The sequence below is a fragment of the Zootoca vivipara genome, chromosome 1 (assembly GCF_963506605.1).
Source record: "Zootoca vivipara chromosome 1, rZooViv1.1, whole genome shotgun sequence".
Lineage (NCBI taxonomy): Eukaryota > Metazoa > Chordata > Lepidosauria > Squamata > Lacertidae > Zootoca > Zootoca vivipara.
Window position 1 is genome coordinate 55,854,676 of NC_083276.1, and position 144,179 is coordinate 55,998,854.

Consider the following 144,179-nt stretch of genomic DNA (forward strand, 5'->3'; position numbering starts at 1 on the left):
ACCCCTGAGAACCTCCAAGCAAGAATGCATTTTGAAAACCTTTGATCTAATCCACTGAGTTATGGTCCTCCATACTCAGTATTCTAAGAGATTGGTCCATATCATCGAAAGAATAATATGTGCCAACAAATACCAGAGTTCACTGTTCTGTGCTTCTAAAATAGACTCTGTTTCAGGTATTTAGTGCCTTACTAGTTCCTGAGGGCTAACCCTTGCCTGTGCTTGTACCTGGGCATCTTATGTTCATTGCTGGGTCGACATTTCGTCTTCCAGTCATAGAAACTGCTCATTAACATTATTTTGCACTGGTTCTCAGGAGACCCAAGCAGGTTACCCATTACAGTGATGCCTCGCTATACGAATGCCCTGCTAGACGATCTTTTTGCTAGACGAATGGGTTTTGTGATTGGAGGTTGCTTTGCAAGACGACGAGGTTTTCTATGGCCGCCGCTTCATCTTGTGAAGCGTGGCCATAAAAAGACCAAGTGGCGGCGAGTCAACCTCCGATCACAAAATCTATTCCTCTAGCGAAAGGGGAACCAGCTGTTGCCGCCTGTCTGCCTGCCTTCCCCGAGCCAAGGGAGCAAGCGCCGCCAACGCCACCAGTCCCCCAGAGCCCATAGAACCGCATTAACTTTTAATGCAGTCCTATGGGAAACGGTGCCTCGCTAGATGAATTTTTCGTAGGATGAATTGACCCTCGGAACGAATTAAATTCGTCTAGCGAGGTACCACTGTACTATAAGACTACGCAATCCTGGTCAATAAAAAACAAAAATGTGCTTGGAAATCCTATTTTTAAAGTTCTTATCTGAACATGGTCTGAAACTTACACTTGTGAAAGGAAATTAGTAACAGAAGTATCGGAAGACATTAGTTTCAGTGCAGCATATAATTCTTTTTCAGTAAATCAAACACACAAATAGATAGATAAATAGCATTCTCTTCCATTTCCATAGACAAAAGCATTTTCAGAATCATGACCATTTTTAGCTTTTAATTACTTAATTTCCTCTCATCAATTAGATTTTGTTCCTATTTCAATTTACTGCACTTCCAAACAGAAAATTACTCCTGAAAAATGTTCTTATTGACAATTTAAAAAGAACATATATGCTAGGAATTAACTGCTAGTAAACATCAGAAGTTCTCTTTTTTAGTTAGATATTACATTTACATGATTTTTAAAGACACTTGAAATACATCAAAATGTGTCTGTGAGTCCTTAGTGGCACAGAAGTGAAGAGCAGCTTGAGAAAGGAAGTTAATTGTTTACTATGGCATGCCTTTGCTTATCCAGGAGTATATGGGGTTGCAGAGCTAGGAAGGATATCTCCCTGAGTCCTTGAATTATGGCAGCTTTCCTGGGGAGATGGACTACTGGATTAGACGATTCGCTGTTCATTGTAGATGAATTAGTTACCTAACTTAAGGCTCCTTTTGTGAGTTTCCCATCTCTCATCTTGTTCAATGGAAACTCAGGTACATGGGCATTTCACCAGATGTTGGGCTATCGTCTCATCATGCTTGACCATTGGCCATGCTGTTGGGAGTCAGAGTCCAGCAACAATAACTAGAGGGTCACAGATTAGCCAACCCTGAAAAAAGAGAATAGGATTTAATTATCTTCAAGAATTGCAGTGTAAGGGGAATTATCTTAGATCAACTCCTTCCTCTGCCATGTAGCTGTTAGAAGTACAGGGGCTGTGTCAAATGCACCTGATTAATTTAGTGTTGGATCAGAGTGTATTTCGACACAGGGTTCAAATTAAACCCAAAGCAAGGGAAAAGCCAGTTTGTATTACAATAACCGTGATAGAAGTCTAGATCCTCTTAAGAGAAGTGCTGAGACTGATAACGGAGTTTGACAAGGGAAAAAGAATTGTGCCATTTGAACAAAGTGTAGAGAGAGCTGCTTCATACCCTTTGCTGATCTGCACAATTTGATTTGATTCTTGAGAGTCTTTTGCTGGCTCATAGAACAAAATCTTTCAATGAAAGCAGGCTTTGATGTAGAAACTAATATTCCGCAGAGAGTGCATTTGAAGTGTCTAAAAGGCATGCTAAGGTTATTCCTGCTGCAAATCTAGCATCTCGCTATTCATTTTTGTATATATATCTTATATTTAACCGTACCTTTTAAGATAGGATTTGGGGCCTTACTACCAGATAACTCTACAATTCTATGATTGTTATACAAATATGCATGAAACAGAATCTAAGTTGTCATTATAAAAAAATGGGAGGTTTCAGGAGGAGCATGGGTTGGAGTAGAGAAATAAGATGCTTCATCTCTTCCCTATGTACAGCTGCCCGACTCTAAATTATTTCCCAAATTGTGTTCCCATCAATAAATTTCCAAAAGCCCCCTTGTCCATTCCAAATTGTGTCTGCCCCCCCAAGTTCCTGCTCATTTTTTTAAAAAAAGAAAGCTTTTCAGGGTTTACTTAAGTTGTTTTGCTTTTATACAGCCTCTGCCAGAGGAAGGGTGAGGAGGGTTGGCTGAGTGGAAAAGGGGACATGACTCCTGTATCTTTAATAGTTGGGTAGAAGACAGAATTTCAGCTTGCCACGCAAGCTATACAACAAGGTTCTAAAAAAAGCTGAAAGGTCCCATCTTGCATATATTCAAGGTTATACTAAAAGGGGGGGGGAACCCTGTAATATTTAAGAACATTTGCTTTAGAATGGGACATGGGACAGTATTGAGATACATAGACCAACAGTCTGACTCAGAATAAGCCAGCTTCATATGTTCCCAGGCACAATTGTTTATAGTTATAGTCACTCTGAATAGAATCTGTGAACTGGTAATTCTCGCCAGTCATAACAGCAGAAGTCATAACAAAGTGATGCTTCTGAGCAAGAACAGAGTGCCATTTCTTTATCACTGAATGAATGCACCGCTCCCAAACATCTAAAACTAACTCTTGGGTCTCTCTATTATTTGATCTTGTTTCACACTTCCTTTTTTGGAGATCGATGAGCTGCAGCACTTCCTAATGAAAATATTAAGAATGCCAACCTTATGACCCCTTAACCTTGGTATAGGTGAGCACCATACCGGTCGATCTTTTGAGAAGACATGTATAGAATAGCACATGTAAATGAGAGATAAAACTGATATTTTAGTGTAAGTGCACTGATGACTGGTTAGGTTTTGTGGCCAGTACTGTGACCAAGGCTAAGCATTTTTATTTATTTTTAATTATAAGACATACCATTTCCATCTACACAGATTTGGTCACGTCCACAGAATAGAAGATGGCAGGATCCCCAAGGACATGCCCAACAGGGAGCTAGCTTCAGGTACTCAGCATTATAAAGTTGTCTGCAAACATGATATGAAGGTTGGCAACATCAACCCTGCCATGTGATCATTCCTTGCAGACAATCATAATGCCTGGAGACAGTCAGGTTGTGTATCCATAGCAGTGACCAGAGGAGGGATGACCGCTGGGAGGAGCTCGGAGAGAAGAAATGTCTTGGAGCATCTGCAGCAGCACAACCGGACGCCTTCATCTGACCCAGCTACAACAGGAAATTTATATATTGCCAACAACCAATTTATATATTCTGACCACACTCTAGGACTATATTGATCATTAGTACTAGAACATAACATTTATATTGCATCTTGGGAGCTAAACATTGTACAGAAGGGATGAAGGGCCTTTGGAGAGTTTAAAACCTAAAGGTCAGGTCACACCTCCATATACTGGCTCATTTATATGGTCACCCTTGAATCACTGCTACCCTTCCCAATAATAAAATATCTCAGAAATGTGGAGGTCTAGAGATACAACTATCTCTTCTCTGCAGTAATTTCTATAACCATAGCACACATTTCCAAAGTAACTTGCCCATGAGAACGGATGTGAAATGTTCTCCATATGATTGCATCCTTGGAAGATACTGAAGGGACACTCCACTGAGTGCATGATCCACCCATCCTTTTACCTGATCTCTCATCATTTGATTCCTTGGGATTGGAATTCTGGGAACTGAACATGTGGACTAGCTCAAGTGAAGTATTTTTTGTTGTTTGTGTTAGCGTTATTTTGCTGCTCCTGTTTTTGAATACTGCATGCACACACATATGTAATAGGCTGGGCAGAAATAAAATTGCTTGACATCCTGTACCTTTAAGAGTTGGTAAGAAGGAGAAATCTTTTTGCCTGTGTGCCTTTTTTCATTAGAAAACATTAAGAAACCACAGCTAGTGGAATTTTCCTGTCTAGAAGGTGCAGGAGTCCTCTCACGATTAGAAGCTTACAACTAAGGGAAAAGATTAAGGGGAAAGGTTCTGTTTGATAAGGAATCAGATGAAACAAGCAAAAATATTTAGAGTCAGGAAGTGGCTTAGGAATGATAAAAGACGAAGGAACTAGCTGGAGGCATCTCTCATCAGCACCAACCAGCAAAGCCAAGAGTCCAGCAACATCTGCAGGGCCCCAAAATTCCCACCTCTGTTTTAGAGTTGTGAAATGTGGAGAGGACAGAAAAACAGGAAGGAAAGCCAAGAAGGAGATCACTGCAGTAATGTTGGTTAGAGTTGACCTGGGCCCCCACAGCATAGGGTGTTTATGGTGTTTGCATATTCCTAGGCTATGTACTATTTGTCAAATAACCCAGTTTGCAAAGATGAAGTCGCTAGAGATAAAGGAGGCATTTTACTAGCAAGCAACAGAGCAGGTCAATATTGCCAAACTGCTGCTTTGCTTCTTCACCCCTTCCCTGAAATAAAGCACAGCCATCTCTTTTCATCTTGCAAGGAAAGCTACCGTAATGTACAACCCCAACTTGACTAGAACAATGATTCCAAGTACTCCAGCAGCCAGTGTTCCACTTCAGAAAAATACCAGTTTATACTCTCCTTTACCGTCTTCTAAGGAAGTTAAAATCTACTGACTACTAAGAATGCCATTTAAGAAATTGTTTTGAGGAAGAGAAAAGAATGCTCACAAAATGCTTCCAATTTCCCAGGAAAGCCCTCTTTCCCAGCTCTTTCCCCTGCCTGTTTTAACCAGCTTTGATTTACCACATCTCCAACAGAGGTCAGCAGAGCCTTGGAGGACTGACTCTTTATCAGTCATTGAAGTTTATAGATGCAAAGAAGTTGCTCAAATTAATGAGCTAAAAAACGATGCTAACACATGGTATAACTTCATAGCTGGTTTCTGGGAGTAAATGAGACTCACGGAAGTTTAGTTGCCAAGGGTGCAGGTGGGGGGATTTATGAGGTGGTGGGAATTCATCCTATCTAGTGTGCCTGCCTTCATTTGTTCATCTTCCGTTACTCAAAAGATTGCATACATATAAATTGGACATTAGACCCAATAAGAGGTGTCAAGTTCACTGCTATCGCATCCCTTAAATACAAAATACAGAAGAATTATACTCCTGCCTTTCCTTTTCTCTAGGAAAAACTGCATGGAGATGGGAAATAGAGTTGGTCTGTTCTCCTTGCTTGCTTAAAGATTGAGGGCACAAGGACAACGGGACGACAGAGGACGAGATGGTTGGACAGTGTTCTGGAAGCCACTAACATGAATTTGACCGAACTGCAGGAGGCAGTGGAAGACAGGAGTGCCTGGCGTGCTCTGGTCCATGGGGTCATGAAGAGTCGAACACAACTAAACGACTAAACAACAACAACAACCTTCCTTGCTTACATCAACACTTTCAAAGAACTGCCTGCAGGAATATGCACAACACATATAACTGCTCAGAAGTAACAGGTAGGTAGCCGTGTTGGTCTGAGTCGAAGCAAAATAAAAAAATTCCTTCAGTAGCACCTTAAAGGTAGCACTTTAAGGTGCTACTGAAGGAATTTTTTTATTTTGCTCAGAAGTAAGTTCCATTGAGTCCAATTAAGACTCTCTCCCAGGTAAGGAGGTATTGAGCTGCAGGCCAAGGATGCCTCCTGCAAGTCCCCTTGGGACTTTCAAACAGGTATGTACGGGACAGAGGAAATAAAGGCTTAGCTGCTGAAGAAAGCAGGCAAGCTTATATTACCCAACATCCATTCCACACAAGTCATCTCTAGAGAAGGATTTCTTTTTAAAGAAATGATAGGATTGCATCAGTGTCCCATAGTTTCTCTCCGTTCGGAGTTTCCAGAAACCTCCCTGGTTCTTTGGAAATCTCCCCCAATGCTACCGGTAGTGCAGCCCTCAACGATAGGGAATCGTATCAAGCCATATTAATTCTATAAGGCAACTTAGAGAAAGAGAGCGGTCTGACTGGCTGAGAAGCTTATTTGGCTTCCTGTCCTCTGTCTGCGCAGCATTCAGTAAAGCCCCCATTTGTCTCGTGTCACGAGTATTAATTCATTAGTGTACAGTAGCGCCGCCCCCTCCCGCCCGAGTTCCAATCGGATATCCAGGCAGGTTTTAAAGGACAATAAATGAGACATCATTGGAGTGCGGATGGGGGGGGGGTTAACCCCTTGTCTCCAGCCCAAAGGATGCGCTCTGTGTGTGTACTCATGGGTGTAGGCAGGGGGGGGCAGGAGGGGGCAGCTGCCCCCCCCAGAAGCAAAAAATTATTGTATTTTACAGACCATAACCAGCACTTTTCCCCTCCAAAAACTGAAGTGGAAAGGGCTTTGCTTTAGCGAGAGCAGCTCTCCACTTGCTGGGGGGGGGGGAACACAGCTGTAACAAAAACACATCAAATAAATAAAGCAAAGTGGCTACCAGTACTTAAGCAGTTAAGACAATGGAGCAGAAAATCCCTTCAGGCAAGGTTTGATAGCTGACCAATTCACCCTATTGTTCTTCAGTGGTAGTTGTTAATGAGCATTCAGGGATCGCATTAAGAGTTCTATTGGCGATTTAATGAGGGTGCATTGACTAAGGTGGCTCTGCAAGGCTAAAAGGAAATGAATAAGAAAGGGGGGGCTGTAGCTTTTGATAGACACAGTGATGTTTATAAAAAGCAGAGGTGTTCCAGTCTGCCCCTCCTCCTGCATCTGTATACTGTACATCAGGGGTGGCCACCTCCCAAGAGACTCTGATCTACTCACAGAGTTAAAAACTGGGAGTGATCTACCCCCTTTTGGGGGGTTCAGGTCAAAGCTGTTGAGTTTTTTTAAGGAAGGGAAGCCCTGTTTTTTTGAGTTTAGGTCAAACTTGTTGAGCTTCTTTTAGGAGGAAGGGAGGCCCATTTTTGTTTAGGGCTTCAGGTCATAGTTCAGCTTTTTTTAGGGAGGAGGAAAATTTTGGGTGAGCTTTTTTTAGGAGTGCCAGTGATCTAGCAGTGATCTACCACAGACATCCAGTGATCTGGATGTACCAGTATCTTCCTCTTGCTGCAGAGTTCCAGCATCACAGCGTCACATCACCCAGAGGCACCCACAAATGTGAGTTATCCCTCTCTCTATTTCTTCCTTCCTTCCCTCCCTCTTCCGTCCTTAATACTGGGGGGGGGGGGCAGATAAGCCCCACATAGAAAGCCCATCAACATGGGGGGATGACTCTTTTAAATACAGTATTTACCAGTAATTGGGGGGGGGGCACCTAGGCCTCTAGGAGTTGGCTGCTATGCCTAGGAGTAGGACAATTCAAGAAAGCAGAATGATGCATATGCTATGGCTGTATATCAATAGAATCATAGAATTGTAGTCGGAAGGGACCACAAGGGTCATCTAGTCCAACCCCCTGCAATGCAGGAATTTTTTCCTAAGGTGGGGCTTGAACCCACATGGTTGAAATATTATGCTGATATGCAGCAACGCCTTGGAGCCATCGTGTCTGCGGCCGTGCCTTGCCTCGCCCTCGCCCGCCCTGTCACCCCCTCTCGCCTGCCCGACCCTCCCGTCCTCTCCAGCCAAGCAGGGTAGCCGCCGATGCTGCCAGCCCCAGAAGCACAAGGTGGCCGCTGCTGCCGCCGCCACGATGTCATCAGGCCAGCTGGCCCTGTAGCCCCGCCCACGTTCCCACTTCAGGGCCCCACCCCTGAATGACCATGGCTTGCCCCCCCCCTAGTTTTGATCCTGGCTACGCCCCTGTGTGTACTGTGTGTGTGTGTGTGTGTGTGCGCGCGCGCGTGTGTGTGTATGTGTATGTATACCCTCTTTCTACACATATGATCACAAGCGTCACTTGCCGACAGAATTCTAGCAATGCGAGCGTTTGCACTACTAATTAGTCCGACTTCCCAATTAGCTCTTCCAGGCCGCCGGGAGGCTCCGAAGCTGATAGCGAGTGAAAGGTCGGGTGGGGAGGGGCGCGCGCGCCATGTGGCCCCGCACCTTCACGATAAACGACGGGAAGGGTGTGGGAGGAGGGAGCGGAGAAAGCCGCGCGCGCATTGCAAGCCCGGCGCGGAGCTGATAATAGGGACGAGGGGGCAATATATTCCCTCGTTAGCAGGGTGGTGGGGGAACTGACAGACGCTTGCTGCTGCTGCTACTGGGAACAGACAACGAGCAAAAAAGGAATCGATCGTCTGTGCAGGCTGGTGAGACAGTTGAGACGCCTCCCTCCCTGTCAGCTAGTCCAAGCCATCGAGGAAAAGCGTCGAAATAATAATAGCAATGCAAACGAGCGAGCGTGTGGAGGGAGAGAGGGAGGGAGGGGGCATAGAGTTGTGCCCGGGCTCGGAGTTCCCCAGCTGCCGATCTCAGCCCGGGATCGCCTTCATTCCTATAGATCCGCGCGTTTTCCCTCCCGGGAGGGCTGCCCCCCTCCCTTTATAAAGAGACGCGGGGAGGGGGATTTGTAACCACACCGGGTGATGTCAGCTCTCGCCTAAAATAGAGGGATAGACTGCAAATCCACCGTTAAAGCCTTCCAATCCAGCCTCAGCCAACAACACCATGGCAATGTGAAGTCACCCACCGCCTCTTCCACATACACACAACCCCCTTCGCCTCCCTCCCTCGCTCACACACACACAAACACACACTGCACTCCCTCGCCAGGCAGCCCTCCGAATGAGCGCAGAAAGCGAAGGATCGTAGCGCAGGTGCCCACCAGCACACAGCCTCGGAGCCCTTGCCTGTCATTTGCCATTGAACATCTTCTCTCTTCTCTCCTCCCTCCCCTATTTCATCTCCTCTCTTTCTTTCTCTCTCTTTCCACTACTACCCTTCTCTCCTGAAGACATTCAAGCCTCTGGAAGGAGGCGTTGAGAAACCTCCCTCCTAGTAGCAGGAGCAAGAGGAGGTGGCAGCGTCGGGGCTTAGATCTCGAGACCAGCCAAGCTTCTTGGATGATCGCCTTTCGGAGCCGGGAGGATTATACAGGGCAGGAACTAAAGGGGTTCTGCGACACCCGAAGATAAAAGGAGAAGAAGAAGTTTTCCCACCCGGAGAGCGGCCACGCGTGGTTTAAACCCTTGGATTTCTTGGGAAGGCAAGACACAGGGGAGCTTCCGCGGGACCATGGCATCGACAGAAGGGTGAGGAGGAACCGGCTTTTCTTTTCTTTTTTCCCTTTCCTTGGTTTGCCGGCAGGGGTAGGGTGAGAAGATCGGGCTGGGTCTTGAGTGGGTTGCTTTGCTCGCGTGTGGCTTTTCCGTTCCGTTGTTGCGTGTGGGCTTATTAGGCAGCGGGATTCTCCGCGTCCTTCCTGCCGACCCTACAGGATGAAAGAAGCATCCAGCTGCAGCTCAAGGCTGGAGAATGGCATTTCAAATATGAGTCTCCCTTGGGAGAAGGAAAGAGCTTTTCCTCTTCCCTACCGGCTTTAACCCTTGCAAGGGCTGACCGCTAGCAAACCGCTTAAATACAGTAATAAAATAATAATAATAATAATAATAATAATAATAATAATATAAACAAGCCTGCAGTAGTGTGCACCATAAGCCTCATTAAAAACCAGCTTAGTTCAGAGTGGGCGTATCATAGGATCGGTCTGCAATCCTATATCCGCTTGCCCCATTGCACTTAATGGGACTTACTCCTGAGCAGGCATTGCAAGGCTGCTCTCCTAGGTGCACTTGAGACTTACTTCTGAATAGACACGAACCCGCCTGTAATCCTAAACATATTCAAGGTGCAAGCCCCGCTGAACCGAGTGACTTCCTGCCGACCCAACATTTGTAAAATAGCAGCAAGAGCCCGCTTCTGCTTCCAAATTCTTAAGGGGTTTTGCAAGAGACAGACTTGTGTCAAATGCCGTTTGCAATGCCCACAAGGGAAAACAACCCGGAATATTACGCTGGAGGGGGTTTTGCGGGTTACTCAAGAGTTATGCATTGTGGAGCGAGCAAGCAAGCAAACACAAGTTTTTGGGAATCTTGTTGGAAGCGCGCCTCTTGCAAAACGTTTCCCCGGGGCCCAAGTCAGGCGGCGGGCGGCGCTGGCGATTGGCCGCCTCGCTCTCGTTTGTTTGCAACTTAACGTCTGGGGCTCCCGCGGGTTTGTCTCGCGTTCTCCGGCGTCTGGGGAGGGCGATCTCCTCTTGATCCGCGCGGGGCTGCTTGTCAGCTTGGATCAGCGTGATCTGCTCTGGACGGGACCTTGTGAGGACAGGGTGTAAAAAAGAAGCAGCTCTGTTTATGTCGGTTGCAGGTGTGGGCGTGCGCGCGCTTCCAACGCGAAAAGGAGATTTAAATCCACCTGCTGCAGCTTCAGCTGCACATTGCTGGAAAGCGCGCGCTCACCCAATTGTTCGCACTCCTGGAGGGGAGGGAAATAATATGCGCAGTACCTGAACCAAGACAGGTTACCCGGCAGGAGGTTGTTTAAAAACTGCAAGCTCCCTGCACCTGCAAGCTCTCTGCTTTCCTGGGTGCAGGGACCTTGGTCCATAGGAAATCTCTGCAGACCATGAAATCCGCCCCCACACCGCTCAGTATTAATAAGGTGAAGCCCTTCTAGCGCCATCCTATGTGTGTCTACTCACAAGTAAGCCCCACTGAATTGCACACTTGGAGATGTGTTGTAACTCCAGGGAATGCGAATTTCAGGTTGGCAGAGCTCTGTGTTAGCACTGCTGGCATTTCCCTCTTTGCAGCCATCCTGCTCAAAGGTAAATGAAGAGAGATTAAACGAAAGGTAGTGGTTGGCGGATGCAAGTGGACAATAACCTAGATCTCATTGGAAGGGGAACTACCCATTTGGTAGTATCCTCTGTGCAGCCTTTCAGTATAGATACTTGTTGCTTTAGGATGGCTACAGCATTAAATGCTATAAAGTCCCCATTGACTGCAATTAGATATTTAAGCTTCTGCTGAACTCTTTCCTTTTGAAGTCAATGGAGCCTGACCATGGGTCTGTATCATTTAACCGTGAGATTAATTATACAAACAGCAGGTGGCAAGTGTCATATTAAAAGAGCAAAACCCATCTATACATGAGAAGAGGAAGGTGAGGGGTGATGCCTCTCCTAAGATTATGTCCACTGTGAAGCATGTACGCATCATCTCTCAACAATGTATATTTCCTTCAGCACTAAATAATAATAATAATAAAATAATAATAATAATAAATTTATTATTTATACCCCGCCCATCTGGCTGGGCTTCCCCTGCCACTCTGGGCGGCTTCCAACACACATTAAGATACATTACAATATCACAGATTAAAAGCTTCCCTAAACAGGGCTGCCTTTAGGTATTTTCTAAATGTCAGGTAGTTGTTTATCTCTCTGACCTCTGATGGGAGGGTGTTCCACAGGGCGTGCCACCACCGAGAAGGCCCTCTGCCTGTTTCCCTGTAGCTTTGCTTCTCGCAGTGAGGGAACCGCCAGAAGGCCCTCAGTGCTGGACCTCAGTGTCCGGGCAGAACGATGGGGGTGGAGACGCTCCTTCAGGTATACTGGACCGAGGCCGTTTAGGGCTTTAAAGGTCACTTTGAATTGTGCTCGGAAACATACTGGGAGCCAATGTAGGTCTTTCAAGACCGGTGTTATGTGGTCTCGGTGGCCGCTCCCAGTCACCAGTCTAGCTGCCGCATTCTGGATTAGTTGTAGTTTCCAGGTCACCTTCAAAGGTAGCCCCACATAGAGCGCATTGCAGTAATCCAAGTGGGAGATAACCAGAGCATGCACCACTCTGGCGAGGCAGTCCGCAGGCAGGTAGGGTCTCAGCCTGCGTACCAGATGGAGCTGATAGACAGCTGCCCTGGACACAGAATTGACCTGCGCCTCCATGGACAGCTGTGAGTCCAAAATGACTCCCAGGCTGCACACCTGGTCTTTCAGGGGCACAGTTACCCCGTTTAGGACTAGGGAGTCCTCCACTATTGATTTTGTATGCAGATTTAATGAATTGATTAACCAATGAATATACTAAACTTCCATTTCTTGAACTGGGTTACATGCTCGTTCAGAGTGCCTGATGTTGGCTCGATTGTTTGCATTGTGAAATGCTTCTCCAAAGGTTTGCATTTCTTCTAGTGATTGGTTAATAATAATAGCTACATGTTGTTGTTTTACTACAATTTGCCTAGCATTTCATCTCTGTATCTCAGTAGTTCTTACAACAGTTCTGCAATGGTACAGCAATATCATCATCCACATATATGATGGATGGAGAACATGAATATAAGTGCCTTCGTTGCTCACCTGACATTTGAAGTAAGGATATTTAGCTCCTGGCTCATAAACACTGTTCAGGGATGGTGAACCTATAGCCCAGTGTTTCTCAACCTTTTTTGGGCCATGGCACACTTGTTCCGTGAAAAAAATCACGAGGCACACCACCATTAAAAAAGTTAAAAAATTTAACTCTGTGCCGCCCTATATTATAATTATGACTGTAAGAAACACTTGCCAAATATTGCTTTCCGGCGGGTCAGTGTTGTGTATTGGTGGCCGCCAGGCTCGTTTGCACTGAGCTTTGGGAAAGAGGAGGAGAAATATTGCTTTCTGGCGGGTCAGTGTTGAATATTGGCGGCCGCCAGGCACATGACAATGCAAATTGCCCTTCTCGTCGCGGCACGTCACGGCACACCAGCCAGCGTCTCGCGGCACACTAGTGTGCCATGGAACAGTGGTTGAGAAACGCTGCTATAGCCCTCCAAATGTTGGGTCAGCTACAGTTCCCATCATCCCTGGTCATTGGCTATTCTGATTAGACGTTCCTCAGCTCATACCATTAACATACACCAGTTTTTAAAACCCTAAACTGCTGGAGTTTATATATATTATATATAATATATTATATATAATATATTATATATATTATATATATTATTATATATATTATATATTATATATATATATATTAACATGCCTTTTGCCTGAGACCCTTTGCAATACAACCATTGGAATTTTAAAGAAGAGTAATCAACTCATATTTGCATATAGATAGTTACAGGTAGGTAGCCGTGTTGGTTTGACGTAGTCGAAACAAAACAAAACAAAACAAAAGCTCATGCACATACAAAACAAAAGCTCATGCACATGAGCTTTCATGTGCATGCATACCTATGACAAACTTAGTTGGTCTCTAAGGTGCTACTGGAAGGATTTTTTTAATTTTTTTTGCATATAGATTGTATGTAGTACTCATTTCTGTGTGTCCCCCCATCTATATTTCTCAGTTTCTTCATAGAAGTGCATATGTTCATTTTGTTTTAATAGTAAAAGTAATGTAGACATAAACATTAATGAACACTCCTGGAGTTCTCAATAGCTGATGACTTGGTTGAACATGTAAACTGAAAAGCGTTCTGTTTGAAGTGGTATGAGGCTAACATGCAACTTCTACCTGTTGTGTTTAGATCTGTAATGGCTCTTCGCATCTTCAAGTCATCATTTGATGCTGCAGTCATCAAATGGTGTGATTCAAAAGTGTAAACTAGCTCACTTATTCAAGGGAATTCAAAGTCTGTGACTTTGAAATACAGACTAACATAGCTACTGCTCTGGAAATATTAGTATTACTTTAAAGTCACTGATGAAGAAATATTAATATTTCTGTGCCATAAGCTGTAATCTATACTTTCTGAGCAATTTCCAGAGTGGTAGCCATGTTAGTCTATTGCTGCAAAAAGCCCACATTGTCATCCTGTGTATGCTTACCCAGAAGTAAGTATTATTGTGTCTAATGGGTTGGACAGCCTAATACATATGTTTAGGTTGGCCGCCAAAGAGTTTTGTGGCAGCTCAAAGAGTAACATTGATTTGACAAAAGTGTTGATGGGCTAGAGTTGACTTCATTAGAAGCAGGGAATGATATACCTGGTGTGTGTGTGTGTGTGTGTGAGCGCGGGTGGCACTGTGGTCTAAACTACTGAGCCTCTTGGGCTTGCCGTTTGGAAGGTCGGCAGTTTGAATCTGCTGATGGGGTGAGCTCCTGTTGTTCTGTCGCAGCTTCTGCCAATCTAGCAGTTCAAAAGCATACCAGTGCAAGTAGATAAATAGGTACCGCTGCTGCGGGAAGGTAAACGGCGTTTCCATGTGCTCTGGTTTCCGTCACGGTGTTCTGTTGCACCAGAACTGGTTTAGTCATGCTGGCCAGATGAGCCGGAAAGCTGCCTGTGGACAAACACCGGCTCCTTCAACCTAAAAAGCGAGATGAGTGCCACAACCCCATAGTCGCCTTTGACTGGACTTAACCATCTAGGGGTCCTTTACCTTTTTACCAAGAGAGAGAATGTTAGCAAGTGAAGTAAGAGAGAAATACAGTGCAAGAAATACTGACTGTGCTAACTTTAAAGCTTTAAGTATGTAAAATAATTACAGTGACCCCCTTCACAAAGCAGTGTTGATGAAAACAGAACAATCCATGATTTTGGATTTGTTCTTCTGGCATGAGCAAGGGAAAGGACTGTATCTCAGTGGCTGAGCACATGCTCTATATGTGAAAGGTAGCTTTCTATATTCCAAAGTTTAACTCATGATAGCAAATCTATGGTCCATGGGGTCACGAAGAGTTGGACACGACTAAACGACTAAACAACAACAAGCAAATCTGATCTAGGAAGCGGGAGTCTGAACCTCTATAAACTGACTTCTAAAATTGGCAACATCCAAATGATTTGGATATTATTACCGAGACAAGAGTGAGAATATCCCCAGGAGATCTTGAGCAATGTTGTGATACATGGAGAAGCGTGTTCAGTTTGTTAGAAATGGGACCTTGAGCACAAAAGCAAAAGAGGGAGGGTGCATGGCTTAATGACTATGCCATATAGTGGGATTGATGTCCTCAAGGCAGCTGGTATATCTGCAGAGGTGATAGAATAGCCCTGCTTCCCTTTGATTTGCACTGTGATGGAACAGGTTCCTCCAAGCAATTGGGAGCTCCAACCACACAACGCTTCAAAGCATGCTGAGCCTGTGGACATTCAGCTAAAAGCATCTTAAGTTTCCCCTTCACACTTTGCACTCAACATGTGAAGGTCTGGCAGTGGAGTTCTGAGATGTTCACATCTGGGGTGAAACAGCCCTGCACCTCCCTCCACACATCCTCTGAAGAAGAGGGATATTGTCTACCGAGTAGGTGTCATTACACACCCATTGCAGTGTCATGTCTGTATCCCATTTCTAGCTTCTTAGTAAGCCTCTAAACTGACTGTGTTTACAGGGATCAACGTTCATAGCTGCCAAGTTATCCCTTTTTTACAGGGATTTTCCCTTATGCTGAATAGGCTTCCTCGCGAGAAAAGGGAAAACTTGGCAGCTATGATCAAAGTTCATGGGTTCATGAAAGTAGCAGGTTGCTGTCACAGGGCGGTGGTACTGACCTTTGGCAACAACAGGGCATCTTTGCAAATGCCATCTTACATATGTGGATTGTGTCTAAGTCATACTCGGAACAGATCCATTGAAATCCATCAACACGACCAGCTCAAGTCTATCAATTTCAATGCCTCTATGCTGACTTATTTATTTTACTTCAGTATTTAAAAATAAACAAATAAATACAGTGGAACCTCGGTTTATGTACACCTCGGTTTACGAATTTTCGGTTTACGAACACCGCGGACCCATCTGGAACAGATTAATTCACTTTCCATTTCTTTCAATGGGAAAGTTCGCTTCAGTTTATGAACACTTCAGTTTATGAACAGATTTCTGGAACCAATTACACCCATGCTTCAGGTTAAGTACGCTTCAGTTTAAGTACTCCGCAGACCGTCTGGAACAGATTAATCTGCTTTCCATTACTTTCAATGGGAAAGTTCACTTCAGTTTATGAACGCTTCAGTTTATGAACAGACTTCTGGAACCAATTGTGTTCATAAACTGAGGTACCACTGTACACTGACTTGGTTGGATACAACCTTTTGTTGGGGAACCTGAGACTCTCCAGCTGATGTTGAATTCCAAGTCTCATCAGCCCCAGCAAGCATGACTAATAGTCAGGGATGATAGAAGTTCCACATCCTTATACTACACAATGAATGCCTCCAAAGTCTTAAGCATATCTACCCAAACTGCTTCACTACCCAGTTTCATTGATTTATTCCCTCTGGATATACATGCTCTTTATACCGGCCAAACTTTTTTGTACTAAATTTAGGATTTAAGTCCAGGATCTGTAAAGTATAAAAGTGGCCACAAGGGGAAAGGGAAGAACAGCAGTATGCAGCTCCTCAGTCATTTACATTGGAATACTATAAAATTGCCATAGGGATAAAGAAGTTTCAAGATGTGTGTGCATTCCACTATGATTTCTTTCTTCCCACACCCTTCTAATCTTTGTTCTTGAGCTGTTCAATGTAATGGAGCCCATGACATCAATAAACAGTGGACCAGTAAACTCTCTCTGTTTGTACACTGTGGCTATCTGCAAAACCTGCCATGTAATGTTTAGAGTATAGTACCACACCAGTAATGGTTCACATGGCAGTTTGCTGGTGGCCTACCAGCTTCCATTGCTCAGCATTCCTGCAAGAGAAAGTGGGACCTAATGCCCTTATAATGACGGATGCTGTCAGGAGAATGTTGCAGGCAGAGGAGCGACTACTTCAGCACCATGCATATGGCAGAATCCAAATAACTTGTTCCATCAATGCAAGGATTTCCACTTGCCTAGCAAAACCTTCCCGCTCCCATGTTCCCCTAAATCTCATTTGTGCAAGCAGAAAGTTTGTTGGATACTGCCCATAGTCGCTGGGTGAATAATAGAGCTTGATGTTGGCTGGTGACCTTGTTCCTAATGCTTCCTACATAGTGCAGAAGTAGCAGCATCTGAGCCTCTGCTAGGCTTCCATTAAGGATGGGTTCTCCTCTGTCATAGAGCACCATAAGTTCAAACCAATGGCCCATAGGAACATGTCCTCATACTGATCCAGACCATTGGTTTATCTGACTTAATGGCACCGACACTGACACCAGTAGCAGTTCTCCAGGGTTTCAGACAAAACAAAGCTGGTAGCACCCCCTCCCCCAAGCCACTATATGAGCTACCATTGTGTTAATCCATATTTTGCATGTACTGTACTGTATTCATTTCTGCACTATCATTCCAGCTTCTATTTGTAGGAGTTCCGAAATCACTTTTATGATTTGCGATACTGCAGTTGGTATCCCAAATTGCTTTTCATTATGTTTCTGGGCTTAGTTAATTGGCCATACCTTGGCTAGCCAAAGGTTTACTAAGCGACAAGAACAAATACCCTTGACATCTGCAGAATAATAAAATATGGCACCAGAAGAATTCAGGACCTGTCATATTAGCCCATATTCTTTCTTAGCTTTTTCTGATTCCCCCTCTAGAAATACATACCAGCTGGGGATAGTAATTTATCCATCTGATGAAGTGGTCTCTAGTCCACCACGACATTTGTATTTAAATGTATTTAAGTCTATCCACAAAACTTTATGTTATATTTTCTGCAACAGCAGACTAACACGGTACCTCCTCTGGAAACAGTAAATCTATAATAGTGATACTATAGCTTGTATCATATTTTATATGGATTGCAAACCTTAACATCTACACCCACGCCCAAAAAAGTTTAGTTCATAATGCAAGCAATCTAAATTTGTTGGGCAAGAATCACCTAATGAGTCCCTTAAGAGTCTTCCCCTTTCCTCCCTTGCACCCCCCCTATGTTCCCCATAACCTGGGGCAAGACCAACAGGCACTCATCACCTAGTAAGACTTGAAGGATGAGCCTTGGAAAGCAGAACAAAAAGTTACGGAACGCTACAGTTGCTAGAGGTTGGAACCTGCTTTTGCCCACCGTGGCTCGAAACATTGCGGCAAAAGCAGAACTGTATAAACAGTTACTCCAAATTGTGTTTTGTTCCAGATAGAGACATCTCCGATTCAATTTCAGTCATGGACAAATGCAGGGAGAGTGAACTATCTAGGATCAGAGACAGTTGCTGGGAACAACAGTGAGGGCGGGCTGTTGCCTTCATGTCTTGCCAGTGGGCTTCCTGTTGGCACCTGGTTGGGCATTGTGAGAAACAGGATGCTGCCTCTACAAGACAGGCCTTTGGTCTGATCTAGCAGGGCTTTTCTAATGCCTATGGGGGTATGCATATAGGGAAGGGGCAGGTGCCACTATATGAACATACCCTATTCTTATATACCTTTTATGTGCACAGCCTTTGTACACATAATCATTATACTGAGTCAGACAATTGGCCTACCTAGCTTAGTATTGTTTACACTCACCAGCAACAGCTGTCCTGGGTTTGGGGCCAGGGCCGTCTCAAGCCGGTCGGGCGCCCTGGCACTGTGGCACGGAGATCGCTCCGGCGCCCCAGCCCTGGTGGGCGGGCGCAGCGCGCAACATGGCTTCCCGCGTGGCTTTGCCACGCAGCGCCCTCCTACCGGCCTGGCGCCCCGCGCCACCAAGACTACCCCTAGAGCCGGGCCTGTTTGGGGCAGCCCATCTGGAGGTACAGAGGAATTGATCTAGGGACCTTCTGCATGTAAGGCAAATGATCTACAACTGAGCCACGGCTCTTTCCCTGACTCTACATCCCTGCCTTCCTCCCTCTCAAATAGCGTCTCTCAAAAAGCACTGCTTAATTGCATACACCCATACATCCCAGTCCAGCAATTATTGCCAGGTGTGGGGACTCTTATACAAGTATGGCATGTCTGTTCCTACAGCTGCTTTCTCGTTCATTTCAACAGAGGAGCAGATCCATCCATGCATTCCTGTGTGTGTCCAAACCAGCACCTTCTACTGAAATAACTGGGGGCACCATTGCATGTATGTGCATCAGAACTCTGCATCAGGATTGTGGAACTCTGCAAATTATGCACATATTTATTGGTTTTCAAGATGTTCTCTGGGGAATCACCTGCCTATATTTTTAGGAAGCGCTAGAAATTTTTTTTTGTTTCATCAGGCATGAAATAAGCTGCACAACAGGAGAATTAGCTGCATCTTTTTTACCCACCTGACCTCTTCACCTCCACTTTGCTCACTAATCTTTCAACAGGGACTGCTCCTAAGGCTGCAAATCTCTGAGCAGCTTTCAACCTGCTGCTCTTTTTATGTGGCTGCAGGGTGGGGTGGGGTGGAGGTAGTCATACTATGACAGTTTTGAAGTTCACATGGTGAGAGGAATCTTGAGATCTAGGATGTAATATCATTGAATCCTGCCATAGTTTTAAATCCTGCAGTCTCACAATAGGATTTCTAACCTGAATCCAGAAATTATTCTGATTCAGCGACAAAATGGCAATCCTTTGTATAGGTTAGCTGACAGGCTGGTCCTACCAAAAGTTTATCCGTTTCTAGGTACCCTATCACATTTTTCATAGTGTTGTAGTAAAAAATAAATAAAACAATCTACAGTTTCTTCAAAAATAATGTCATGTTTTAAGAAACAGATATTCAGTTCCTTAATGTTCTATATTTCTTTTAGATTTGGCATGTTGTACATTTTCTTATGTAATGCATCAAATGTAATATGTAGTATACATTCTTATGCAATGGCCCACTCCTCTGACGTTCTTGCTGCCAGATGGTGCCAACTTTCTTACCGAATAACAACTTGTGTGACTAGTTACAGGTAGGTAGCCGTGTTGGTCTGAGTCGAAGCAAAATAAAAAAATTCCTTCAGTAGCACCTTAAAGACCAACTAAGTTTTTATTTTGGTATGAGCTTTTGTGTGCATGCACACTTCGTCAGATACACTGAAACAGAATCAACCAGACCCTTATTTATATTCAGGGGGTGGGGGGTGGGAATGGGTGATGGGCTGATAGGAGAGGTGAACCTGTTGATGGCTGTTTCAGTGTATCTGATGAAGTGTGCATGCACACGAAAGCTCATACCAAAATAAAAACTTAGTTGGTCTTTAAGGTGCTACTGAAGGAATTTTTTTATTTAACTTGTGTGACTATTAGTTTAAACATTCCTTCCTCCTCCCCCACCAAAAAAGTTGCCTGGAGAAGAGCATGGCTTTTGGAAACATGGAAGTTGAAAATCCCTGGTTTAGATGAATATTTTAAAATGTTAGGTGTAACGTACACCGTTATTAGCTCAGTTAATGTATCTTCCAGTTAGGAGGCATTCATTTAGAGAAAATAATTCCTATCATGCTGAGAGTCTGGTTTAAAAAAAGCCATTCATCTCCTCACCTCCCACATATATTTGTACTCAGAGCGTGCATGTGGGTGCATCTATTTTTACCAGCAGGTGCATATTCATACAGCATCAATTTAAAACTACTTGCCACTTTAAAAAAAAAAGGTGTTTCCCCTCAAAAAAAATATATGGTAGAAGCAAAACAGAGGTTGGGGTAGTTTTGTGCAAAGTTTTTAAGGGGATACAGTGGTGGCTTCATGAAAAAAGAAAGCACCCCCAAGGAACTGGCAATTCATTACCATCATTGCAAACCAAACTATGTTGACAAATCTTGTTATTCTCAGGTGTATGTGTAACGCTGTGTCAGAAAACAACTAAACCAGATTATGTGCCATTACAAGGGCTTTGCCAAATGTATGATGTGAGAAAGGGGCTGGGAGCTTCTCATTCTCCAAGTATAGAGCCTAAACAGCAGTAAAGGTAAAGGTAAAGGGACCCCTGGCCATTAGGTCCAGTCGTGACCGACTCTGGGGTTGCGGTGTTCATCTCGCATTATTGGCCGAGGGAGCCGGCGTACAGCTTCCGGGTCATGTGGCCAGCATGACAAAGCCGCTTCTGGTGAACCAGAGCAGCACATGGAAATGCCGTTTAGCTTCCCGCTCCTAGCGGTACCTATTTATCTACTTGCACTTTGACGTGCTTTCGAACTGCTAGGTTGGCAGGAGCTGGGACCAAGCAACGGGAGCTCACCCCGTCACAGGGATTTGAACCGCCAACCTTCTGATCAGCAAGCCCTAGGCTCTGTGGTTTAACCCACAGCGCCACCTGCATCCCATGCCCAATAGGGAAGTATCTGCATGCTTGGGGGGACCTCAAGATTTCAAATAGTACAAAAAACCCCTAACAGTGGGGAATTCAAAACTGCTGCTGCTTGTAGCCCGCATAAGCTGCAGCTTTGGTTCCATTTTTTCTTGTTGTAAAGAGACCGTGATCATAATAACAATGATGCCTCACATTACCAAGAACAACAAAACATGGGGCTGAAGTTCCAGCTGATCAGGGCTGTCTTGTCTATGAAGACCAGGAGCAGCTTGCTAGATGAGTGGAAGCTGCTATGCTAGCTTCCAGGCAGGTGGGTCACTTTTGGTCCCCTGGGAAGGAAAGGGAAAGGGGCAGCAGGGTGATGCAAACACAGTAAGCAACAGCAACCCAGTGTAGTAGCGTCGCCACACTCGGCAAACCGTTTTGGTGAAGTCCTGCCTATAGTGTACAGTATATGAAATGCTGGGGTGGTGATATGGAAGGCCTTGGTGCTGGTGCTGCAGCTGCACACACACTTCCCCCACCTTTTGGGGCTTGCCTTTTACAAAGCATCATTACACAGGATATGTGGGTGAAGCAGAACGGAGAGAGTGTTCACAAAGTCTTTGCACATAACAAGGTCCTGTGTCTCATTTGTACTACATGGATAAAAACCCTTCTGCAACAGCACATATTGCTTATCTATTGAGCTTACTGGCTAATTTACATTTATATGCCACTGAATAATGGCTAACCATATACATAAAATAGCTACCAAGAAAGATACACCATGAAACAGCACCAGGGGATAAAAACCGAGGCAACAACACTAATAGGAATGAAAAATTCGTAGATCTTAAAAGTCCAAAACTATCAGAAGTTCTATTGATCACTGGAAGATTTTAAGATGTAAATGCCAAGGAAAGTGAAAATGGGTCTTTATCTGCTACTGAAAAGGCCAACAAGTTTGGAACAGCATCACTGAGAAGCCACATCTCTCCCTGGTGGTCACTTGCTGCATGTAATTTGGTGGGTGCCCCTGGAGAAGGGCATCTCAGAAAGATCATATGGGCTTGGCTAGGTTTCTGTGAAAGAAATGAATTGGTAACAAGCCATATTAGGGCTTTCAAGCAGGCCCGGGGAACTGTTGCACCTCCAGGTGTTGATGGACTTAAAACCCCAGCATTCCTGATCATTGACCACAGTGGCTGGGGCTAAAGAGAGTTGAAGTCCAATAACACCTTGAAGCCCAAATAAGTTGAGGGTTAAGTTAAGACCAGCACTTTGAACAGAACAGAAACAAGCTCAAGTGAATGAAAAACTGGCATCTTATGATCATACTGTCACAAAAGTTGGGTACTACCCCTACTCTCTGCCAAGTGGTAGCAAGATTCTGGGCACTTACCCAGGGTCTGTGTTCTTTTTCTTCTCCCTTCTTCTTCCCAGCACACCTTGCTTAAGACACTCTTTCCTTGACACTTCCCACCCTGTTACCTTGGCAACCTTCTGTCTGCCCAGGCCCATGATTTCTTTTAGAAGGGCCATCAACACCTTTTGTCATGTTAATGCCTGTATCCCTGGCTTGGAAAGGAAGCTTAGCTTGTATTTCTCCACTAGCCTGCAATCTTCCCTTCAAAATAATAAAAATCCAGGGTTTGGGAGGGTGCCCTCTCAAAATCTGCTCATAAATACTTTCCTTCCCCCACCCTGATAATTGGGTGAGGTAATTATACCCACTTCCGCACCCTCCACCCCACAGCAAATGCAATGTGTCAGTTCCTTACCTTAGAATATTACTTAGGGGAAGGTATTATATATATTATAAATATTTCTGTTGCATAGTTAGGACCGGGAGAAATTTCATATAATTCCCGACAGGTGGCAGTACATGTCAAGGGTTTTCTTCCCCCATACTAAGTGGCCAAGCTGCAGCTATCTATCTTCTGAAATGAGATTTCTCTATATTTTTAGTTTTTTTAAAAGATCCTGAATGATAGTGGAACACAGAAAGATCACCCTCCTCCCCTTTTCACCCCATGCTAGCCCCAGAGAACGAATGTCATGAAAATGTAGCTATGTATTTCAAAATAACTGTAAAAGATGGCTTTGCATCCATAATTTGTAATTTTACTAAATGGCTGTTACGGTGCAACTGATCATAAAATATCACTAAGGGCTATTTTATTTATTAATTCAAAATGAAGTTTTTTCAGCCTCCTGTCTTCTTTTTTGTGTTTTATATTGATTATCATTGGTTTTACTGTTGACTTTTTCAATTGAACTTTATAGGTGAGGGTTGTAAAAAAAATTATGTTTGTTTTATGTAAACCACTTGGAGGTCATGCCTGATGAAAAGTGGGATGCAAGAACTCCAAAACAAGGAAGACAGGAAATATTTATAGGTCTGCCATTCTGTCACTAGGAAAGCCCACGCAGCAAACAAAGCTATTAAAAAACAAACCATGCAATATATAGGATTATACACACAGAAGGTTTGCAGGTAGATAGAGACACATAGATGTGCACATGTGTGCTGTGTGCAGAAAGAGAAACAGTATGGCTGGGTTTAAATTGGGTCTTAGCTGTAATACAAGCTCTGTCCCAGTAGATTCCCCTCACTCACTCATACCACAAAAAAGCACCCAGTGGACTCCCCCCCCCCAAAAAATCTGTCCAATCACTCCATAGCTGCCAAGTTTTCCCTTTTCTCGCGAGGAAGCCTATTCAGCATAAGGGAAAATCCCTGTAAAAAAGGGATAACTTGGCAGCTATGAATCACTCCCAGAATCAAAAAGCTAACTTGGGAGTAATCTCCACTGAAATTAATCTGACTTCTGAGAAAAATGGCATTTTCCTCAAATGGTTTATTGGGAACAATAACTAACGAAATGCAAATTTGGCTCCTAGTCACAATAATGTTAAAGATATGACCTAGTAATATGTTGGGAACATAAATCATCCTGTCAGAAAGAAAGAAAGAGGATGGGTGTGGTGATCTGTGTTTCAACATGCATATTATCTTGCAGTAATTCCTAATACAATATGAAGTCTTGTCTAGCAGGGCAGTAAAGCAGGAAACAAAGGCCCTTCAAGCCGTTTCATGGAAGAGGCATACTTTATCATCAATCCGTAAACTAGGAGCTGCCCAGGTCATGTTGAAAAACATAAATAATTTCTTTATATATTTCACAAAATTTATATGCAGCTTCATTGTAAACACACACACACACACACACACACACACACACACACACACAATTTATTGATATTTTCATTTTCATTTGAGTTCCTCTGCTTTAAGGGTTCGGCATTGGTTACAGTATAGCTTTCTCATTTTTTGTGTGGACAAGAAGCCTGTGAGCAAATTGGACTGAGAGAGTGATTTGCCCAGTGACCTCTGCTAACCACACTGCTTATTCTCATGGTGCAAGCATGTACTATGAGAAAATAATAGTGCATGGTCGATGGATTCCATGGCAGTAATGGAGTAGAAGCCGTCGGTGCTGACCTCTAGCCGCATTAGTTCATGGTGACCAGCCTGTGCACTCTGCAGGATTTGGATTTGGCACGCTGCTGCTGCTGCTGCTGCTGAACTCACCATACCTCAACCCAAAAGTAGGGTACATGCCAAAAGCCAAATCCAGGGTGAATCCTGTGCATGCCAACACCAGTTTCCTGAACCTGCCTGGCTACAGTTTGACCCGGGAGGAGTCAGCATAGGTTGTCTTTTCCTCTAAGCCTGCTATAGGTCAAGCTGCTTGTGAGAACAGGCCTTTAGGAGCAGGAAGAAACTGGCACAGAAAAATGTGTGTCATGAGGAGTAAGATATAGGCACAGTGAGCTTCCAAATTTCAGTGTTGGTTTGTCAGAGATGCATTCTGTGTAATTAGCTTGACTAGTTCATTATAATTGGAGAGGCAGGAAAGGTTTCCTAAAAAAAACTAGAAATGCCTCAGCTTTCTGAGCCTGGGCATAACAATTAACTCTGCAACTCAGCTTCCGTCATGCTTTCTTAGTTGTATATAGCTACCAGGAAGACAATGCATGAGAAATGTTACTTTTATTTACAGTTTGAACCCTTGACCAAATCCCCAGCTAGGATGTTTAGGCTAGCAGGATATGAGAAGGAAGCTGTTTTTCGTAAGCAAGAGAATTTTGAAGTGCAAGCAGAGGGAATAAATGGGAAATTGGGAGACTGGGGAAAGGGGGGAGGCAGGAATTGGATATCTGAGGGCAGCAGTAAAAAGTGGAATGGTGGCACATTGGAAGTGGATGGTAAGAGCTAACTTTAGAAACTATTAGTGGTATAACTATTGGTTCTATAACTATTCACCCCATCAATATCAATGTATAAAGAGTTGGTCATGATTTGAGGGTATAACCCCAGGAATGTGGGGAAGCAGGAAGGAGCTAGGTGAGAAGTTAGAGATTGGCAGCCCTGAAGAGAAGAGAATTATCTCATATTTTCTGGGTTTCACCATCATATTTCCTTCTGCAAAAATTAAAATAAATACATATATCTTTATAAACTCAGCAGAATTGCAACGTATGGAAGTGGTGGAGATAAGGAACACATTTAGAAGAGGAACTGAGAAACTGAACCCAGCCAAAAAGGCCTTAGCTGAATAAAGCTGTGAGGAGATCGCTCACAGATGGCATGCAGACATTTCATTTGAAAATTAAGATAATGATATTCAGCTAAAGGAACCTGGTTGTTTCAACATCAATTAGGAATGCTTATAAATAGGCTACTATTAGATTTCCCATACCCCACAAATAAAAGCCCAAATTAATGGTACAGGGTTTTCTAAAATATCACTGCTTGCTCTTTAAGACAACAACATCCTGGCTGAGAACGTCTTTGACGCTTTCCTTTTCTGAGTAAATGGCTCCCTCCATATATGTAACTATCACATTGAAAGTAGCTTATCTCATCTTGTTAAAAGTAGATGTGGAAACGGAAGATCTTGATGTATGAGTTAGACTTTATGTACGAGTTAGACACAGAAAGTTCACTTTCTGTACAGCAGATCTGGGCTATGATGGGCTTCTCCATTATGTCTTTAACAAAGGCAATTACCACATAAGCCTGGAATGGGAGACCTGTGGCACTTCACATGTCGATGGAATTCATTTCCCATCAACCATAGCCAGCAGGGGGGGGGGATTTTGGGACTTAGTCCAACAACATTTGGAGAACCATGGGTGCCCCATTTCTCTGTTACGCTGTTAGGTAGGAAGGACACTGGGACAGATTTTTTCCAAGTGCCTATTTGGTTAAGGAAAATGACATGACTCAGACATGACTCAGAAAGAGTCGCTTGAATCATAACTGGATCACCAGTCGCAACCTTCACACGCAAATGCTAAAAAAGGATGGGTCACATTTTTTGCACATGGTGCTTTGGTATTATAGTTTAGGCCAGGCAGGAAAGGCTGTGCATTGACTAGTAGACAAGGCTGCCTTTCCTCCCATCTGTGTTAGTGGCTGCCAATGTGCAATGGTTACCCGTGAGGGCTTCCCCCCAATGCCCACAAAGTATCCAATGCCCCACTGTCCCCTTGATCATGAGGTGGAGTGTAGTTACCTTTTTCTCCATGGAAAAGTACACAGAGCTGAAGGAGGAAGGTGGAAGAGGCACACGCTTTCCCAGTTCCTCTTTCAGCTCTATGCACATCTGATGGCTCAGACTAATTCTAATGGATCCGACTGCTACCCAGATCCCATACAAAAGTGAACTTTGCCTTTCTTTCTGTCTGTGGCAGGAGTCTGATATGGGGGCAAGGTGGGGAGAAAAATGACCAGAGGGGAGTGGTACCCATGACAGTTAATAAAAAAATCCAAGCATGTCCATAAGCCTTAAAAACAAAATGGGAATCGCTGATCTACAACAGGGATGATAATACCTTATGCCATAATTTGTTGCAAACACATACTCCATATTTGCAAACATGGAATGCTGCATAGAGGAGAAGATGGCGGTGTCATCTATGACACACTGTGAGGCAGGGAAGCTCAGGCCAGGTTCAGCTCCAAGAAGAAAACTATGCTATATCTGTTGAACTATTCACTGCAAGTGAACAAAGGTCACAGTGGTGATCCAATTACAGTGGTACCTCTGGTTAAGAACTTAATTCGTTCCGGAGGTCCGTTCTTAACCTGAAACCGTTCTTAACCTGAGGTACCACTTTAGCTAATGGGGCCTCCCACTGCCGCCGCCACACAATTTCTGTTCTCATCCTGAGGTAAAGTTCTTAACCCGAGGTACTACGGTACTTCTGGGTTAGTGGAGTCTGTAACCCGAAGTGTTTGTAACCTGAGGTGTTTGAAACCCGAGGTACCACTGTATTGTTAAATTCTCCAGACCACCACATTTGCATTTCCCCATTATTTTTCCTACCCAATTTGTTGTGGCATTGGGGTTTATGAGTGGTTTTGAGGGTCCGTTCTTCATGAGGCAATGTGTTCTCCTTCACCTTCTCAGAGGCTTTTGTTTTCCCAACAACCAGCCGCTCTTGATTTGCTTTTGTGAAGGTCACGTTTATGGGATTCATGCCCTGCCCTTGGGGCATATGTGAGGAGCCAGGGTGTTATTTTGCAAATTACATACCTGTTTCCAAAATGCCACTAAGTTTCAGCCACAAACACACACGCACCAACCGGCCGCGCCAGCACAGCAGCTGCCTTCTTGGGCACCTGGTCTGGGAAATGCAGACTGCGTTTGTAATAGTCACAGTTTAAATTGTGACCGGAAGAGCGTTTGCAGAGAGTTCACCTCAAAATATATTTGTATACTGTACAATAAGATGAGTAGATTTCACATTGCATGCCGTATATCAAACGCATACCATTCAGAAATCCGTCTGCCATGAGGCAGCCCTGAAACTGGATTGCCCCACATGGAGAGGTTTATTGCTGGATTTTAGTTCTTTCTCACGGGCAGCACCCTGCTCCACCCTGTTTGGCAGGATTAGAGTAATACTTGTAAAAGACAAAATGTTAATATTAGATACAACAAATTGGGGGGCAGGGAGGTTAAGTTGAATAAAAAGGAATGGACAATGGAAACCAGAGAAGGGTGGGGGGAAGTCAAGGGATTATGAGAATCCTAAATGTAAAGGTGATTGATATGTTTAAATTGAAATTTGTTGTGTAAAATTTAATAATAATAATAATAATAATAATAATAATAATAATAATAAATATTTAAGTTACTGTTTGGAGGCAAATATTTGCAGGTGGTGTAACTAAATTATGGTCCAGAACTCCACATTTGTACAAACATCACTTTAAAACATGCATGCACATACACACTGACATTTGTCTTTTAATGTGCAAAATGTGAAACTTCACCCAAAGCCTTCTTCTTTTCTGTGGACATCCCACTACTTTAATAGTTTTGCCCTGGGTCCAAAGAACTACCCAACTAGTTCATGTGCCCAAGGGAGTTTTAAACTTGCGTTGCACAAACTACGTTCCCCTATGCTGTATAACAAACATCCTCCTCAGCTTTGGGGTTCCAGCCATAACATGTAATGAAACTAATAAGGACAGCCTCGCTTCTCTTTGTTCTTCACCTACCAAAAGAACCTGTGTATTTTGCCAAAGGTGGAGGCAGAACTGAGTTAACAGCTGGTTTTGTATTTGCAGAGATGGGGGATCAGCCATTATGTGTTTTCCCATCCCCAGGAGGCCTGGGTGCAACCTGAAACCTGTAAAGCACCTGAACAGGCCTCATTTGAATGTCTGCTACCTTCTCCCACACTCCATTTTAAAACTCTTACAAAACACAGACACTTGTCCTCTGACCAAGAGGCCCTTCCCGCTTCTCCTGCCTCATCTGGCTTGGGTTTTGTTTTTTGTTTTTTGCCATCTAGCTTGCTGAAGAGTTGTTGATGAAGAGAAATCTAGCACATTATTTTTTGTGACTTTTTTTGGAAGCTTTGCTTGAATATTTATTTTTGGAATTTGTCTCTTATTATCTGCATGTGCTATCTGTTGAAAATCCACAGCAAGCAGATTTCAAAGGTTTCTTGACTTAAATATTTTAGCTAATATAATGTAAAACTTTTACTGCTTTGTCTGAAAGCAAACTGGACTGTGTTTTTAAGTAGAATTTAAGGAGCAATGCATTTTTGCATTTTAGTAGAGCAGTGAAATTTTATTAAGGATGTCATAACCACCATCAGTGACAGTGGTAGGATTCTTTTCCTCTTAGCAGTGTTGTTTCCACTCTTGCCCACCCAACAATTACAATATATCCAAATTGCATATAATGAGTTACTAATGATTGCATGTGCGCGCACACATACAGCACAGTGCAACGTACTGGCAGAAGAACACTAACATGCATTGCATTCCTGCCAACATATCACTTCCTGTGTTCTTTGTTGTTGTTGTTGTTTAGTCGTTTAGTCATGTCCGACTCTTTGTGACCCCATGGACCATAGCACGCCAGGCACTCCTGTCTTCCACTGCCTCCCGCAGTTTGGTCAGACTCATGTTGGTAGCTTTGAGAACACTGTCCAACCATCTCGTCCTCTGTTGTCCCCTTCTCCTTGTGCCCTCAATCTTTCCCAACATCAGGGTCTTTTCCAGGGAGTCTTCTCTTCTCATGAGGTGGCCAAAGTATTGGAGCCTCAGCTTCAGGATCTTTCCTTCCAGTGTCCTTTAGTTATGCAAAATAATGTAAGGCTGGCAATGTCCAAAGAACACTAAAATGTGGCATTGTGTTTGTGCCAGAAACAACACCCAGACTGAGTGCTGCCCAGTGACAGAAATGGGTGAGGCTTTTCGGTCCTGCCCTCTCCCCCCCCCAGCCTCCTAGTTGGGCACAATGGGGGCACTCAAATGCTGTAGAGGAAGGAGGAGAGGGAAGAACCCCATCTGGCTTTTTGCTTAGGATTCTGATGGCTGTCAGCCTTATACATAATCATATGTTATTTTGAACAATTTCCCCCCCAGTAAGAATTGTCTGAGAGTTTTAGAACAAAACTCTTACAACGCTTTGTGGATTGTTGCACTATGGAATGCAAGTCAGCTTCCAGGCATGCAGTAGGGCAAATGTTGGAGGAGGGCTGATTTCATCTGGAACTACTGTTTGTTGCCTCCCTCTGATCCTCCCATGGTTGGGGCACACCAAGAAGGCCTCAGATGATTATCACAGGTCCCAGGTTGGTTCATGTGCAGCAAGGTGGTCTTTGAGGTACTGGGGTCCTGAGCTGCATAACCAGGAAGAACATTCTGATGGTATGAGTTGTTCGACAGTGGAACAGACTCCCTTGAAAGGTGCTGGAGTTTCCTTCATTTGTGGTTTTTAAGCAGAGGTTGGGTGGCCACCTGTCATGGATGCTTTAGTTGAGATTCCTGCATTGCAAGGGGTTGCATTCGATAACCCTCAAGGTCCCTTTTAACCCTTCAACTCTATGGTTCTATAAGGCTTTATAGGCCAAAGCCAGCACTTTGAAATGAGCCAATGCACTCATGCCAGAATTGGTATTGTACATTCAGTCCATCCTGCCTCAGTCAACAATCTGCCTGCCTAATTCCATACCACCTGCGGTTTCCAAACCACATTCATAGGCAGCCCAATGTAAAATGCACTGCAATAGTCAAGCATAGAGGACAGATAGGAGCACAGCTGGGCCATAGGTCAGAGCTGAAGGAAGGCACCCCCAAGGCCACTAGGGCCTCAAGTGAAAGTAATGGATTCAGAAATACCCACAAGCTTCATATGTGCTCCATCAAAAAGAGTGTAACCCCCATCCAGAAGGGACACCCACCAACAGTGCCTCAGTCCTGTCTGGATTAAGCCTCAGTGCTGTCTGGATTAAGCTTCACTTTCTTGGCTCTCATTGAATCGATTCTCAAGGCAGTAGATCAAACCAGCACTGCCACACCTGCAGATGCGAAGGAGAAGTACAGTATAGTTGTGTGTCATCAGCATGTTGCTGAGAATGTATTTCAAAACACCTGATGACCCCACTCACTAGTTTCATGTAGATGTTGAAGAAAGAACCCTCAAGGCTCCACAGGGCTGAACAAAACTTCCCAAGTACCACCCTCTGAAAACAACCATCCCATCAAGATTGGAACCATAGCAACACAGTGCCGTCACCCGCAACTCACAGCCGCCCTTGAAGAATACCTTGGATGGTTCTTGGTATCAAAAGCCTCTGAGAGATTGAGGAAAGTTCACAGGAACACACTCCCCATGCCCTTCTCTCAACTGAGGTCAACAGGGAAAACCAGGCAGTTCCCAGACCAAAACCAGGCCTAAACCCTGATCGAAGTGGATCTAGGAAATGGGTTTCATCCAAGAAAGCCCGGATATGTGTAACACACATTTGATGTTGCCTTGCATGCCTGCTGTGTTGAGGTTTGAGTACATTTTTCTCTGTGCTCTTCTGCCTCAATTCTATTCAAGACCCAAAGGGAATGAGAAGGTTGGCTGGCTCACAAAGACTAGAGGCTTTTAATATAACAATATCCAGTTGCTGAATCGGAAACAATCAGGTCTCTTAGCTGATGTGATTAATACTTCTTTTTGTACGCATTGACTGGTTTATGAATGAGGTTAAAAATACTGTTTGGCTTCAAGCATACATCAATAGTGTGTGGCTGCAAGCATACTGTGGTTTCTTTTTAAAAAAACAAACCCAAAGCATTTCCCGTTCATCACTGTTGCTAATTACCTACCTTCTGCTAAGAACTTCAGCCAGTGTCCATTATGCTTTTTGCACAAGTTGAAAAGAGCATATACATTCAATACGCTCATTTCTCCTTCAGAGGTAGTCCAGGGAACTGAGAGAGATACAGGCCTGGAATGTGTGCCCATAACAGGAGAAAAGAGCGTGACCACCTCATTTATAGTAATGGAGTGTTTGCATATGTTTATGAGACACTGTGCTTGCTCTGGAATTCAATGGCCATCGCGTGCTTAGCAGCACATGCCTGAAATGTTAGCAAATGCATTTTTCATTGTTGCTCTGTTCTTGCGTTAGCTCACGCATCCCCAAACTTCGGCCCTCCAGATGTTTTGGACTACAAATCCTATCTTCCCTGACCACTGGTCCTGTTAGCTAGGGATCATGGGAGTTGTGGGCGAAAACATCTGGAGGGCCGCAGTTTGGAGATGCCTGCTTAGCTTCTTCATTTGGAATATGATTTGGATTGATAAAGGAGTTAGCAACAGGAAAAGAAAAAGTAGAGATGGATTCTGTATTAACATCTCCCATATAATGGAAAACAAAATGTTATGCTGTTACACTATTATTTTAAATGGCACTGAATGTACCTCTCATTAAAGTGCCTCCCAGGGCACTTTCAAATGAACTGTTTGTTGAAAATTCATCTTGATGTGTTGCAGGGAGATTAGGTAGCCTTGGCTATTTAATGAGCATTCTCTCTGATTTGTGTCACTGTAAGTGTTACCCCATGTTTTCCACTGCATTTTCCTTATTGGGGGAAAAACTGGGGAGGGGACAAGTGGGTTTGTTGTGCAAGAGCTCCAAATTAGCTTTAATTGCGCAACCTGAACATGCCAGTATGTGATGGAATCCCACCTGAAAATAGCAACAGTCTGGAAGTGTAATTAAAAGAGCACAGAAACTCTCTGCTCCCTGTACAATCTAAGAAAAAAAAGACTCTAATATTGGAAGACCCTATCCCCAGCTCTTCCACCTTCTCCTTTCTATTTTATTCAGCCACATTAGGAAAGAATGTGAATTTTGCGTGTATAAAAAAAAGCATCAAGTTAAATAATTTTAGCAGTGTGAATTGGTTTCTCCACCACAATTCTAAAAATATCTCATGAAGAAAATGAAAGCCATCAGATAAAAGGCAGGTGCGTGTCTGAGCATGCCTGTTATCTGGGAGATTCTGGGAAATCACAAATGGTAGGTGCGCCACTCCAGTCTTTCAGCTGGCCTTTTTTGGGGGGGGGATAATGCTTTTGGTTTTGCAAGAGGGCCTATGAAGGAGGATTAATCGAAAAGGCATTCGGTGTCTTCTTGCAGCTCACCACAAATCTGCACTAAGATTTATCAAGAGATCAGCCTTGTCCGTGGACCAGCAAAGATTAGCTGGGCTTTAAAATAAAACTCTTTGAAAAAGTTCACTAAAAATAAACTACTGCACATTTATCCACACAGAGAGGCACAGAGAGTACGCAGGGAGGTTACTGAATAGATTACGTGATGCAGTGGTTGAAAAAAGCAGAGATCTACATTGGAGAGGAGAAAAATAAAAGCAAAAGTTCAACATGGTTGTGGCTCTGCTCTGCTCTTCGCTTTACATTATACTGCCTTAGCGGTGTGCATGTGCAGTCTTGCTGAATGAGGCTTCCAGTGAATATATAGGTCAGGTTTTCCAAGCTGTGTGTGAAGTCAGGAATAACCAACTTTTGTATTTGTGTGTGGGGGGGGGTGTCACTCTTGTTATCCAGCTACCAGTTTGGGTGTTGGAATACTCCATCCTTTCATGGTTGTTCAGGTTCTAGAATAGAATTGTCATTTCCTGGCCATAGGGAATCCACGAATGTGGAGCACAAGTGTTCAGATGCTATGTTGGCATCATTTGCAGGGGTGAAAAATGGAAGGGTTTCCTGAAAACAGTGGCAAATTGGGCACAGGGCTAACCCTACCATTGGGCACAAAGAGGCCCCAGGTGGCAGGTGCTGTGGGTCATGGAGTGCTGGTGAGACGTTGGTCGAGAAGGCTGTGTGTACCCTGTGCAACTCCTCAAAGAGACTGTGGAGAATGTTGTAATTGATATTTGATTGCCAGTCCAGTCAGCTTTTATACACATAATACAGGGGAAGCCATTTTGTTCTTCACCTCAGGCCGCACAATGTCTTGGGCCAGCCCTCACTGGCCACATTTTTTGCCTTTCCCAAATGCACATGAGATGACAACACAAAAACTCAAAGGAAACACAGCCTCTTTCCTTAATTGAAAGTGGTTTGTTAGGAAATTTAGAGGGCTCCTTAACAAATGGAATAGTGGCAGAAGAAAGCAGTGAGAGGCCTGAAGACTACAAAGGTTTAAATTTGACTTACTTAGCAGTGTCAACACCTTTTGCTATCTTCAAATTAGGTTGCCACATCTTCCTTGGAGGCGGGTGATTAACAAGATTAAAGGCAATCGAAGCTCATGGGTGTTTGTTTTGCTCTTCATTATAGACTTTACATGGTATTAGAATAGGTAATATTAATGGAGCAAAGGTGAAACCCATAACCATTAACAGTGGGGATTTTCCAATCCTGAAACTGGTTTTGCAGAACCTACACAATGCCTAGATGTCCAATCATCCCTTTGATCATGCCATATGGATAATGTTAACTGCTTTGTTTCTGGTGGCACTTGAATTTAATTTTTTATTTTATTTCTAGGTAGAAATAAATTCTCTGTCCTGCATACACTATTTTGCCATCCATGAGAAGGACTAAAGTATCTTCTCTTGCATTCGCCTTATAACTTGATTAAACATGTTTCACATGTTTGGCGTGTATAGCAGGGATGGGGAACCTTTTTGAATCCATCATCAGGATTGGCCTTGTGGGCCGAATTAGAGTAGGGGGTGCCCCCTCCACCTCAGCGAACCACATTGTATCATTATGACACTGTATGATTGGCAGGTGGCTGGGGCCTCACAACCCGTCAAAACCTCTTGTGTGGGGCTCCCAAGTGCCCAACAGCCAGCTAGGCACAAGTAGCATTGCCCCATGCTGCTCATGAGAGGTCTAGAGGGTGGCAACACAAGGAAAGGCCTTTTTTTGCAGTGGCTCCCCATCTGTAGAATGCTCTCCCCAGGGAGATCATCTTGATTATACACCTTTAGGTGCCAGGCAAAAATGTTCCTCTTTAACCAGGCCTTTGGTTGATTTGATTGACACCCCATGCCCTTTTTAAATGGTTTTTTTTGGGGGGGGTTATTGGGTTGTTGTTTTTATTTTATATTCTGATTTTATCCTGTGAACCTCCCTGAGACCTTCAATAAATCATCATAATCATAGGGATAGTGTTCTCGAAACTACGAACATGAGCTTGACCAAACTGCGGGAGGCAGTGCAAGACAGGAGTGCCTGGTGTGCTCTGGTCCATGGGGTCACGAAGAGTCGGACACGACTAAACGACTAAACAACAACAACAATCATAGGGTTGGCAAAGGGCTTTTGACAGGCTTCCTTTGGCTACATGTTCCCTGAACTGGTATTAAATCCTGCTTCATTGGCTGCAGGTGTCTGTTCCAAGGCAGGTTTGACCCCACCCTTCTGCCAATCAGCTGGCATCACATATGATACCAGCTGATTGATAGCTGGGCATAATCGGGGGGGGGCACAGGCAAAATTGCACCCTCAGGCAGGCCAAGTTTGATATATAGTATGCATTGTTAACAGTGGTTGAAGAGTAAGCAAAGGTGTTTTTGCAAATACAGCACACATACAGTACTGTATCATATTGTAGCTGCTCTGCACTGCAGCTGGTCCACCCTTTGCAAGCTCATGAATACCAAGTGAAGGCATTATTCATCCCCTCTGTCTGCTACTGATGTTAACCTGTTATAACATCAGTTGTGGTTTCATTTTAGCAATGTGGCATTCTAGTTCTGTAAGGTTTATATTGACTTAGCTAGGGGGTAGGACCCAAATGAATGAGTTCGAATTAAAATAAAGGGGATTTCAACCGATCTTTAGGAAGAACGTGGACGCTGTTAGGCCCTTCCTTCTTTCCTTATTGATTTTATGCACAGAAACATACAAATATATACCTGTATGAGGCATATATAGAATGCTGAACTTGAAAGATATAGTAGAGACACTAGATAAAAATCCTTTCTGGAGACTAACAAGCACAGCAAAAATGGCAGAGGATTTACTGTCTACAAAGCACAGTATAAAGATAGAATCAGAATCGTAGAGTTGGAAGGTACACCCGAAGGTCATCTAGTCCAACCCCGTGCAAGCAGGAATTTCAACTAAAGCATCAATGACAGATAGGCATCCAACTTCTGGTTAAAAAAATTCCAATGGAGGAGAGTCCACAATCTCCAAAGGAGTTCGTTCCACTGCTGAACAGTTCTTACTGTCAGAAAGTTCTACCTGATGTTTAGTTGGAAACCCCTTTCTTGTAACTTGAATCCAAGATAAGAAGTGTTACCGGCGTATAAGACGACTGGGCGTATAAGACGACCCCCAACTTTTCCAGTTAAAATATAGAGTTTGGGATATACTCACCATATAAGAAATACAACCCGTCGTATAAGACGACCCCCGACTTTTGAGAAGATTTTCCTGGGTTAAAAAGTAGTCTTATGCACAGGAATATACAGTACTTTTATTCTTACTGTGACTTCAGCATAAATAAACTGCTCTGTGCTTCACAAGGTAGCATACTGCAATGACAGCATTGCTTGTCTTTCTTAAGACATTTTTAATCCAACGCTGATAAACACCCCGCCCCTCAATTATGGGTTTCTTGAATAGGCAGGACATGGGACGAGATGATCTTTGGGGTACCCCCAGCTCTGATTCTGTGACCCAGATGCTTTCAATTATTTGTTCAGCTCTATCTTGTTTCAAAAGCATCAGTTCAGCACAATGAGAGTAATTTTAAGTTGTGCCAAGTATCTCTGGAAAATTAAGTGGAACGTTGTTTTTCAAATATCCCACATTAGCATTTCAGAGATTGTAATTAACGTGCTAGGAAATATTGGATTCCAGTTCGCATTCTCTTTCTAAGGAGCTCACTTGGGAAGCATTAGTGCAGCAAAATATTGCTTCATATATCATCTGCGTGCAAACACCTCAGTATTTTGGAGCAAATTTGTCACAGGGCTGGCAGTAATGGCGCAAACAGTTATTGAGCCTTAAACGCTGGAAAGGAATCACTGTCAAATTACCTCTGATTTCTAAAAAAACAGGGTAGATGGCAAAGATCTGGCTGATGTTTGGTGCTGGTCCAGTGAGGTCAGTAGAGCTAAAATGTAAATTAGCTTTAAAATTTGAATGAAACAGCCAAGAAATAGAATTAAGACGTGTCTGCCTTTGTTTACATGAGTGCCCTGCAGAATAAACTGTGGTCCAGATTAGGCTTAGCTGTAGTTTAATTGCCTAAAAACTTGCAGTTTTAAAAACTCTAATAGTGCAGAATATATGCCTCTTGATCTGACCCACTTATAGGAGTCCAATAGTCATATTTCTATTTATGGGAGTGTCCTGTTCGTCATGAAGAGTGGAAGTGCCACATTTTGTGGAACATGGCAGATTCTATGTGTATTGTTTGCTGTCTGGGAAACCTTACTTGTCTTTGGACTGCATCACCTGATCTCTAATTCTATGACAGCCTGTGGCCATTCTTTTAACCAATGATTTGGCAAGCTAGAGTTGAACTTAGTTGTAAAGGGAAAACCACCACTGGTTCTTGGCTAACTTTCTTCCACAAAAGTTAACACCAACAAGGGAACAGAATTGTTCTAATGGGTGGAGATCACGAGTCAATCAAGAAAAACAAGAGAGACCTTTTATAGACCAACGATGGATGTGATAGGTAAAAGTGGCCCATCTCGATTCATAATGGTTTCACTCCTCTTGGAAAGCTGTAGGGAAAAGATCAGGCTTTCTCAACGGCTTCTTCAAAGCTGAGAAAGCTCTGGGCAGGGAGAATTCCTCTGATGCTATCACATATCCCTGCTTCCATTTTCCCTCCTTTCCCTTTCCACACTTTCCTAAATATTCTAGCTTGTGAGAGCTCTTCCTAAGTTATCATGGTATTCTGAGCATGCCAAGCATCTCCACTGCTTCCAGAAAATGGGACTACATGGGACCTTCTGCTGTATGTATCTCACCTCATGTCTCTTCCTCCCTATTAAGACCAAAGGTACCCTCAGGAAGATAGGTTAATGACCAAAGTACTAGATCCTGGGGATGGGGGCAATTTCCCACTCAAGTCTCCCCCCAGCGATGGCAGAAAACTAGTTTGGGCACCCAAAATAGCATGGGAATATATTTCTTTTGTTACATTTATATTCCACCTTTATTCTGTTATGGAACCCAAAGCAGTGCCTGCCTGTGTAGTTCCCAGGTGGTCACTAATCCAGGGACTCATCAGACCCAAACATGCTTGGCATCGGCAAGGTGGTAGCCTAGTGAACCTTCAGACCATACCCTGGTTTTCCCTGCATGCGGGAAAGCTATTGAACAAGAATGTTCAGCAAAACAACAGCAGCAGACGGGGCAGAAAGGTCAAAGAGCCCCTGCTCCAGTTGCTAATGGCCCTCTGGTTAAGAGACGAGTTTTCTGATGCTTTTAACATAAAACATGGAGGGAAAGATGCATGCAAGTGTATATCATGCGTATTTGAAGAAAGGATCCCATTTACACAAATCTTTTGCATTGAAACAACGCATGAGAGGAGAGAACAAATACAAGTATGCTTCCACGATCTGGCCCCCTTGCTGCCCTGTAACCCCCCAAGGGTTGGAAAGTCAGGACATTACATTGTGTGGGGAGCCTACATGAATGGGCAAACACCCATTTACCAATGTGTGGATGATGGTGCTGGGGCCTGCAGTGGGGTGCAAAGGTTGTGCACTTGTCTCTGCTTTCCCTCTTTGCATGTGGATTAAAGCGTGGGAGTGGGGACCTGAAATAAGGCTAAAGTGAGAAGAAGCAGGGGGCATTTTACAAGCCTTTCATATGACATCAAATGAGTGGGATTAGTTTCCACTTTGTATTGGAAAGTAGGCGGGGGGGGGGAATGTGTCTTTGTATGTTGGATAAATATTACTGATGGAAAATGAATTCATACAGACCATCACTTAGATCCACAGGCTCACATAAACACTCCAGTGTAATGGAGAAATGAGATCTCAAACGAGAGAGAGAGAGAGAGAGAGAGAGAGAGAGAGAGATTGATTCTCTGCAGCATGATGCCAAAGGAATAGGGTTCTGGATATTTTTCACACTGTTCCTTCCCTACTTCCCCTGTCATAGTAAAAGATAAATGAACTTAGCTGACACTGTTATTGTTTCCTATAATTGCAGCTATGTGCCTATACTAAGGAAGATGAAATGGAGTCTTTGCTTCCCTAGAGACCTCTGGGAGACAAGGGAGGGAAAGTGCAACAGAATACAGTAACGTGTGCATCATTAAGGAAGGCACCGAGACTGCCTTGAATCAACTTATGCAATTTTCAGCAACACAACATATGAATTCTGTCATCTTGAACAAGCGATCAGGGTGGCAAGGAACAGACAAGCAGGGTTCCATTGAGGCCACTTTGGGTGAGATTTTCTCTTAACTAGCCTGTAGTTGAAAAAAGGAACAGAAAGCTCTAGGGCTAATCAGCGATGAGCAGAAATGGCATACCAGACCATGTTAAAGGAATAAAGAAGATGTCACAGGAATCCTAAGGCTCCCCCCACAACTCATTTCCCTTCCTGTAATGCAACTATTGCTTGTAAGAGTCCTATATTTGGGGCATTCTATGAATAGCAGATGACAGTGAGCCTGTAGGCTGTACAGTGAGAGATGCGTTGTTTGTGCATATGTAGTTTGTAAAGACAGCTTGGATAATCGTGCTTATGGGTGTCCCCCTGAGTACAGTACAATGTGCTTGATTTACTTTCTATGCCAGTCCTTTCAAAAAAAGATGCTATGTTTAGATCTAATAAAATAATATTTCTTTGGTGACCTTCAGAATGTTATGGAATTAAAAATAGAAGCTACACATACTGTTAATGAAAGACTAGGCTGCTTCACTGATGTGGCAACCAAAATATGAATGGGTCAGTGACTGGCCTAAATAAAGAGAATTAAAAGTAGGGGAAATAAAATGAGAAACATAGAGGGCCAAGGGGTGCAGTGGTTTCACATAACGAACACTGCAAATTCTATGAAGTTCGCAGAGCGGTTCACAAAGTAAATATACAAAATGAGTCCACAAAATACATAACGAAAAACACCCGAACCAAACCAATAACTCCCCCTCCCACAAATATATTTTAAAGGCTGTAGGTTGTTTAATAAGACCTGGTTATAGAGAAATGTTTTTACCTGGCCCCTAAAGAAGCATGGCTGAAACCAAAGAGTAGGAGGGTATATGGCTGCAGACCCAGACACACACACTGCCACTCCCCAGCCTAACGCCACTTCAGGCCATCACACAAAGCAAAACAAACCCAAAAAACCTGCTGTTGAAGACAAATGAGAGGAAACAACATAAGCGATTGCTAATTTGCAGTCTGCCAGGTTTTATTCTGGGCACAGACAGAATATCTGCTAAATTTGTACCCTGTTTCTCATATTTTAAGACATACCCATAAAATAAGCCATAGCAGGATTTTTAAGCATTCAAGGAATATAAGCCATACCCCGAAAATAAGACATAGTGATAGGCGCAGCAGCAATGCCGGCCGCGGCAGGAGGAGGAGGGAAAAAATAAGACATCCCTTGAAAATAAGCCATAGTGTGGTTTTTTGAGGAAAAAATAAATATAAGACATGTCTTATAATATGAGAAACACGGTAATGGGACATGTTTCAACTTTCAAACCTAAAAATGTTCCACACAACTAGCAAAGCTCCTCTTTATTTAGCTTTGGTATGTGTGCTTTACAAAAATCCACGCTTCACGTTTCAGCTGTCTCTCTCTATAAAGGTCTGTAGGTCTGTGCTTATTTAGAGACCTAGATTTATCCCATTAAGGCTTGGCATCTTCTCTTTGTGTGAATCACATCCATCAGAAATCAAACTGAAGTTACAGTGAATTCTCTTCAGGGGCTTGTGCATTACAGCAGCGTGTCTCCATTGAGAATTTTAACTTTAACTTTTCTGGCTACATAAGGGCTCTTTTGCGATTGTGCAGCAACAAAATCTTGCAGGTTTTTGCCCTTCTGCCCTCCTTTGTTTTGCTGCTTTGAATTACCAAATGATCATTCTGAAGAAGAATTCGGCTGTGAATTGGTGCTGCTCTTACAAGATGATGTTACAGGAAGTGGTGGGGGAATCAGCAGCAAAAAAGATGCTTAGAAAGAAGAAAACAGGGTCCAGGCTGGCCTGCACATATTGTACAGTTCTTCTCACTCACTCGGCAAACACAAATATTTGACATTCTGTCAGTTGTAAATTTAAGAAATCCAGTTTTCTAGTCCTCATGTCACTCAAAACCTGTGAATCCACAGGCACTATCTGAGGATGTTTCAGAAAATAGGTGGAGAATGAACCTGGGTTTCCTCAAGTATCCCATCTATTTCATAATTTTCAGACCCAGTTTATTGTTCTGTCTGCCAGTTCTAAAACAAGGTGAAGATAGCTAATGTTTTATCCAATAGAGCACATGTAGAACTCTTGTGAACGAAGGTGCAGTCAGGTTGTTTGACCGGCTAGGGATGTGAGAGCAGGGGATTTGGCTTCCAACCCTACTATCAAACATCTGAAAAGTTTCACCCTATTTCATTTGCAGGGCTATATGTGTATGCAACCATAGCTGCTTGTCTGGTCTGGGAAAACTTGCTTTTTGCACTCGTAATTTCTTACCCATCTAGGAATACATGCGTAGAACTTGCTTCTCATATGTATGGCCTTTAAGTGGATTGCATAATACTGTATACTTCTCTGTCTGCTAAGAAAAATGCTAGAAAGGGAAAGGGGATCGGTCATAGGAAAGCTGCAAATATGGTTAACATTATCTGTACCGCTGACCAATACTGTGGGAGGCAGTGGAAGACAGGAGTGCCTGGCGTGCTCTGGTCCATGGGGTCACGAAGAGTCGGACATGACTGAATGACTAAACAACAACAACAACCACTGAAATGAGCATATAAAACCTGTGTTATATGTGGACAACATAACTGTTCCATGAAATAAAGCTAAGTAAGAGCTTAGTGAAGTCCATAATATGTATTGAATCTCATCCCTTAAAAAGACAATCAAGCTTAATGTGAGGTGGAGGGTGTCCAGAAATTTTTAAAGAGGTTCAAGCACAGGCATTGTAAAAATAAATTGCATAAACCTGTTTCATATTTGTATAAGTAATTAATATGTGACTTTATTGCAATTGAAACAAAAGAAGCATAATATAAATTAAATGGTTAATTTTCCTTGTGACTGCTTTTCTTTCCTGCATCATTCAATTTTGAGATGGAATTACAGTTGTTCTATTTCCAGCACAGATGGCACATAAAACAGGCAGTGCATACACTTATTTTTTTAATAGGTCATTTTAAATGTTTCCCTTCCACCGCTTAAAACTGTGTGGTTCTCAAATTCAGGCAAAAAGTGCCTGCTGCTGAAAACAATGTGGCCATTTTTCACACCTATTTAAAAATAAGGTGAAATGTATTGCTTATGTTCTGTTAATCTATGATATCATAGGTTAATGCAAAGGAGGGTTAGAGCAATCGTTTGCAACTTAGTGTGATGGTTTTCACTTTTTCTCAGGCTCTTGTGAGAGGAACTTCTAATGGGGAAAGGGCAATACCACAAAGAACAACTGCACTGCTTTGAAGTTCACGTTGTACTTCACACTTGAAAAACTGGTTGTGACCTACAAGCTGAACACAGCAGACCACCATATATGGTTTAAGGGACTCTACAAGGCACTGAATGAAAGTTCTCTTGCGGTCTGGCTTCCTAGAACAGACGAAAATGTAACCTAAAGGCCACAAAACGATGCTGCAGATCACAAGTTGTGCAGTACCTATTTTACATTGTGTCATCGCTTCTGGTTTGCATTAGGCTTACCAGCCTTCCCTGAACTGGTGCCCTCCAGATGTTTGGGACTACAACCCCCACCATCCCCAAGCAATTGGCCATGGCTAAGGAGAGTTATTGACCAAAACATCTGTAGAACCAATGGTGTAGCATGGGGGGGGCAGTGGGCCCATTGCCCCAATCACACAATTGTGGAGGGGGGGAGAGAGACTAACCTACAGAGATCTCCATTGCGCATCCTCTGTGCCCCGTCCCTGCCCGGCATGCAAGCACCCACCTGGCGGCAACAAGGGCTGGGGAGTGGAGGGTGAAGAGCCCTCTCTGTACATCATCCCTGACTGCCATGCGAGTGCTCGCCCTGCAGCAGGGGCCAGGCAAGCGGAGAGGGTGCTATTCACCCTCCACTCCCTAGCCCTCTCTGCCGACAGGGAGGGGGCGCCAGAGAAGTGAGGATAAGCAGCTGTGCCAGTGTCTTCCAAGTTCTGGGGAGATCATGCGAGAGGCCCATGAGATCTCGCTGGAATCTGGAAACCGCTTCCACAGCTGCATGACCCAGCAAGTGAGGCTTTGGCAGGGACGCAGGCTGGCACCTTGCCACTCAAAGAAAATAAGGAGATAGGGTACTGCTTGGACAGTCTGAACTGGATTGTAGGGATAGCTATATGAGCTCTGGCTTCCTCCAGACTACCTTTGTTCATAGTCTGTGTAATGCTGCCGTACCTTCTTTTTTTTTGGTTAATTTCATTGTACACAGGTTGCAAAATGACAATAAAGGTATTATTATTATTATTATTATTATTATTATTATTATTATTATTATTATTATGAACCTTTCCCCAGTAATCCCATCTGTGTTGCCCACGACTATGGAGCAGAACCCCTCTAATTATATCTAATTGTGTTCATGGATTTCCTCCCTTTTATTTGAAGCACACCTAAAAGCTTCGATCCAGCAACTTAAAGAGGACATAGGTAAGCATCAGGATGGTAACGAGGAGATACATTTATAGTTAAATGGGCGACACATCTGGAAAATTGCTGCTGTGTGCTGACATCCTTCACTGCATTGAGGCAAATACAATTGCAGCCACCGTAGACACAATATCTACTAGAGTATTTCATTCCTGTTTGCATGTTACAAAACATTTGAAGATGACTGTGGTTGTCTACAAATGCCTTTAGAAATGGGTGTGAATTACTCTGACTTTGACACTAAACGGCCGTGGCTTTGATATAGCATCAGCAGCTTGATAACTGTACAAACATAATAGGGAGGCTTCTCTGTGGCAGCACAAATGACTCCCATGGTGCAGTGATGCTCTTTTTAAAAGTCCATAGATTGTTTAATTAGCCAAAGGCCTGGGAGAAGAGGAATATTTTTGACTGGAACCTAAAGATATGTAACAAAGGCACCAAGTGAGCTTCTCTGGGGAGAGAGAGCCCTGTTGAAATGGCCCATTCTTGTGCCAGTACCCTCTAGGCCTCTCATGTAGGGGGCACACAAAGAAGGACATCAGATGATAATCAAAGGGTCCAGGTTGGTTCATATGGGAAGAGGTGGTCTTTGAGGTATTGTGGTCCTGAGCTGTTTAAGGCTTCATTGCTCAAAACCAGCACTCTGAATTGGGCTGGAAACTAAATTGGCAGCCAATGTAGTTGATCTAGGTGTTATATGCTCAATCTGTCTTGCCCCAGTGAGCAACCTGACCCCCAGATTTTCCACCTGCTGAAGTTTCCGAACCACCATCAGATGCAGGCCCACGTATACCACATTGCAGTAATCTAACCTAGAGGTTACCAGAGCATAAATGACAGTCCACCACATCCACTGCCACAGCTGCAGATGTAAAGGAGTAGTTGAGTTAATTGTCGTGAAAAGAGGAATATATGGAGTTTCTTTTAACTTTTCTAAACTATGGGTTGAGGAACCTCAAAACATGTTGGTACAAAAAATAAATGTGTGCACTATGGGGAATAACAGCACTACAGAGCATTTTCCGAGTGCCTGATAATCGTGTGTGTGTGTGTGTGTGTGTGTGTTTAGTGGAGTTCAGCTCCAGGTATTGAATAAGTTGAGAGGCCTCTTGCAGCCTACCGTATTTATCTCATAGGCTTACATAATTGGCAGGGGAGAATGACCCTCATCACTTAGGTCTAGCATCAGACACCAACTGATGTAAGAGAAAAGTCCGGATCTAATCACACCCAGTCTTCATGCCAGAAGGAAGGATCGGCGCAATATGGTCTTCTAAAGGACAATGGAGGATTAAGAGGAATACTGAGGTGAGAGACCCTAGGGAGTCTCTTCTGCCTTACACTTACTGTAATTAACACACTAGCTAATTTGATCCTGCCTTTTAATTTGCACACAGTCTCACACTGGTGTTCTAAGCTAATGGAAACTGACGGGACAGAACTGTAGACTGATAATAAGATATCAGCGGGAAGTTTTGGAGGTCCTTTGCAGTGTGCTGAATGATCTAATAGAAACAACTGCAGGTGAAGCATGCTTCAAATAAAAGGCAGGAAGTCCATGAATACAATTAAATATAATTAGATGGGCTATGTCCCATAGTATGTGATATCACAAAGCTGACAGAGGCGGACTTTTTTATGCATTGTGAAGAAGACACCTAGCTGGTTCTCTCTTAGTTAAAAGGGCACATACAAGAAATCTAGTGCAGGACTCCTGGTCCCATGAAGGATTCCTCCTTATACCATATTGCTTGAGGCAGTGGGCAACACAGATGGCCACTCAAAGAAAATAGGGTAGGGTAATAGGATTTCTGCTTGGGCAGGCTGCACTGGATTGTAGGGATAGCCATATGAGCTCTGGATTCCTCCAAATTACCTTTGCTCATAGGCTGCCCTACCTTTTTTTTAAACCTTTCCCCAGTAATCCCATTTTTATGCACTCATGTTTCCAGTTTATTTATTTTGTTATAGCTGTGGCAACTTGGAACTTGTTCATTATTAATTAAGAAACCAGGAAAGGAAATAAAGGAGGATGGGCCGTAGCCCAGTGGCTACGAAGATGGGTCTGCCATGGAAAGTGTCCTGTACCAATCTTGGGCCTTGACTTAGTCATGGTTTCCCCTAGTAGGTTTAGGTATCCTACTCTCCCTCACCCGGGACACGGGTGGCGCTGTGGGTTAAACCACTGAGCCTAGGGCTTGCTGATCAGAAGGTCGGCAGTTTGAATCCCCGCGACGGGGTGAGCTCCCGTTGCTTGGTCCCAGCTCCTGCCAACCTAGCAGTTCAAAAGCACGTCAAAGTGCAAGTAGATAAATAGGTACCGTTACAGCGGGAAGGTAAACGGTGTTTCCATGTGCTGCACTGGTTTGCCAGAAGTGGCTTTGTCATGCTGGCCACATGACCTGGAAGCTGTACGCCGGCTTCCCAGCCAATAACGCGAGATGAGCGCCGCAACCCCAGAGTCGTCTGCGACTGGACCTAATGGTCAGGGGTCCCTTTACCTTTTATTCTCCCTCAGCCTTTTCCACTCCCATCTCTAATGTGCCACGACCATAAGACTGAGTAAGGATTACTGAGGTGGTGTGTGTTCTTTCAGCATTTAATGGAAGCAGAAGAGTCTTAACTTGGGCATGCCGCCTCACATTAGTAAGAATCACGTAATGGGTACAGCAGGGCCACTCTGTCCCCCAGCCCCACCCCGGAGGAACCTGTTGTATGTATTCTGGCTCCCTTCATGATGCAGACTTCTGCACATCATGTATAGAACAAGCTCTCATTTAGAGAAGTCCTCCTCTCTCCAAAAAGTGAATGGAGGAGGATGAGGCCAGTAGGACTTGTGGGAGTGGAACTAGCAGTCCTGCTCTCTCACTTCATGTGATTGTTGTGAGCAGGAAACCAAAATATGTCTTATATCATTATGAAGTTTTATTTTAAACTATTTATTTCTATTTATTTTGTGCCATTATAAGTCCATCCATCCATCCATCCGTCTGTCTGTCTTTCTATCCCATCTATCTGTCTATGTTGTTAGAAGTTTTAAACATTAGGGACATCATGCCAAGAAGAATGTCTGTATAACTGAAAGTAACTTACCTCACCTATGGAAATGACAGAAGGCAGCAGCTGAGCTATGTGATACTCCAAATCTCTGAATCAACTAACACAAATGGTATGTCTTATGTCTGAGAAATAAAAACATAAGGAGATTAAAGGGGCATATTGAGTGAGAGACAGAGGAACACAGATTGACCTCAGTTAATTTTGGAAAGCTTCTTTAGAAAAAGAAAAGTATATTGTACGGTTACACGTCCAACCTGGTAAGATGGGCTCCCTTTCTAGTGATGCTTATCAGAAACGCGAGGTTTTGGTGTAGCAAATGATCTTATGAAGAAACAGGTGTTTTAAACAGTCTGGATTACCCCCATTAATCTGCTTATCCTGAGTTAACTGAAGAGATTGGCTGCCATGCAGCGTCTAGATTGATTCCCAATCCAATCTTTTATTTATGCATGAGGATAAAAATGAAGGGAAATGTGCATTTGTGGTGCTGCAGTGTATACAGATGCCTGACTTGAAGTCGGGTCAGTTGTATTTGGGGGTATGTGCAGAGGAGGCAATGCTGCCATCGTTCCCATACATGCTGGGTTTATTCAGCACCTTCGGGGAAAAGTAATGCATGAGCGAACCCTTGCTTTATTGTCATCAGTGAGTAGCTATTATTCGGACATGCAGTTGCAAACCATAAGAGCAAGGGGAAAGCAGCTGTGCCAAATGGAAAGTTTTGGTGACCGTTATGAATTCCTTTCACACCACCCATTTCTGAAAGAAATTACAGGCTCATAATTTAAGCACAACAACTATAGCTATAGTGTGATAACACAAACCGGAACAGGCACACTATTAATTTGACCTGCAAAAGCCTCTAGTTGCTAGTCTGGCTGTCAGGTTCCTTTCTCAGCCAAACCTATGTGAATGAAAAAGCTTTGCTGGAATATAAACCTACGGAGCCAAAGAGGGGAAATGCGGGTAGGATTCCACCCAGTTGTTCCGTAGGAAGTAAATCTTGTCCCCACTTTCATTGAAAGGATAATGAATTTACAAAAAGGCCATGGGATGACAGATCTGGCATTTATTTTTTAAAAAAGATTTGGATTCTTGAATGACAAGTTTTAAAATATTTGGATATACCCTAAGCTGTTCCCTGTTCTCTGTTGCTGCAAATGGGCAGAGCCTCTGACTTATGTCTCAATGAATGTAAGTCCAAAAATAGCAAAGTCTTCTAGCATCTTAGAAACAAACAAATTTATTATGCCATAAGCTGTTGTGGACCACAGCTCACTATAAGGCGTGTATATAACATCTCCATCTGCTTAGGGTGGCTATATGTCCTACCCTACAGAGGACAACCCTCTAGTTAAAGGGCTGTCCTCTATTTGATGGAGTCCTCTTTTTAAAATCCTCTCTGGTCCAAGTCTAGTTTAAAGATAAAGAACCATACAAAGGGAGTTACCCATAAACATCTGGACATCACACTGAATAGCCACACAGGTTACCAAGTCAGAGTCTTCCCTACTATGGTGGTGTATGTTGTATGTCTATTTAAATTGTAATGATAGTTTCTAAACTTGCACGACTACATATAAATACATATATTTGTAGGTACATATTCATATGTACAAATTTCATGCAAATCTTTGCTTTTTTTGTTCTCTTCTTGGTGATGCACACATAATTCAAGCGCTGACAGAAGTTTAAGCATCTGAAAGACCCGCTAGGCTATTTCTTGTTTCTGGCATGAATTTCAGGAATCTTTACACAATTGTGATGGCTGGAACTTTGGTGTAGTTTTTTTTTTCTTTTAAGGAAGCTCCAGTCTCAGAGTCCCAAAACATCTACATGATTTTTTGTTCCCTGTGTGATGCCAAACAAAATTCTAAACCCTACCTGAAGCTTTTGTGAAACTGAGAGGCAGAAATCTCTCTCCCACGATAACATTGAGAAAACATGGTTAAACCTAGCACTGTTTCTTCCATGACTATGTAGGGAAAAGACATGATTTAACAACGTCAAGGCCTTAGTCATAAAACACAATTGCTGGAGTGTTTAAAATATTCATAGAGCAGTAAGCATTAACAACACCAGACTTCATCTTATAAAATTCTGTAATGCAAATTGAAATGAAGTGCTCCTTCCCAGATCCTTTTAAAGGTTAAGTGGCTGTGGCAAGAAGTGTTAAAATTGTGCATAAAGTGACATTCTCTAAAAATAAATATTTAGAGCTTGGACATTTTTCTTATTAAGACCTAAATCTGCCTTTTATGGCAGAAAAGCAGGGTTCTGTGAACCCCAGGATCTGGGCACCATCCCATTCAAAAGCTTCTAGTATTGAAAGTCACCATAACAGGAAAAGCAGGGCACAATCCACCCATGGTTATTGTACAGGCCTGCTCAAAAGTATGCCCCATTTAGTTCAATTGGACTTATTCCCAAGTATAACACAATGGGCTTTAGCACTTTGCAGTGCCATTGATATCAATGGGAGTTAAAAAATGTGATATAAATCACCCCAGCTGAAATATTTGGCACTTCAAAGCACAGAATTTCAATGAGACGATGCCCAAACACTATGGCATAAATGCAGAATTCCCAGTGTGGAACTGAATATTTTTTGCTCACAGCATGGTTATTAATGTAACCTAATTATCACATTTTTAATCTGTCTATCACTACCTTAGTCATGAATCACAGTTTTGAATAGGATACATTTTGCTCCTTAAACTTTTGTAATGAAGTTACTATGAATGAATTTGATAGACTACATCTGACACATGGCTGGCTTTGAAAAGAATGCACCTTTTGTTAAGTACTAATGATAAGCAAATTATTATTTGAAACATGTGCAAACCCCCTTTCAATAAAACTTTTTTAAATTGCAGCTCATAATGATGATTTCAGACTTTTGCTTGCAATTTTGTAATAGTGTAACAAAATAAATAGGTAGCAAAAGGGCTTTCTAAATGCCCTTTCAAAATCATGATGATGATGAGATGTTTTAGAGCACATTACTCACACGCTCTGAGATGAAGACCCAGCACTGTTATGGGACTAACAAATGGCCACAACTTTAACTTAAAGTGATCTGCAATGAGATAAATATCTCTGCAGTAGCCTTAATTCGACCCAAAAAGTGTGGGCTCCTACCTCTTAAAGGGAGAACTGGGATGACACACTTCGTGTCTACCTTACATGAGAAACTCCATCCTGGCTCCAAGAACAATATGGACTTTTGGCCTGATCCAGGAGGGATCTTCTTATATGTAATGATAACTTCAAGACTAGATTACTGCCCAATACTCTTTGTGTGGCTTCCCTTACAGCTGGTCCAAAATGGCAGCCTTCCATGTCATCTCTCACACTCCAACCCTTGGGAGCAGACTGTAAGGGGGACAGGGAATCAGCAAAAAGGGCTCTGCTCGCCTTTCTATTCATGAAAGCCTCCATTCTGATGGATTAAATGATTACTTGTGAATGGAAGGGGAGCATTGAATACAACTTCAAGTTGTTCAAGGGGTGGTGGTTCAGCTTCAAGAATGCTTGAAAGAAATTGATTGATCCATTCCAGTCTGGCTCTGGGGCCAGTTTGGCACTGAAACCACCTTTGTCACCTTGGTAAATGACATTTGTTGGGGGAGAGAACATTTCTTAGGAGAGAGATGTAGGGTCTACAACCTTGCTCATTCTCCTTGAATGAGTGGTTTCCAGTACCATTGACTTTCTCCTTGAGTGGCTTTCAATACCACTCAATACTTGTGGAATGTGACAGGGAGGTGAGGGTCAGGGGCATTGTACTTCAGTTTTTCCGTAACTACCTCAATAACTACCGTATTATAATATTATAATAGTTTCCAGAGAGTAGTTATTAGGAGGGTGCACTGCTGAGCACCAAGGGAGCTGTCATCAGGAAATATGGAGTGAACTGTCATCGATACACAGATGACACCCAGCTCTACTGCTCTACTCCATCTGAGTCATGAGAGGCAGTAGTTATTTTTTGTTGTTGTTGTTTAGTCATTTAGTCGTGTCCAACTCTTCGTGACCCCATGGACCATAGCATGCCAGGCACTCCTGTCTTCCACTGCCTCCCGCAGTTTGGTCAAACTCATGTTCGTAGCTTCGAGAACACTGTCCAACCATCTCGTCCTCTGTCGTTCCCTTCTCCTAGTGCCCTCCATCTTTCCCAACATCAAGGTCTTTTCCAAGGATTCTTCTCTTCTCATGAGGTGGCCAAAGTATTGGAGCCTCAGCTTCACGATCTGTCCTTCCAGTGAGCACTCAGGGCTGATTTCCTTAAGAATGAATAGGTTTGATCTTCTTGCAGTCCATGGGACTCTCAAGAGTCTCCTCCAGCACCATAATTCAAAAGCATCAATTCTTCGGCGATCAGTCTTCTTTATGGTCCAGCTCTCACTTCCATACATCACTACTGGGAAAACCATAGCTTTAACTATATGGACCTTTGTCGGCAAGGTGATGTCTCTGCTTTTTAAGATGCTGTCTAGGTTTGTCATTGCTTTTCTCCCAAGAAGCAGGCGTCTTTTAATTTCGTGACTGCTGTCACCATCTGCAGTGATCAAGGAGCCCAAGAAAGTAAAATCTCTCACTGCCTCCATTTCTTCCCCTTCTATTTGCCAGGAGGTGATGGGACCAGTGGCCATGATCTTGTTTTTTTTGATGTTGAGCTTCAGACCATATTTTGCGCTCTCCTCTTTCACCCTCATTAAAAGGTTCTTTAATTCCTCCTCGCTTTCTGCCATCAAGGTTGTGTCATCTGCATATCTGACCAACGAAACAGATAACAAACTCCACATACCGTAGATACATTAAAACTAAGAGGAAAGTGAAATGAATACATTGAAATATATTACAGCTGAGGTGCTTGGAGACAGTGATGGACTAGATGTAGGCCAATAAACTGAGGTGAAATCTTGAAAAGGGAGAGATGTTATGTGTTCCAAGTTCTCAAGTCCGGGAGGTGGGCAGATATCCTGTTCATGATCCAAAGGCAAGGTCAGGCAGAAGTCCCTGAGCAATGCCTTATGGTGAAGGATGGGTAATAAATCCAATAAATAATAATAACAATTGTAGATGGGTGCCTGTGAAAAATCAGCATTGGAATTAAAGCCTAATGTGTAAACACATGAGCACCGAGTTCAGTAAGTTCTTTAATCACCCTATGCTGCCTTTTAGCCCTTGCCTTTAAGTTCTGCCTTGTGACTCTCCGTTTCATCCTAGATTATGTTTATATAATGCACTTTAGAATCTGCAAGAGAAAACATGCAGTCACAGAGAACATTTCTGAAGTTGAGAATATTATGCAATTTGTCATTTTTGAGATGACTGAGGATAATTCCAGCTAAAAATCGGGGCAAAGAATTTACTCTTCCATCTACAACAACACTGTTAAGCGCGGTTCGGTGTAAACACAAGACTTCTAAATTTTTAAACATACTTGGCTGGGCGTGGGAATCAGGGAGAACAAATGAATGTTGACTGGAACAGGGCCTTGAACTCTTCTGTGTTCATTTCTCTTTGGTTATATCGAAATAATCTCCCATTGGGGCGAAACTGTTTGCAGCAACTAGAGGTAGGGGACAATTAATGTCTCCAGAAATGCCTCTCTCCACATTCCAGTCCTGATATAGATTCTGTAAGAGTTAGACAAAAACATATCCCCAGCCATAACATCTTTACTATGACAGAAGAGAGGAAGGGCAGCATAGGCCATCACTCCTTAGCAAATGCCTTTTGTTTGAATGTGACCAACCTGCTTGCTTCATTTGGTACTCAGATTGACTATAGATGGGCTATAGGTTTGTGTGCTTCGTCACTGCCTCCCAGGTGATATCCAAATGAAATTTCGGACTCTGTACTTGAAAGGGGGAACCCATTGTTGAAATAACAGCTGGAACCTCCCAGGTTGTTACCTTCTATGTCCAATGGACCAGAGAATGGGAACGTGCGATTTCCTTGCCCAGGGCTTCTATTGAAAAGCACTCAATAGTTGAATCCCACTCATTGGTCTTCAAAAGGCATTTAAAGACCATTACTGTCTCCACCTCATGAATTATGGGAGGGAAAGCATTACAGAGAGGGGATACTATCACTTTTGTGTTGCCACCAAGTGACAACATGACAAATATATACTTGTTGTAGATGTTCTCTCTCTGTGTGTGTCTGTGTGTACTTCTGATTTCAGACACATCTGAGGAAGGCTGAGTATAAAAATAGCATACCTGGGTAACCTATTTAGTTTGCCGCTCGGTTCATTTCACATACACACCAGGGGGCCTTAAGGCTTCCTTTCAATCTTTTTTATAGCAGTGCATTCAGTTATCAGTGTGTGAAGGATAGGATTCTATTGGGTTGAGAGTGAGGGCAAGGAAGAGGGGTAAAGAGAAACCCTGAAAAAGAAGGTTGCTGTTAAACTACTGAAGGAACCAGGAAAAATGCTCTACCCTAGATGAGAAGAATTGGATCTTTTTTTAAAAGCTTCCCTCTGCAAAAAAAGCCTTTTTGGTTCCACCAGATGGCATGCACTCATCAAATCAGGCTGCACTGTGATCATATATACTTGCTCCAAGAAACAGCTGTCAAAAAGGATAAAGCCGTACATACTAAGCTTTAGGACCTAAAATAATTTGTCACAAGAGATTCTATTATGCTACACTTGATTTCTGTAATCCTTTTAACATCTCACAGAAAGGTAGCACATCCTCAAAAATGAAGGGATTTAGGGTGGGGGTTGTTTTGCTTTCATCGTCTAGTATCCAAATGGCTCTTAATGGGATTGCTCCTTCTAACTAATGAAAGCAGGCTACGCCTAATGACTCTGTAAGGGAGATACTGCCTGGTAAGAAATCACAGTGATGATAACAACCCCAATTAGAGTTGTTGGGGTTTTTTTTGAGGGGAAGGTATTAAATATGAAGGCAGCCCAAAAAGAGAGAGAAAAGAATTTAGGTAATAAGAAGCGTTAATGACATGGAGCTGTAGGATCAGGCAGGATAAGTGTGCTTAAGCCTGGAACTCAGTATTGTACTATTGCAATCATTCCATTAGTGCAAGCATTTCTGCTTACTAGATGGGATGATCTCCTCTCACCTCCTCTGGCATGCTGTTCTGGGGGTTCTCCTGGACACACACCTCCAAGCCAATTTGGGGTGGGGGTGCACAGGGGGGAAAGAGAAAGAAAAGTGCTGTTGCACTAGCAAGGCTCATTGCAATAGCTCTCACTAGCACTAGTACAACAGTTTCTTTGAATCTGAGCCTAAGGCAGCAGTCTTGGACCCCAGCCTTAACCAAGCAACCACTTCTCTAGGGATTGCTGCAGTTACCTCTTGAGCTCACCTCACCTCTGTGCCTTAATTATAATATTGAACTGAGATAAACACACAGTCAGTTCCATTAGGAATCATTTATCCTTATCCGCAGCTGCCTTGGAATGCAGCCTCACCTGTGGCCAGTTGATCTGTCCTGAGTTCTCTGCTTCTAGCCTAGTTAGGAACCCTTACAAGGAAGCAGGAAGATACTGCTGACAGACTGGTCTGCTAGGGCAGGTAGGACAAAGTTATATTCTGTTACTCTTTGTCCCTCCCTGAAACTCATCTGCCTGGTTGGTTGGCCTGTTTGGTCTTTTGCACAATTTCTCTAGGCCCAGCACAAACTTGTAACATGAGAGTGGGTGGGCCTGAAAGTTCAACACACATATGACTTAGAGTGCTTCTGAATTGTTAGGAGGAATTCATGCGCAAACCAAAAATTTTGGTTTACCCAGTTAAAGTGGATGAAAGCAATCAGTCAGCCAAGCACAACAAATCCAGTAGTTGTTTTTAAGGTGCACACATGGCAGCTAGGACCATAATGAGGAGATGCACTGAAAAGTGTGGGGTGAATGAATGTTTAATAGTAAGGTGTATAAGCACCCCACAAGCAAATCAGGATGAATGGTTGGTCATTGTATAACTGCTGTGTAAACCAATCAGAAGATGTTCAATAAAGACTGGACATAGTCTAACTGCCACATAAGCTTTGTGCAAGCAAATCAGGATGAATGCTCAATGAACAGGTTTTCTCAAGGAACCCTCAAATGTGCATGCTAACTCATGGGACAACAGTGATGGGGCTGGGAAAAAATGGATGCCATCATGGTGGGGGTGGAGACATATTCTGGAAGTCCCTGGCAACATGCTTTGCCCCTCTTCATGCAAATGATGCACAAAGGGGGCATGTGTTTGTCCTTATGAAACCTGAAGCAGTGATTTCACTGAAATGGCCCCATTGTGTAAAAATGCAACATTGTATTTTTACAATGTGAAAAACACAACTATTGCACAGATGTTCAAGATTGCTATCAAGGATCAGACTACAGTAGTAGACTATTGTGAGTTGGAGAAACCCAAATTAGAAATTGTATCAGCGCCAATCCATTCAAATTAACCTTGATAAACAAATATTGCCTAGCACAAACCAGTGATGCTATGAGGGACGTAGGAGTCAAAATTAGGCCACAGGCTTATAATGTTAGTCTAATATACACAGCTGGAAGTAATGTATATGAAAGGTGTTATGTATTATGTATTTAATTTGACTGCAGTACTCATTCTGGCCACCGTGGCTGCAGTTCTCACTCAGGTCCACAACATGCAAATGAAGGATTAAGACTGCTGTTCACGGATTGGGTAACTAGGGGAAGTTTGTTACTGTTGCAAGTTACTGAGTACTATATAAGCCAGCCGGCTAAGCTATTGTGCAGTCCAGGACTCAGAGCTGAAATAAAGAACTGGTTTTTTTTAAAAGAGCTGTGTCTTCATCCATCTTTCCCACGACTCAACAAAAAGGGATGATGTTCAATAAAGGGCTTTAGTAATTGCGAAAAAGGGTTTTGGAAAAACCATTGAAAGCAGAGCAAGGTTTCTCTTCTGTCTTTTTATTTATTTTGGTGGGAGAGGCATTTTTGTAAATAATAATAATAATTGGACAGAGACATATGGTACAAACCAGACCACTGGGTTTCAGTGGTGTATAATCCCTAGTTTGATTTTAACTGGCTGACACAGCAAAGGCAATCCAGATTTCCTTGGATTCACAATCATCCCGACTAGCAATTCAGCACCACAGCAACCTTGCTGGCCATCATTTTAACTTCTCCGTCATGTCTGGACTGCACAGCTTGGCATTTCATACAGGGACAGCCCCAGGGATGAAAAGGCTATAGGCAAAGTGGCATCTAGATTCTCCTCAGTCGGTCGGCCCTCTCAGGCCTGCTTGGTAGCTGCAGCACTCTGGTCAATACTGGAAGCGGGATCAAGTGCCTGAGTCTTTCTGCATTTTAACTTCCCACAATGCTCCAGAGTGATACTGCATCAGGGAGATTGTACGAAATGAATAGGTCAGTGAAATCCAACCATCCAGCACTGCAAAGAGCAGGCATAGGCAAACTCGGCCCTCCAGATGTTTTGGGACTACAACTCCCATCATCCCTAGCAAACAGGACTAGTGGTCAGGGATGATGGGAATTGTAGTCCCAAAACATCTGGAGGGCTGAGTTTGCCTATGCCTGGCAAAGAGCATCAAGTCATTTATATCTATATATATATCTCTCTCTGGATATCTATCATCTATCTATCTATCTATCTATCTATCTATCTATCTATCTATCTATCTATCTATGGGGCTCAGGGCAAGTGGTAGCAGTAGGCCCTGCTGGAGCACTGGGGCCCTAGCAGTTTCCCAGTGCTGGGTACCCAGCCAGTCTTGAGACCCACCCTGAATTCATAGGCCCTGGCTCTCTCCCCACTCACCATTTGAACGAGCACTTGCTATATATCTATGTATTATAAGATCTCTATCCAATCAATCAATCGATCATTAGATAGAAAGTCAATAATATATACCTTGTGTGCAGATCCCTCTAAAGTCCAGTAATTTGACCTCTGCATGTTTCACCAGGCATAAATGTCATTTGAAACACAGAAGCTCTCACGGAGTAAGCGAATGGGCCAAACAAATAATCTCAGTATTTATGTTGGCTTTAGTTTAGCTAGCAGAGGGGGTAGCATTTTGGATAGGTTTCTATTCTGCAGCTAAGAATCTCTTGGCAGCATCTATGAGAAGCACAGACAACAGCAGCCAAGGAAAGAACAGTGGAAACATACTTAAATCCCATGTAATAAAATGCAGATGTATGAGAAGAATCTTGAGCAGTCGTTACTTCATAGTTCATATTTATTCCAAGTCACTGCTAGGAATGGCTACCCCTGGAAATGATGCCTTCCTCTTATGTTTTGCTGTCCTTATTAATGGATCTGAACTGTTCACACATGGATCTAAGATTCACCAAAATGCTGGAGTGCTAGAAGTCAAGGTTTCACATTTGGGCAAATAAAGTAATACAGATTTTGTTTGAGGTGGTTGTGGAAGAACCTAATCAAGACTTGAACTTGATCAGCATTTTCTTAAATTTAACTTTCACATATTCCACATTGGATCACATTCTCGTTCCCAAATTGTTTAAAATAGCCACATTGTTTTTGATAAACTGATGATAAAAGGATAGAAAAACAATTGTGCTTTTCACATTGTACACTTAGTTTTAATTCATCTGTTCATGATGGTCAGTCTTGGGAATGAAAAACCACCTCTCATTAGTTTATTCATCTTCTCCAAGACATATGCTCAAAGTCCACTATTTTACCCAAAGTATCAGATTCCTAGTGAAACCTTACCATTTCACTGGAGACAATTTACAGCTGACAAGTTTCTTCTAACTAAGATATAAACATATCTGTATCTGTATACTGTAAGAGATGTGGTGAAATGAAGAAGGAACAGGCTTAGATCCAGTGTGGTTAAGAGCGGTAGACTCGTAATCTGGTAAACTGGGTTCACGTCTCCGCTCCTCCACATGCAGCTGCTGGGTGACCTTGGGCCAGTCACACTTCTCTGACGTCTCTCAACCCCACTCACCTAACAGAGTGTTTGTTGTGGGAGAGGAAGGGAAAGGAGAATGTTAGCTGCTTTGAGACTCCTTATTTATTCTTTTTTTTCAATGAGTACACTCATAGAAGTTACGATTTTTATCTTTATTTCCTTCCATGTTGATTTATATTAAAATCAATATAGTGGAGCACAACCTTGCTTTTGTTTCTTGATCTCTGTGGCTTCTGTTACCATTGACTATGATATCCTCCTGGCACCTTGGAATGGAAATTGTGGCCCTTGTGTTACAGGAGTTCTGTTCCTACCTAAGGGACCAAGTCCAGAGAGTAGCACTAGAAGAGTGCTTTTTGAGCCCCAAGCAGTTAGTACCCCCAATTCTGTTTAGTATCTGCATGAAGGTGCTGAGAATTGTCATCAGGAGTTTGCGCCAAGGTGCCATCAGCATGCTGTTGACACTCCGCTCTATTTCACCACAACGTCTGGATCAGCAGAGGCAGGGTGCAATGTTGGGATGGATGAGGGGAAATTGGCAGGGCTTGAATCCTGGCAAGATGGGTGGGTGAGGGCGTCCCATGTTCGAGAAATTGGTCAGTTGTGTGCCCTGAACGCAGTTGCAATTGCCCTGAAGGAGCAGGTAAGCAGTTTAGTAGTGGTTTGGGATTCTTCTCTGTCACTGGAGGCCCAGGTAGCCTCAGTGGCTAGAAATGCCTTTTAGCAGCCAGCCACTGAACTGCAATCCACCGCATGTAACAAAAATGTCCAAAATGTTCATAAGCATGCCTGTTGCAGCTGAACTAGACTGAGCTCAATGCTTCATCAGATTCTGGATAAATATAGACAACCATTTAGCAACCAATTGGTGTCCCTGAGAAGCAACCGCCTAGAAAGGTTATTAAGAAATAGTCTTCTTTGAAAGAAAAGGATTCCAGAATTTATTGCCCCTGACAAAGTTATTAAACCAAATATTGTTTTAATTATGAACACTTCACTGCTGCTATTCTACCTTGGGTCCCCCCCCAAAGTATATTGTGCATACTTACTTGAAAGAGGGGGTTTTTTTTAGCCCCTGGGGGCACATTAGTCCAGCTGAAATGCCCAGAAAAGCAGCCACAGTGTTTCTGTATCTTTTCTGCAGTTCATTGACTTAATACAGATTCTTTGGAGAGTTGGACATTGAACACCTAATAATAATAAAAGGTCACAGTGCAGTTGCAACTAATACAAGATTCTGAACGAAAGAATTTTGACAACTCCCATGGTTCTAAAATCAAAGAATCCTCTTTCAAAATGCAGGCTCATTAAAACAAGACAAATGCCCAGAAAACAATGGTGTGTGAATTGTGCAACAGTACATACAAAATGAAAATGGTGCTGACAGGAAATGAATCCACATTTTACAAGGCATACTGTGGGGGAGAAGAGCTTGCTTAGGCTAAATGTTGTCACATATGCATTTGGAAATTGTGAAGAGTGTGCTGTGTGACTTTATTTCCATGATGATAAACTTCCCAAGCCACATTGCTGGACACTCATGGAGAAGTGATTCAGTGCCCCTTGAATTAAAACAGAGATCTGAATATGGATTTTCTGATTCTCAATAAACTTCTGCAGAAAGGGTCAAGTTCCTTGGCTTTAGGGAGTTGAACATAATGGAAAAATGTCACAAGATAGTCTTCACATTTTCCAAATGCAAACTTGTGTGTGTGTGTGTGTGTGTGTGTGTGTGTGTGTGTGTGTGTGAAAGCATGTTTTTCTTCACGTCCCAGCCGTTTCATGGGGACAGACATAATCATCCTCTCTTCTGCTCAAATCCTGGTGATTCTTATATCATGAGTTGCACAATGGAAAATAACAACTTTGACATGAATATACAAACAAAAACTGATTTGATGTCCCCTTATGCTTCATCTCCTTCCTTTTATGCAGATGTTTCTTGTATTCAGGGTGTTTTGTTTTCTTATGTATGGTGTGGAGAAAGTGGCTAGAGAAAAGTTGTTCTCTCTCTTTCATAGTTCTAGATCTGGAAGCTGAATGCTGGAAAAGTCAGGAACCACAATCATCCTTGTGGGTAGCATGAAGCAGTCTCTTTTCCATCCATGTACACTCTTGGGTATTGGTATTTAGGCAACATGTTTTCTGTTGAACCTCAGTTAATGTGAAGCAGCTCTGACGTAGCAATGTTAAGATGCGTTGGCCGTAAAGAGATACAGAGATGGAATCTATAAAAAGTTGAGCCTGAGCTGTAAATAACTCGTGAAATACTTAAGTTATCACATAAAGTAGAATTGTTGGGAGCACAAGCCTTATGCTTGATTTTGAGGCTCATTAAAAGTTTTGGTCTCATTAAAGTACATATTTCAATCTCATTAAAAAGTTAACATTTGGGGCTGGCAGCTGTGATGAGGCAGATGGCACCATAAAAAAAGAAAAGAAAAGGGAAGGCTATACCTCAGATTCTGAAGAACGTGGTTAAAGAGCTACTTTGAATCACGCCAAGCTGGCTCCACATCACTCAAGCAGGAAGTCTTTAGCTTCAATGCAATGGCTGAATTGAAAGGCTTAGGAATTGGGAGAACTCCGGAAGAGAAGCATTGCTCTCGCCCAACTATCTATGCATTCTTCTGATTTTTTCTGGCTTTCTGAACAGTCTGAACAGTAGTTCCTTTTTCTTTTCTTCAGTGAACATTTTCTCTTGTTGTTTGCTATGTCCCAAATGCTTTGCTGTGGAGATCCGTTTGGTTAGTCCCTCCTAACGTTTCCATTTGCTTTTCCAAACTGATTTCTGTCAATGCTTATATAGGCATGTTCATTCCCCCCCTCCAGTTTCTCTCATTTTAAGAAATGAGAGATTTCTTGCATTTGATTTTTTTTTTTTTTAGATCAGTGGCAAGTGGTGTCCGCCCCTCCAGATGTCAGTGTCCTCTAAGTCCCTCCAGCCAGAATGGCCAATGATGAGAGTTGTAATCTAAGAACATCTTCTGGGCCAGAGGTTCAACACTCCTATTTAGATTCTAAACACACAGAGAAAAAGTTAGTTTTAAATTTCTGTGCAGAATCTAGTTGTGTTAGGCATTTAATAAGTAATAATATTTTAGCTCCTGTATTTAACATTTTAGCTTCCAATGAAGGAAACCTACAAATAATTTTGTAACACTAAGAAGTCAGGGTGAACAACATGGTAGTAAACTGGTTGCTTTCACCTTTGTGACAACATAAAGTCTTGCATACTCCAACCTTACAGTGTCTTGATTTCCCCTGCTTCTTTTATTTAGTGCCAACAACATGCCAAAGCAGGTAGAAGTGCGAATGCATGAAAGCCACCTGAGTCCAGTGGAGGTTCGGAAGAAGAACCTATGTGTGCGGTTCTGCCTTTCGCTCAGAAAAAATCTGCTCCTTTCACTTACTGTATTCGGTAAGTAAAATTCTCTGGTTCATGAATGTAATTCTTTTTTACAGCTGGATTGTTCCCTCTTATAATCTTATGCAGTGGTACCTCGGGTTACAGATGCTTTGGGTTACAAACGCTTCAGGTTACAGACTCCGCTAACCCGGAAGTAGTACCTTGGCTTAAGAGCTTTACCTCAGATGAGAACAGAAATTGCGCTGCCGCCGCCACGCAGCAACAGCGGGAGGCCCCATTAGCTAAAGTGGTACCTCAGGTTCGGACCTGTGGAACAAATTAAGTTCATAACCAGAGGTACCACTGTACTTCCCTTTCTGTTATCATTACAGTGGCGCAGCCAGCGGCGGAGCAAGTCGGTTGAGCACCTGTGGTGGCGCGTGTGCCCTGCGCCCAGGGGTGGGGTCTCTGGGTCTCTGGAGTCTGCCTGCCTCTTCCCACTCAGCTGCCCTACGGTTGAGGGGGAGGCAGCCGGCGGACTTTTGGGCAGCGTTGGAGCCTGCACACGCCCAAGCTACCGCGTCGCTCCCAGGAGAGACATGTAGCTTGGGCGCGCTGCAGGCCCCGTGGTGAGTGCCGCCACGGGAGGGAGGCATTTTGTCACCTCCCTCAGTGGTGACACGTGGGGCAGCCCGCCCCCACCACACACCCCTTCCTCCGCCCCTGGGTGCAGCTAGTTAATTTTGAACCCTAGATGTTATGGTCTTGCAGAGTGGGGGCTTTAGATGTCCATGTGTATTACTTCAGTTGTGAAGCACACCATTAGCTTTTCTCTTCTCCTTTCTGCTCCCACACCTCTGGTCCATGCTTGTAACAGATGTAGAAGCAGGGGGGGGAGTTGGCAAGCCCAGTAAATAAAAATAAAAATGAAATACTGTGAGCATGTGCAATTTCAGTTTTTTAATTCACATAAATCTTAGCACCATCGTGGCTAATGAAATAAAACGAGGTTTACTTCTGATGCATTTATTTGGGAATAAACATCATTTTGTGGTAGAAAATCAGGACTATCCCAGTCATAAGGCAGAATAAGACAATGTTCTCCAGTGGTGGGTTTCCCTGGGATGCTTACTTCCCTCATTATTACCCGCAATACAAGACAAGACTCTCCTCCACCACTGTCAATTCCATATTCTCCTTCCTGCCACACATCACTTTGCGAAAGGACAGAGAAAAGGTCCTTCTTCAGAACTGAGGCATTCTGGGTGAGATGGCCAGGAGAATGTTTGCATTGCTGCCACAGTTTGGTAAATTTTCTTGAAAATATTTTTTAAAAAAACCACAAATTCAAAGGCTACAATGCTACCTGCTGCAGCAACTAGGATGGCTTTTGCCCAGAAGGCCAGACTCTAAAGAAGGATCCCCCAGTGAAAGTCCTGTTATGGTAGCAGGACCTGTTGAGTTGCTAGCTCAACAATTTAGTTGAATCCAGGCCATGGTTTCTAAGTGTCTCATGGACAGGAATGGAAAGGATTTTTGGTGGAGAGAGAATGAACACTATCAAAACTGTGAGTGTATATGGGGTATGAAGGAAGGATGCCAATCTTTACCTTCATTGGTAAGCGGTTTGGTTACCATCTAATGCATTCAAGTTAATTATGGTGAACCTCTGGGGAATGCTTTTTTTTAAATGGCAATCTCCCCTCCACCCCATTTTATTCCTGTGTTAGGTATTATTCTCTCTGCTGTTCAGTTTTAAGCTGTTAAATTAGGGTAGTTTATTTTTATTGTTTATGCAAAGACTGATTTATTTATTTATTTATTTATTACAATTGCATATTCTTAGTTCCCAAATCATTGTTTTCTAATTATTTCTGTTTTAAAAAAATTGTTATATTTGTTCAGCTGACATCTTGTGAGCCACATGGGGAACAATTTTGTGGGAAAGTGGCATACAATAAGACCAATGATGATGATGATTTAAGTGTCCCAGTGCCATGACAGGAGTGGAGATCAGCTGGTTTCTCACTCTCATAGGCCACCAGCTTATCATCACAGCCTAGATGAGCAGCCCTGGAAATACTGGGTGGAATTCAGCATTGCACTAAGGAGATCAACACAAGCATTTTTACTTGTCCAGTGGAGTGATCTGCCTTCTCCTCCCTCTGCATGTTGATCAAAGGGTTCTCCTAACCCTCCTAAGCAGATTTGGGGTGGGCACAGGGGGACTCGTGGTGCTGGCTTTTGCTAGCCCAACAACTTAGTTGAATTTGGCTCATAGATTAGAAATGTAAATCCCTGTCCTTGTTTCAGAGGAATCCTATAGTGGAACAGGCCATGCTGCACATCAAAATTCAAATAATTTTTCTGTTCTCTAGGAAATTCAATTTAGTTCATTTCACCAGGACTGAAGATGGAGGTGAGGGAGAGATCTCTCTCCTGTCAGGAGAAAGAAGGATGGAGGAAGAAAATAAATTTATCCCTGATCTTTCCTCCCCTTACAAGCTGCTGATACTTTTTAGCTCGCTCTTTTGCTGTGCACCAGGGACTAGGCCAGTGATACAGTGATCTAGTTTTCTCAGTTGCCTGCTGGGTATCGCAGCTTCCAAATATGGAGCAGTTTGACATTTTAGTGTGGTTCACTGGCCTCATGCCCAGGCTTACTAGATTGTTTTCTTCTTTTTTCTTTTAATGTTACAGTACAGTGAGCCTAACAGCCAAATGCATGGCCTTCACAGAGCCTGCCTTTATTCACTTCAGCTTGAACGGACAGCTGTGCTATTAGAAGAGAAGCTTGTGTAGATAGCCTGAACTAAATATATTCCTGTCCTGAAAGATTTTGAAATGGTGCATTTATTTTGACATCTGCTTTTGGCTCAGATTGATTGTTGTGAGGTATCTGTGAGCCTTTCTCTGCAGGATCCCACAACAATTATTTTCGGTTAGATTAAAACTGCACCCTGGGAAATCTACACATCACTCTAATGATGGATAGTCCTGTTGTGGAGGCTGCTGCATTTTAAGCCTGTGAAGGATGAGTATAGACATCACAGGCACAAAATTCAGTTTTTCAGAAATTGAGGGTGCATGAGTTTGCTACCTTATTGAGGCTAAGGGTGCTGCCAGATGGAGTTGTGACTGTATATGTGAGATCGGTGCTCCTCGTACATGCATGAGTTACTGATATCACAATGACAGCCCATATTTTTCCTCATTTCAGTCAGATTTAACCATCTTCTCTATACAAAATCCAATAATATTCTAGGGAGCTTGCCTCATACCAAGTCCGACAATTGATCCACATAGCTCAGTACTGTCTACTCTGGCTGACAGCTGTTCTCCACCATTCCCAGCCCTACCTGGATATGGTAGGGATTGAACTTGGGACAATGATCTTCCATTGAGGTACAATTCTTCCTCCAACTCAATGTCCTGGTCACTGCTAGACTCTGGGGCCATGGCACCCCCACCCATCTCCTCTTCATTTCAGTGTCCTCTAAGCAATAACACAGGAGGCTGTGAATGAGCCAGGCCATTGATCCATCTAGTTCAATATTGTTTACACTGACAGGCAGCAGCTCTTCAAGATGTCAGGTGGAGTCTCTCCCAGTTCAAGACAGCAGGGACTTAAACTGAGACCTTTTGAATGCAAAGATACCCTGCCACTGAGCTAAGGCTCTTCCCATCTGGTATTTTCTCACCCCTATTGGAACCATGGCCTAGGAATGGGTATTGCATACTCTTTTTTAATGACCGTCATTTTTCCTACTTCTGTGTAAAATCCCTAGAAAATGTAAATTTTCTGTAAATCTTCTGGGTCACTGCTGATTTCTGGAGGAGGAAGCAGGGTGAGCCAAAGTTGTGTGCCTTCCAGATGTTGTGGACTACAAAACATCAGCCTCAACCAAAATGGCCATTGGGTAGGGATAGTGAGAGTCCACAACATTCAGGGTTTATTGTTGGCAAGTGGACCTGAGGTGAAGTCTGCCTCCCTCATGTCCGCTCGCCCAGCCATGCCCCCTTGAGGCCACTGCGGATTGGCTCATTTGAATCAGTGGGTTTGACGGGAACCTGTGAGCCTCTGCAGCGGTTGCAGGGGAACGTGCTGCACACAAAATGGTGCGTCGCGTCCAGGCAGTGAGGGAGGGAATGCCACTTTGGGCTGCAACCGCCGCTCACTGAGGAGGATCAGTAAGCGGCCATCATTGGCACAGCTAGCTCTGGTCCAAAACTGTGTTTTGTCAGGATTATTCTATTATGTGATGAATTGAGACTCAATTACTCAAATCCTTTCTTCGGTGCCTTCCCTTTTATTTTACCTTTCTTATCCAGGTGTCATCATGGGCGCAGTATGTGGGGCACTTCTTCGCATGGCAACACCTATTAATCCTGATGTCGTCATGTTGATAGCCTTTCCAGGAGACATCCTGATGCGGATGCTAAAAATGTTGATTCTTCCTTTAATTATCTCAAGCTTAATCACAGGTGAGATCTGTTCTAAACAATTAGAAGGTTAATCTTTTGTGAGAGATTAAGACCTATAGAGTCATGCTCACAGCTTTATACACTCTAATAACAATGTGTGTGTTCTTCATATTTAATGTACCGACATTATCCTTGAAAATTGTCTCCAAAACACCGCTAAGTAACTCCTTGTGCAACTGGAACAACTTCCGCTTGTCCAGCAGGACTTTCCCCCTCTCCTCACTCCTGCACTCGCTAAATCTGTTCTCAAGTTTCTCCCAACTCTCCAGAGTTGGAAAAAAAAACTGAAGTCTGCAATTGTGTACTACCTTTATTAAGATCAATTGAAAGGATTGCAAAATTGTGGCAAGCTTTTGAGTTCGCCAGAACAATTCATTAGGCAAGATGTTACACAAATATGTTACATCTAGACATCAGGGTTATAAGTCGGGGTTTATTTTCTCAAGAAGAGTGAAAGCAGCCATTGATTCTTTATCCCAGAATCCTCAGTGTGTACGGTAACCTTATGGGTGTAGTACCTGTGCGGGACTTACTCAGCCTGTGATCTCCATCTTAGAACTGTGTGCAAGCTGACCTCATGGTTTTAATAGCCGGACTAATTACTCTACTTTGTCGTTGTTTTCCTCTTCCCATCACTCCCTGCCTGATGTTTTCATATGTGTCCAAACTGCAGAACAACATCTTTAACTCACCTCAATGCATTTTTATACAGGTCTGTCTGGCTTGGATGCTAAGGCTAGCGGTCGATTAGGTACAAGAGCTATGGTTTACTATATGTCCACGACAATCATTGCTGCTATATTGGGAGTTATTCTGGTCTTAGCCATTCACCCAGGCAATCCAAAGCTCAAGAAACAGCTGGGAGAAGGAAAGAAGAATGACGAAGTGTCCAGCCTTGATGCTTTCTTGGATCTTATCCGAAACTTGTTCCCCGAAAACCTCGTACAAGCATGCTTTCAACAGGTGAATAACAAACCTTTGCCTCCCACTAATATCCTGTGTGTGAAAACCATAACAATAAAAAAGAACTGAAGAAACTAAAACAAGATTTGCAGCTGTAAATTTAGCTTGATTTATACTTATCAGTACAAAATAACAAACAGCAGTGCTTCTACTGCGTTCCTCATTCTTTGCACTGTTCAGTTTGCATTGTAGTTTACTTTATTTTAGTGCTTCATTCTTGATGAAAACATTCTTCAGTTTTTTCCTTTCCTACTCCATATACCTTCAGAATTTATTTTTGTTTCCCTGGAGCTTTAAAAGCCCGTCTTTTGTGGAGAAGGAGAGTTGTGATCAAGTCTAGGAATTTGGAGGAGAAGCACAGAAATACTTTTGATTTGCATGCCATTTGCCGAGCTTTTCGATTACAGTAAATATTTTCTGTCAATGGACATGCGCTCTGAACTAATTTTCCTGGTTTTAATTAAAGTCAGTTAAGCTTAATGTGCTTAGCTTTGATTGGATCCAGACCTGCCTATCAATAGGCAGAGTGAGGCAGCCAATTCTGAGCATTGTGGAAGCGCAGCATATTGCTAGTGATCTAATTTATTATTATTGTGTTTGTATTGCCAGAATGGAGTGCTTGTGAGGTTTTTTTTTTATCATACCTGCCAAGTTCCTCTCTGAAAAATAAGGGACCGGACCAAAAGTAGCATACTGGAAGTAGCGCGACGGCCATTTTGGAACTGGGCGAAGCATGCTCAGAAGTGACTTTTGATGCTGCTGTGCCCAGTTCCAAAATGGCCACCGCACCAGAAGTCGCGCTGCAGCCATTTTGGAACTGGGCAGAGCAGCATCAAAAGTCGCTTCTGAGCATGCTCCGCCCAGTTCCAAAATGGCCGCCGCACCAGAATAAACTGGGAAAAACCAAATAATCCGTTTTTTCAGCTGGGGACAGCTGGAAAAACGGGAGACTTGGCAGCTATGTTTTTTATGCCTTAGGTAACTAAATAATTTCACAGGTCTGGGGTTCTTGGAGGGCAAGCCCAGTTGCTTCCCAGACAGCAAAATGTCTTGGGCCATATCTGACCGGATCATGCTTTATATCTTACTCCACATAGACATTTATTTTTCATGTATTTCAGTTAACAGGGCTGGGAATATATTATATTTTATTAAAATAATTTCATTTATAAAGAAATAAAGTGATAAGAGAAAAAGAAAAGAATGGTATGGAAAAGAAAAGTGCAGAAAGTACAGTGTAATACAATTAGTAAAATCAATTACATTTCCACATATTAGTATATAGATATAAATGATATTATTATCTTAATACATATGCGGTTATTGATAGCCTACTGCATTCTGTATAAACTCGAAACAAATGTCAGTATATTTATCCAGACAAAGCCTACATCTATAAGCAATCCATTCATAAGTTGCGAGTGTTGTCAGGTTGTCCATCCATTGATTAAAGGGGATCATATCTTTATTCTTCCAGTTCATCACTATCAGTCTCTTAGCCAGCGTTAGGGCACATAGAATCCATTTTTGTTGTCCCATTCTCTGCGTCCATGCAATAGGAATATAATTCAAAAGAATGTTCTCTGAATTTTTTAAACCCTTTCCATACAGTCATATTTATATAGTCTAGCACTTTCTCCCAGAACTTATTAAATACAGAACACTGTAAAGACATATGTTTCAATGAGGCTTTATCCTTATTTCATCTCCAGCAAAGAACTACTTTAGGGCTGGGGATATATTATAATTATTCGTACAGAAATATCTGTAAAATCTGATGCATCGAAGGCTGTTTCTATTCTTCAGCACATTACTCAGAGAATACAATGCCACCATGGCCACTGTTGCATGGGGAAAAACAATTTTTTCCCTAGATCAAGGGAAGTAATAGTACCACTGTATTCTGCTCTGGTCAGACCTCACCTGGAATACTGTGTCCAGTTCTGGGCATCACAGTTCAAGAAGGATACTGACAAGCTGGAACGTGTCCAGAAGAGGGCAACCAAAATGGTCAAAGGCCTGGAAACGATGCCCAATGAGGAACAGCTTAGGGAGCTGGGTATGTTTAGCCTGGAGAAGAGAAGGTTAAGGGGTGATATGATAGCCATGTTCAAATATATAAAAGGATGTCATATAGAGGAGGGAGAAAGGTTGTTTTCTGCTGCTCCAGAGAAGCGGACACGGAGCAATGGATTCAAACTACAAGAAAGAAGATTCCACCTAAACATTAGGAAGAACTTCCTGACAGTAGGAGCTGTTCGGCAGTGGAATTTGCTACCAAGGAGTGTGGTGGAGTCTCTTTCTTTGGAGGTCTTTAAGCAGAGGCTTGGCAGGCATATGTCAAGAATGCTTTGATGGTGTTTCCTGCTTGGCAGGGGGTTGAACTGGATGGCCCTTGTGGTCTCTTCCAACTCTGATTCTATGATTCAATTTGATGTCTGGAAGAAAAGTGCCCATGCAGTCAAGAGTTCTTGGCACTGAGCAAACCTATGGTGGGTGTATTCACCTACTTAGGGGTGAGGCATGTCATTGGATGATTAATGGGGACGGAAGGAAGTTTTTCATGCAGTTGCCTATTCTACTCTTACTAAGTAGATAAACATTTCAGGCTGTAGTCATATTTCATCAGAAAAGTATATTAACATGATTTTTTTAAAGGGTGGTATGAATGTTAGCCATGTTGTTCATGCTTTCTGCTCTACACACATGTATGAGCCGCCTTTTCCCTGAAGCTAAGTTATTTGACAGTTATACAGACTAATTTTTTTTTTTAACGATCCAAGCAAGATCCACTGCCAAACCTTTCCTAAGTATGCCTGAATGGCACCATTTAAAGGATTTTAAGTGCTGTGTTATCTGATGTCGTAGCTCTAGGCTGTACCGTGTGGGTGGGGAGCAGAGGAAGGACAGGACCACATAGGGAGACAGATGCAAACTGCTGCAGAACTAAGCTAGCTGCATTTTCCCTCTCTCTTACCTTGCACCCAAGAGCACCTAAAAGCCCGGTCCTAAACTCTGTTTACCAAGACGTAAGGATAACAGATTATAGTGGGGGTGCCTTCCATGTAAGCATGCTTAGAATTGTAATCAAATCTGAGTGGCTTTAAAGGGCATGTTTATTCGAAATACCATCAGAAGAAGAGTCAAATATGTAGAGGCAGTACATTCCCAAAATTAGAACAGCATGTATTATATGCTGAAATGAACTCTTCCTTTCCAGCTAATTGTATTTTACTGAAAGTGACAACTGGGGCCCTTGATGGGTAGAAAGCTGAGGAGTGGGATAGTGAGCTGAAAGGAGAGCAAGTAGCTAACTTAAATTAGCCCCATCAGTCCTTTTATCAGTCTCCCGGTGCTTATAATATTGAAAGACATGTTTATTCACGGTATCATCAAAAGGAGAGTCACATGGGTAGACAGTGTGTTCCAAAAAGTGGAACAATGTGTGTTCTGTTGTGCTGGTCTCTCCCTTTCCAGTTAATTGTGCTTAACAGGATGCGGGAATCGCCCCCTTGACTGGTAGAAAGCTGAAAGACTGGGTAAATGGGCTGACTGGGAAGCAAGCTACTAACTTATTATATTGGCACTCTCACTCCTTTTATAAATCTCTGGGTGATTGTAATGTTAATGTCTTCTGGCAAGCAACTCCTTTCAATTACTTCACTATTTTTTTTAAGCTTTCTTTGTTCATCAACAGCTACTTTGGTCAAGTATTTGTTAAGGTAAAGCTGGATAGCTCAGCTGGTTAACCACGACACTCTTAGTCTCAAGGTTGTGGGCGTGAGCCCCACATGGGACAAAAGACCAAAGTCATGGACCCAACTTGGACATGTTTATTAATGTCAGTGGGTCTACTCCGAGTAAAAGCTAGCAGAATACTACTCCCTGCCCGCACTGTGTGTCAGCCACGATCTACAGAAGTGGGGAAGGACTGGCTTGGCCTTTGATCCATGTTCTGTCATGTGGTGGCATTGGTTGTGATGGCTGCAGCAGCCAGGGGTGTTCCAAGGCGGGGGCGGGGGCCAGCACACCCCAGGTGCCATTCCGGGGGGACGAGACAAAATGCCGACCCCTGGTTGGCAGTACCTCCCGGGGCATGCACCGCTCGCCACGCACCCTCTGGGGTGTGCGCCACACCCCCTGGGACGAGCGCCGCTCCAGGTACCAGAGCAGGTTGCTCTGCCTCTGGCAGCAGCTGTAGGCTGGCATAACTATCTTTCCCCAGCTCCAGCTCCAGACTGCATGCTTGGCTGGGCTATGGGTATGATGGTTGTCACAACCCCTTCTATTGGGTTCTGTCTGCGGTAAGGGTTAGAGTTGAACCGTTAGCTTTCATTGGCGTTTACTCACAGGTCAGCGTGTTTGCAGCCCTAAGCAAGTGGCAGCCCAACAAATAAAAGTTGCATTTCAACCCCTTTTTAACTCCAGAATTTTACTGGTTAAAATAAAGGAATCCCTTGCCATATGTACCATCTTATGAACCTTCTTAAGATAGACATTAGGCCAAATGGCTAAACTTCTTTGTTCTGGGCCTATGAATTTGGCAATCTGTACAACCATGTTTCCTGTTTTATCTGATCATGTATACAATTTTTCCTGTACATAAGGAAAAGGCTTCTTGGATCCTTTCTAGCAAAGATGTTAGATTCAGCTTGGTGGCCAACAGACGCCCTTAGACATCATGTGCACTCTTACTGCCAGTCTACACAATAGCTTTCATTTCTTACATTAGTTTTCCTACTGGTGGCTGCAGAATCCTGGAGTGTTGTCTGGGGTCCCTCAACAAGAAAAACAACTTCCTTGCCTTATCAGTTCACCTGAAGGGACAGTGATGTACAACAGGCTTCTTCAGCATTCTGTATGAACTGAGTGTCACCCTTTACCTCTTTCAATAATCCTCTGCAATCCTTACCTGTCAACACGAAACCCTCCTTGAAGCTCAGAAAGTTGAGAATTGTGGTTTTAGAAAAATACAAGAATAACAGTACCGGTACTTGCCTCCTACAGGTAGACATACCTGTCAACAGTGGCAGTCAGTGAGGTTTGCTAGGGGGGGGGGAATACTATTGTTGGTGGTTGCAAAACAGTAGAAGGAGAAAGGGAATTTCCACTTTTACCTTTTGGCACCAGGAACTGGAGGTTGGGATTGGTCTGGGCCCTAAACATTTTGTTGCCTGAGGGAACTTGAAATGCTACAGCAAGCTGGGTTACATAATATCCATGATTAAGATATTTTGACATGTAAGACTGAATATTCTACAAGCATCTCTCCCTTTCTGACTGCAGAAATACAATAAAAAATGGAGTAGCAAACCACTTGTTGCCATTTCCTGAGAGACAGCCGTTTACTCTGTGTAATGTTAGGGCCAGATGGTGCAATTGCTGAATGGATAATTCCTCGGATGTGAGTGCAGGCTGCTGACGTCAGCAGAGGTAACTCTGTAACTCTACACTTGCATATGGCTAACAGTGGGACTTCCCACCTCCTCCGGTGCCTAGCGGTAAGGCACTAGCACAACTTTTACTATTATACTGTGCAAGAGTTAAACTTTGCACAGACCTTCTCTTGCATCCCCCACATTGTGGTAGTAGTACAGTGGAACCTCTACCTACGGACGTAATCCATTCCAGAGGTCCGTCCGCTGGTCGAAACAGGATGCTAGAAGAGGCGTTTTGTGTGCATTCAGCGGTAGTGCGCTTCTGCGCATGTGCAGACGGCAGCAGCCACTTCTGTGCATGTGTAGATGGCAACAGCTGCTTCTGCACATGTGCAAATCGTGGCAAACCCGGTGTTTACTTCCGGGTTTGTTGCGGACGCAACTTGGAACGTCCGCGAGATGAGGCATGCGTACGTCAAGGTTCCACTGTAGTAGTAGTAGTAGTAGTAGTAACAACAACAACAACAACAACAACAACAACAACAACAACAACAACATACAGCCTTCTATTTCAAAAATAAATGTTTTCCAATAGGCTTACAGGGAACTCAATAGAAGCCACTGTCTCAATGATTTTCATCACCTGCCTAACATAGATACTGGGTAAACAGTCAAATGGCAATGCACCTCTAGGGGAAGGGCTGTAGCTGAGTGGTAGAACTTCTGCTTAGCCTGCAGAGGGTCCCAAGTTCAAAGGCAGGAATTCACCTTTTCCTCTGTTCCCACATTATTCCTGCTAGCAGTTTTACCTAGCAAGCCACTTTATCAGCTGCTTCTGCCTATCAGCTTTCAAAAATTCAACAGGGTGAGTTTAACTCATTCCTAAGGACTTGGTGTCTGTGGCCCTTTGCCCCAGGATAATTGAAGAAAGGACAAGCAGGTATGGTTTTGTAATCTTTGCCTTTATTCAAGTCAAGATAGTTAAGAAACTGTGATACTTGAAGGGTGAGCAATGAATCTCAACTTACTACCCTGTTTAATTCTAAACTATGCGTCTCCCGCTTGATTGACAAGCAAAGGGAATAATTAAGTAATTAGCAGTTAACTGCTTGAAAATTAAAGTCCTGCTAGACCTTCCTACAAGACCTTGAAGCTGAACTGTTTAGCAGCTCCAGTATAGGAAATATCTTCATCCACAAACAAACAAACCTGCACAGCTTGCAAGAGTTTTCAGAGTACCTTAATTTGTTTTGAACTAGCACTTTCTTCCATTTCCTGTGACTTTAACAGGTGCAGGATAATTAGAAATTCGGGAGATACAATTCATGCCCCCAGCCCCTGACATGCAGCAGGAGAAATTTGAGGCTGAGCTTTTTTATTCCGGCATGATCAAAACATAGCTGCCAAGTTATCCCTTTTTTAAAGGGATTTTCTTTTATGCTGAATAGGCTTCCTCGCGAGAAAAGGGAAAACTTGGCAGCTATGGATCAAAATACCTCCCTGTCCTCCTTGCGGGCTTCCTATAGGCATCTGATTGGCTGATGTGTGGACAGGATATGGGACACGGGACTCTGTTTTGATCCAGCAGGGCTCTTCGTATGCTACTGAGTCCAATAAGAAAGTTAACATTTTGTCTACTTTTGCCCAGAGTATCAAATGGAAGGGACTGGTTGACGAGAAGACGAACTAGAGCGCCCTGTATCTAATACGAATTAACGGAATTTCAAGCTGCGTATCAAAGCCTCGGTGTTGTTAAGACAAGTTTAAGACAAGGGCCTGTATGGTAGTTACAGGAGGGGGAAAGCCTAACTTGTGTTGATGCCCAGATGTTTTTGCACATTCTGGGACATTGGTATGCACTTGTAGCCACTGACTTTTTGTTATGGTTCCTGTCGGTGGTGTTGTTGTTGTTGTTGTTTAGTCGTTTAGTCGTGTCCGACTCTTCGTGACCCCATGGACCATAGCACGCCAGGCACTCCTGTCTTGCACTGCCTCCCGTAGTTTGGTCAAACTCATGCTCGTAGCCTCGAGAACACTGTCCAACCATCTTGTCCTCTGTCGTCCCCTTCTCCTAGTGCCCTCAATCTTTCCCAACATCAGGGTCTTTTCCAAGGATTCTTCTCTTCTCATGAGGTGGCCAAAGTATTGGAGCCTCAGCTTCACGATCTGTCCTTCCAGGGAGCACTCAGGGCTGATTTCCTTAAGAATTGATAGGTTTGATCTTCTAGCAGTCTATGGGACTCTCAAGAGTCTCCTCCAGCACCATAATTCAAAAGCATCAATTCTTCGGCGATCAGCCTTCTTTATGGTCCAGCTCTCACTTCCATACATCACTACTGGGAAAACCATAGCTTTAACTATACGGACCTTTGTCGGCAAGGTGATGTCTCTGCTTTTTAAGATGCTGTCTAGGTTTGTCATTGCTTTTCTCCCAAGAAGCATGCGTCTTTTAATTTCGTGACTGCTGTCACCATCTGCAGTGATCAAGGAGCCCAAGAAAGTAAAATCTCTCACTGCCTCCATTTCTTCCCCTTCTATTTGCCAGGAGGTGATGGGACCAGTGGCCATGATCTTGGTTTTTTTGATGTTGAGCTTCAGACCATATTTTGCGCTCTCCTCTTTCACCCTCATTAAAAGGTTCTTTAATTCCTCCTCACTTTCTGCCATCAAGGTTGTGTCATCTGCATATCTGAGGTTGTTGATATTTCTTCCGGCAATCTTAATTCCTGCTTGGGATTCATCTAGTCCAGCCTTTCGCATGATGAATTCTGCATATAAGTTAAATAAGCAGGGAGACAATATACAACCTTGTCGTACTCCTTTCCCAATTTTGAACCAATCAGTTGTTCCATATCCAGTTCTAACTGTAGCTTCCTGTCCCACATAGAGATTTCTCAGGAGACAGATGAGGTGATCAGGCACTCCCATTTCTTTAAGAACTTGCCATAGTTTGCTGTGGTCGACACAGTCAAAGGCTTTTGCATAGTCAATGAAGCAGAAGTAGACGTTTTTCTGGAACTCTCTAGCTTTCTCCATAATCCAGCGCATGTTTGCTATTTGGTCTGTCGGTGTTTGCCTGTCGGTGTAGCAGGAATTAAATCCAGCCTGCACTGGGCATGCATGACTGACTCAGCGCGTACTAGAACAGGTGGAAGTCAGTGTGGCCAAAGCTTTTCCCACAGCTGCATACAGTGCCTCAGTGATGAGAATAAATCCTGATGTGACAGTCCCCGATAACGAGAGGCCTGGTCTCACCAAGGCTGCCAAAACTCCTTAATTTTGCTTTGTTTCCAAGAAGGTCTTGAGCAATGACCCTTCAGTTGCAGGAAATTCTGCTGTTCTCAGAGCCTTTGTAATGTTTTAAAGTTGACAGAATTCTCAAGATAATAATCAACTCCATGAAAATATGTAGGAATTTTGGCTTGCTTTTTGCTTTTGCTCGCTGCATTTCAAAGCCACAGGGTGCTCAAGCACATTTTTTATATTATTAATAAGATGTGAATGTAGTAAAATGGATAGCGTAACCTGCATTTTCCCTTTAATCATTCATGATGCTGCTATGACTGGCAGCTTAGCAGAAAGAACACATACGTATAACTGTCGGCTGATTTTGCTAACTTTGCTATCTGACTAAATTGTCTAGTCTAGTGAATTAACTCTTCCCCTTTTATTGAGCAAACTGCATATGTGATTTCAGCAAAACAAAATCAACTTTGCACAGACACTTTAGGACATGAATGCCTTGCATTCTCACAGCATATTAAGAAGGACACACAGCATTTTTTAATGACTGGTAACCTATTTTGGAATATTCACTGGATTTAGAAATTCTGCCTCTGTTCCATTGCCAGCCACACCTTTCAAGCCATTCTTCAAATGGACTTTGTAGATTATGGCTTGTATACAACAAAGTTGTCCTGTTTGTACAAAGACTCCTGCTTGTTCAATGAAACATCCCCCCCTCCTCTCCCTATGTGCCCCCCTAAATATGCTCTGGAAGCTTGGGGGAAACCCAGAGCAGATTTTGGGGGGCACAGAGGAATGAGAGGGATGGGACATACTATTGTGCATGTGCATATCCTTGTGTGAATGGGATTACTTTCTTCGATACAAACTATTTGTCTTCCTCTCACAGAAACAATAGATAAAAATATTAGTACATTCAAATATGAAAGTACACATTGTGGGAGACATTGTACAGTCATACCTCGTGTTGTGTCCGCTTCATGTTGCGTCTTTTCGCGTTACGTCTCGTGGCAACCCGGAAGTACCGGAATGGGTTACTTCCTGGTTTTGCTGTTCGCGCATGCGCAGAAGCGCTAAATTGCACTTCACGCATGCACAAACGCACCAAATTGCACCGCACACCTGCTCAGATGCAGCGCTTCAAGCTGCGGGCATTTCACGTTACGATGCAGAACGGATCCGTCCGTAACACGAGGTACCACTCTACTTGCATTTGGATTTGTTCCCATATAATTCCCTCCTGATTTGGGTAGAGTTGTTGCTTTATTATAGTGATGTTTCCCCAAGTAGTGGCTTTTAGGAAGGATCGGAGATGTCTTGTGTTGTACTTTCTAATGGCAGAGTTGGATTTATGTCCCGGTCCATAGACCTTAGCACAGAGCAGCAAGGTGCATACACAAACTGGCAATGTCCAGGGCTTCCTAAACCACAAGAGCCCTGAGTGACCACCCAGAGGGCAGCAGATGATGAAGGGCAGTAGCAGACAGGCCCTGCATCAGCATCTAGGCCAACAAGGGCATGCTGGGACTGTTGCTTGCCGCCACCACGGCATCCTTTCTTTTATTTAACATCCTTTGTATATTTAGGCAGCAGCCAAGCATGTCCATGGTTACAGATGCTCATGTTGTTATTTTTACTTTAAATATATATTATTCTTTGTCTACAACAAAGTGGTGCTGAATCTCGAGTTTATCATCAGGGCAGCAGAAGCACAGTACATTTTCTTTCTGTAGTCATGATGCTAATTAAATGAGTTCTTTAAAGTGGGAAATGACACATGTTCAAAGTATTTCTTTTTTTATTAGGGCTGGCAAACTGCTTTTTGTTTAATTTTTGCTCTAACATAACAAGGATACAAAAGCTATTTTAAAGCATGGGATGGAGACGGGGGAAGAAGCAGATGGTGTAATTGTGTACTGCAGTAACATAGAGCTATGTAAATGTGTTTGTGCAAGGTTGCTGAAGACAATAAAGTCCAGGGTCTAAATTTACTTAGTTGTTGTTGTTGTTTAGTCGTTTAGTCGTGTCCGACTCTTCGTGACCCCATGGACCATAGCACGCCAGGCACTCCTTTACTTAGTTGCACTAGTGATTTGCAGGGGCAGGTGCCAGAAGAAATTTAGAAGGGGGATTTCAAGCTCAGAGTTTTCACTGCTTATGTAGCAGGCAACTTTACACCTGAATTTGCAGCCCTGTATTTTGATTCTTTCAGATTCAAACGGTCACCAAGAAAGTGCTTGTCCCTCAAGAGATCGATGAACCAGCCAATGCAACAGATTCCATCTTTGACATGTTGAATGAAACAGAGGTGACGCCAGAACCTCAGCTAGTCATTAAGAAAGGCCTCGAATTTAAGGATGGCATGAATGTCTTAGGTATGGAAACACTTTTAGTGTATGTGTGCTTCGCGGTTATTATTGTAGCGATATTGTGTATTGTTTCGATTATATTGTTATCTTGTCGTAACCCACCCTGTTAAGGTAAGAATGCTAACTAAATGATTAAATGTTTTATTGCATTATTATTATTTATGTTGTAAAATGCCTTCAGACTTTTTAATTTAAAATATATGTAAAGCAATATTCAAGTCCGATAAATCATATCACATATCCTTTACATACATTCAGATTTACATATTCATTTTTGCATATCCTCCTCTGTTTATCTGTATGTTGGCAGGCGAATCCAAATCAGTTCAGGGAAATAGCACTGCCAGTCATTGAGCATTCACACACACATATACAGATGAATGGTTATCCATCTAAAAGCAGCCTATGTTTATATCATTTGGTCATCATGACAATCTTTTATATTATGATTGGTTAGGAGATAAAATAAGGAATGTGGGTGCTTAGTTTTGACAGAGCCTCAGTAGCGTTTAATATTTTAGCATTCTTTCAACAGGACTCATTGGGTTCTTCATTGCTTTTGGTATTACAATGGGCAAGATGGGAGAACAAGCCAAGATGATGGTGGATTTCTTCAATATCTTGAACGAAATTGTAATGAAGCTGGTAACCATGATTATGTGGTGAGTCAAAGTCATCATCCGCCGAGACACGCTAAATCCAGTTGTATCCTGGACATCATTTTGTAGCTTTTCTGTAATTTCTGCACGACCTACCTCACCATATTGGTCTGAAGCTACAGGAATTATTTCAATTGTTTGCTTTTCACAGTTGTATCCTGCCCTTAGCCCACAAAGCTCAGAATAACATAAACAGGAGGTGCCCCCCCCCCATTTTATCCTCGCAACAGCTAGGCAGCTGGAACAGAATATGTGAGGCTGAACCAAACTCAACCTGGGGAGTTAATGGGATGCTGAGAGATTTGAGTTGAAGTTCAAGTTCAGAAGTGCCCCACCACACCTTATTTGGTCAGAGAATCAAATGAGGCTGTTGCTTTGTTTTTGCATATTTAATTTACTGCGGATGCTCGGGGCTTTCTTCTATCAGAACACACTGGATTGGCCTCAGAAGAACTTGATCTTTGCACAGCCACTGCATCACTGCTGGGACCGATTCCTAATACGATGCATCAACACAAGGCTTTCCTTCAACCCATGACTCTTTTTCATTTGCATAGAAGAGAACATTTAGTCTATGGAGACACATTCCTTTATTTCATATCCAAAGGGACATTCTATCCCATTATTTATGGCTACTCTCTTAGGAAAAGATCCATCCCCCTCCAGCAGCTTTGGTGATTTATGAAACTCTTGTGAACACCATAGTGACATAAAACAAAACTGGGCATCTGCTAAGGATGTTTCATAACCCTTATTTAAGGATTATCCTCAGTGACCATTTCAGGAAGCAGACTGCCTGGCACCTGAGAAAACTGTGCAAAATGGGGATTGTGCGAAACTCATAGACCCCTGATTGATTTGCTGCTTCTGGGCAATGCTTGGATGGTTCATGAGAAGGTCAAATGGAGAGCAGATATTCCTTTAAAAAAAAGCCCAGTTCCACTTTTGCTTCCTAAATCTATATCTCTCTGAAAAAGTAAGTTTCAAATTGCAAAAAAGAAAGTTAATATAGAGCATAAGAGTGGAGATCAGCAAAATTAATCACCATCAACAATAAATGCTCTCTGACACAGTAACCCTTGTTGGTGGGTAGGCACCAGAAATTGCTTGGGAGCCTGGATATAGCCCATAAGAAATGGAGTAGCCACTCCTGCTTCAAGGCCATTGTTGAAACCTTCACTGCGATTCCTGTCTGCATGGAATCCCAGCTGGAAGCTTCTCAGTAGCTTGAGTCCTGAGTATGGGCAGTGTTGTGACGTGGGGTTTGTGATTTCAGCTCTCTTGACAAAACATGCTGGAGACAGTTCTCTAGTAACAGCTCTTTATTAAAGTGAACAAGACTGACTGTGAGGGCAGGAAGGCTACATTTATAGGGACAGGGAACTAGCTAGAAGGGGATACATTTTGGAGGGAACAATATCAGGCAATCACAGTGCTGCCTTTTGGAGGGAACCAATAAGACAGAGGATCCAAATACAGCAGCTTAAATGAACCAATAGTAGCTGTACCCTCTGGAACCAAAAGGCAGTTACTTTATCCTAATGCAAATACAGACAATAATAATACAGAGATAAAATCCTTTGACTCAATACACAACACCCCTCCCCCCCTAGTGAGCACAGCAGACGTAATCCCTCAGGTACTGTGGGGTCCTACAACTTCTACTTGATCTCCTGACAACAGGTGTTGCAGGTTCTGGATTGGGTGTTACCTGTGGTGGAGGGGCTGCTATAGGGGTTTCGTCAGGAACAGATGGAGTTCCAGACATCTCAGGGTCCCCTACCTGTACCCCGTCATCATGAGGACTAGCAGACCCTGGTTCATTTGCTGAAGCCCCTGGTGACTGCACCTCTGGGCCATCTTCACTCTGGTCTCGCAGCTGTGCGTCATTAGCCAGGGATGAATTATCTGGCTCCTCCCTGCTGAGCGCCCGGCGCCTCAGCTGATCTATATGTCTCTTCCAAACTTGCCCATTTTCCAAGGTCACATAATAGGACACAGGTCCACTAGCCCGGGTGATCACACCGGCCACCCACCGCGGACCTCGTGAATAGTTCCTCACCCAGACCAGATCTTCAGGGGCGAGATACCTTGTTGTGTCAGTCTCAGCCTGGGGGGTTGCTCTTGAATTACGGTTTGGCATTTTATCTGGGTGGACATAATCCAGCACCGTTACCAGTCTTCTACCTAAGAGCAGCTCAGCTGGCGACTTGCCCGTCGCAGTACACGGCGTCGCATGCTGCAAAAATAACATTCGCGCAATGCGAGCTGACCAGTTACCCTCCATTAAGCGCGCAATGGATTCTTTGGCTGTTCTTACCATGCGCTCAGCCTGCCCATTGGAGGATGGGTGAAAGGGCGCGGATGTGACCCCTCTTATGAAGTTATCAGCCAAGAATGCCCTGAATTCTTGGGATACAAAAGCTGCCCCATTATCTGATACAATGGTCTCAGGTAACCCGTGGGTTGCAAACAGCTGCCTCAACACCTTGATTACGGCAGCTGATGCCATGCTAGGGACCAACGCCACTTCTAACCATTTGGAATATGCATCAACGATAACCAAAAAGACCTTCCCTTGGAATGGCCCAGCAAAATCTATGTGCAGCCGGCTCCAGGGAGTCCTAGACTGCTCCCACCAGTGGACTGGTGCTCTGGCCACTTCTGGCCGCACCTCTTGGCATGCCTTGCATGTTCGTACCCATTGTTCTATGTTCTGGTCCATTCCAGGCCACCACACATAACATCGGGCTAGCGACTTCATCCTGACCATTCCCGGGTGTCCCATGTGAAGTGTCTCAAGAACCCTGTTTCTCAGTGGTGCTGGGATGATCACCCTATCTCCCCATAGGAGACAACCCTTATGCATGGACAATTCGTGCTGCCTTGTCGCATAAGGCCTGAATTTTTCTTCATGCGGACCACCTGGCCACCCCCTCCCCACCCAAGTGAGCACACGGGAGAGAACAGCATCTTTCCTCGTTTTCTCAGCTATATCAGTAGCTGTTACAGGAGCCCCCGGAAGTGTTTCTAGCATCATAATGTGCTCCGCCGGAGCAGGATCCTCATTGCTCCCGCCAGGAAGGGGCAATCGACTCAGCGCATCAGCATGGCACAACTGTTTCCCCGGCACATGGGTCAAGGTGTACTGGAACCCATTCAGGAATATTGACCAACGCAACATTCTGGGGGAGAGAATTTGTGGCGTTTGTTTGTTTGGGTTGAACAACCCTAACAGTGGTTTGTGGTCCGTTTCAATGGAGAAATGGCGACCATACAAATAATCATAGAACCTTTTGATTCCTGACACAATTGCTAGTGCCTCTTTATCAATTTGAGCATAGTTGCGCTCCGTGGGTGACAACGTACGGGAATAGAAAGAGATGGGCTTTTCCGACCCATCCGGTTCCCTATGACTCAGCACAGCCCCCAGGCCGTATTGAGAGGCATCACATGCCAGGACCAGCGGCTTCGACTCATCATAATGAGCAAGGACGCTCCTGCTACTCAGCATTTCTCGCAAGGAGTCAAAAGCCTTTTGCTGCTCCCGCCCCCATCGCCACACATTCTTTTTCTGCAAAAGTCTATGTAATGGTTCAGCTACCGAAGCTTTCTGGGGTAAGAATGAATGATAAAAGTTAATAAGTCCCAGGAATGACTGCAACTCCGTCTTGTTCTGTGGTCGTGGTGCCTCGATGATGGCCTTAATCTTAGCATCTGTGGGGTGGATGCCTGATGCATCAATTTTAAACCCCAAGAAATCCACAGTTGGCACCCCAAAACTGCATTTTTCTTTTTTCAGTTGCAACCCCACCTCCTTGAACTTGAGCAACACTGCACGGACACGCGCAACCAGTTCCTGTGGGTCTTTTCCAGCAATCAAAACGTCATCAAAAAATGGCAAGACCCCCGGCAGACCCCTTAACAGGCGTTCCATGAGCCCTTGAAAAATCCCTGGGGCCACACAAACTCCGAACTGTAATCTGTTAACTCTGAACGCCCCTTTATGTGTGACAATAGTCTGTGCTTCCGCTGATTGTGGGGTTACTGGCAGCTGTTGGTAAGCTTGTGCCAGGTCAATTTTGGCGAACACCTTGCCCCCAGCCAGTTTAGCCAACAGATGTGATACGACTGGAATGGGGTATGAGTTTCCCCTGAGTGCCTTATTGATAGTACATCTAGAACCTGCACATATCCTGACTTCCCCATTTGCTTTAAGGGGCGTGACGATTGGAGTCTCCCACTTAGCAGAGTCCACGGGTGAGAGAACTCCCTGCTTGACCAATTTATCCAGCTCTGCCTCGATCTTGGGTTGCAGTGCAAATGGCACTCGCCTTGGTTTGAGTCGGATTGGGGCCACCCCGGGGTCCAACTCGAAGTCAACTGGGGGCCCTTTATAACAACCCAGTTTTCCATTAAAGAGACCAGCAAATTCCTTGCATAATGCCTCGCTCATCTCAGGGCAGGTTTGGATTGAATTAAGCCCTGAGATACTCAGTCCCAGGGCGGGGAACCAGTCAGTGCCCAGGAGACTGGGGCGACTGCCCTTCGCAATCACCAGTTTGAGTACAGCCTGTTTGTCCCGGAACTGTACTCTCACGGCACACATTCCCATAACATGGATGTGGCCTGCTGAGTACGATTGCAAGGTTGCCGGGAAGGGCTCCAGAGGGGGCAACTTACCCCTGGGGAAGAATGTCTTCGTGGTCTGGTCCGACACAATGGTGAATGCAGATCCAGAGTCCACCTCCATGTCGCACTGCTGACCCTCAATCTTCACCTTGACGTGTGCCTTGCCTTGCGCTGGAAACTGCACGGCCCTCCCGTTGATCTCCGTTATGTAGTGGCAGTCCTTTCGAAAATGAGTTGCTGTGGGCGGTCTGCGATGCTCCAGTCTAGGTGCTCCTGTTGCTCCCGCCGCCGCCGATCTACAGACCCTGGCGATGTGACCTGTCTTCCCGCACATCCGGCACATAGCATCCCTGAAACGACAACTCTTCCGCCCATGGTTTCCGCCACAACCTGGGCAACTGCCTCGGTGATCTTTGTGCACTGTGCAGGCCTGACGCACCAACTCGACCCCACGGACTGGACTCTGGCTCGGAGTAGCCTCTAGCTCGTCCATGGCATGCGCAACTTCTATCTGTGGCTTAGTGGCCTTGCGACTGGCATCAAGCTCCTCTCTTTCATAATTCTCCGTGGCGGTGGCCTCCTTCAAGGCTGAAGCAAGGGTAACCTCTTCTTTAGCCACGATGCGTCTTCTGGCTTTCTTGCTGCTCAGACCACCAATAAACCGATCCAGGAGAGTCTCTTCCAGATTTTGGGAGCCACAGTGCTGAGCGAGCTTCCGGAGTTCAGCCAGAAATGCGGATACAGACTCCCCAGCATGCTGCTGCCTCTTATGGAACTCCATCCGCCGGGCCATCTTGGTCTCAGTAGGCGCCAAGTGGCTTGTTAGGCAGGCAAGAATATCTTGGAGAGATGTCTCACTCAGCTTCGCTGGAGCAAGTAATGCCTTGGCTAGCTTGAAGGTCTCGGACCCACAGTAGCTCAGGAATGTGGCCCTTCTTTTGCTGGCATCGGTGATCCCTTGAGCCACTGCGAAGAACTCGAAGCGTTCGACGTAGTCTTCCCAGGTGTGGGGCTCTGATGGCTGGAAGGGCTCCAATACCCTTGGACTCTCCATTGTCCTAGCGGGCAGGGTCGTCTTCTCAGCTGGCCAGTGAGTCTTGTTCTCAGCTGCAATCCGGACTCTGAGGCAGGGTTGTGTTTAACCGCTCCTCAGCATTCCGGATCCCACCTTCGTTGCCAGTTGTTGTGACGTGGGGTTTGTGATTTCAGCTCTCTTGACAAAACATGCTGGAGACAGTTCTCTAGTAACAGCTCTTTATTAAAGTGAACAAGACTGACTGTGAGGGCAGGAAGGCTACATTTATAGGGACAGGGAACTAGCTAGAAGGGGATACATTTTGGAGGGAACAATATCAGGCAATCACAGTGCTGCCTTTTGGAGGGAACCAATAAGACAGAGGATCCAAATACAGCAGCTTAAATGAACCAATAGTAGCTGTACCCTCTGGAACCAAAAGGCAGTTACTTTATCCTAATGCAAATACAGACAATAATAATACAGGGCCAGTGAGTCTCTTTGTGGGAGGTCTGGCAAGCCACCCATTCACTAAGAGGTGTCATTATGAACTGCTGGAGGGGATGGATCATAGGAAAGAAAACAACCAAACAAAAGGCTTGCTTCTACGATATTATCAGCATGTATTAGGTTTGTCAGCAAGCAAGGTTTCGGCTGGTCTGCAAAACGTTTTAATGTCTGGGCTGTTTACTGGCACAAGCAATGAAAAGCTCAGCCGAGTCAGTTAACCATCCTAACTGCCTGGCAAAAGCCATCACAAGACTTTTAGGAATTGTAAGGGAGTGGCTTTCTCTGGACCAAGAAATTATCAGGGCTCTAATAATACAGTACTGCTTCTGTTGTAGCCACTCTCACAGTGCTTATCTATTAGAGGTGGAGAAACTTTTTTTTTCTATCAAGAGCCCTTGACACACATAATAAATCAACTACTGCTACCAGCACCCCCTACACACAAAGGGAGAAATGCATCTGTCCTGTCTCAAAAGGGCTTTAAAATTTGGCAGTTTGCACTGACGGAAAGCCAACCTATTTGCACTTTCACCTCTGAAGGCACAGATCGGTTTTCAAACATGCCAATCCTCAGGCAGAAGAGCTTTGAAGATGCTCCGGTGGCTGAGAGCCACCCCCATCTGCTTCTTCAAATGTAAAAATGGGTCTGTGGTCCCCTATCAGCCAGCCACTTTCAAAGCTGTCCTCAAGACTGTGGACTGAATCAAGCCAACAGGATAGTGCTCTTTCAGTCAGTTTCTGCAGCATAGGGCCATGTAGCCCCAGGTCCCATCATCCAATAGTGGGGGTGTTTGGGGCTGAAAGGTTTTCCATCCAAAGGTGGTAATTTCAAGCTACATGGTATAACTTATCAACTGCCTTTATGATGCCATTTCTGTTTTTGAGACACAGACTTCTGCAATTGCATCCTTGTTTAATTCCGCCTTTTCTTCTAGGTACTCGCCACTGGGCATTGCCTGCCTCATCTGTGGAAAAATCATTGCAATCAAGGACCTGGAGGTAGTTGCTAGGCAACTTGGAATGTACATGGTAACTGTGATCATAGGCCTTATCATCCATGGAGGGATCTTCTTGCCTTTGCTGTACTTCGTGGTAACAAGGAAAAACCCCTTCACCTTCTTTGTGGGCATCTTTCAGGCATGGATTACTGCGCTAGGCACTGCTTCGAGGTATTTGATATGAAATGCAGAGTTAGCAACACTTTCGGGGCCATTGTAAATACTTTGCTAACAAGACTCACTCAGGTGAATGTGTGAACACTTATTGTGTGGATTAGCAATGCCTGTGAGCTAATCAGTTAACCTAAAAATGAAGGAAAGGTGTCAACTGGACAGACGTGCCTACAAACTCAGACCTGGTTCATAGCATTGACTGCAGTGATTGCAGCTGCTTGGTTCAGATTACATCTGTTCCCTCAGGGATTGCCTGCAGGAATTGGGGCTGGGAGAAAGTCTTCTCCAGGGCTGGCCTAGAGACCATATGATGCTGCATTGGAAGTGTATCAGGGCTTTTTTTCAGCTCTGAACTGAGTTCTGGAACCCCTCAGGTGGTGCCATTGTCATTCTAAGAGAATGAGGGAGTTGTTCGTGGTGAGTTCTGGCACCTCTTTTTCTAGAGAAACAGCACTGGTCATTTTACTATATAACATCTAAATGCCTTGTTAGTCCATTCACAACTTTGATGGACAATTCATATGATGAGGGATTCATCTCATATAAGATGATAAAGGTGAATGGAGATCATTCACGGCAGAAATCCTTCTCTAAGCCCAGCACCCCAGGCCTAGATCACCTGCCCTAAATCCAGTCCTGGACTTGTCTTTAGCACCAATAACTGCTGGGTCTTCTCTAGTTTTCATCTTCAGAAGTCTGAGATCTCTTTCCAATCAGGCAAAGCTTCCCACTTTGACTTTTAGTCATGATCTTCTCTGCTTTTCCAACAGAACCTTCTCAGGTTTCAGACATATTTCGCCCCCCCTCCCCCCAGCTAACAGGAGGCTGTCATCTCCGTCTCTTCCCAAGGCGCCTCCACCAACTGACCTCTCCTTTTCTGAGTTCTTTAGTCCCTGTGACAACCAGAAGTAGTTGTGTTATTAGAAATCATATAAGAGTTTTTGTTTTTTTTAAAAAAATAGCATGCAATTGGGGGGGGTTCTTCTGAACATGGGGGAGTGAGGTTTAATTCTTTTCTCCCCAGCTGCAGTCCCAACAAAAAAATTGTACTGCATCTATGATCCTTAAAAACTAAAGATCTTATTGGAGCAAAAGTGAGATTTTACTTTGTGGCTCATTGCCATATGTGAGGGGAACGGTTTTTGTTGGAATTGTAACTAAGGAGGTGAGAGTTGCTGGGCTTCAGATGAAATATTCCATCATGCCTGCTATCAATTTTGGTTTGCTTAAACAAATTATCTGCCTTGGTTTCTAATGGCACATGTTGTCACATCTGGTTTTACCCTCATTCGACAACTGTCAAAATATATACATCTACAGGGGAATGCACAAGCTTTGATCAAAACACTGTGCATAAGCAGTTTTATAACCATAGAATTTATACGCTTCCATCAGTTCCAGGATGGAGGAGGCAGAAGTTGAACTGTGAGCAGACAGAGACTTGGTGAATGTGTGTGTAAGATGCCTGGTTGTTCCCTCAGAGTGTCAATAGAGCTCTCTGTCCCAGTAAGTCTGAATTCTTTTATCTATAACCTTTCATTTTGCTTGCTCCTTCAGTGCTGGTACACTGCCTGTTACCTTTCGCTGCCTTGAAGAAAACTTGGGCATTGATAAGCGTGTGACAAGGTTTGTCTTGCCTGTCGGGGCCACTATTAACATGGATGGCACTGCCCTATATGAAGCTGTGGCAGCTATCTTCATAGCACAGATGAATGGAATTGTGCTGGATGGCGGACAGATAGTCACTGTCAGGTGGGTTTCTTGCCCTACACTGGAGATGGCGAAAACATGATATTGCAAAGCAGTTTAAAGTTGTGAGCCTCCATTGTAATAAACAGTGAAAAGCCTTGGCTGCTTTTGCCAGTTCCCAAGTAGGGCATCACATATTGCAACCTGCATGGGAATTACACAGTTTTCTACATGAAGTAATTTCTGTGTAGGGATTTATAAGATGTGAAGCAGACCTTGATTTCTGTCTATAACCTGGTTTCAGGGGCAATGTTGAGGTTTTCATTGTACTTGATTATAAATAACGGAAAATAAATATACTCAAGTAAGCGTGAGTTAAATGAATCACATATTGCTTTAATCAAAAATCATTAAATAAGAGTGCATATGGAAAATAAATGTGGGGTTTTTTTGCAAAATCAAAAGGCTGGAGTGTTAATAAAACTACTTTAAACTCAGTCAAAATCCTCTAAATTACAATATTAGAGGCTGCGCTGAAATAACAGGGAATGTGTTTCTACAGAAGTTGGAGTGATCAAGCAGTTCCCATATTCGTAAGAGAAATGCTTAGAGACGGTCCAACTAAACAAGTGGATGTGTTTAATTTCACAGTCTGACAGCTACGCTTGCGAGTGTTGGAGCAGCAAGTATACCCAGTGCAGGATTGGTGACCATGCTTCTCATCCTCACCGCAGTGGGCCTTCCCACACAGGACATCAGCTTACTTGTTGCTGTAGATTGGCTTTTGTAAGTAACATTAAAGAAACTTGTCACCTTTCTCCAAACAGTGATGCTATGGCTTAACTACCCACTCAGGTCTCAACTCCTTCATGATCAGTAGGAAAAACACTCCAGGATGTGCAGCAGCCGACCAATGTTTATGCAACAAAGCATTTAAAGGAAATGCACACAGATTGTTTCTGATACCCAACTGCAGCGAGATTAGAGCAGAGCAGAAATCGGCAAGCATTGTTTGCAGACCGTAGGAGGATGTTAACTTAAAGCATGTGGTTGTTTGCTGTTTCAAGGAAATGTCATTGAAGTAAAAACATTTCACTTGATGGAGAAGTCCTCCAGAAGAATGGACAAAGCCATAATTCAGCTGCAGAGGCAAGGTCTTAGCGAGGGGGTAGGGCTAAGGGCTTACCATTGTGTTTCTGATCGTTCTCATGTGGTAAAAAAAATACCTGTCCCCTGAAGCAAGCCCTGTGGCGAATTGTGCTGCTGACATTTGCTTCTTTAGAAAAGGTCAGATAGAGCAAGACAATATCATGGCAGTGCAAAAAAAAAAGGAGCTCAAACCTTCCATAGAGGAATTGATGCCATAGAGGAATTGATGGGAGTATCTGGGCTTTTCACAGCACATTCCTAGGCATCTCCTGAGAAATAATTGAGAGATTTCGCACTGATTCACACAATCTTCCCTAGGCCTTCTTTCCAATTAGTTTCACTTTACTGTGCGTTTGTGTGTGTTACAAAATACTCAATAAAATACTATTAGAAATAATTACAGCTATATAGTATGGTCATGTAATATACAGACCTTCCTCTCTTCTTTTTCTTGTAAGGGCTATTTCACCCTAAAAAGATTTCTTCTGAGACAGGTCTCTGTGCACTGGTTTTAAACCTGAAGTGGCCCATAGTTAGTCTACTTAGATCAGGGGTGCCCAAACGTTTTTCAAACAGGACCAGATTTGATGAAGTCAACGTGCGGGAGGGCCGACCAAAGTTGTTGAGCTTTTTCTTGGATTTTGTTATGCATGTTATGTCTAGATTGCAGTCTATATTCCCATTGGTGCTGGTGGGGCAGTTTGAAATACTTTCCCAAAGAATTATTGTTCCTGTCAATTATATCAGTTCACCTTGTTAGTCTGTTACAGTTACTGAATACAGCAGAAATATATTTTATTTTGTTGTTGAGAAGCACCCAAGCAAACATCTTACAAGTCCTGATGTATAAAATGTGTCTCGAGTTTTGTTTTGTTTTTAAGCACTTTTGGTATGAGCTAAATAGACTGACATGAATGAAATCTGGGAAGAAGGAAGAGCATTGTAGCTTTTCATGAAAATAAACATACAAGGGTAGTCATTCTTAATTATCAAAACTGAAATATTAAGAAACCAGGTCATTCACTTAAAATTTATCAGGAGTAAACCTTTTCCAATTTATTATACAGTGGAACCTCGGTTTATGAACACCTCGGTTTATGAATTTTCGGTTTATGAACGCCGCGGACCCATCTGGAACGGATTAATTCATTTTCTATTACTTTCAATGGGAAAGTTTGCTTCAGTTTATGAACGCTTCAGTTTATGAACAGACTTCCGGAACCAATTACACCCATGCTTCAGTTTATTAACATTTCCGTTTAAGTACTCCGCGGACCCGTCTGGAACGGATTAATCCACTTTCCATTACTTTCAATGGGAAAGTTTGCTTCAGTTTATGAACGCTTCAGTTTATGAACAGACTTCCGGAACCAATTGTGTTCATAAGCCGAGGTACCACTGTACTGTGTACATCCTGATTCAAAATTGCTGTAATACTGGGTTGCAAACTCCATCTTTAAAATTGTATAAAATATGCTGGATTTAACTTTATTTCTTTTGCTCTGTATAGCGCAGGGAAGATATATACAGACTTCACAAGGAAATCTTTTTTTTTAAGTGTTCTGATCTCCTGCTGTTCCTCTACTCCAAAGTGAACAAAAATGGCATTTTAAAGAACAGTGTTATTTGTCCACAGCTGGAATTAATCCAGAGTCATTAGTGGTAGCCAAGAACTGCAAGTTTCCAAAGGGGAAATTGACAAGCTTAGCAAATGTCACAGAAAGGTCTCCAGCACAGAGATGCTATGCCCAAAGAAGTGGAGAATTAGAAAGAGCCTTCTTGTGTAAATGGTTCATGTTCAGCTTCTAAAATGCTTGCTGAAATGTAGAGCTACCACTGCAAATTTAGCGTGAACACCTGATTTTTCTTTCCCTTTGGCGTTCTGTGAAACCAAGCCAAAAAACCCATGATTTATGACTGTAAAACGCCTGGGGGGATCACATTTTAATTTTTAGTACTTAGGCCTGGTGCTAAATAATAAATTGAGGAACAACGAGGGCCTATGTAAATGAAATGGACATACCATGAAGGCTGTCTGAATTACTCTCTATGGTAGCTTTCTCCACATAGAAGGGGGGGGGGTGTTTCTCCATCTCACTGCAAACTTCCAAAATGATTGTTGTGAAATGAAGAAAACCACCTGATTGGCACAACGACTGACTGCCATGATACACAGATCCAGTCATCATGGGAAGCAGTTGAATTAAAGGTTCTCTGGCCCCTATTAAAACTGGGCTGGTAGTAAGTGGACCTCCGCACCTACAGATGCCAGCCTTGTTTAGGGCTAGTGTTTCACAATGTATACTTCATATCCACACACCATGATAAGGATTGGGTGATGCAAACGGATTGTTTCATGCAATCTAACTGAAATTTATAACCGACCAGCTGCTGAATAGTATTTTGGCACCTGTTTATAGAAGGTGTGGTATTGATCATCTATCTACAAGGAAACAGATTTCTAAGCAGCATCTCCTATGGCAGTGTCTTAACAGGTGAAGACAAAAGAGAAGGGCATTTTAAATGATATGTATATTGTGCATGCCATCAATAATCTTAAACAGATTTTTTTTGAAACCATGATATTAAGAAGAGAATCAAACAAAAATGGTAGTCTGATTAACATTTTAGAATAAAATCAGTGTATTCGATGATCATTTCTCTTCAATTCCCTGCTTCTGTTTCTGAAAAATGCATTTTGGCCATATCTTAGGCTTGCCATATGTCAGGAAAATGCCTGACATGTTCTGGTTTTCAGGTGTAAAAATGGTGTAAGGCAAGCATCCCCAAACTTGGCCCTCCAGCTGTTTTGGGACTACAACTCCCATCATCCCTAGCTAACAGGACCAGTGGTCAGGGATGATGGGAGTTGTAGTCCCAAAACAGCTGGAGGGCCGAGTTTGGGGGTGCCTGGTGTAAGGGGAGAATTTTGCTGAATCGGTAAAATGTCAGGGAAAACCCGGACGTATGGCAACACGATGGAAAAAGCAGTGGAAACAGTTCCAAAAAAGCTTAAAATCACTATTTTGGGGGACGGCAATTTGGGTTTGTTCCCAAAAAAAGTTCAACAATTTTGTGTTCTTCCTAAAAAAGCCCAACAATTTTGCAGGTGTCAGGAATTTTACTTTTTGAAATAGGGCAACCCTACCATATCTGTACTGTGATCTGAAGATAATTATTTTTTTGTGGAACACTTATAAAGTGTTTAAAATACACTAAGCAACGTTATAAGTTTGGTAGAAATGGGGATGTGACTGTTTTTCCTTTGCAGCATCAGGGTCATGCAAATTACGAGATCTCTTGACTATGATTCTTTTTTAAATGTTCAAAAGAACATAAAGCTAGTAAAGGTTAAAGTTAGGTGTAAGATATGACACTCAGGTCTACTTTAACATCCTGTTGGTGCTTTGCTATTGCAGAGATCGAATGAGAACATCTGTCAATGTTGTGGGAGATTCCTTTGGAGCTGGCATTGTCTATCACCTCTCCAAGGCAGAGTTGGAAAACATTGATGCCCATCACAAAGGGCACGAAGATATTGAAATGACCAAGACACAGTCCATTTATGATGACATGAAAAACCACAGGGAAAACAACTCAAACCAGTGTGTTTATACAGCCCACAACTCTGTCATAATAGATGAGTGCAAGGTACCTTTCACATTTATGGATATTGAGACTTGCATCTAGTCAATCATACCTCATCTTCCTTTGTTTTTTAACCTGCATGTATTTTTTTAAAAAATGTATCACTAATCATGGGACAATGCCGCATGCTATGTCGATCAGATTAAAGACGTGGGTACATATATTGTTTGCTTTCTTTGAGTATTTAAATTGCTACTGCATGCCATGTTTACAAATAACATTGTGTTCTACAGGGTGTTTTGGAAGGCAGTGCAATGCAAGGGGGGGGGGGATGTTGTCCAGTTAAGCATTCTTCTAGCTTCCCATTACAAGAAAGGTTGCAAATTCAGTTAATAAAGCCGATTGATAAATAGGAGAATTGATTTTGTGGCAATGGGAACGGTTAAAACTGTCTAAAAAAACAAAACAAAAAACAAACATCCCCACCATTTTCTCCTCCAGATCAGAGCAATTCTGTTGCCTTTGTGTGTTTGGAGAATCCATGATGGACCAGCTGCCACATTTAAAGCCCTGCTGAGTAGCTATAGCCAGAGCAGGAGACTTTTCCTGCTTCCGTTTCTTTCCTTCCCCTCTCATTGACCGCAGTTGGGAGAGAGGGCCAACAACACCAATTCCAGGGGTGGCATAACTTGGGGACATTTGGGGGAGTGTGTCAGGGGAACAAGGGGACTTGTAGGTCCATGACTTCCCCCAACATGCCTCCTGAACTCCACCGGTGGAACACCACCGACGGGACATACCAGAGGATCTCCAGCATCCTAAGTGTCATCCTGCTGGACGGCTTCTCTTTCCACTGGTGGAATGGCACTTCTCATCCCTTGGCCAACCAAATGATTTTTTCAGCCTTTTAAATGATATTTAAAAGTGACAGTTCAGAGAGCAAGATAGTTAACTGTTTGGAAACAGAAGTTCAATCGAATCCAGAGATTTTTTTTCTTGTGCATCCCGCAGGGAGGAGCAGAAGCTACACAAAAGCCATTAGTTTCAGTGGGTTGTGTTCCAGGAGCCTGCCATTTTCCTGAGTAGAAAAAGGCAGAAATTGGAAGCACCCTTCCTTGCTTCTTTTGAAATCAATGGCAGATACTTCCAAGTGAATGTAATGAAGAGCAAGCTGTAAGGAAACTGGAGGAGAAAATATAAAGCCATTTCTATTTATATACAATTAGGGAGAGCAAAGATATGCACGAGAAAGAAGCACATTCTCATGCTTCTGCTGACACCCAAATAAATGCAAATCCTGTCCTTTTGTGGATTGATGCGTTCCACGACACACTGTAGAGACACATGCACTGTACCTCGTCCTCAGCAACTGAGAGCTATTGTGCTCGCAATAATATTTATGCTTTATTTTCATTTTCATTGTGGGCCATTACAATGCCATTTTTGTGATTTCTGTCTATTGCTGTTTGTGAATTACTTTGTTTAAGAAGAGATTACGACAAGAATTGTCCTGACCAAGAGTTACATGAACTTGAGGAAACACCATGGCTGAATGAGAAACTAATTTGAATGCTTTGCATCTTGCTTCCAAACTCATCCTTGTGGAAGCAACACTGTTGTTTTGCATGATGTCTGAATGCAGCCATTGATGAGACTGGGCCTGGGTGGAGAACTGAACTGAACAAACGTTTTTCTTTAGGCAGATCTACAGCTTTCCCTAATGTGCTGTCATTAAAGGATTGCCGTAGCCATTTCAGATTTTGATTAATGTTTCAGCTGGATGGTCATCAAGCTCACTTACTTGATACTGATATTTCTAAGTCCCAGTAGGGAGAACAGGGGAGAGAAACCATTGATGGCTGCGTAGAACATCAGGTTTCTAAAATCACACAATTAATTTAAAAATAACAAAGCTTTGCCTGTAACTAAAAACATTCTGACAGCAAGGCTTTATAAATATGCCAGTTCTAAAGAAAGGCACCATTGCTCTGACATTATGCCTAGGACCTGAGTTTATTTCTCTGAAGTGGGCATCTACTGTCTTAAACATTTCTCAAATCACATAGTTATGTATAGCAATAAAGTGTAGAAGAATCCCATGGTTAAACAATTGAGCCCCTTTGAGTTTAAGCACATAATTCAATCATGCTCATTTAAATGTATTGAAAATCCAGACAGAAAAGTTGTTGAGCCTTTTTAAAATATTATTTTAAGCTTTGACCAAACTTGCTGAGTTTGCAAAATCTCGACAAAACATCACCAAAAACGACACTGCCGACAGGGATTTCCATATGTCCGGATTTTCCCAAGCATTTCAGCGATTCTTGCCCAGACTCAGTTTCCAACAGCCAATTGCCAGCTATATACAGGAAATCCCAGACGTATGGCAACCCTATTAAATTTGTCTGGATTATTCCTGATAAGTTTAAAACATTACAAGCAGCACAGAAAAGTATGTGAATGAAATTGTAGAAAATGTCCTGCAAGAGAGAAGTTTGCTGCAACTCTGGTCAGTGGTTTTTGTTGTTGTTTCTTTGTCTCAAGCATTAATATAATGACATGTCATCTCTACTTAATATTCTAAACAGCTTCCTAGTTTGATTGCTTTGCACAGCTGATGTATGCTTTATTAGCAAGCTATATCGATTGTTATTGCATGGGCTGTTTTTCTGTTGTTGTTTTTTTAAAAATCACAGTTCACATTACTTCCTTTGCAAACTAACCTATAATTTCAGTTCCAAATATGTGGTGTGTTCTATTCTTTATAATGCATGTGTTTCCCTTTTAATTATCTAAGAAAGAGGCTGGCTTTGTTTCAAACATGGGTACATTGTCATGATTTCATGTCCCAATGCTCCCATGCGTCCAGTTTGTCCATCATGTGGAATATCAGTCCTGTCTTTAAGTTTTCATGCGAAGCTGAGGACAGTAACATGAAAGGTAAGCTAGGAAATAATGGGGTTCCGTTTAAAATTAGATGAAAGGCTCCCTTACTATGTAAAGGTCCAGTTCATTTCTGTCCAGTCAAACAAGCACGTTAGCCATTTTGGCTTATCTAGCCATGCATAGCACATCTCCACTGGGGGGAAAAGATGGCGCATGGCTGGCTGTGGGGTTGTTGTTTTTTTCCTTTAGAAAAAATATTGACTGATGAGATGTTGCTTACTAGCCAGTATTTCCCATGGAATGATTTACCATTCTTGGTCTTCCACAATTGTTAATCAAGTTAACATTGAAGTGTGAACCTTTAACTGAGACACTGATATGGCTGTTTGTGGTTTTGTATGTAAAATGCAGCCTTGTTAAGAATGGTTTGACTCAGTTGTAACTGCACCTTCAACATTACACGATCGGACACAGTAGTGAACAATGATGTTTCCCAGCAGGTCCTTGTGGAGGATCAATTCTGCCATTTGCTATTTAGCTTTTTGTAACATATGTGCATATGTATGTGTGTATGATTCACATATATGTGTATCTCTGTGCACATCGGGCCTATAGACCTGATTTCTCAACATTCTGCTTTGCGGACAGAGCACTATTGTAATTTTGAGTTCTTCCTGCAGATTGAGAAACATTGAAAGGGCAGAACTGATTCAGTACAAAATAAAAAACACGTATGTATATTTTCACACATGGATTTAATGTAAATCTTGTAAATATTCAGTTTTGCTGTTTAATTCTTGACATTTCTCGCAAAAGTGCCTTGATCTTTAAGTTAGGTGTTGATGACAATTATTTACAGGTCACCCTGGCAACAAACGGCAAATCTGCAGACTTCAATGCTGTTGAAGAAGAACCTTGGAAACTTGAGAAATAAGGAAGGAACAATCCAGGTCCACCTCTAATAAGCCCCAGAAGTTGTCTTATGGTAAAAGCTGGTTTCAAGATTCAAGAAGATTTTTCACTGTCTTCATTTAGCATAAAAACTATTCGCTTATTTAATGCTCTTAACGGAAACTTAGAAACAGTCCCATAAAGTCATTGCTCCTTTAGCATCTTTGCCAAATAATTCATAACCATCTGTCTCAATTGTGTCATCATTTGAATGGATGTGACTGAAGGACACTCTGTCAGTTCGAGAGATGTATTTTTGCTGGGCTTCCTCTGTTCAACTCAAGACGTAGAGAATGTAGTTGCTGCAAAAGAGGAAAGATCAAAAAGCCCCGATAGCTGGTGAGACTCGGGCTAATAAGCATTAAGTATAATGTAAACGGTGCAGTATTTTGCAATGCCTCTTCTCCTGCTGTAGATGTCAACCAGCACCTTGGTGCATATCAAATACAGTTAGCACTGTGGACTGTAATATATGATCACTGTAAATGTTTTACATGTGCTTTATTAATATCTGGCATATGATATTCTCGATTCCCTATTTTTCATGCCATCCTCACATTGATGGTCATATCCCAGTTCTTTTTACCATCCATAGCCCCATGAATGCCAGATCTATGTAGTCACCCAGGGGTTTTCATTTTCGTCATTTTTGCCACCCCAATTCTGTGAACCCAAAACTTGAAGGAATAGGAAAAGTGATTTGCAGTTTATAGTGGGGTGTGTGTGTGTGTTAATGCCTGTGTGCACTGTTCCCCAAAATGAATTAACCCCTGGGCAGCATGTATACCTGGCTTGACCATGATTTTTTTCTCCAATTGAGTTCAATGGACTGTATTGCCAGTATATAAATTTAGGTGTGAAATATGTAGTTTTCAGAGCTAATAAACCATCCCAGATTGTATGCTATTCACGCTACCAACTAGCACAATTCTGATTATCCATACAAGGAGAAACATAAACTGCAATACGTGTTTGTCTCAATCCAGCAACGTCAAAGTACCGTATAGATGCATATTACTGATATTTCAGCAGGAAAATCTGGAGCAAGTAATATCTTGTCACCCTTTTGCTGAGATCTGGAATGGAATAAGGCGCTATTCTTTAGGGATAAAATGTCTGCAAATAAATCACATATTTTGCATTCATTTTGCTAAAAAGAAACTTGGCAAGTTTAATATTGTTTAACAGCTGGAAGCTACCTATTTATACACTGGCAAAAATGTTTTATATGTTTGGTCCTTGTGAACAGAGAATTTAAACGTAAGATAATAATCTTGTCAATTATATCTTGGTTTGTACAAATGGGTTTGGGTAAAGAATATCCATTCAGAATTGTAACAGAATTATATTTAGTAATTGTTGTGATGCCCAAACTGCAATAATTCCTTGACAACCCATCATAAAAGGACACGCTGCCACAGCAAATATCTGCAAGTTGGAGCAGGAAAGATTTAATCTCTTGTTGATAGATCATAGAATTGCAGAGTTGGAAGGGTCAGTGAGTGTCATTTAGTCCAACCATCTAAATGCAGGAATCTTTTGCCCAACATGGTGCTATAGCCAAAAATACTGAGATAAAGTGTCTCATGCTCTACTAACTGAGCCACTCTGAACATGTTTGCCTTCCTGCAGACTTATACAGAGTATTATCCTTTGCCAAACAGGCATGAAGGATTTCCCATAGGTTTCAAAAGAATCATGTCTCTCCCTTTTGCTCTCTCTGCATACATGAACATAACTTCGCAGGCTGGGTCATAGGAGGACTGGCTTTGTCTCCCATTAAACCAGCCTGTGCACCCATTCTTCTTGATCACCTCGAATTCTGGAGGTCATATAATTTAACTAAGCGACCAGAGATGGGGTGGGGGAGGCTGTATGGGAGAGCTGTGCTCATATCTTTCATTTCCCGACTAATTTGACACACTGAAGGGAGAGAGGAGAAACAGCTCTGCTGATTCCTTGACATAAAGACAGTGTGCTCTTGTAGGGATGGATTTTTATATTCTGATATTGTGCTTTTCATGGAATACATACCTTTTGTAGAATTGAAAACCCTACCCCATCTTTTGTGCACATGCTCATGTTAACTTCAATGAGGTACCATGGGGATTGCTTGCGGTACATATGTATTTCTATTCTTACCTACATCACTTTATACTTGGCGGCTATTCAGTGCACAATTAGAAGGAGCAAACAAGGTATTGAGCCAGCAATGTGATTTCCAGGCCCCTGTCTGCGGTAATGGTTTCAGCAACACTATTAAAAAAAAATACCCCATTGCTTTTATTTTATTTTATAAACTAGGAAGACATTCTCAAATTGAAACGGGGATAAATTTCGTGTGTGTGCAGAGTTAAGAATCTTTGAACGGATATCAACAGAAAGAACACCTTTTACAAAACCGGCAAGGGGGAATTTTTTTTTTGTATGTTTTATAACTCAGGGAATTTCAATCTTACGATACTCCTTTCCCAACAATATAAAACAGGGAGAGGGAAGCAACTATTATATTGGAGGCCTGCATATTTTATCTTCTAGATAAATGCTATTACATAATTCTCTTGTGCTAACTGGTCAGCTGACTGACTGTCCACAAGTATTTCTATTTAATTATGAAATCTAAATATCCTTAGCTGCCATTTCATAGTTTGCTTAGCCAATATGAATCTAGGTTGTTGAACCAGGGGTGGGGGGGGGGACAAAATAAAAATGAACCCAGTAAGTGGCCACAACACTAACGCACATTCCCTTTTAAATGGACACTTCTTTTAACTTGCAAATCTCATTCCTTATATTTTCAATATGACTTTGCACACTATGCTTTTTCCTACTAGCCTGAGGCATGCCATCTTTCCATGCTATGCCCTATTCCTCTCTCATTAGGTTGCAGCATCTACCAAGGGGCACGTAAAATCAACCGTAATCATCTCTGCAACCTAGTCTCCCATCTCCAACTGTCCCTGCTGCCCAGAATTGTGATAGCAATCTAGACAGAATCAGTGACAGGAAACAATTAAAAGTATCATTTGCAGGAAGCACCAACACTTCAAGCTCTTTCCAGCAAGAGCATGTGTAGTAAGAGCATGTGTGTGTTTTAGTGCTTTCCCTGCTTAGGTTCAAAACCTTTCCTTTTTGTTTGTCACTCCTGGGCAGCTGAATGCTTAAGTAAGTAGCAGGCGAGAAACAGTTTCCACTTCATTTGCTTCTCTTGACTAATTTTGCACCAGCACTTTGGATAAAATGATTTCTTTGCTCAGGTCTGGCTTGCTAGTCTGCATAATTAAGAGGACCTTGCTTTTACCTCTTTGTAGATTCTTTATAAAAGCGATCTAAGATTTCAAAATGCTGATAATCTGCCTCACAGATTATCAAGGGAAATGAAGGATGTTGAGCACTTTGCAGTGAACAGTCTCTTTTCTAGCATCCCATTCACTTGAAAAAGGTGCCCAGGTATTTTGTACTGATCTTGGGTGGCTTGGCTTTGTCCTTTGGCAAGTACAATTTAAGGACTTCAGAAAATAATTAATGGCATAAGGTGACACCCAGCATGAGTCATACTCAGAGCAGACCTGTTGAAATTGAGTACATTGATTTGCCTGGGTCTGCTCGGACTATAACTAATGGGTGGGTACACAGGTGTACTTAGGCTCCCTTGCACCCTTGGCAAGGGGACACGTTCTCCCTTATCTTGCACCCTTGCAAGAGAATCCTGCAGGCCTCACCTGGTCTCCCTGAGCAGGGAAGAAGCAGCCTGGGGATTGTGTGGATAGGCAGGTGGGCTCCTACTTAACCTGACCAACCCCTAGATACTCCCCTAGGTGGGTATCTTCCTTAGATTTCAAGGAGAGCAGGCTGAGGTTTGGTCTTTGCTGGTGGCAATTCCGTTGATGTTCTGCTTTCAGTGGATTTTCATAGAACGTAATCAGTAATTCATACTTGTATAAGTAAATCTGTTGAGTGTGGGGAAGGATCCAAACTCTTGTGCCCTATTCCTATTTACTTTAACCCTCCTCTACACAAGAAACTGGAGTTCTCCTCTTCCCATAGCTCCTTGGCTCTCCTCCCCTCTTGTTTGTATCTCCTCTAATATTTTCTTCTACCAAATGTCTCACCTGTACTTCTCTAGAGTTTCTCACAACAAAACAAACAAACAAAGCCCCCCTCTCTTCCTGCCCAGACATGACCCTGGGCCTGGAGCTCCTTCTATCGTTCTCTTGCTCATCATTGTGATATCTGTTATCTTACAGCTACTAACATTTTTTCAAGCAGTCACTCCAGCCATGTAACTCCATCTCTAATGCGAGAGAACTTTATGATGCCTGAAAATCAGTGGGCTGGGCAGAGGTTCATTGAGATACATGGGATAGGTAGGGAAGAAGGAGCTGGTCCTCCATAGGTAATGGAGGTATGAAGCAATGAAACGGAATGATGATAGTCCTCCAGTGTTACTGGTCAACATTTGTCACAATTAATTGTATTGTTTTCTTAGTTCTTGGTTCTTAGCCAGACCAAGATTTGTGTTGCTGCAAGTTTGCCTACTTTGACTGAATAGCATCACACACTTGCTTGGATGTTGGGTTATAACACAAATCAACCTACCTACATTTCAGCTAACTGAAAGAAGCCTCTAAGCCACCCAACACTCTCTCAGTTGTCTTGGAACAGCCTTAACCAGTGGATAAAGAGAATTTATTATCCAACCCAATCTTTATTAGGTTTATTACGGTATTTCTTAAAAGGCAAAAGGCAAATATGTGCACATAGGACCTCTACGTATTCAGGGATCCCCAATTCCATTAACTGGAAGGATCTGATTTATTCCTTCAAAGCTGATCTATTGCTGGAACAAGAAGATTATTTGAAATTAAGTTCCTTTTCAATCAGTGGCACACATCCCTCAACTGTTGTCTTTAGAACCAGGGTTCGTGCACATTTATTCAAGACATGGACACAATTTAATACTGTGAGTCTTTCACATTAACAGTATTTTGTACATAACACGTAATGCTTCACAGGGATTTTTTCATTGATTTTCTACAGCTTTGAAAGCTTATTTGCAAAGCTTGATTACCAGTTGATATTTTTCAGTCAGTGCTGTAGATTCCAACATTCCATTTTTTAACTTCTTCCAAGCTGCTTCTTCAAGCTTCCTTTTGAATACTGCAACAAAAAAATCCCCTTCCTTCCTGTCCTTCCTAGTGTGAACTGTAATTTATGGAATGCATGAGGAAAATAATGTATTTCTACTTCTAAATACATCTTCAGTTCTAATGTAGGCATTTATTCATACCTTTTGTCCAGCAGCCACAAACTACAGCGTAGACTGAATTAACAAATTTAGTATCTGTAATTTGCAGACATACTGATATTTTCTTACACTGTTTACAGACATACCAATATTTTGTTATACAACCTTATAAGACAGAGAGAGAAAGCTACAATATTTACAGGGAATCCATATTAAAGGGGAAATGGAAAATATTCTTATAATATATATAGATTAATTAAAAAAATCTACGTTATATTAAATTAACGTAACCCTGTAAACTTTATTTATAACCTCTAAGCAAAGCACAAATAGGAAATGAAGGTGTCTTTAAATGCTGCAGTTCATTATGGAACACTATGTTGTTATAATAATCTTAAGATTGATCAGATGAACAAATGATCTGTTATTTTTGATACTTACAGTGTAATCCTATGCATGTTTACTCGGACAAAAGACCCACTGTGTTAAACAGTGCTTAATCCCTAGTAAGTGTGTTTAGAATCACAGCCTTAACCTGGTGTCCTTACCAGGAGAATTAGGAAGGGTCTCCACCCTGCAATATACAAAGAGTCTGATCCAGAATAATTTATTCACCAGTATATTTTGTCCCCCAACCCTTGTCCTTACTGCATTTTCCTATAGTCACCAATGTTTCCAATGGAATTGATTACAAAGTCTATGTACTTTAGGATTGCAGTTTCTGAAGAAGGCCCTGATCCAGCTGTAGTCATGGGCCATCAGGCATAAGAACTGGTGTCCCGTAATTTGCATCAAGTGATGCATCCAGCTAGTTCAAAGTGGCTTGGGTGATAATCATAACGTGGAAGGAGATGAGCATCTGTATTTATGTATGTGCACAGACGTTGTTTGCTGGCTTGGCCAGAAGCCTTCAGAGACCAGGCCTGCAGTTCCTCCACAGTCTTTTCTAGACTGGCTAAAGTAACTGGCTTTGCCAGTTCACTTCAAAGCCAGATCACAAGTTTTGCTGCTCGGCAAATACTGTACAAGAAAGGAGGCGGCAGCAAAGCCAATAGGGTGTCATCATTATTTAATGAATAACAGCACAAACTTAGCCATGTGTACTCAGAAGTGAGTCCTGTTGAATTCAAGGGGGTTTATTTCCAGGTATGTGGGTTCTTAGGCAGGGGGAAGGGAACAGAAGACAGGCAAATGGCCACATTCAATGACCTGCTGAGCTCTTGCTTGTGTGGTCAGAAGTGAGGTTGGAATGGATCTTTTGTTTTTCCCCGTCTTCTTCCTGGCCAAGAATTTATTTTAGGCTAGGACCACAAAGGTTTCCACAGGGAGAGTATCAATGAAGTTGGATCTTCCTCTGGAGGACAAAGCTTTGCCCTTATCGTGCGAAATTGAATCGGTTTTATGGCCCTGGAACACTTCGGTGACCATAAGGCTGTGACCATTTGTCATGCAAAATGAATGATATTTGTACAAGTTCAGACGATGTAAGGAACTGCAGAACTGTGTTTCATGTCTTTGCCTTTGTACAACAGGACCAAACAACATTTTTTATGGGACCATGTCAATTGACTTGCACATATAGAAATACCTCCTGATTTTTAAGACATTTATAAGAAAGCAAGCGGTATATTTTTCACCAGGATGAATGAGATCAGTTTTTCTTTTATTTCCTTATAAAGTATCTCTAGTCCTATGGCCTTGCTATTACCCAAGCACATTGAATGAGCAAATAAGAGTTATTAAAACCTGAGGAACAGCTTAAATAAAATGTAGATGTTGTCTCTTGGCACACCAACTGCACAGCACACATAGCAGAGGATATGTACTGAAACCATCAACAATCCATGAAACAGGTATATTTAACTAGAGAAACCTGTTGTACATGCCTTGCGTTTGGGTGAGCAAACTGTACAGTAGATCTAGAATGTTGTGTCAATGTAAACTTATTTTGTAATCCTCTTCTATTTTAAAAGCAGAGTTTTCAAATACTCTCGTAATTAGAGCCCAATGTGTTCTAGTGGTAAGATAAAAGTACTAATAATGGCTGTCAAAGCATGACACTCTTATGAATACCAGTCTTGGTGCGTTGTTTTCCGCATGAAGAACAGTGCCTCTCCGCACTTTGTGTAGATAATGTAGCTTATCTTCGTGTAATTTCGGTGAAATTGTGTATACAGTATTAATAGTTGCCGTTTGGTTTTTAATTTAACATCAGTTATGCTGGAGTAGAAACTTTATAATATGTTCCGAAAAGAATTTGTGTTGGGTTGGCTGCTTGTTGGTATTTCCATCCCCAGGTATTTATCAGAATAATCTCCATAGGCAGATAACTGGTTTTATATGTTGATAATATAAACATGTTGGTGCATGTCAAAGTTTGAATAATTGTTGGAACCTTTTATTGCAGCCGATTCATTGTACATGTTAGTCTTTGTTTTTATATACCTAACCAGCAGCATGCATGTGAGTGTGTGTATGTTTGTAAATCCCTGGCACTTAGTGAATGTGACTGGCCGTCTCATTTTGCTGCACTGTGAATGCAATATCACTGCTACATTAAAGAATTAATGTAGGCATATTATTCCGAGTTTATAATATTAATATATTTTCGTCTGTATACCTGATATGTTGGAAATGTAGAGACACATTTATTAGTAAGTCACTGCATCAGTTAGCTCATTGGTCAGAAGTGAAAACAAACCTTGCTGTACTCTTTACTTTAGATGCCATGCTTATCGTTTGCAATTGCAATGTCTGTTTCTGCTTTGCAACATGGACTCCTTCTGCTGTCATCCAACATTTCAAGATTCCTCTGATGTTCATTTGCTTTCACTTATTCACTGACAACAGTAGCCATTGAAGAATCTGCATAACCTGAGCCTGTCAGTTTGCTTTAAATCAGGCATCCCCAAACTGCGGCCCTCCAGATGTTTTGGCCTACAATTCCCATGATCCCTAGCTAACAGGACCAGTGGTTGGGGAAGATGGGAATTGTAGTCCAAAACATCTGGAGGGCTGAAGTTTGGGGGTGCCTGCTTTAAATCAAGGCATAGGCATGCCTGTTAACTATACACACTGGCCTGTTTACTCAGAATAGACCCACTGAAATTAATGGACCCCAAGTTGGCCAAATCCATTAATTTCATTGGGTCTACTCTGAGTATATCTAACACTGAGTATATCATTATCATTCTTATGATTTGTTTTACACCAGCTAGCCAGAAGCACAGAGGCAAATACTGCTTCCATTTTTCAAAAATAAGCATATGAAAAATTATAACCACAAATCCCATTCATGTGAGATTTGGAAACACACAAACAACTGTGTTTTTGAGGTGTGCTTTACCTGTTGTGTTATGTGCACTTGTATCTCAGAATTTCCATGCACCAGTAATCATACTTTTTATATACAGTGGTACCTCGCAAGACGAAATTAATTCGTTCCACGAGTCGCTTCGTATAGGAAACTTCGTCTTGCGAGTTTTTTTGTTGCATGAGGCATTCGTCTTGCGGGGTACCACTATATTATGAATTTGAATGCCTCTGATAATATATAAAAGCAGCTCTCTGAAAAAGAGCTACTAGTGGAAGCTGGCAGGATTCACTGTTGCTTTCACTCAATAAATGTAGCACCTTTACTGTGGCATATTCCATGGGATAAAGTATCTCATACAGAATCTAGTTGTCATCTGCCTTAAAAGTACTCTATAACTATTCCTTTTTTTCAATTCCGGCTTTCCTATTGTGAATTGCCTTTAGCAATCACTGAAGTGGCGGGTCACTCTGAGCCTGAGGACCGCAAGTGTGTGAGACGACGAAAGGGGGAAAGCCACAAAATCTCAAAATCTGTGCACGTGTATTCTTTTTCATATGCAACTATGGGCGAAATCCTATACACATTCATGTGGGAGTAAGTTACATCAAACTCAATGGAACTTACTTCCAAGTAGGTATGTATAGGACTGGGCTGTTTAGGGAAATTGCACTCAGGGCCTTTGAGATCATGGCCATTGTGTATATGATTCCTAGGCTGCATCATTACATACATACTCAATTTGCAGTTCTTCCCTGGAAATGTGATGTGATCCATTTAGAATACATCCAAAAGAAACCATAAGCCTGGTCTTTGACATTGATTGGAAATGTTTATCTGGGAGTCGAAATGATGTACTTGTACAGTTCCTCTACCACATCTTGTATAAAGATTAATGAATGCAGATGTGAAAACTTTCTATTAACTCTGGTTACTTTCTTGTATACTGTAATGGGAATGCCTCATTTACTGAGAATATTTTTTTGTAGTTTATAGTTCTAATTCTCCTAATCTTTATCTATACCTCCTTTAGTAACTACAGTATTTGCTTTTAATACTTTCTTACTGTGTGAACTGATTTCTGTAACTTATGTATAAAACAAAACTGGACATTCTTTATATACTGGAAATAATCAGAAAAGACAATATTTCATTAAGTGTTGTACTTTTTATGTACATATCATCAATAAATGTGGATTCATAATTTTAATGGTTAGAGCAAGTGTCAATTATTATTTATCAACTCTGAAAAGAATATGTGATGTGTTTGTGCAAAGTATTTTATTCCCTAACACTATTTTTACTTAGTATATGTAAATCTCTATTTTAAATTACTTATACATGGGGAGTTTTTTTAGTACAGTGGTACATCGACCTACGAACGACTCGACAACCTAATTTTTCGACTTACAAATGGGGCAAATGGTCGCACGCTTATGAATTTCTCGACATCCGAACGGAAACCACGGCAGTTTTAGATAGGGATTTTTCGACTTATGAATTTTTAGGGCTGCTTCGACTTACGAATTTTTCCGTTTCCAATGCATTCCTATGGGAAATCGCGTTTCCAATGGCGCTTTTCAACTTACGAATTTTTTGACCTACAAAGGTGCCTTCGGAACAAATTAAATTCGTAAGTCGAGGCACCACTGTATTACTCAGCTAAGGAAGTCTGTCCTTTTCTGGCAAAGAGGTCTGAAACCATACATCTGATGCAACCATGCTTGCCATGTTACGTAAATTTTGTGGTTTCAATATGCCAAAGTTGATCACAGAATAAATAATATAAAATCAAAGGTTTCCAGTTGTGCCAGTGCAACGTGCTTTCTGGGCCATTACTGTCCATGCACCACAGGCTGTTACATCAAAGCAGGTGAACCAATGGCAGCTGAAGGACATTGCGCTTGGGTAGCAGACTTGTCTTTTAAGCAGCTACTTATGTCCAACACAGAAGCAGAAAACCAATTTTTAAACTCCTAAACAGTGATGCTTAAGTCAGGGAGTTGCCGAACAGCAAAGGGCTGGAATACTATTGTTATTTTATTCATCTGTCAGGACCAGGGATATTGGGTGTTTTTGTTTAAAGGATATATCATCTGGCTTCAACTTAGAAAACAATGGAGATTGTTTCTGTAGAAGAAAACTGCCAAGCTTCAGTAAGTGTTTATAACTTTTGGAGACCACCAGTGTCCCTGATACAAATGGACGGCGGGGGGGGGGGGGGGGGGAGTAATGAAATAAATAAGCCACAGCTGTTTGAACATGCTGCCTAGAAGAAAATCCTCTGCCAGTGACTCAAGGACGTCTAAAATACGTCTGTTGACACCACTGTGCCTTGGAAAGGAATGAATGAATGACATTCTAATTGTTCCCACATGACACTAAAACAGTTTAAATGGTTCTCTCCACTTGGAAAGAATCCACAGGAGTGGGGGATTTTTAAAGGGTGGGTTCAAAAAGAGGATATGCTGCTAGGAATCCATAGCATCTCTGACTATAAAGAAAATTAGGACTTGGTGAATAAATGGTGAATAAAATAAGACAATCAACTCTCAGTGTTATTATCTGACAAGGCTCAAACTTCTGTTTCAGTGTATCTGAAGAAGTGTGCATGCACACAAAAGCTCATACCAATGACAAACTTAGTTGCTCTCTAAGGTGCTACTGGAAGATTTTTTTAAAAAATTGTTTCAAGGTGCAAACATGTTCAAGCATAGCAGGGGGGGGGCTGATGCCCACAGTGTAGTGTGATCCAGATGAACACTGAGATACAGATGTCAATGCTTACCCTGAGCTGTAGCACTGATGCATGGAACCCTCCTTCCACAAATAGGTCTACATTTCTGCATTGGTATGATAATGTGCACGGTGTTGATTAGGAAGTAATTAGTTATGAGTTTTTAGCTTTTTAAAAAACATATCATTATTCAGCTTCATAATATTTGTGTCTGATTTTCTCATAGATTTTTATGTTAGTTTCTTAGTCCTACAGGTGAGTTGTATTTCTCATAGCATTTGTCATGTGTAACCAACAGGCCATTTACAGCTTACATGTTCTGCTGGAAAGGAAGCGATTATTTGCTATTGATCACTGTGGCAGATGGAGACTGCTGTGGTTATTTTGATGTGCCTGGTGCAAACAAATGAAGTGTCTGAATGAAAGGTTAAAACCCCTCTCCAACATCATGTTGCAAATATGATACAGCTAATATGATACGAATGGACTGTGTACATGCTAGTTTACTAAGAAGGAACATATTCTCAGCAGAGTACAACCACCACCATAGTGTTGCGTTGCTATGCACAAAAGCAACTTATTGCCTGCACATGACCTGTTAGGATGGGAAATGTGTATGCAAAGGAATGCTGTGCATGTGTGGTTTTTGGACCTCTGAATGGTTCTTGGAGCTACCAGTAGCAATGGCACTCACCTGACCTCTGATCAACCACATTGCTGCTGCTTACAGGGAAGAAGAGTTATGTGTGGTGCAAATGCACCAGCAGAGCCAATCTGGCACCTCTGCTGGTATGTTTGCACTGCACCAGCTTCCCCTTCTTTCTAGTTAAGCAGCTGTGATATAACTTGTGAGTGCCACCACCCCACCCCACCCCACAATCTTACTAGGAGTTACATGTGCTGTTTCTGACATTAGGCTGGCAGCCATGCATGGAACTCTAAAAAGGAAACAGTTATTTGAAGTAGACACAACACCCAGACATATAGGAAGGAGGGTTTCGATTCAGACCCCCCAAATCATTGGAAACATACAAAGGGTCCCATAGAAAATCTACTGTTGTACATCCATTATATCTAAATGTGATGTAGTCGAATGGAGCTGAATGAATACTTTTAACAAATATTCCAACTATGAACCACACAATAGTTAAGCGACTTTGAAATGCAAAAACAACATCACATATTGTTTAGATTATAGAGAATAAAAATTTATTTGCTATAAAATCAATTTTATTCTTACTCGCCTTTCCACCCTATTAAAAATTGTTATTGGACATTCCTGGAATTTTGGGACAAACTTGTCTTTCTGTATTCAATTACTTCAGCACACAATCCCAAATATCAATAAATGAGTGAGATTCAAAAAGTTGACAAATCCTTCAGGCTAAGTGACAAATAAGAATTCTGTTCCGAAGTCTCCCATTGCAATTAATATTGACGTTCTAGGCCTCAAGGTTATGCTCAGTACCTTAATGTCTTGAAGGCACTGGCTAGAGATCCTGGTGACTCCATTACGATAGAATGAGGGGAAAGCTGCACAAGTTAGGGGAAATAAGTTGAAGTTGGTATTCTGCCTTATCAAACAGTAGACCACAATTAGGAGATGGGTGGTGTTGGTAACGTGGTGGTCGCCAATCTGAACCGGGCAAAATTAAGCAATCTTGAGCAGAGGAAACATGACATTTTTATCTTGTACCTGACCATTAAAAATAGAGAAAGAAGAAAATGTATGCTTAATTATGCTTCAAAGACATCAGTAGCTCATTGCATTTGTGAGTTCTAGTCCCAGTTCCGTGCACTGTTTTTTTTGTTTCTTCACCTCTGATGAAATTGGATTGGCGCAGCTCTCTTATACACCACTCTTCAAGGCCACTTCTTGTTGGTTCTGTGTTTCATCAATTGCCTGGAATTCATCTGTTTGGTTTTCTGGCTTCTCATCATGCACCAAATGAACCATTTCCCGAGATCTACTGGCTTCTCCATTCAATCCACCCTTGTTTGTCTCATTCATGCCTCCTTTGCCATTGTTGATAATAAGTTTTTGCTTCTGCCCACATCTAATGGAAAGGGAAAAAACATGGGATGTCAAAGCACACAATCACATAAAAAAGTGAAGTAAAACTCACCGATTCTATCTGGGGTTAATCAGAGCTTTAAAACATAAGAAATGTCCAGCATCCTGCCCTCACTTTGGTCAACAAGATGCCCATGGGAAACCTGCAAGTATTTAATCTCGTGATATTCGAAGAAAAACTATGTTTTCAGTTAGGATGCCATCTTGATTTATAGCTTCCAGACTGAACCATTTTAAAGGAAATGTTATCTGCATTTGATCATGGCTGGTCTGTGCTTGTCTGCTTCTTTCCAGACAAAGGAAGAAAACAGCAGCTATGAAAGGTCAGAGACTATCATTAATTAGTCAACGTTTATGTCCACACTTAGATCCATGCATCAACTTACAAACAAGCAGGAAATACTTCTGAAAAGTACCTTGTGTGTGGTAGATAAGATTTTAAAAAATGAACTAATGTGATTTTGATAGGACTGGAATGCAGATTGCAACCAAGGTATGATTCTCAGGCCACTGTCGGTGGAGAGCTGTACGATATCCATGACTCAAAATGGGTTAACAGTATAGGATCATCTACAGTTACAGGCAGGTGGGTACTTTGCTGCATGCAAAGAAGCCCACAAAAGTTGCCATTTTTACTATCGTGCTGAGAGCTGGGAGGAGGAGGAGGAGGTGGAGGGGCTCCATCTCTCCTCTAACCTACTGCATTTCTATGCTGGGCCCAGAAGAGAGGGCTTCCTTACTTTGGCAGCCCACTTGCTTTCTGTGCTTGTTGCATAGGACAAAAGGAGAGCTCCATCTAGCCTGCCTGCTCTCTCAGTGGCCACCTAGATGCCTATGGGATGCCCACATGCAGGACAGAGCATCCTTTAGAAAAATACTTATATAGTGCAATTTCATGTCAAAGAAAAAAATATTAAAAATACATAGTTGACAACTTCTATCTCTCTCTCTCTCTCTCTCTCTCTCTCTCTCTCTCTCTCTCATATCTATCTAGCTATCCATCCACACACCCACTATAAAAACAAGAAAAATTTAAACTTACTGATCACCAGCTAACTATTACAGTTGCAAGGTTAAAAGATATTCAGATGCATAAAGACGTTCCTTCATTACTTACTTATTTAAATATTTACCAGCCACACTTTTGTATAAATGCACTATTGTGTGCCTTGATGTGTGCTTTTCAATGGACATCTCTTGAAAGAAGGAGCTGCTTTCTCCTTTGTATTATTTAAAGATGTCAGATCTTGGATCTTGGAATTTCCCAGCAACAAGACTAAAAGAAAGTTCTGGCACTAAGCAGTGGAAATTTACAAAAGCCATTCCTTACCTCCTTCGACTGTTCACAGCAATGCAAACACCAAGTATCAATGCCAGTGCCAAGAGAGAAGCAACTACAATAAGCCAATCTGTGGGTGGAAGTTCGAGGGAGGGGGAAAAAACATGGAAACTTTTACTGGCTAGTCATCTGGATAGAGAGTTGACACAGTAGTTGACATAGTATCATTAATAATCCCACTTTACTTCCTCAAAGGACCCATGCTTATTGTTTTCTTTCAATGTATGAAGCAACAGAGTGAGGTTTCCTCTCAGAGTGAGGTTTCCTCCCCTGCATGCCCATATAAATGGCAAAAAAATAACTGTATGGAGAACATTTTGTGAGAAGTGGGAAGCATACAGAAACCTGATCATAACAGCTGGTACACAGCACTGCTGTGACTGAGAAAATGGCTGCTGGCTGTTTCCAGGTTCTTCCTTCATTACGCTAAGACTTCTCCACAAGGCTGTGTATCCATATACAGTGGTACCTCGACTTACCAACGACTCGAGAACCGAATTTTTCAACTTGCGATTTTTTCGACATCCGAATGGAAACCGCAGCGGTTTTAGATAGGGTTTTTTCGACTTGCGAATTTTTAGATGGGGTTGCTTCGACTTACGAATTTTCCCGTTTCCAATGCATTCCTATGGGAAATCGCGTTTCCAATGGCGCTTTTTGACTTACGAAGTTTTCGACCTACGAAGGTGCCTTCGGAACGGATTAAATCCGTAAGTCGAAGCACCACTGTAACAAGGCTGCATGAAGGAAATACTTGCAAGGAACTAGCATGGTGCTGCAATATTATTTTTAAAGGTGGGTTCAGCCAGGTGCCTGTCCTATACCCCCCCCCATCTCTGACCCAGATGAGTTAGCAAAAACATTGGTGCTGAAAAGAAACAATAGTAGCTGCTGATTCCTGCTTCCTCACGGGGGTCTGTCTGTCAGTGCAACCAGCAACAATGACACTGAGGGAGACCAGTGAGAGCGACTTGCCCCTGGGCTCCCCAAGAACTGATAACTAAGTGCCTATTTCCTGCTACACTGGCCTTGCAAATACATGACAAGAATGAAGCCACTTTATAATGAATCTAGTGGCCTATGTAGCCAAGTGTTTCCCTTGTCTGCCTGGTAGAAGATCCTGAAATGTAAGGTGACGGTCTTCCCGAGACTCACCGTCAATGAACCTTTAACTTACTTTCTCTGTGATTTACCCTAAGAACTTCTACATGCAAAGCATCTAGAGCTGTGGTTCCCGAAGTGGGGCACACACCCCGCACGGGGGCAATTTGAGAACGAGTTATTAACAGTTAATGGCCTTTTAGGCTTCCTCCCCGTGAATAGGAGTTCACTTTTTAAATAAGAAGAATTATAGGTCACCGGGGGAGGGGGGGAATCAGGATTTTAGAGATGCTTAGGAGGGGCATGGCCAAAAAAAGATTGATCTAGAGGCTCCCCACTTCCAGTGGTGGCAGTGAGAGGAGCAATCACAAACCAATAGGACTTTATAATAGACTTAAATGGCAAAAGTCAAGACACCAACCTGGTATGTCAGACATTCGTGGCTGGCTTTTTGGTGATTCCCCTGTCTGGTCAATGTGTGTCCCTCTTCCGGACCCCTTCTTCGGGTCATTTGGGTTAACACCTAGATAAAAAAAATAAACAAACACGCATTACTCACAAAACATTAGAGCTGTGTTATATAAATCTGGAGCCCTCGAGTTTTCACAGATAAAAAAAATAAAATACATGATATTGTCATAACACGGCCCTATTCCTTGACTTAAGAATGGTAAAGTACAGCAGTGCTTAAGCTCCATATAAACCAGTTTCCTTGGAGCTTTCATTTGGGTTTCTCCCTATCACACCTTGTTTGCCAACCATTTCAAAAAGCCTTCGTTTGTAAAATACAGTGGTACGAGATGAATGCCTCACGCATCGAAACACTCACAAAACAAAAGCGCGATGTTTTCGGCGCTTCGCAAGACGAAGTTTTCTATGGCGGTGCTTCGCAAGACAAAGTTTTTCGGCGGTTTTTTTATTTGTTTGTTTTTGCCGCAGCAAACCACACTTTGCAAGACGAAATTCTCGCTAGACAAAGCGACTCGCGGAACGAATTACTTTCGTCTTGCGAGGCACCACTGTATTGGCAGGCTATGCTAAGGGAAGGGAAAAGGGGGAATCCATTACTCTATGGAAATTGACATCAGTTTTCCAAGCCATGATAAAATGCTTTCTTCTTTTAAAGTTCCAGCTAGTGGTATATTTATTTTTTCTTTTAGCCCTGAATTTTGAGTTCTTCTGTGAAGTGTATCCCTGTAGCAATCAGGGTGAAACTGCCTTTCCATAACACCACATACACTTATCAAATGCATGCAAATGCCGTAGACGTTAGCTAATATCGCTATGTGTAATTGTTTGTAGTGATACTTATAGAAAAATGTATTAATCTGTTACTAATTTGAAAATAGTTCCCATAAGTGAGAATAGGGAGAAAAATCAACTAATCTCCAAAACAGGAGTGACAGAAAGATTGTTGAGAAACGATCACACACCTTCCTTCGACTAGTGCAAAAGTATTCGTTAAAATCACAGTTTGATCATGCATCTTTGCAAGAAGCCATGAAATAAACAGAATGTAATCACAGTAAGATTTCCATCTAAAAGCTACTTGTTTACACACCACATTCCCCCAGGATTTTGATGTATGGAAAAAGTAAAGGTTAGTTGAAGTTCCTGGAATTTATAACTCTTACTGGCAGTAGGAGATGATGGATGTCTGTCAGAACCACTGTCAATTTCAGGAAAAACTCCAGGTAATACATAATCTTGAGTGCCATTTACAACAGGCTCATCTTCAGTGCTCCATTCAGGACGCAATCCATGTAACTGTGGATCTTGTGTTGATTCTTCAGTTTCGGCTCCATCCTTTGAGACTACTGCTGTTGTAATGATGGTTGAATTAACTATTAACTATCAATTAACCTTGAATTTTGCAGAATTAAAACTGTTTTGTTTTGTTTACAAAATTCCTACTATACTGAAAGTTTAAAAAGAGCAAAAATAGGGAAGGCACATATTGGTTGCAATGTTTCTGATCTGCTCTTTAAACCTTCCAGTAGTAATGGACAGAGAATCAAGTGAGCAACAGCCAGAAGCAGCTCAGATCAAAGCAGCATTGTATCCGAGGACCATTTGGCAAAAGATGCCACATTAGAGTGTGGAAATATTGCCTAATAATAAAATTCATGCATGGCTCCTGCTAACAAGCCCATTAACCCACACCATGCTTGGGAAGTAATGTGTTGTCATTTCCTTCCTTTTTTCAAAACTTAAACAAACCCACTGACTCAAGTTCAGTCCGATTTTTATCTCTACTGAGATGAATATTCAATAAATGTGAAGCACACCAGTAGTTTGGAAAGCCCAAGTATATGCCAGGAACAACAAAGTGAACCGAATAATCAATATACCAGTTCTTACTACTGATATTAAGAGATGCTCTAATTGCCTACCTAAAAAGAAACACTAGCCACTGATACTAGGAAGGAAACAGTACACCAAAAACTTCAACACATTGCCATCTTTAAACAAGCATCCTGCAAAATCTTACATCTTGGCATTAATACTGACATAAAGACAGTATATAAAGACATCACGTAGGGGATGTAACAACAGACAGTATAGATGCATTTTGAAAAGGATCATTAGCTTCACGATAGCAAAATGACATAATTGAAACAATAAATGCAAATATTTGCAGAACGGAACAGAGAAATCATTACCTAAATTGTTTTAGAAAATCATTCCCCTGTACATATAATACATACACACACACACACACACACCCCGCAAAAAAATAACATATGTAACAGGAATAGTTGGGAAATCGTCAATTTTATCACAACTCAAAATGTAATACTCCTTCGACAAGTTTATGTTGTGTAAACCTGCAGTGCCTGGCAAACAGACAAGTACTTCTCACAATCTTGGTGGCTATCAAAATGGTCATGGCTATCACAATCACATATGCTCCCTAGCCACAATTAAAGAATACTGTATTAAGTAGGGAATTTTGACAGGGAATTTTCAAAACTGAAGTTCAAAGATATGGAAATGTCATTAGGCTGCAACTACTTACAACTGATTTTATGACATTATTTTATGAGTTGATCTTCACATGCTACAGTCCCCAAGTAGCAACTTCAACACATTCCTTTTTACCAATAAGGGTCCTGGCCAAGGTAACAATTTAGTTTCTGTTCCTCGGCCTGTCAAATGGCATACCTTATATAAGTTCAGGATACCTGCAATTTAATTTTCTGTGTCTATTTTAAAATGGACACGAAAATTTACAACACGAGATTATCTCACCTAAGATAGACTAGACAGGGTTAAAAAGAATCCCACCACCATTCTACTGGATACCTGTATGATCAGTATTATTTTTTTGACTTATTCCTCTTCGAGGAACAATTCCAGGAACTAAGACATCTGCTGTTGATTTCGTCGTGTATTTGTCTTCATGACCCCATTGCCTCACTGGTTCTGGGGTTGAATCTTCTTTGGCCACATCTATGGCAATGGTAAATGAATTGAGATTGTAAAAATGGCAAAACTATTAACTGCTTTTCACTCTGATCCACTGACTTCTTACTCTACCAGCAGAATATTTCTATCCAAACAACATACTGGGATGCCAGATTTGCTACAATTCAGAAATTCCAAAAGACTTTGACAGTGATCTGGCTTCCCCCTTGGTTTTATTTTCACCTGACATCACCAGTTGACACTGACAGTTGATTAGGCATGCAGGAAATTTCATAAACTTCACATTTGTGTTATATACTTTTGATGGAAGGGAAAACTATTCATGAGCTACACCCAAGTACTTGTCAGTTGTGGATGAGAGCCCACAATCTTCAACCTTCTGCTCTCTACTCACCACTTGCTTTCTCACACACTCATTTCAACTTTTCTACAGGTTTTAACTTGGGCTAATTTTATTATAAATCATGTCATAATTAAATGATCATAACAGCAAACACCATTATTTGACTCTGGGTGATTGGCATATGCAAATAATAATCATAATGAATGAGATATAAATAATTAAAATGTGAGACTCAATTTCAGAACCATATCTGTATATCTTGTTTGATTATGTTCTACAAGCTCTACACATGATCAGAAAATTATAGGCTGCTTTCAACTCCCAGAGGCTAGATCTAACATTCAAAAGTTAAAATCAGAGGATTTCCTAGGGCGTGAGACATCGATCCCAAAGCATCAGTCCCTCTCAAATTGCCCGAAAACAGCGACCTTATGTTAAAATGAACAAATAATATTTTCAGGTTAGAATGCCAACCTGAAAATCTAGACATTAAACAACATTTCCATTTGGTGTAAATTTGGTGTAAATTTGGTGTAAATTTGGTGTACAGATTTAAAGAATGATAAATACTTTGTTTCAAAAGCAGTGCTTCATTTCATGCATCATGATGAAATGAATAGATTATTCAGTGCAATACCTGTTTGTTTGCTTTCACTATCTGAATCAACTCCCATCGGTATACCATCTCTAGAAGTATTTGTGGGATATATTTCTTCAGCATCCCAGCCTGGCTGATGAATGGGAGGTAATGGTTGTTGAGTTGAGTCTTCATGATCGTTGTGTATGACAGCTGTTTGGTGAATCAATGATGAACTTAGGTTTGGTCGTATTAAAATACAAAATGATGGCTTTTGCAAGCCACTCCCCTCCCAATAACTCACTGCGCAATGTTCTCAGCTTTACTCATATTTACATGCAATTACATTTCTTGTGCACCTGACATGTTCAACTATATTTACTGACTGAAAGTAAGAATCCAGTTGCGAGCAATGTGATTCCCACACCATCACCAATCACTACATAATTAAGAATGGATGCTTGTACCTATATGTGGAGTTTCATTTTCATGCACATAGTCAACTGAAGAAATAATTCCAGGTACAAAATAATCTGTTGACCTGCTTGAAGAATTTCTATGTTCATTGTTCTGGCTAGGATGTGCTTCTTGAGTAGAATCTTCATGGTCACTACCACCATTGGAGACCACAGCTGTCACAATATAGTTAGATCATTCATTCATTCATTCATTTCAATGCTTATGTGATCTATTATTAAATTGTTTACTGAGAGGCACATTACCTGGCCTTCTACTACACATGGATTAAAGTTACAAGAAAGGAGATTCCAGCTAAACATTAGGAAGAACCTTCTGACAATAGGAGTAGCCTAACATTGGAACGGACTCCCTTAGTAGGTGAGGGCCTCTCCTTCACTGGAGAGTGAAGCAGAGATTAGATGGCCAACTGTCGTGGAAACTTTTGTTGAGATTCCTGTGTTGCAGGGGCTTGGATCAGATGGCCTTTGGGGGTCCCCTCTAACTCTATAATTCTATGGTTATGTAGTGGGTGGCTTCTTTCTGAATAATGCATACATTTGCCCATCAGCATCCCTAAAGGGCATATTGATGGCGGAATTTCCTTCAAAATATTTCAACAAAACAGACTGGTTTAACAAAAAAAAATTGTATCACTACAAGACTATTCATGCACATTTTTATTTTGCTTTTGTAACTTGGAGGTATAATGCCAAGTAGCCCTTCAGCCCTAGATTTATTTGTATTTTACCTGTCCTTACCACTCCACCACTAAATTGCTCCATTCATCTGTGGAACTGATGCTAAGTCAGGTCACTGTCATCCCTGGAAGTTGCAGCTATGGCATTTTATTTCTGTACTTTCTGCATTTATATAGCTACCGCATAACAGTGACTCACAAAAAAAAAAAAACACACCACCTGGATTTAAAGGCTAAGTATGGAGAGTCATCTCCCGTAATTACTGACTGCTTTTAAGTGGGTTATGAATACCATTACAGTATTCTGTTGCAAATGAATGGAACTTTATTATCAACTGACAGAGAGAATGAGAGGAGTCGGGATAGCTCTTCAAATGGAGTATGGTGATAATGTGGCACATTTGAAAAACAATACAAATAACTGCAAATTTATTAAAGTTCTATTTTCTGGGAGGTACCTGTATGATGTGTCTCCTTTTCATGCTTTCCTTCACTTGAAAGAATAATTATAGGTGGGATATTATCCATAGTTGTGTTTGTGGTATCTTCATCTTCACTTTCCCACCCAGGATGCATTGCATGCCACTGTGGTTTTTGTGTGGTGTCTTCCTGCTTGCCATTATCACTGGAGGCAACAGCTGTTGCAATGATGGTTTGAATATTTTTCAAATGTTACATAGGTATCGTTCTTTTCATCAATTCTTACTAAGTGCTATGTGTCGTTGAACTGAATCAATATCCTATCAGGTTTTTAATTATGATTACGTTTAGTCTGATGGCATTTACTTACTATGATTTACAGTTCAAGTACCTTTCATCCAACACCAGAAGAATTAAAAGCCATTAGAATTCCCGTACTGGGAAGACACCTAAGGAGATGTTTCCATTTCAAAACTGCTTCAACTTGGAAGAGTTATTTCAGGCAGGAGATAATCCCAAAATCAATTTTCAGTAGCTACCAATATAATGACTGCAAAGCAGCAAACAAATTTTGCATACTTTTTTCATCACACCATGCTTCGTATGTTTAGTGAAAGTCCATTTATTTAAATGGAGTCAGGATTAAATCTTTACATAGCTTGAGATAGTTCCTAACTTATCTAGAGAGATTACAGTGGAACCTCGGTTTACAACTACCTCTGCTTATGAACACCTCTGTTTACGAACGCCGCGGACCCAGAAGTGTTTACATCTGGGTTCCACAGCGTTGGATGCGCAGATCGTGCATGCGCAGAAGCGATCTGCGCTGTGCGTGCACAAAAGCACTCCATCGGCACTTCGCGCACGCACAAAAGCGTGCCTTCGTGGAGCGAATGCCTCCGTTTACGAACGCCTCCATGGAACGGATTGCATTCGTAAACCGAGGTTCCACTGTACTGAAAAAAAGAAGTAAAATGTTTTTATTACTTTTCCAGTCAATACCTGTATCTGAACGTTCATTTTCATGCTCACTTTCAGCTGCATGAAGAATTCCAGGCAGCAAATGATTTCCAGATGTGTTTGTGAGATGTTTTTCTTCATTATCCTGTCCAGAATGTTCACTGTGCAACATTGTATCCCGACCGGCATCTTCATAGTCAGTGCTATCACTGGAGACTACTGCTGTTACAAAGATGGCTGGGTCAGTTTTGAATTCTCTGCTTTCACATGTGCTTCACTAAACGCAATTCTACTTAGCCCTAACATGGAAAGTGGAAATCAGTAACCACCTTAGCCATTTTAGATGAGACAGAACTATAGCTCTATCCAAAGTGTATTCTGTGGCTATAAAATCTACATGAAAAACTGTATCTAATTTAGCCGAAAGATTTAATGATAATGAATCATTGTACCTGTATGTGCCATTTCCTTTTCACTCTCTTTTTATTCTGAGGAATGATTCTAGGTGGTTAATTAATTTTAGATACATTTGCAAGGTATTTATTGTCACTGTCCCAGCCAAGATCATATACAACCATCTCTGCTTCATGAATCTTTTGAAGCCTCTTGTCTGGGAAAGCAAATCTTTCTGCCATAGGACTCATTTTGCCAGACTCTGGAGTATTTATAAAGAGGAATCTTTGTAGTTCATTCCAACAGCTGTTATAATAATGTCTGAATCTGTTTTAAAAACAACGAATGATAGCAAATGGTAGCCTTATAAAGACTAGACCCATTAAAATCAATGGACTGGAATAATTTAAATCCATGAATTTCAGTGGGTCAGCCCTTGATTTAGTTAGACAATACCCTATGTTAGGAGTCTCCTCCTCATAATTATTTGAGGCCCAACTTATCTAGCTTTACAGGCACTATCAGAATTTCAGGTGAAGTCAATTAAAATATTAAGTTAAGCAGTATTAATTATTAGGTTAAGACTGAACTCCATATGCATTGTCAAATTACGGTAATAAATTCCATCTGGGGAAACAATAACCTCCAATCCAACATGCCACATTTCTCAAATTCTTTTCCCAAAGAAGTATGCATGGCTTCATCTTTAAGCAGACTTCAACCCAAGAAGACTTCAAAAAAGTTTCTGTTTTGTTTAGAAATTTGCTGATGTGCTATGCAAGCTTGCTACTATTTTCTTGTGGGTTTGGGGTTTTCTAAATTGTTTTTAAATTATTGTTTGATCTTGAGTTTACATATTTGTCAGCCATCTTGTGGAAGTTTTCTTTTTCTTTTTATGTTCTGAAAGGCGACTATACATTTATTAAATGAATTTAAAAGTATAGAAACGTTTAACAATGCAGAATTTTCTTTTTTCTTCCTAGTACCCGAATGAGATATTTCCAAATCCTCTTCATGCTTGTTTATGCTTGAAATGAGACCAGGCATAATTCCATTTCTAGATGTATTTGTAGGATATCTGTTTTCATTGCTCCCACCAGGATGGAACTCATTAATCAATATACCGTGATTATCAGTCTTCACGGTTAATCTCACCCGTGGAGACCACAACTGTTACAATGATGACTGAATCAATCACAATTTCACTATCACACCCATGTTATGTAGATTAAATAATTTTCTTAAGATGTATCAGTAGTCAAGGCTGCAATCCTGATTCATGCTGACTTCATAGGAGTCAGGATTACACCCTTCGTAGGAAATAATAATTAATGATTGGGGCTGAATAGAACTTTTCTGAGATATACCTGTATAAATGGATTCATTTTTTTGCTCATTTTCACTTGGATGAATAATTTCAGGCAGTGTCTCTTTGCTAGATGAGTTTGTGGGGTATCTTTCTCCATTGGACCATTCAGGATATATGCCATGAGATGGTGGGCCTTGAGTGGATTCTTCAACTTTCATCCCATCATCTGCTTTTGTGGTGAAGTATTTTGTTAATTTAATATATGCAGAACCACTGTCTATTGTACATGCATCTTGCAGTTCAATTTGAATCCAACTACATTGGGGGCACTCAAGGTAAAAGGGTGCCTTTTAGGCAATTGTTTATCTGCCACAAAGTCAAGATTCTCTACTACCACTTTTAGTATAAGCACTTTTCAATTAAAAAAATAACCAGTTCATATTTCAGTTAATTCATTTTAGTTAAATCCTTTGAAACAATATCTTATCTATTATGTAAATGTGAAGCAAGCATTTTGTATTTCACAGCTATAAAATGATTTTGGTTTTAGTGAAACGGTATGAAGACGACATATTTTGTTCATTTCTTATTTGCAGACAGCTTGGTTTCTAAAAAAAAATGATTGCATTTTGACTTCCTCACAGACACATGCTGTTCATGGCACAACTACCAAGTATCTGTAAAAACGAATTTGTTCTTTCAATGTTGTGACGGTAAAGCAGGCAACAGAAATACAAATTAGTAAATACTGTAGATAATTTTGGTGATGTGGAGTATTTTCTACTTGAAGAAACGCTAAAACAACAGTAACAGGCCGCATCTACACAACAGAGACCCAAGCAAAATAATTGTGTGCAAAGCACTATGACACTAATATTCTTGGTGTCAGAGATTGAATTATATTGGGGTGGTGGTGTCAAGATGAAATAAAATTAATATGATATGAAGCCCTGCTTAGATGATGAAAGGTGACTTATCTGTTTAAATGGAATAGTGGCTCTTCTCAAAGCTACCTCTTTTTAATACTTACCGGTAGGTGCCTCTGATGCAAAAGAACATAGGTCCACCATTCTTAACACTGACTGAGGTAGCAGGACAGAGAAATGTGTGTAGGAGCCTGCAGAAGGGATGGCGCCATTTGGAGGTTGGGCCTCCATGGACTGGTGGTAATGCCATCCATTATTGGGAATGCTAACAATCCATTATTGATGAAAGGTTTTGTCAGACTTATCTTAGTGCCCTAATACTGGAATACTAGGAATTCACTTTAAAGGGTAGCAAGAAGGCCAAAATATATGTGAGATGCAGGTCTGTGAATGTAGCTGCCATGTAAGGGGCAGGTGAACTGGATCAGAACCATGACATAGGAAGGGCTGCTGCTTTCCTCCTGTGCAATTACCACAATAAAAATTGTTTCCGTTTCTGAAGCCATGTTTCACCCCAAATGGAGAAGTATTAGAGCACAGTTCTAAGAAAGGCTGGACTTCTTGCTGAGACATAAAAGCCTTCCTATTCGCTGACATAAAAGAGAAATAGAACTGAACATAAGAAGATTACATTAACATCCAGCAGGCAGTACCTGTCTGAGAATGTTCATTGTCACGATCCTTCTCACTTTGAGGAATAAGTGTTTCTAGGACACCAATGATCGTTCTGTTTGTGGCAGAACCACTTCTCCGCCCAGGTTTGCCCACTGTTGATAACTGATCTTGATGTGATTCTTCATGTCCAGCACTTTCATTGAAGGCTAGAACTATTGTAGCAATGATAAATAATGCAGGAATCAGTAACTCAATATTTTGGATTTCCTTGTGTTTAGTAGATAGTGAGTGACTCAACAAGTTCTGTGTGTGAACTCCAATGGAAACAGACTTCCCCAATTGTTTCACCATAGGATGGAAACCTTATTTATGCATGTAGAATCGCCACCTCAACAGAAGTTAATAGGGAAGCCCATTCTGCCTGTCAGAACTCTCACCTCAACAAGGAGTCACTGTACTGATGTGGTTATTTGAATCAGTATAGTGTAGTTCAAACCTTCCATGGCTTGACTCAGTGGCAGAGAATCTGCTTTGCATGCAGAAGGCCCCGGGTTCAATCTCTAGCATCTCCACATAGGAAAGACTCTGTCTGAAACCTGGTAGAGCTGCTGCTAGTCAGTGCAGACTGTCCATCTTGAGCTAGATGGACCAGTGGCGTGACACACTATAAGGCAGCTTCCCATGTTTGAGATGGTATGCTAATCACTAGTTGGTGCAAGAAGAGGTATAATTTTATCATTTTATATAATTTTTCTTTTTATGTGGAAATGGATAGAATGACTAATGCACAAACCAATTAGGCCAAAATGTTTGGATGAAAATTCAGTCTTTTTACAGAATCAGCTACTTCCAACGAGTTCAGTAGGCTTACATCAGCTTAAACCCAGATTCTGCGATTTGCATACTGTAGCAATAAGTCTGACAGGTCTGCATCGCCACAACAGAGATAGAACACCGATGACTTCAGAATAACCATACAGCAAAGTGGTCTTGATTTATACCTCTGTGTTCTCACACACGGCACATCCTTAATATTCAGTCAAACCACTGGCCCATCAAGCCCAGTACAGTCTACTTTTAGATATTTATACAGGCTTACTAGCAAATGGTATGAACATAAATTTGATCTGTATGACATATTTGGGGTACGTTTGACACTGATAATAGATTGTACCTATCTATTTAAAATGTAACTAAAAATAATGGGGAAAGAATGGCTACGAAAAGCAAAACTGTCAACAGTTTGGAACTCACATCTCTAATATATGGAAGAATAACTAAAGGAAACTCACGACAGTCCCCCCCCCCATCCCTGTGACTAAAAGTTCTATTTTTAAGTAAGGTTGAACAACATTTGTCCAGAAACCTGGATCAGGAAATGAAACCAAACAATCCAAATGAAAATCTAATTCTACAGTTCACTATTGGTTCTGATACCTGTGTGGTGGGAAGATCCTTCCTCCATAGTTCTTTCTCTTTCACTTGATGGAACAAGCGCTGGATGCAATACGTCTGAAGCCGTGGTTGTGGGTAATGTGTCTTCAGTTTCTAATCCAGAGAGAGCACCATCTAGTGGATTCTGAGTTGAGTCTTCCTGCTTGAAGAAATCATCACTGGAGGACCCAGCTGTTATGATGATGTTTTGAATCAGTTGCAGTGTTATGCTTGCTGAACAACCATCCAGATTGTTCACTTTATCTTGTTAAACTAGACATGGCTTGCTTTTTCAATTATGTGCATAAGCAAGAGGAGGAGAAAAGTAGATAATTTTTCTGGAAAGTATTGTTGAATTCACAGCCACCCATTGTCATCACCTCAATTATCAGTAGTTGCTGATTTTCCAGACAGTGCCCCAGAGACCAGTAGGAATAGCGGAAAGGAGTGTAACAGTATTAAAGGCAGAAAAGATGTGACAACAGCTTGCACCTTTAACTGATCTATCAAAGGTCTTTGATAGATGAAAGGCTTTGTGCCATCTGAAATCACAGCACCATCTTAAGTCCATAAACTTTCTCTTTCTTGTCTTCTTTTTCTTCTTCCCTTTTTTTTGAAATTGTACTTTTAGAATATGTTTAGACATTCATTTCAGGCACTAAGGCCAAATGCTGTGATAGATGATGTTGGTTCACACATTCAACTTGAAAAAAATATATCTTGGCTGGCATTTTGAGCCAGATGTAGTTCAGCCATTTCAGCATAGCCTTATACAGTTCTAAAGGTGCTGCTGTTTATATCCAAGGAAACTGTCAGAAGCGTCTTGAGGTACCACCACCACATCACCAGATTTTTCCTTCAGAGTCAAACCTTTTCCCAGCATTTAGCAGGAAGCATAATGTGTGGAACATTATGATGACTGCCTGAGATCAGACTAAGAGAACATGCTTTAGATTTTGAGAAATAACACCAAGCCCACAGAAAGCCCTATGGAATAGGAAAGCAAGGTAGACCCCAACTGTCAGAGAAAATGCTAATACATTTCCATAGTAAACCAAACCAAAATTGCAATGCAAGTTGTGTTTGTGTTTGTATAAGTGCCATTTATTCATCTTTCATCCCCTAATATTGCAATCGTCCTCTAATGTTGGCAGATCTATGCCCTTGGTTTCAAAAGATCTGTTTCATGTGTTTGTATAGCAGTTTAAATAGTTCTTTCTTTAAAACAAAACAAAGCATCACAAAATGTGCTCATGTTAGCTCCCAACTTTCTAAATAAGGAACTGATCTGAGCCAATTTTGTGAAGTCTACAAGCACTGGCTACTTGAAAAACACAGTGGCAACTTGATTGGGTATGGGCCAATCAATCTCATCATGTTTCTATACCAACTTTTACTGGCTGCGTGTCTGATCTATGTGTACTTTAGCACTGCCAAACTCCCTTTGTGTAGCACTGAATTGAGGCCGACGTGGTTACAGAAGACAGCACTTTCAAAAATACTGCTTTAAGATATGGTTAGACAGGCATGGCATGTTGGTTTGGAACTTCTGCAAATTTCAGGGAACTTTGGAGTATAAAATAAATTCAGATTTGGGATTTGTGACTCACTCTTGCTTAGCCAAAGCCAAATAACACGTGAGCTTTGGGTTTCATGGTTTTGTTAAGATTTAACAGAACACATCGGGGGGGGGAGGCTTTCAAATGTGTGGCTCTGCTTTCTTTTTTAAAAAGTAATCACAGCATATTATCTGCAGATGTAGTAGCAGATATACTACAGATGTAGCAGCGCACCATGATTCTAGTTATTAACTAACTTCTAGACCAGGCATAGGCAACCTTGGCTCTCCAGATGTTTTGGAACTACAACTCCCATGATCCCTGACCGCTGGCCCTGTTAGCTAGGGATCATGGGATTGTAGTTCCAAAACATCTGGAGAGCCAAGGTTGCCTATGCCTGTTCTAGACTTTGATACTGTGTGAGTTGATGCTGACATGAAAGAGGTAGTGTCAAGATCATGCTTTAGTAGTCATACCAGTAGCTGTTGAATAATGTTCATCATCACCTAGAGGTAGCACATCCTCCCTTGTGCCATTTGTTGAATATTTGACTTCACTGTCTTTTTCAGAGTGTACACCATGCAGAAATGAATCATGAGCGGCGTCATCATGCTTGACATCTTTGGTGGAGACCACAGCTGTTGTGACAATAGTTGAATTGATATTTATTTGACTATATTCTATACTACCACCAACCAATTAACATTGGTCTTATTTCATGGATATAACACATGGGTATAACATAAGCCATCTATATTGTACAGGTATTTTAATGCACAGCTTACATATCCATGTCGTTTCATCTTTAGCATCAAGTGGAGACTTACAGGTATGTGAGAGCCCTCTGAAATTCACCATCGCAGGCACAACAATTTGAAATGAAACCCAATATTTTACAATGGACACATGTCCATTGAATGCCATCAAATACTGAATAAATAAACATCCATGAATCAGCAGTTATGTCCTCTTTAGATTGTAAATGTTCACTCTGGCTGAAAACTGCTGCAAGAGTAGTAGATCTGCAAGCAAATCCCATGTTAAGGGACAGAAAAATTTCCCAAATGAGAATTTTTCTAGTTTCTGTTTCAGAAGTGGCAATGAATGGCTGCCAATTGCTAATGTAATATTGGGAAAGTTTGGAAGTTTCAAAGGTTTTGTTCTATTTACTTAAACACAAGTAAAATAAATATGCTAGGTTAGATAACCATGTAGGTCATCAGGAAATTTTCTGATGCAATCACTTCTGGAAAACCCACATCAATGGGCAAATGTCAGGATCATTGCCCTCAAATGTCTTGGAAAAATAGAATTTTGGAAACTTAACATTTGACTTTTGCTTTTAGATGATGATTTCATGAGAGTGGCAGAGACAAATTCTGCATTTATTTTAAGTTCAGGTGGGCAATTGCAGAATAGTGCCACTAGTTTTGTACTACTGCTGAAGAAAATTGCAATCATGACCACTGATGAGTTTCAGAGATCATTACAAAAATCCAAACTCAACCCTTCTGTTGCCATCAAGTGCTATGCATACTAACCTTTCCATTTATAACCAAAGGTTGCCATTAAAACAAAAACTGGGATTGGTTCTGTGCTTTGAACAGCAACTTGATACAGAAAAGTAAGGGTACTTCCACACTGTTGTTATTCCTGGGTGCTGCTCAGTCATGTATCAACAAACTCAGGTTATACAATTAAAGCAGGTTTGGCACTCTTGTGCAACAAATCTGCTTCTCCTAAAAATCAGACTTACCAGTAAATGCAATGGAAAGTGTGGGATAACAATGGCTTTATTAAATAAAAATAGTAAATAAGTAAGGCTGTTGCTAAAGGCACAAAAATATATGTCTCCAACTACTGTATGAAATTATGTTGGTAAACAGTAAAAAAAGTTTTTATCCACAGATTTTTTTCCTTTGAAATGTACTCTTTGATTTATGATTTGCTTTGCTTCACTATGGAAGAACTATAGCAAAATGCATGATTCATACAATGCAATGAGACCCACTACACTTCTGAGAGATACAAATGGATACAAGCCGCTTGACTGATTTCACTAAATTGCATTTTCCACAATTAAGATAAAGAATAATCCAGGAAGATATGCACAACATATGTTAATTTAACATATAACTTGATGCTTGTTGCTAAATCCAAAGAATAGCTTCTACCACCACCACAAACCAACCAGCATCTCACCATGGCAAAAGAAATCTGACCTCAAAGACTACCTGTGCACATATAACATGAATGACAAAAGTCAAAGCCTAGAGATTAAATGTCTTGAGAGGAATGGTACCTTTCTAAATACAACTGAAGGCACCAGCACACTTTGCAATGTACTCATATCACAGAGATAATCCAGTGCAAAAGAAACCAAAGTACTTTAGGGATGTTTACCAAGGAAAACGTAGTTTCATAATATGCATTCCTAGGACAAATGCCTAACAGACTCCAATGCGAAGAGGTACGGCAACTCAGAGCTAAATGAAGCTCAAGCATAAAACACAAAATGAGACTTTTGTTTGTAAGTATGCACCCGAGTTTCCATTTCCAGACTAAGCCAATAGGCATAGCAGTCAAGTTTACCCTTTTCTCGCGAGGAAGCCTATTCAGCATGAGGGAACTTCCCTTAAAAAAAAGGGAGAACTTGACAGCTATGCCAATAGGATTGTGCCAATATCATATGCAAACACGAAGTCCTGCTCCCAGTTTAGGATATGCATAGAAATAATGGCAGAGTAAAATAAGTCATGGGACTCAATTAAACCTTCTTTGGTTTGTGTTGTCTATTATTAAGCAGTAATCTTCCACTATATCCAGAATTGCATTACAACATTATGAATTAATTTTGGATTCGATGCTGTTGTATTTCTGAATTATGTATGGTGCAAACTATTCCTTATAGATTATCATTTATTACTTCTAGAGTGCTTAATATGTACACATACATCCAAATTCCACCGTTTACTGAGACACATCTAATGACTTTCATTATAGCGCAGTGCATACATGACAGGAATTAATGCTTACTGGTTTTTGATGGCCGAGGTTCGTTATCACCACTGCTGTTCCATTCAAGAACTGTTTCAGGATTTAAGTGCCCAGACCCTTCTCCATTGTGATCATCATCATCATCACCATCACCATCATCATCATCGCCACCATCATCATCATCAACATCATGATGTTCTTCAGAACTCTTATCTAGTGATTTGATTATGTAAACCTACGGTAAGCTTTTAATATTATTATCCATTTCCCAATCACCAAAGTAAGAATTATCCATCCTTATCCTTGTCTTTATTATTTGTGTTAGTGTTTTCAGAACTCCTCGTTAGAGGTGAATAATGAGCAAGAAATTAATAATGTGTTATAGATTTCTTGGGTGGAAATAAAACAACCTGTGGTGGCGGTGCAACAATGTACAGTGGACATAAAATCAGTGAGAGTGTCTGTGATCCAGTGCAAGAAGATGGTTGAGTTAGTTACAGTTGTCTTGTATCACTGTAATACACATGGCATTGTGAGTGATATAATAAAGAGACGAGAGAGCATTTACAAGGCGCTCAGTACACCAGGATATGGTCCTGGGAGGCACTGCAAGATCCCTTGGATCCCACTAGAGAAAAGTTGGAGCTTTGAATACAGGTGATTTGACAAGAATCTCAGGGGAAATGCTATATTCTTACTCAGGCATAGGCAAACTCCGGCCCTCCAGATATTTTGAGACAGTTTCACAGAAGTTAGACACAGCACAAGAGAATTTTCAGTTTATGCGTCCCACTGCCAGCACAAATAATGGAGCTGGCATTAAGAACAACCAATGGATAATAAGAAATAAAATTATTCACGAAGCAACCCAATATTAGGATGCTTTGAGGAGTTATTAAAAGAGCAGGGGATCTCAGCAATACATACATGTAGCAATAGAGGATGCGTATTCAGTCCAAATGAATATTCGTGCATATTCAGTTCCTAAGATTTCTGACTAAGTGGGGCTTTATTGAATAGAAAAATCATTACAGAATATGGGGCTGTTTTCTACAGTCAACACACTACTTCTGATGTTACCATTAAGTTTGTATTCTAGACAATTATAAATGATTGTTAGCAGTTAATTTTTTTTACCCCAAGTTCCTTCAATGGGATGGTGCACCTCCTTAAAATCAATAGTGGTGGACATTTCCTCATGTGAGTTGTGATGAGGGCTGACAGCTGTTCAGACAACAGAGGAATGAGTTATGGTATTTTTATTTGTTAAGCTAACATTTCCCAGCTAAGCTACTATCCATCAACACCTTCCTGAATAAACAACTTGCCTGCCAACAATAAGATTAATAAAAGGAAGGGAGAAAGAGGCTTAACAGTTAGGTGTTTGGTGCTTAATTCAAGAAAGAGGTGTCTGTTCCTATAGTTCTTGCATTGACTTCTCACAGGAATTGAAAACCTTGTAGTATTTATCAAAATCAGAAGAGTTTATTTATACACTAGAGAGAAGTTAGCTTGGGGCATGGAAAAAGAGCAGGACATTGATAAAATAAAGCCAAATATACGTAATATTAACAAATAAGGAAGCAAAATAAAGTGGAGGAAAAATTAAGTGAGGGTATTGAATCCCTTTATTTCAATTGTGGTGTATCTACAAGCCATTTTAGTGAATCCCAAAGTCCTTACATCCATCCACCAACGTTTTACCGTATGTATTTTTGTGCTTACAATGGGTGGAATCGAATCAGGGCACTTACAATAGCAGAAGGGTTTTGATTCAGCAGGTGCCTCTGCTAAAGGACGGGGAGGGCAAAAGATTTTTCCCAATTCACTCTTCATCCTGCAATCCATCCTCACAGTAGCTTATACTGTGTTTTGGAAGGTACCTCAAGTTTCTGGAGCTGCTTTTCAGGGGCACTGTGGAAGGGATCAGCAAATGTTTCCTCCTCTCAACCACTGGATCAAAAGCCCTTCCATGAGCTCAGGGAAGGGCATGAAAGAGGATTCCTTTCTTTCTGTATGTATGCAAAGGGTTACCCTTTTAAAACACCTTATTGACTATACAGTCATACCTCGGTTTAAGTACACTTCGGTTTGAGTATTTTCAGTTTAAGTACTCCACGGACCCGTCTGGAACGGATTAATCCACTTTCCATTACTTTCAATGGGAAAGTTCGCTTCAGGTTAAGTACGCTTCAGGTTAAGTACAGACTTCCGGAACCCATTGTGTACTTAAACCGAGGTACCACTGTATAATTTTGTATCTGATTATGAATTTCTTCTGTTTAAACCTTGCATAAGAGAAAAATAGGACAAAGTGTCAGACCAAAAAGCACTGCTCACAAAGCTGTCCTCAAAAGATCACTAAGGGAACTGGATCCCATAAAGTCATTTACCCATTTTCTGTCTCTCGTTTCCCATTGCTAAATGGCCACAGTAAGCTGCTATTTTTTATTCCTGTTTGCAACTTTGATTTGGTTTAAAGAGAAATGTCAAGCTGATGTGGTCAGGAATCCTTAAACAGGGAGAAGTAAACACAAGTCTTTGTGTGTTTGTTATAGGCTACAGAAAGATCAGTTATAATGACTGTTTTCTGGTCCATGGTAACGCCAGAACTGTCTAATAATGCTGGACTATGGTTTAGTGCTACATTCATGAGCAAGAAAGAGCTGCCATGAGCCTTGCACTTTCCTTCTGCCCCTTTCTGATCACAGGGAGAATATTTATTTTCGTTTTCTGAGAAACCTGGCTTGCCATTATGTAGGAACCAGGGACAGTGGTTTAAGAGACGCTGTGGTTATTTAAACAAGCCTGGTTCATAACACAAGGTTTGAAGTTGGCCTGTTCAGAAACTGATAAGAGTTTGGTTTACACCAGGCATCCCCAAACTTCGGCCCTCCAGATGTTTTGGACTACAATTCCCATCATCCTTGACTACTGGTCCAGTTAGCTAGGGATCATGGGAGTTGTAGGCTGAAACATCTGGAGGGCCGCAGTTTGGGGATGCCTGGTTTACACCAATCTCTGGTTCATATGTTATCAGTTAAGATTCTTTGAAACTGGAACTAAATGCTCCAGAAACCTTCTCCCTGCCACATGAAAGGAGAGTAGAAAGCAAGCATGCCCAGTAGAAAACAAGCATGCCCAAGACTCACAGAAGCTTCCTTCACTTTGTGCATGGTCTGTGCGCCTAAACCATGGCTTATCATTATGTGCAAATGCAGTGGATGTGAAAATTATCTAGGTTATACCAGGCTACAGTATAATACCAGGCTAATGTATCACAGTGCAATAAAATTGTTAAGAGTAATGAAGAAAGTCAAAACAATGCCTTTCTGGATTCAGAATATGACTGGCAATTACAGCAGTGAATGTTTTGACAAGATAATGATTTCATGTCAACGGGCTTTTGTGACAGTTCTCAGAAAAATATAGCTATGAGGTTTTAATTGGGGCCTAAAGGAGGAGAAGTGGAAAGGAGAAAGCCGTGACTAAATTATAATTATTGAAAATAATGACAAAGCAAATGGAAGTGAGTACAATGCAAGACTATGGAAGTAGTTCCTCTCCTACAGTTTACATGGGGGAAATACCTGATATAGTTTACACAGCAAAGATTTTACCCTAATTCTTATTTTCACAACTAACTTTTATCCATTATCGCGTATTTCTAAAACAATTTTAAAATGATCCATATTTTTTATTGAGCACAGTGCTGCACAAGGCCTCCCATATTGCACATTGCAAGGAAAGATGCATGTGTGCTTAGTATGCGCGTACCTTTTTCACAGGCACATATGCAAAGCTGAGGCATTTAATACCTTCTTGGCCAGAGGGAATTATCGTACCTGCTACAACCAGGTAACAACAATGAACCTGCTAAGCCAATCCACATGTCCACTTCCAGCATAGCCATTGCTGTGCACTTACACTGGCAGTTCTCCTGTGCCTACATGCAGTACAGTATGCTGATTTGTGCTTCTGCATACTGTACTTCCAAGTGGTTGGAGGAAAAAGGACCTGCGGTCAACTTGTGCACTGTTCTACATGCCACTGGCCACATGACTGCATCCACTCACATTGCCAGTGCTCAAGCACAACAGTCACTGTGCTGGAGGCAGCTGCAATGCTGGTTTCAGTCACAGCAGGCAAAAGAAGACTAGCAACTTCTCATCGAGAAGACGAGTTTCTTGCCCAAGCATTTTTAAGAGTGGGGGGTGGCAAACTGACTAGAACATTTGTAAGGCGTTACCCTTCCTGGAAGTTGTGTTGCGGACTTCTTTGTGTTCCTCCGACTGCCACCACAAAGGGAATTCTTCAGGAACCTGTCGAACTTGAGTAGAGTTTTCAGGGCGCTTCCCATTATTTGACTCTTCACCAGCTGTAATGATGGCAGAGTAACTAACAGGTTGGATATATGCTGTGGCAGATTAACTCCATTAATTTGTCTTCCATCACCATCACCAGGACTTCCTCTTAATGGAGAATGAAGGATGATGTACTGTGTTCTTGAATGGCGTTAATGTTGATTTTGTTTGTTTATACAACACAGTAAATAGTCCTCAGCTTGGCCATAATCCAAAATAAGGGAAGTTTATAAAGGGGCACCAACAGAGAGAAAAGAAGCCAGAATAACACACTAAATGGTATGAACAATGTGAGTGCAAATTAAAGATGTGAAGGCTGAGTGTATGTTGGGAGACTAAGCAAGTATGAGTAAGCTTCAGAAAATATTTACAAGGCCATTTTCGCAGTAAAAAGAATTATGCTTACTGATACTAGGAGAAAGCTGAGTTTTTCTGCCATACTTATTCCCTTCAAGTCCAGGTGTTTTGTATTCTTCTGTTGGATCTTCTTGCTTCTCATGTGAGTCTAAATCTGTCATGATGAAGTTAAAGGGTTGTAAAGATTTTCATTTTTATCCACAACACATTTGAATATTTAGCCATAACTGGATAAGCAAAACTGGAATTTAGTGCTCTTGTGCTAGAACGCAACTGGACCCATCGTGGGATCTTCCCTCTTCTGCTATGAGGATGGTTTAAGGAGTTACTTGCTGAACATTTTCCATCGTTATTTACTTCTGTTCCAGTGCTGAGTCTTGGTCTTTTCCTTGTGGCAATGCAGAGAAAGAGAATAGCACTATCATTTCCTCATCCATTCATTTACATCACTCTGTGAGATGAAGAGATGTAAACCTGATGGAGAGCATTCTCAATGATAAGAGGGAAAGCAGCAGCAATCCAAAGGGGGGAAAGCCTTGGTGAAGAGGAAGAGATCAATGAGAAGAAAGAAAATCTCACTGGTGTGAAGACAAACCAAGCGGTATCTTTCCATTTCAGCACAATGGAAAATGTGAGAGTGAATACAGCAAAGATGTTCATGCTGGAAATTCTTTCATGTATTTTTTTTTCCAAATGACAGCTTGTTGCTTTCATGTTTATTCTATGAACGGCAATTCTTAGTTTTCAGCTTTGACTTCCCAAAACATGTGCAAGGAATGGCATTTATTCTTCACCCAGAGTGTAAAATTGCCCATTTTCTTGGATGATTTCCAGTACAGCGACATTCATTATCATCTGGCAATCTGTAATTATCTATTAGGTTCACAGAATCAGACAAAATTGGAAGGGTATATAGCCCAGCCCGCTGCTCAATGCAGGCTGCAACCATGGCATCCAGTAACCTTAGCTGGATTAGCAGTAAACTGAAGGCTCTCCCCAAATTTAAGGTTTCATCTAATCAAAGTTTAGTGTACAGAAATGTATAGTATAAATACATACTAAGCATACAACAGAATGTATTCAGTGCTTTGTTGGAATGCAAGTCAGTTGACAAAATAGAAATCTTAGGCAGGAGAAATTGTATCGCAAACACAAAGAACCCCAGAAACAATAGGGGTGCATCAAGAGGATGAAGCAGCTAAGAGGAAGACTCCCAACCCCTTGTTGCACCAGTGCACAGATCAACAGGCTCAGGATGACCTTTGATCTAGTTATAGAGCAGAACTGCAGAGAAAAGACCACTGTTTTATTCAGCCTCAAAATTCAGAATAACTTAAAACAAATATTTCTTTTACAGATGATGTCCTGGCAATAATGTGCAACACGGACAACTGTGACAAGAGACCAAATAAATAACCAATTATAGATCAAATAGCTACAGCAATTTTAAAGTACCATTAATTATACATTTATAAAATCAAGAAGTTGGTTTGGTCCAGGCTAGTAGACTAATTGGATTATTGGCTAAGTGGTTTTATTGGCTTGCTCTTTAATACTCCTTATATCAGCTTGTCCTTTTCATGAACTTATATAGTTTGGGAGTATCTAGCTTATGAACTTGCCATCATTTCTCAAAAAGCTGGTTTGAATCTCCAGTCGCTATAATTCCTTAGACCACCCTTGAAGCGAGAAAGCTGAGATCAAGATTAGAAACTCACACATATTCACAAGTTTCTGCTCCACTGCCAAACCCACAAATCTACTGTTGCAAGTTAGAATGACAAATAAGCAGCAGACCCGCAACTATTATCTGTTAAAAGAAAGAGCTGTGGTGTGAATTGCACAAACTTTTCCAGTTAAGGCAACTGTACAAGTGATGTGCAAAACTGGTTCAAATCTGTCCTGCTGTCTACGTTTTGATGCAAAAATTTAAATCGTGCAGTGTAAAGTCAGTAATTCAAACACACTGCTTTTGCAAGTATTGGTCTCAAATTCTTGCTGTCCCAGCATGCAGGAAGGCAGAGATATCTATGAACAGAATAGACCATATTTCACACATCCCTGATACCAATCTTCCTTCCAACACCTTTATGCCCTGCCCCTGCTTCAGGAGCATCAGCTGTTAGTGAAGCCTAGTAACTAGTAACACTACTGTGTGAGACTATTAAAATACTTTCTTTTTTTTACTAGCATGCAGCTAATTTCCTCCATGCTTGTTATTTCTTCAAGAAGTCCCAGAATAAACCTAAATAGGTTCATCAAGAAAGTTGCAATGTCAACCATATCATTCAGCTGCTAAAAAGTACATCACAGTGAAAGAACAAAAGAAGCCCATTTAAATGGCAGTGCTGACCAAGTTGCATATACAAATACATACAATGTATATTGATACAAATTGCATACAAATAAAGGAAAATGATGCCTTAATAATAGTTCATGTGAAAAGTGGCAATCCAGAAGCAACATTTTAAACTCCCATCAGGAAAACTGATCAAACTGAGGCTTCTCTCCGTCCCTGAGAGATTATAATGACCAGATGAATCTAAACTTCTTCTAATTCAAACAAATAGCCATAGAACTACCCTTGAGATTTCCAATGAATATTTTTTAGTTTTTCTATATTGTCCAACAGAGGAAAAAAGGGATCCTCAAGCACCATTCTGTCATCTTTTCAATGCACTATCAAGGCTGGATATACAGTATGGCCTCAATTAATGGTCTTAACTGAAAACCACATACTCATGCAGTATGTAAAGGTAAAGGTACCCCTGACCATTAGGTCCAGTCACAGATGACTCTGGGGTTGCGGTGCTCATCTTGCTCTATAGGCCGAGCGAGCCGGCATTTGTCCGCAGACAGATTCCGGGTCATGTGGCCAGCATGACTAAGCTGCTTCTGGCGAAACCAGAGCAGCACACGGGATCGTCGTTTACCTTCCCGACGGAGCGGTACCTATTTATGTACTTGCACTTTGACATGCTTTCAAACTGCTAGGTTGGCAGGGGATTCAAACCGCCGACCTTCTGATCGGCAAGCCCTCGGCTCTGTGGTTTAGACCAAAGCACCACCCGCATCCCTCATGCAGTATGTATCAAAAGGAAAAATGCCTTTCACAAATCGAAGACAGCTTTCTGAAGAGCCTAGTTGCATATTTCCAGAAGGCTCCTGGACATCTGATACCATAGCATACTGGAGATATGAATGCAATAGTTAAATTAATCACAACATTAAACACAGACTGTAGAGGCTAGATTTGGCAAACTTGTACATTCTACATAGCACTGCTTCATGGAGCAGGTATCAGGCCATGCCACAGTCCACCCCTACAAGTAGAATTTATTTGTGATCAGCATACATACACTAAGCATGAGATCAGTCTTGCCTCTGGACCAACCAGACATGCCGCACTAGGGACGAAGAACAACACTGACCGTGAGATCACCACTGCAACGATGTATAGAACTACACAACATAAGAATTGTGCAAACTAATCCTTATTCAATCTTATTTCTACCACACATCAATTTTCCCTTCTTATCTCTTCCAGAAGCACAGGAAAGTTTACATAAAATGTACCTACTGTAATAAAATTGTCACACTTACTAGGACTTTGGGGGTGCTGGTCTTTAGAATGTCCTCCTTCTTGGTGGCCGTCATATGTATTTGGAACATCAGTTGCATCTTCATCCTTCTCCGCAAAAGGCTCTTTTGAGGGAAAAGTACCACCATCTGTGCAATAATAAATAAATGAGTTGCATAATGGATAAATAAGTGACCTACCACCCATACTGTTTTCATTATGAATTCTTTGAACAAGTTTGTGCATTGTTTCATTATATTACTGGAGCAGTACTCTAGTTTCTGCTATAATAGACTAACAAGGGCACTATTCTAGAATTTATCAGCACTATGTTAGATGAATCATTTACAATATTCTTTTGTTTGTGGCAGAAGGGAATTATCCTTATTGATAGTTGCTACTTTTTCACATCATGACTTAAACAGTAAATGCCAGTGATACCTGCATGATGAGGATAACGTGACGAGATACCCGGACTGATAACATTGGGATCTGTCGTTGATCTGTCATTTGCAGAACCACTGCCGCCGATATTGTCATCTTCAGAAATGGGAGGCTGTTTTGTGAATCTCTCTCCCTCAATATAGTGTGATCCATCAGCATTGTATATTTCTGTTGGAAAGAGGAAGTAAAAAATTAAATACCGTATAGTTGAACAGAGGAACATTTCCAGCAAGATAGTACTGCAAGAGGACAGCTATCACCCATGTGGTAACTTACCACGGAACCTGTGCCTTCAACTACTTAGAGCCAAGTTCAAACCTTGTTTTAAGCAGCAGTGAGTGTCGCACTTACATACTCCCACCTGTTCTACGAAGAGGCAACCAGTGTTGATTGTTACATCTGAATCGGGAACCCCGATTAGTTCAAACTAAACTATGGTTTTTGAAACAAGCCAGGATAATAAACTATGATTTGATTCTGGTTTGTTTTTTAAAAAAACAACTAAAGTTTAGACTAACCACAGTTTATCCTTCTTAGACTTAATGATAAACTGCAGTTAATTAAAAAGAAGGAATGGGTGTTTCCAGTCTCTTCATGGACACGATACAGGAGGAGAGAGAAAGCTGGAGTGTGCAAGCCTAAGGATTGTTTGCATAGCCCTAAACTGCAGTTAGCATTGTGCCCAAACTGGGGTAATGTCAAGATCCTGCCAAATGATGAGGAAAACCTTTCCACATATGCATACGTATAAGAAAAGAAGTGGTTATATTCTCCTGGCCACTTTTAGAATGTTTTATGTACAAAAGTAGTTAGATGCACATTGTACAAGCCATCTCTTCTTTGTAAAACCTCACCATTCTGTGGTTATCGTGCACTTAAGGCACTCTGCCCTGTGGGAACTTTTTTGTACTCTGAATTGTGGCATGCACTGTCTATGCAATGGCATTTGCTGCTAGGATAGTAAAATGTTTTCCAACAAAGTACAATACAGTGGTACCTCGGGGTAAGAACTTAATTCGTTCTAGAGGTCTGTTTTTCAACCTGAAACTGTTCTTAACCTGAGGTACCAATGGGGCCTCCTGCCACCGCACAATTTCTGTTCTCATCCTGAAGCAAAGTTCTTAACCCGAGGTACTAGGTATTTCTGGGTTAGCAGAGTCTGTAACCTGAAGCATCTGTAACCTGAGGTACCACTGTACAGAAGGCCATGCACCTGCAGACTTCCCTATGATGCTTACTTTTTGCAGGAGAGTTATAAAACCAATTGGTTAGAAGGAGCAGTTAGCAAAATCCTTTGGAGAACAGTTTGCTAGGCTTGAACTATCCATGACAGATGATCGTTTAAGGGCTCGCAGGGGAAGGGGTGTTACACACTCCTTCATTTTCCAGTTGTTCTGTTCGTTGTACAACAGCCAATCTAAATGTGCTTTGCTACAACCTGAAACTATTTCTTTCTAATCTTCACTGCTTTTGACAGACAGTTTTGATAGTTATTTAGAGATATTAAAACAATTATTGTGTCTCGTGAATATTACATTCAAGGACTGTCTGCCGCCTGTAACAATCAACCTCATTGTATCATTGACAGGATAACCAGTATGTTTGATAAACTATCCAATACAGTGACTTATTCAAGTCTGACAATGTGTTCTGGATTCAACCAAGAAAGCCCTTGCATGTTAAAATAAACATCCATCAAGGAAGAGGATGCACAAATGCTTCTTGTAATGTACCAAAAAGAACATGGAGATTAATGCATGTGCTTCAAAGGCTCTAAGCCAAGAAATAGTCAGTGGGAGAGAAGTTAGAGGGCAGAAACACCTATACACAGAAAATTTTGCTGCAGGGTCTCACTTATTTAATTTGATAATGATGTGGCTGGTTTTAATCACCTCTGAATGATCTTAAAAGGCCTAATCCTAGCAGATAAATGGAAAACAAATAGTTTAAAAATCAGGCAGATGATTATACCATGAAGTTGTACTAGATTACTGTATACTAAATACCTATAGGAGGTTATTCTATTCTAACATGTATACAAAACTCTATACACATTTTCTGAATATGCTTTCTTATGGCACAATTAAGGTTTGCAAAGATTTGTTTTGGAGCCTGCAAAATATAGCTCATCACAAAATGTATGAAATTCAGTTCTTACCTATTTTGCTATCTTCATCAGGCCAAATAGAGTATAACTTTACCACGGGGTCACAAACTATGTCCCTTGATTCTACAAAGGGGAGAACAAAATATTATCTGGTTAATTTTTGTAAGAAGCAACAAAGGAAATCAGAACTGACACTAAATCGGTGGCTGTGCATCAGATTTCAGCTAAGAACTCAACCATTCCATGGACAAAAGTAAGTCTTCCACACCTGTAGGTTTAGGGTCTTGAATTTGGAATTGGCATACATACTACATTCATTCATTCATTCATTCACTTATTAAATATATATCCCATGTTTCCTCCCACAGAAGCTGACAAACAAGTAATAAAACGTATTTAAAACAATGCCAATACAAATGCAGATTGTAAGCATGCTAAGTGTGAGTTTCTGTTAAAAAAATAGAAGCTGAGATGCATAATTAGAATGCAAAGCATGGCCTATATCTGTATCTGTTTGTGTGTATCAGAAGCATCATCTCCACCCTAACTGCCCCCCACACACACACACTCAAGAATGTTGTAGTTAGACCTTTCCTGGTTTTTAAGCCAGCATCATACAAAAATTTAATTCTGTGGGGAGGGATGGAGGGAGAGGACTCTCACTGTTCAGCCGCATGTCAGCTTCTTGGGACATATCAGCCCCATCTGGACCGCAGTGCAAATGTCTATTTCTCAGGACACTCTGAGATCCTGCCCCTGTTGCCTAAATCCACCAGACTTTATTAGCCAGATGGGATACGATGGCGACAGCTGTACACTGAGGCCAGAGCCATTTATTGAGGTTTGCCACAGTCATATATTAAGCAGTGGGGAGGGTCCAATTTTTAGAGGCAATTTTTGTGGAGAAATACAGCAAATGCATGGGGAGGCCTCTACATTCCTGATCTGATTTTGTTGTTGCTGCCGCCTGCCAAAAATTGCAAAAAAAAGTGGGAAGGGTTGGGCCGCAATATATGATGACTGGTTGAATATGTTCAACTTAGTGTGTCAGCAGTTATGCAGGCTTGCCAAAAAAATCTGTTTCTTAGCATAGGTCTCCTGCATATTCTGCTTCGTAAGATATAACATTTATTTCAACAAACTGAGAGATAGCATGTGCGGCGACAAAATATCTCTATTAGGAAGCATGTGAACAAACCCAAACATACCTGATGAATTGAAGCAATATGTATCATATTTGTCGGATATATTTGACGAAAGTACGTATATCCCAGTGTGATTTGCTGCGCAGAGCGTATAAGGGGTGTGTCGAGGAACTACAATTTTTTCTTCTATATAACCGTATCTAGGAAAAAGAGGCATAAACATACTGATGCATCTAGGTATATAACCAATGTATACAGAATTATATACTATCACAAAGCATCAGTGAAGGAAACACATCAACCATACTGAAGGAGCGTCTCTCCCCACATCATTCGGACAGTGAGATCTAGCTTCGAGGACCTATTGGCGGTTCCCTCACTGTGAGAAGTGAAGCTACAAGGAACCAGGTAGAGGGCCTTCTCGGTAGTGGCACCCACCCTGTGGAACTCCCTCCCGTCAGATGTCAAGGATATAAACAACCATCTGATGTTTAGAAGACATCTGAAGTCAGCCCTGTATGAGGAAGTTTTCAATGCTTGATGCTTTGCTTTGGTTTTATAATCTGTTGGAAGGCGCTCAAAGTGGCTGGGGCAACTCGGTCAGATGGGCAGCATATAAATATTACAACTACTGCTGCTACTACTACTACTACTACTGTAGATTGACTCTGATTCTGTCCACATAATTGGTTCCTCTGTGTGTGTGTGTGTATCTTTCAAGCCATGATCCATCCTGTACTCTACTAGATCTTTTAAAGGAATTATAGAACAAATATGGCACTATAGTACTGTAGTGGATTCAACCATTTGGGAAAATGCTTTGGAACAGGCATCCCCAAACTGCGGCCCTCCAGATGTTTTGGCCTACAACTCCCATGATCCCTAGCTAACAGGACCAGTGGTCAGGGATGATGGGAATTGTAGTCCAAAACATCTGGAGGGCTGAAGTTTGGGGATGCCTGCTTTGGAAGGTCCAAGTTAGAGTCCCAGAAACTCTGCTCTTCTAGAGACAGCAGGTGTAGCAGCAGATGGGACATACTATTGTTATTCTTAGTAGTGCTATATTGAATATGTGTGCACTACAATGGGTTCCAGATGTTTTGCTTTTGTTTTGTTTTTTAAATAGAAATACTAATTGTAGGAAATGGAAGGGACAATATTTGAGTAAGAAAAAACATGCAAGCATCTGACTCCATGTATTCCTGATATCTCATTTAAAATAAAAATCCCAGGTAGCAGGTTTGAGAAACAGTGCTATCTGAAATTCTAGAAAGCAACTGCAGACAGCTTAGACAGTACTGAGCTAGATAGACTAAAGGCCTGATTCATTATTAGGTGGCATCATTGACTAATTGGATGCAACAATAATATAAATGATTTGCCAGGTGTGTACTGGTCATTAGGAATGACATTAGGACATTGGATTTGGAAAGGGAAGGAATTTTCCTGCAGCACAATTGGCAGGCCCGCTGTGTTGGGGCATCCGAAGTTATTTGCCATGTAAGCTGCTGTGATTTGAATTCCAGAAGTCACTCACTGTGGTGGGTGGGGAGAAAATATTAAAGGGTGAATGGTCCCATATTTACACAAAGGGTTATACTAGGGAGCTATATGCGATTTCTTTCCAGTCTGTGTTCCATCAACCCAGTCTCTATATTTTCCTAACTTACCAGCAGAAGAAACTGACGGGGTTATTGCAAGAAAGGGCAGAGCACAACAATGAAGGAGAGGCAAGGATGATGAAAAACATACCATGCTCTAAACTTTGCAAAGCTTCAATAAAATGTTGAAATGTAGCAATAATCTACACATGGAATGCTAGCTAAAATAAGTAACACCCCCCTTGCTGTTCTGTACTGAGCATAGGGCTTTCCAACATATATGGAACCCCATAAACTGATTCAATGAACGTTTCAGTGGAACATGTGGCTAATAAAATTATGTAACAAATGAAGGTTATTTTGCAATACTATCTTGAGTTTCTAGTAGATTTAGTACCGATTTCCTTTAAATCTTCTTTGCCGAAAAGGTTTATTAAAAGTTAATCAACAACTCTGTCCCCCCTCCTTTTAAAAAATTGCTTTTGATTGGGGAGAGACAGCTAAGGGCTCATCTACACTTCCGCTTACCCTCTGTATAGAAAGCACTGGTCCTAAAGGTTTTCCATTTGAAACCTGCTGAATTGTAGGCAATCATCAATCTGCGTAAAACTCAATCAGCGTTTGATCCAGTTCAGTGGTAAAGAGTGGGTTCTCCTTGGGGGAAAGCATAGGCACAAGCAGAAATTTGGACGGGCCCTAAAGTAGCCACTGCTGAAACTCTGGCTTGTATAGAATGCTGCTGTTCCATTTGTGCAACTATCACCCACTAGTGCCTCCTCAAAGAGAGGTTGTGTAGCAGCTAGCACGGATTTTGAGGGGTGAGCAGAGACAGGAGAATAAAACCTCTTATTTCATGAGTGGAATGCTGTTCATGCAGTGCTGGATACAACCCTCTGGTTCAGGATTGAGGTGCAGAAAACTATACTCCATTAATGTGATCCCTGTCAACCCGGGACTGATTTCCATGTAAATGTGTGTAGAATCAGGCTGTTAAAGTGTTACTTCTTTTGTCCCGAGGTGTACAGTAAAGCCACTGTACTATAGCAATGGCTTTTTAGTAACAAGTCAACTCAAGCAGAAAGTGAAGCCCTTTTCAGATGAATGCACAGGGACACTGGCATTGTGACAGGGCTCCTCTAATGGTTTGCCTTAAAACCTGTGGAAATTCCCTGCTCCACAAAACTATCCAAAGGTGCAGAAGCTCTGATTCCCCCCCCCCCACACACACACCTGACCAGACTCTTCTTGCTTCACCCTACACCCTTTCATTATGACGTGGATTAGGATCTTCCTTAGGCACTCATTGCAAACTTTTTTTAAAAAAACCCGCATAGGTTGCATTAAATATTCAGAAATCATCTCCCATAAACTAGCAAGGCTTAAGGTAATATCATGCAAAACACAGTTTGGGGGAACCTTTTCCCTTCCAGTTGTGGAACTTGAAACACAACAGTTAGGTCCCAGTTTCTTCACTGAGCCACGGTCCGGGCCTTAGAAACATGAGTACAGTGGATTCTCGGGTTGCGAACGTGATCCGTGCAGGAGGTACATTTCCAACCTGCAGTGCCGCATCTGCGCATGCGCGGGTTGCATTTCGGCACTTCTGCGCATGCACAAAGCAAGATTCAGCGCTTCTGTGCATGTGCAAGCGCCCAAACCCAGAAGTAACCCGTTCCAGAACTTCCAGATTCGGCGCAGTGCGCAACCTGAAGCAGCCGTAACCCAAGGTATGACTGTACTTCTTGTTCCTAGCTATTTCCACTGTACTATTAAGGTCACTACCTTGCAACACATTGGCAAAACATGCTGTTGCCAATGTGGGTCCAACAACATTGTCTACCAAACCAGAACTTGTTTCTTCAGAGCTAATGCATGTCTGATGCGGCAGAGTTGCCAGGGTTGTTACCATGGTATGTACAAAGCAGCCCTGAACCGTCTCATCCTCTGTAACAAGCCTAGGCACCATACTAATCTTTTAAACCCCTTGCATAAGAAAATATGTCATAATATGGGAAAGTCAACTGTCTATTATGGAAAGAATCTCTCCGTCTCCCAAGTTTTGAAATTTAGAAGGATCTTTAAGGTTCCGTCTCATCCTTACTACATATGGCAGTGATCTAAGAGAACATGTGTTCTGTTCAACTACTTTAAAGATAGGAAAAAATATCTACTGGGTAGATAGTCTCACCATTGCCATGATTGCAAGAAGGCCCATAATCTCGGCCCTATCTAGAATTGCAATAACCTTTCCAGAGCCCCTTGGGAAGGATGGGCTATAAATAAAAAGGAATTAGTTAAATCATTTTTGCTCCTTGGGCAGGATTCAACTAATGAGTCCTGCTAGCGGAAGTCTGCAGAACAGGGCTTTCCCCCACACCTCCCAGCTTGGGGTGGTGGGTGGGAGAAACCCAGAACGCTGCATTAAAAAGAAGAAGAATTTTTCCAATTGCGCCTGAAGAGACTTTTCTATAATTTTGTTGACCATTATTTTGGATAAGATGGTTCCTTCATATTTCTCTACTATAATTCTGTTTATCCCATTAATTTATATCCCATACCCTGCGAAAAGGAATAATAATGCAACTCAGGTCCTTAGGGGAAACGGGACCTGTGAAGACCTTTTGCTAATGCTTCCTGGAGACTATGCAACTATTAATAACTCTGCTTGACATTTATTCCATACACAGTTAAATATTTTTGAACAATTGCACCATCAGAAACTAAC

At 41.9% G+C, this 144,179-nt stretch overlaps 2 protein-coding genes across 15 annotated transcripts in view; one reads left to right on the forward strand and one right to left on the reverse strand.

The window, feature by feature from the left end:
- The first annotated feature begins 8,922 nt into the window (after window positions 1-8,922).
- SLC1A2 (solute carrier family 1 member 2) lies at window positions 8,923-105,697 on the forward strand. 2 transcript variants are annotated; one of them, XM_035116278.2, is made up of 12 exons: window positions 8,923-9,408; window positions 61,167-61,306; window positions 65,567-65,719; window positions 66,432-66,682; window positions 77,519-77,681; window positions 78,211-78,337; window positions 85,427-85,660; window positions 87,221-87,415; window positions 88,004-88,138; window positions 91,921-92,152; window positions 95,656-95,706; window positions 95,835-105,697. In XM_035116278.2, exons 1-11 carry the CDS (start codon window positions 9,392-9,394, stop codon window positions 95,668-95,670), a joined length of 1,662 nt encoding a protein of 553 aa, XP_034972169.2. In that variant the 5' UTR covers window positions 8,923-9,391; the 3' UTR covers window positions 95,671-95,706; window positions 95,835-105,697. The 2 variants fall into 2 exon arrangements, with proteins under 2 accessions (XP_034972169.2, XP_034972161.2); XM_035116270.2 differs by lacking the exon at window positions 95,656-95,706.
- Window positions 105,698-108,957: 3,260 nt separating this feature from the next.
- The window catches only part of CD44 (CD44 molecule (Indian blood group)), a 73,018-nt gene continuing 37,796 nt past the window's right edge, over window positions 108,958-144,179 (reverse strand). Inside the window, exons 3-23 of one of the 13 annotated variants that reach the window (XM_060274844.1) lie at window positions 139,917-140,053; window positions 138,760-138,831; window positions 136,599-136,769; window positions 136,181-136,306; window positions 132,627-132,731; window positions 132,106-132,234; window positions 128,994-129,080; window positions 127,896-128,069; window positions 125,336-125,497; window positions 123,304-123,492; window positions 121,905-122,078; window positions 120,384-120,551; window positions 118,666-118,845; window positions 117,702-117,881; window positions 116,555-116,719; window positions 116,148-116,300; window positions 115,045-115,191; window positions 113,373-113,558; window positions 112,160-112,261; window positions 110,629-110,707; window positions 108,958-109,281 (exon numbers count right to left, since the gene is read on the reverse strand). In XM_060274844.1, coding sequence (XP_060130827.1) covers window positions 109,074-109,281; window positions 110,629-110,707; window positions 112,160-112,261; window positions 113,373-113,558; window positions 115,045-115,191; window positions 116,148-116,300; window positions 116,555-116,719; window positions 117,702-117,881; window positions 118,666-118,845; window positions 120,384-120,551; window positions 121,905-122,078; window positions 123,304-123,492; window positions 125,336-125,497; window positions 127,896-128,069; window positions 128,994-129,080; window positions 132,106-132,234; window positions 132,627-132,731; window positions 136,181-136,306; window positions 136,599-136,769; window positions 138,760-138,831; window positions 139,917-140,053 — 3,094 coding nt within the window. In that variant the 3' untranslated portion in view covers window positions 108,958-109,073. Of the gene's footprint in view, window positions 109,282-110,628; window positions 110,708-112,159; window positions 112,262-113,372; window positions 113,559-115,044; window positions 115,192-116,147; window positions 116,301-116,554; window positions 116,720-117,701; window positions 117,882-118,665; window positions 118,846-120,383; window positions 120,555-121,904; window positions 122,079-123,303; window positions 123,493-125,335; window positions 125,498-127,895; window positions 128,070-128,993; window positions 129,081-132,105; window positions 132,235-132,626; window positions 132,732-136,180; window positions 136,307-136,598; window positions 136,770-138,759; window positions 138,832-139,916; window positions 140,054-144,179 lie in introns of all 13 variants that reach the window. The other 12 variants (XM_060274846.1, XM_060274841.1, XM_035116329.2 and 9 more) reach the window with 12 other exon arrangements.

Excerpts from the sequence above, each read along its gene's own strand:
- SLC1A2 (XM_035116270.2), top strand. Across the intron at positions 65,720-66,431 it reads TATCTCAAGCTTAATCACAG|GTCTGTCTGGCTTGGATGCT; the intron begins GTGAGATCTGTT and ends ATTTTTATACAG. Across the intron at positions 87,416-88,003 it reads GGACAGATAGTCACTGTCAG|TCTGACAGCTACGCTTGCGA; the intron begins GTGGGTTTCTTG and ends TTAATTTCACAG.